Source organism: Oncorhynchus gorbuscha, linkage group LG14 (assembly GCF_021184085.1).
Source record: "Oncorhynchus gorbuscha isolate QuinsamMale2020 ecotype Even-year linkage group LG14, OgorEven_v1.0, whole genome shotgun sequence".
NCBI classification, from domain to species: domain Eukaryota; kingdom Metazoa; phylum Chordata; class Actinopteri; order Salmoniformes; family Salmonidae; genus Oncorhynchus; species Oncorhynchus gorbuscha.
The window spans coordinates 5,483,642-5,614,172 of NC_060186.1; the positions used below are offsets into that span (position 1 = coordinate 5,483,642).

The 130,531-nt window shown below is 43.8% G+C and overlaps 8 protein-coding genes across 17 annotated transcripts; 5 read left to right on the top strand and 3 right to left on the bottom strand.

Moving 5' to 3' along the window:
• The first annotated feature begins 6,165 nt into the window (after positions 1 to 6,165).
• On the top strand, positions 6,166 to 10,318 carry pmpcb (peptidase, mitochondrial processing subunit beta). Its single transcript, XM_046296824.1, has 13 exons — positions 6,166 to 6,315; positions 6,615 to 6,752; positions 6,841 to 6,927; positions 7,022 to 7,151; positions 7,305 to 7,503; positions 7,897 to 7,976; positions 8,180 to 8,292; positions 8,659 to 8,802; positions 8,888 to 9,048; positions 9,299 to 9,384; positions 9,525 to 9,613; positions 9,735 to 9,810; positions 10,097 to 10,318. The coding sequence occupies exons 1-13, from the start codon at positions 6,214 to 6,216 to the stop codon at positions 10,159 to 10,161; spliced, it is 1,470 nt and encodes a 489-aa protein (XP_046152780.1). The 5' UTR covers positions 6,166 to 6,213; the 3' UTR covers positions 10,162 to 10,318.
• On the bottom strand, positions 10,257 to 16,014 carry dnajc2 (DnaJ (Hsp40) homolog, subfamily C, member 2). The gene is made up of 16 exons (XM_046296823.1): positions 15,818 to 16,014; positions 15,067 to 15,257; positions 14,481 to 14,556; positions 14,241 to 14,339; positions 13,556 to 13,778; positions 13,266 to 13,331; positions 12,840 to 12,931; positions 12,596 to 12,717; positions 12,345 to 12,494; positions 12,122 to 12,210; positions 11,958 to 12,027; positions 11,694 to 11,875; positions 11,214 to 11,314; positions 11,016 to 11,126; positions 10,653 to 10,807; positions 10,257 to 10,406 (listed from the first exon to the last, which is right to left on the bottom strand). The coding sequence occupies exons 1-16, from the start codon at positions 15,873 to 15,875 to the stop codon at positions 10,338 to 10,340; spliced, it is 1,854 nt and encodes a 617-aa protein (XP_046152779.1). The 5' UTR covers positions 15,876 to 16,014; the 3' UTR covers positions 10,257 to 10,337.
• Positions 16,015 to 16,266: 252 nt separating this feature from the next.
• On the top strand, positions 16,267 to 20,745 carry psmc2 (proteasome 26S subunit, ATPase 2). The gene is made up of 12 exons (XM_046296825.1): positions 16,267 to 16,444; positions 16,876 to 16,913; positions 17,177 to 17,258; positions 17,556 to 17,655; positions 17,804 to 17,935; positions 18,051 to 18,123; positions 18,597 to 18,692; positions 18,923 to 19,087; positions 19,349 to 19,436; positions 19,662 to 19,864; positions 20,178 to 20,274; positions 20,462 to 20,745. The coding sequence occupies exons 1-12, from the start codon at positions 16,372 to 16,374 to the stop codon at positions 20,617 to 20,619; spliced, it is 1,305 nt and encodes a 434-aa protein (XP_046152781.1). The 5' UTR covers positions 16,267 to 16,371; the 3' UTR covers positions 20,620 to 20,745.
• An 8-nt stretch (positions 20,746 to 20,753) lies between these two features.
• Positions 20,754 to 35,242, bottom strand: slc26a5 (solute carrier family 26 member 5). 3 transcript variants are annotated; one of them, XM_046296821.1, is made up of 18 exons: positions 35,038 to 35,242; positions 33,637 to 33,915; positions 32,947 to 33,086; positions 31,235 to 31,345; positions 28,495 to 28,682; positions 27,983 to 28,147; positions 27,454 to 27,689; positions 26,982 to 27,129; positions 26,536 to 26,649; positions 25,982 to 26,059; positions 25,607 to 25,702; positions 24,411 to 24,517; positions 24,139 to 24,208; positions 23,786 to 23,878; positions 23,434 to 23,562; positions 22,892 to 23,107; positions 22,604 to 22,658; positions 20,754 to 22,315 (listed from the first exon to the last, which is right to left on the bottom strand). In XM_046296821.1, the coding sequence occupies exons 2-18, from the start codon at positions 33,792 to 33,794 to the stop codon at positions 22,176 to 22,178; spliced, it is 2,244 nt and encodes a 747-aa protein (XP_046152777.1). In that variant the 5' UTR covers positions 33,795 to 33,915; positions 35,038 to 35,242; the 3' UTR covers positions 20,754 to 22,175. The 3 variants fall into 3 exon arrangements, with proteins under 3 accessions (XP_046152777.1, XP_046152776.1, XP_046152778.1); XM_046296820.1 differs by having other exon boundaries at positions 33,637 to 33,918; XM_046296822.1 differs by lacking the exon at positions 35,038 to 35,242 and having other exon boundaries at positions 33,620 to 33,757.
• Positions 35,243 to 38,320: 3,078 nt separating this feature from the next.
• Positions 38,321 to 55,046, top strand: tspan33a (tetraspanin 33a). 6 transcript variants are annotated; one of them, XM_046296831.1, is made up of 10 exons: positions 38,322 to 38,742; positions 46,500 to 46,603; positions 46,996 to 47,085; positions 47,819 to 47,876; positions 48,535 to 48,662; positions 49,399 to 49,473; positions 52,629 to 52,724; positions 53,101 to 53,229; positions 53,461 to 53,622; positions 53,999 to 55,046. In XM_046296831.1, the coding sequence occupies exons 4-10, from the start codon at positions 47,819 to 47,821 to the stop codon at positions 54,098 to 54,100; spliced, it is 750 nt and encodes a 249-aa protein (XP_046152787.1). In that variant the 5' UTR covers positions 38,322 to 38,742; positions 46,500 to 46,603; positions 46,996 to 47,085; the 3' UTR covers positions 54,101 to 55,046. The 6 variants fall into 6 exon arrangements, with proteins under 6 accessions (XP_046152784.1, XP_046152783.1, XP_046152788.1 ...); XM_046296828.1 differs by lacking the exon at positions 46,500 to 46,603 and having other exon boundaries at positions 38,321 to 38,742; positions 46,967 to 47,097; XM_046296827.1 differs by lacking the exon at positions 46,500 to 46,603 and having other exon boundaries at positions 38,321 to 38,742; positions 46,996 to 47,097.
• Positions 55,047 to 60,796: 5,750 nt separating this feature from the next.
• On the top strand, positions 60,797 to 83,391 carry smo (smoothened, frizzled class receptor). Its single transcript, XM_046296833.1, has 12 exons — positions 60,797 to 61,773; positions 69,316 to 69,524; positions 70,104 to 70,313; positions 70,661 to 70,833; positions 71,443 to 71,662; positions 72,008 to 72,131; positions 72,239 to 72,331; positions 72,639 to 72,747; positions 73,991 to 74,176; positions 76,575 to 76,723; positions 79,111 to 79,248; positions 79,584 to 83,391. The coding sequence occupies exons 1-12, from the start codon at positions 61,509 to 61,511 to the stop codon at positions 80,198 to 80,200; spliced, it is 2,493 nt and encodes an 830-aa protein (XP_046152789.1). The 5' UTR covers positions 60,797 to 61,508; the 3' UTR covers positions 80,201 to 83,391.
• A 640-nt stretch (positions 83,392 to 84,031) lies between these two features.
• On the top strand, positions 84,032 to 103,270 carry cax1 (cation/H+ exchanger protein 1). 2 transcript variants are annotated; one of them, XM_046299448.1, is made up of 20 exons: positions 84,032 to 84,305; positions 88,601 to 88,747; positions 89,058 to 89,173; positions 89,323 to 89,428; positions 89,784 to 89,900; positions 90,030 to 90,091; positions 91,585 to 91,737; positions 92,082 to 92,267; positions 92,478 to 92,577; positions 93,093 to 93,234; positions 94,464 to 94,647; positions 95,856 to 95,955; positions 99,821 to 99,939; positions 100,289 to 100,326; positions 100,953 to 101,077; positions 101,233 to 101,369; positions 101,767 to 101,861; positions 102,557 to 102,635; positions 102,811 to 102,919; positions 103,001 to 103,270. In XM_046299448.1, the coding sequence occupies exons 1-20, from the start codon at positions 84,236 to 84,238 to the stop codon at positions 103,072 to 103,074; spliced, it is 2,259 nt and encodes a 752-aa protein (XP_046155404.1). In that variant the 5' UTR covers positions 84,032 to 84,235; the 3' UTR covers positions 103,075 to 103,270. The 2 variants fall into 2 exon arrangements, with proteins under 2 accessions (XP_046155404.1, XP_046155403.1); XM_046299447.1 differs by having other exon boundaries at positions 84,033 to 84,305; positions 100,953 to 101,104.
• A 2,523-nt stretch (positions 103,271 to 105,793) lies between these two features.
• On the bottom strand, positions 105,794 to 120,800 carry klhdc10 (kelch domain containing 10). Of its 2 annotated transcripts, none has more exons than XM_046296835.1 (9): positions 120,484 to 120,800; positions 114,433 to 114,654; positions 112,440 to 112,594; positions 109,918 to 110,066; positions 109,636 to 109,720; positions 109,123 to 109,189; positions 108,979 to 109,026; positions 108,506 to 108,645; positions 105,794 to 108,006 (listed from the first exon to the last, which is right to left on the bottom strand). In XM_046296835.1, the coding sequence occupies exons 1-9, from the start codon at positions 120,566 to 120,568 to the stop codon at positions 107,797 to 107,799; spliced, it is 1,161 nt and encodes a 386-aa protein (XP_046152791.1). In that variant the 5' UTR covers positions 120,569 to 120,800; the 3' UTR covers positions 105,794 to 107,796. The 2 variants fall into 2 exon arrangements, with proteins under 2 accessions (XP_046152791.1, XP_046152792.1); XM_046296836.1 differs by lacking the exon at positions 120,484 to 120,800 and adding an exon at positions 114,918 to 115,533.
• Positions 120,801 to 130,531: the final 9,731 nt, after the last annotated feature.

The window sequence follows — 130,531 nt, forward strand, 5'->3', positions numbered from 1 at the left end:
GCAAATAAACTTGTTTTAGGGGTTCTTGGCAGCAGGAAGCCTAGCACTTAAGGGTATTGGGCCAGTAACCAAAAGGTTCAAATCCCTGAGCCAACTAGGTGAAAACTATGTCAATGTGCCCTTGAGCAAGGTACTTAGCCCTAGCTGGTCGGGATATATATATATTCTTTTTTTAACCTTTATTTAACTAGGCAATGAGTACAAATTCTTATTGACAATGACAGCCTAGAAACAGTGGGTTAACTGCACCTAGTCAGCTCAGGGATTTAATCCCCCAACCTTTTGGTTACTGGCCCAATGCGCTAACCACTAGGCTACCTTCCGCCCTGCACTAGATCCCTGGAGAAGAGCACCTGTTAAATTAGAAATGTTTTACCTGTGCAGCCTATTGTTATTATCTGAATTGTGTTATTGTTGACATGGCCAAAAAACATAAGCATAGATTGGTAACTCTTTTTCTAATTTGGCACACAAAAACTAAAGGCCATGACTACGTTGGTCAAAAAGAATGCCACCGTTATAAGCAGTCTCACTTAAAACCTCATATCCATCGTTTGACTTAGATACTTAGAAACTTGGAATGTTGGTGTCTTTCCTCACGCTGAACAAATTCGCCTCAAGGGCCCATAATGTCCGTCACGATAGATTTTCCTCCATGTTGGGAAAATCTTTGGGGGAAAAAAACATTCTCATGACCCATAAGTACAAATAACACCACATTTGGCATGTAGACCCATGGTATATCTCGACTTAATATTAGATAAGGGATTGGTTAAGAGATGGCTGAGTTATTGATAAATCAGGAAATCAGATTTTAAGTGTCCATTTAAATCCACTACACAATGACCTATCAACATGAAATCTTTAAGGGTCATCAAAGACATTAACAAGAAGTACAGCTGAAGTCAGAAGTTTACATACACCTTAGCAAACTACATTTAAACTCAGTTTTTCACAATTCCTGCGTCACGGTCTTCCTCCTCTTCATCTGAAGAGGAGGATCAGAGGACCAAAACGCAGCGTGGTATGTGTTCATAGTGAATATTTAATTAAAGACAGTACTGAATACTGCATACAAAAACAATAAACCAATATTCCCAGTGGGTCAGAAGTTTACATTCACTCAATTAGTATTTGGTAGAATTGCCTTTAAATTGTTTAACTTAGGTCAAACATTTCAGGTATCCTTCCACAAGCTTCCCACAATAAGTTTGGCCCATTCCTCCTGACAGAGCTGGTGTAACGGAGTCATGTTTGTAGGCCTCTTTGCTCGCACACGCTTTTTCAGTTCTGCCAACAAATTTTCTATAGGATTGAGGTCAGGGCTTGTGATGGCCACTCCAATACCTTGACTTTGTTGTCCTTAAGCCATTTTGCCACAACTTTGGAAGAATGCTTGGGGTCATTGTCCATCTGGAGGACCAATTTGTAACCAAGCTTTAACTTCCTGACTAATGTTTTGAGATGTTGCTTAAATATATCCACATCATTTTCCTTTCTCATGATGCCATCTATTTTTTGAAGTGAACCAGTCCCTCACGCAGCAAAGCACCCCTACAACATGATGCTGCCATCCCCATGCTTCACAGTTGGGATAATGTTCTTCGTCTTGCAAGCCTCCCCCTTTTTACTCCAAACATAACAATATTCATTATGGCCAAACAGTTATATTTTTGTTTCAACAGACCAGTGGACATTTCGGCAAAAAGTACGATCTTTGTCCCCATGTGCAGTTGCAAACCATAGTCTGGCTTTTTTATGGCAGTTTTGGAGCAGTGGCTTCTTCCTTGCTGAGCAGCCTTTCAGGTTATGTCGATATAGGACTCGTTTTTTACTGTGGATATAGATACTTTTGTATCTGTTTCCTCTAGCATCTTCACAAGGTTCTTTGCTATTATTCCGGGATTCTTTTGCACTTTTCGCACCAAAGTACGTTCATCTCATGGAGACAGAACATGTCTCCTTCCTGAGCGGGATGACGACTGTGTGGTCCCCATGGTGTTTATACTTGCTTACTATTGTTTGTACAGATGAACGTGGTACCTTCAAGCATTTGGAAATTGCTCCCAAAGATGAAACTGTTTTTTTTATGATGTCTTGGCTGATTTCTTTTGATTTTCCCATGTCAAGCAAAGTGGCACTGATTTTGAAGGTAGGCCTTGAAATACATCCACAGGTACACTTCCAATTGACTCAAATGATGTCAATTAGCCTATCAGAAGCTTCTAATAATTTTCTGGATTTTTCCAAGCTGTTTAAAGGCACAGTCAACTTAGTGTATGTAAACTTCTGACACACTGGAATTGTGATACAGTGAATTACAAGTGAAATAATCTGTCTGTAAACAATTGTTGGAAAAATTACTTGTCATGCACAAAGTAGATGTCCTAACCGACTTCCCAAAAATATAGTTTGTTAACAAGAAATTTGTATGTAAACTTCCGACTTGAACTGTACATATTGTTTCATATATGCTAATGCTTAAAATACTTTATAAAATCTTCTCATGAACCATAAATCAGATTGACTTCAGATTTTGTATATATATTCTAATGAATTGCCTTAACTAATGGTGTAAGGACTGAACTGTAGTGTATTTCAGTTTGCACATTACAATCAATACAATTCCTAAACCTTCCCAAATTCACACCACAACACAAATAACTACTTGATGAACACACTCAAAGAGATGCACAAGGAGTCAATAGCAAAACAGTTCAAACAACAATTCCAAAACCACAAATCATATTCAAACCATATTTGGTACGAGTTCAACAAAATAAGATCACTGCAATATACCAATAGACTAACGCTGAAATATTTTACAAATCTTAACCCCAGCATAGGTACACTATATATAAACTCAATATATTAATTAAATGACTTTAAGAATGATTACCTGCATTCAAAGATAACCAACCTACAGCACTAGACTAAACTTCACTTGCATCATTCTTGTGGCACTGAGAGATAAACATGGTAATTATTTAACTAAAACAGACAAAGCAACACCTCGTGGAACAACGCCTCTCCCCTAATTGAGCTAGATAGTTTGTGTGTATGCATTGATATGTAGGCTACATGTGCCTTTTTAAAAACTATATGCAGTTTTGTCCTTGAGCTGTTCTTGTCTATTGATGTTCTGTATTATGTCATTCTGTATTATGTTCCATGTTTTGTGTGGACCCCAGGAAGAGTAGCTGCTGCTTTTGCAACAGCTAATGGGGATCCTAATAAAATACCAAATACCAAACTGATCAAATCAAATTGTATTTGTCAAATGTGCCGAATACAACAGGTGTACAGTGAAATGTTTACTTACAAGCCCTTAACCAACAATGCAGTTTTAAGAAAATACCTAATGAAAGTAATAGAAAACAAATCATTAAAGAGCAGCAGTAAATAACAATAGTGGGGCTATATAAGGGCGGAACCGGTACAGAGTCAATATGCGGGGGCACCGGTGTTGAGGTAATTGAGGTTATATGTATATGTAGGTAGAGTTATTAAAGTGACTATGCATAGATAATAACAGAGAGTAGCAGCAGTGTAGAAGTGGTGGGGGGGGGTGATAATGCAAATAGTCTGGGTGGCCATTTGATTAGATGTTCAGGAGTCTTATGTTTAGAAGCCTCTTGGACCCAGACTTGGCGCTCCGGTACTGCTTGCTGTGTGGTAGCAGAGAGAACAGTCTATGACTAGGGTGGCTGGAGTCTTTGACTATTTTTAGGGCCTTCCTCTGTAAATAGCACACCCAATCTACCTACCTCATCCCCATACTGTTTGTGTTTATTTTTCTGCTCTTTTGCACACCAGTATCTCTACAGGCACATCATCATCTACTCATATATCACTCCAGTGTTAATCTGCTAAATTGTAATTACTCAGCCTATTTATTGGCCTATTTCTTGCTTACCTCCTCATGCCTTTTGCACACACTGTATATAGACTTTCTTTTTTTTCTACTGTGTCATTGACACATTGTTAATTCCATGTGTAACTCTGTGTTGTTGTCTGTGTCACACTGCTTTGCTTTATCTTTGCCAGGTCGCAGTTGTAAAGGAGAACTTGTTCTCAACGAGCTTACCTGGTTAAATAAAGGTGAAATAAAATTTTTTAAAAAATGTAAAAATTTGCCTGGTATAGAGGGCCTGGATGGCAGGAAGCTTTTCCCGGTGATGTACTGGGCCGTACTCACTATCATCTGTAGTGCCTTGCAGTCAAAGGCTGAGCAGTTGCCATACCAGGCAGTGATGCAACCTGTCAGGAAGCTCTCGATGGTGCAGCTGTAAAACCTTTTGAGGATCTGAGGACCCATGCCAAATCTTTTCAGTCTCCTGAGAGGGAATAGGTTTTGTCGTGCCTTCTTCACTACTGTCTTGGTGTGCTTGGACCATGTTAGTTTGTTGGTAATGTGAACACCAAGGAACTTAAAGCTCTCAACCTGCGCCACTACAGTCCTGTCGATGAGAATGGGGGTGTGCTCAGTCCTCTTTTTCCTGTAGTCCACAATCATCTCCTTTGTTTTGATCACGTTGCGGGAGAGGTTGTTGTCCTTGCACCACACGGTCAGGTCTCTGACCTCCTCCCTATAGGCTGTCTCATCGTTGTCGGTGATCAGGCCTACCACTGTTCTGTCATCGGCAAACATAATGATGGTGTTGGAGTCGTGCCTGGCCGTGCAGTCATGAGTGAACAAGGAGTACAGGAGGGGACTGAGCACACACCCCTGAGGGGCCCCCGTGTTGAGGATCAGCGTGGCAGATGTGTTGTTACCTACCCTTACCACCTGGGGGGCGGCCAGTCAGGAAGACCAGGATCCAGTTGCAGAGGGAGGTGTTTAGTCCCAGGGTCCTTAGCATAGTGCTGATCTTTGAGGGCACTATGGTGTTTAATGCGGGATAATGGTGTTGATGTGAGCCATGAAAATACTTTCAAAGCATTTCATGACTACAGACATGAGTCATTTAGGCAGGTTATCTTAGTGTTCTTGGACACAGGGACTATGGTGGTCTGCTTGAAATGTGCTGGTATTACAGACTCAGACAGGGAGAGGTTGAAAATGTCAGTGAAGACACTTGCCAGTTGGTAAGTGCATGCTCGGTGTACACGTCCTGGTAATCCATCAGGCCCTGCGGCCTTGTGAATGTTGATCTGTTTAAAGGTCTTACCCACATCGGCTGCGGAGAGTGTGATCATACAGTCGCCCGGAAAAGCTGGTTCTCTCATGCATGTTTCAGTGTTACTTGCCTCGAAGAGAGCATAGAAGTTATTTAGCTCGTCTAGTAGGCTTGTGTCACTGGGCAGCTCTCAGCTGTGCTTCCCTTTGTAGTCTGTAATAGTTTGCAAGCCCTGCCACATCCGACGTGCGTCGGAGACGGTGTAGTACAATTCGGTCTTAGCCCTGTATTGACACTTTGCCTGTTTGATGGTTCGTTGGAGGGCATAGCGAGATTTCTTATAAGCTTCCGGGTTAGAGTCCCACTCTGTAATACATGGCTTCTGGTTGGATATGTACGCACAGTCACTGTGGGGACGACGTCATTGATGCACTTATTGATGAAGCCAGTGACTGATTTGGTATACTCCTCAATGCCATCGTAAGAATCCTTCAACATATTCCAGTCTGTGCTAGCAAAACAGTCCTGTAGTTTAGCACTTTTTTTATAGACTGAGTCACTGGTGCTTCATGCATTTTTAATTGATTGCACATAAAGGAAGATTTCTACATGATAGAGTGCTTGCTTTGTTATCTAACTGATAGTGTGTCCTGACTGTCATCCTGTGAACCCCGTTCATTGCTGCTTTCAGCTATATTATTTGAAATGATTTTTTATGAATCAATTTCAAGCACACAGGAAATAGATAGACTAAATAAACAAAGAGTATATGAAAAATTTAGAACATAACTACCAGGGGAGAGAATAGTAAAGCATTATGATAATAAAGTACATTCAAACCAAAACCTTTGAAAAGGTTACATACATTCACGGTCTACACAGCTTTCTTATTACTAGAGGGTATTGTACAATTTCATTCTTAAAGATTATAAACAATTGTTTTCTATTAATACATTTACAATTATAGCTACATTTGTAAATGTATATTTATGAATATTACATTTTACAAATCATAATGACATGACAAATGCTGGTGGGCGTGTTACATGCTTATTACGGCAGCTCACTGAATAATCGCACTTGCGCAATAGCCATGTCACAAATAATCAACATGGCGACGTCCTTACATCGCCTTACCTCCGCTGGGAGATATCTTGTAAAACGGAATTTATTGAAGACTAATGTCTTAACCAGGGTAAGTCTCGATATCCAGAAGGGTGACAATTTTAGCCTGTAAACCTTGGTAGAATTATCAATAACAGATACTTAGCTAACTATAGTAGCTAATTAAGAGGGATATCCGGGCAGCATTGCCTGATCATACAACTTACTTCAGACCAGTAACATTACCTAGATATTTATTTTTATAGTCTACACTAGAATAAACTGTAATGCCCAGCCAAGTAAAACTTGCAAATACTATCAACGTTCTCCTGTAGCTAGCTAGTACCGTTAAGTCGCTAATAGTACTCACTTCCATCCTTCTCATTGCAGTCCATTGTTGGTTCACACAGACTATTGGCTACGCAGGCCGCCAACCAAGTGATGTTAAATGTCCCTGAAACCAAGGTTACCACCTTAGAAAATGGACTACGTGTTGCATCTGAGGATTCCGGTCTTTCGACTTGCACAGTGAGTAACAGAGACCCTCCCACTGTTAAGTACAATCTGTCTACTATATGTGTGCTGAAGTCGGATGTCATCAATTGGTGCCTTACAGGTTGGTCTCTGGATAGATGCAGGGAGTCGTTATGAGAATGAGAGGAACAATGGCACTGCTCATTTCTTGGAACACATGGCTTTCAAGGTTAGATGACAACCACTGCAAATCGCAACCAATGTCCATTACCACATTTGTTACCGTTTGACATGTCTGTTCATCTGTGATGTGCGTCTGGCAGGGTACAAGGAAGCGCTCCCAGCTTGACCTGGAGCTGGAGATTGAAAATATGGGAGCCCATCTGAATGCTTACACCTCGAGGGAGCAGACTGTGTATTACGCCAAAGCATTCACAAAGGACCTTCCCAGAGGTATGACCACTGACTGTAAAGAGATTTGCTCCACTGTCTTGTCACTGAACTGTGTGTGGCCACAGATGGATAGTGGACATTTTGCTATAAGAAATGAAGAATCTTCGGTGTGGTGGAGACCATTTATAATGCTCCCCCTCCCTTGTTCTCCAGCGGTAGAGATCCTGGCAGACATCACCCAGAACAGCACATTGGGGGGAGCAGAGATCGAGCGAGAGCGAGGGGTCATCCTCCGAGAGATGCAGGAAGTAGAGACCAACCTGCAGGAAGTGGTGTTTGATTACCTCCACGCCACAGCTTATCAAGCCACAGCGCTGGGCAGAACCATCCTGGGCCCTACGGAGAACATCAAGTAGGACTCTCACATGCCTCAGCTGGGGCCTGGGTTCATTACAGCACAGAATGGGAAATGTTTTGCAACTGAGAAAAAAAAAATCTGCATTCCTTATTGGACCAGGAAGCCTAGTCCCACTCGGATACAGTCTGTTTTGTGCCTAATGAACATAAACCAACTCACGAGAACAATGTTACAGAATGTTAACAAAGAAATGTACTGCAGAACAGGGCATCCGGTTAACTGTATTCATTCCCTTTATATCTGCGATGTTGTGAATTGCTCACTACTGACTAATACACCCCTAGACTTGGTTATCCCTGTCAACTACTTAACTGTCCTCTCAGACCAGTTTGCTTCATAGAAACCACAGAGGATATGCAGTGACATTTCTGCTGTCTGTGTTTATAGAACAATAAACAGGGGAGACCTTGTTGAATACATCACGACTCACTACAAAGGACCGAGAATAGTGTTGGCTGCTGCTGGGGGTAGGTTTTATCGTCTTAAAGAGCACCATCACAACATTTGTGCAAAATGGCATGCTTATGTTTTGTAGTAAAAGATGTTTCCAATGACATCAACCAATTAGTAGGAAATGCCTACACAATTGGTCAAAATCACACAATGTACACTGTCATTGACAAATAGCACAAAATATCTTCCAATGATTCTGTTGTTGTCTTTTGAACAGGGGTTTCACACAATGAATTGATAGATTTGGCCAAATACCACTTTGGGAATCTTCCTGCCAGATACAAGGGAGAGGCGCCAACTTTTCCACAATGTGACTTTACTGGAAGTGAGGTGAGATTGAAGGCCCTTAATGTTTATCTCCAACAGGCAAACTTGCTCCCCATGGGCAATTCCATGGTAAGAGTGACACTCAAATTTCACTTTAAAATGCATTTCAAACTATGCACAAATGTTTACAAAAACACATTTACTTGAACAGTGCAGATGCAAAGTTTGGTAACAAAATGACAGCAAATGGCAAAGCGTCATTCTCTTACTTGAACAGTGCTTTTGTTAAATGTTCAAAGTAGTCCTTGTGCATAAAGTTGTATGGTTTGTTTAACTTTTCAGTAGTTGGTTTTTGTTTGATGTGCAATGAGTCAATTACTGTAGATTTTCCCCTTGTATATTGGACAATTTGATATCATTGTTGGATAGATCCGAGTTCATGATGACAAGATGCCCCTGGCACACATTGCCATTGCTGTGGAAGCAGTGGGCTGGTCGCACCCCGATACCATTCCCCTTATGGTGGCAAACACACTCATCGGCAACTGGGACCGCTCCTTTGGTGGGGGTGTGGTAAGTTCTCATTCATGTTCCCAGGCACCGGCACTCCTTCCAGGTCGATTCCTCCTCTTACAATCTGTGTATTGGCCTTTGCCAGAATCTCTCCAGCAAGCTGGCACAGATGGCATGCCAGGGCAACTTGTGCCACAGCTTCCAGTCTTTCAACACCTGTTACACCGACACAGGCCTGTGGGGACTCTACATGGTGTGTGAGCCTGGCACCATCAACGAGATGATGCACTTCGCCCAGCTGGAATGGTGAGCACAGCTGTCACCTGAGTGGGCAGTCAAACCAAGCTGAGCTGGTTATGCTGGAACAGGGCTGAAAAGGACAATGTGAAGAAAATCTGACCCATCATAGTTTAGGTCAGCACGGTAGTGTGAAAGGGGGTTGCCGCTCAGTTCAGTTTTTGGGTCAGCACGGTAGTGAGAAAGGGGGTTGTCGCTCAGTTCATACTAAGACTTCTGTCCAATAAATATGACTGACGTTTACTTTTGTTCACCTCAGGATGTCACTCTGCACTAGCGTTACTGAGACCGAAGTTGCAAGAGCCAAGAACCTCCTCAAAACAAACATGCTTTTGCATCTTGACGGTAAGGCCACGTGATTAGGGTTTGAATTACCAATGGACTTTCAGGGGTACCCAGTTATCTGCAGACACATTTCAATTTATATGGGAGGTATTTAGCCAACCCTGCCAATGATCGTAAAATCAAATGGACCTTTTTTCTAGGATCCACCCCCATCTGTGAGGACATCGGCAGACAGATGCTTTGTTACAGCCGTAGGATCCCTCTACATGAACTGGAGGCCAGAATTGATGTAAGTAAAGGAATGTTTCGACCCCAAATGTAAGCTGTGATTAACATAGCGAAGACACTTGTGGACTGTGTTGGGAAATTGCAGTGTCTTTATTTGAAATATTTTTTTATGTCCCTCGAAGGCCATAGATGCAAAGACCATCAAGGACGTGTGTACAAAATACATCTATGACAAATCGCCTGCCATCGCAGCAGTCGGTACGTTGTGATTTCTATTGTTATTGACAGATTCTAATTCATTCTGTTTACTGGCACCCCCCCCCCCAAATTAAGGCTATTAGGGGTCGTCAAACGAAGTTATGCAATTTCAGCTACAAATATACACTTCATTCGTTGCCAAAACAATACATAGAATATTGCACTCAGTCAAGACCTTACCTGTGCTGCTAGGGCAAAAACAGTGGAATTGAACTGTTGATGATTGACTACTTACAAAACTGGTGTGGTATAAAGAGCATTCAGTACATTTCCCTCTTTTTTTCAGGACCAATTGAGCAGCTCCCAGACTACAACCGAATTCGCAGTGGGATGTACTGGATGAGAACCTGAGAATTGGTGCTCTCTTTAGATACTTAGGAAAGTTAACAGCGAGCAGCCAACTGTACAATATATAAACATATCAACTTTTACAAACAGAGTTTAAATTGTGGTTTCTTTGAATTTTATTATAAAATAAAGACCCAACACAATAACGTTAAAAGAAGAACATGGGGCTGTTTGTCTTGTCATTTTCTGCTTTTACTGCCAACTTGTTCCTGGGCTGCCTTCTTTGCTTTGACCATCTCCACTAGTTCCTGTGTAGAGTAGAGAACTAGCTTTAGGCAGGCATTCAATCTGATCAACGGTAGAGCCCTTTAAAAAGGTCACTTCCCATTGAGTCGACATGTGCGCTATGCAGTGTTAACCATGAATTTGGGCTCCATAAACATTGCAGACTAAACGTGATCAGATTGTATCTCAGCTTTAAAATGTCATCTAAATTGTACATACAAACAGGGATTGAAACCACACAGAAGGATTAACGATAAGGTCCAGTTTACCTTATATCTCTTCATACAGTCCTTCTTGGTACGTCCGGGCACAGCTACAGCAATCTTCTCCCACCTCTCTGGGGTGCTGACTGGGTAGGTCTTCAAGGCCTGCTCTAGAAGCTTCTGCTCCTCAGTGGTCCAGGATGCAGTGTTGGCTTCAGCACCTGAAGCAGTGAGAATTGAAGAGGACAGTGAATGGCTAACACTAGGAAACATATCCAGAAAGAACCCGTAGTCACTACTACACCCCCTCCCTTAATCAGATCCTCACGTGTAGAAAGTATGGAGACAGTTACAAAGTACTTTCAGTCATGGGTATAAATCCAGTGGGCTTTTGTGCAAGCAAAAATTACCTACTGAATGACCACTCACCATCAAATCTCTCAGAGGGCACTGCATTGTCCACTGTCTGGGGCACGGCTGCATGCTCTTTGTTAAACTTCTCAAAGGCCTTCTTGTTAATCTCATCTTTCTGCCCAGGTTCTGAAAAAGTGGCAAAGTTTCAAACGTGTTTTGCAGAGAATTACACTGACAAAGGCGCCTACATCTGGTGACATGACAGTTGCTCACCAAGCTTTTGTAAGTTCTTGGCTTTGTTGATAACATCTTTGGCCGTCCTTTTGATGCCACTGGTGGAGTGCAAGTTCATGTAGTTGGCAATGACTTCCCATCTACAGGATAGAAACAACGAAAGTTTAATCACTTAAAGTAAAAGCATGAAATCTACAAGGCCATCTACACCAGCAGTGGAATGTTCTGCTTCATGGACAGAACATAGCCAAGTTCATTAGGCAAACATTGCAGATAGAAATGTCATGAATATTGAACTTGTACCATTTGTAGCCTCAAACTGTACCATTGTTCAAATGAAAGTGTGTTTCCTATGAGCAGTATCAATAAAAACATGTCAATACAGAAATGTCATGAATAGAGTAGATTCCTTATTCTACATGTAAGAGGCAAGTTCGTTATATGTATTTTTAGGCTCGTTTGTTCTACATATTTCTACTTCAACATTGTGCCCTGTTGAACGCAGCCCTGGGAGGGTACCTGGCGTTGGTTCCAGCAGGGAACAGGTTGACTGCTTTGATGAGCAGCGGGAGCTCTTCCTCATTCCAGCCCTTTCCTCCACCCCCTCCTCCTCCGCTGGCCTGTACGGTAGTACGGACAGCTTGCCTGGCCTGCACCTCCGCATCCTTCTCCTTTTGCAGCTGGGCATTCACCTCCTGCACCTGTACATACAAAACAATGTCAGTGGTACAGATGGAAGCTGTGTACCATATTTACACCCAGTCATCATGTGGTGCTCTCTACCTGCTTCTCCACCGCTACCTTGCCCTCCTCCTTTGAACCCAATGCCAATCCTTCATTCAGGGATTGCAGACTGGAGAAAGAAAGTGATTCCCACTGTATTGAGTTCAACTGCAGATTTGTATAAAGTATTATCAATAAGGTGAATTTAAATTAATATCCTTTACCTCACAAGCTCCAAACGGTCACAAAGTTTCTCCACATCTTCCATCATTTTCACACTATCAGATTCATTGTCACCAAAGTAATTCCAGTTCTTCAGGGGAAAACAAAGAGGACAGAAAAATACTAAGATGAGTTGGGGTACCTTTAACAGCATTACAATCTTGCCCACCAATCAGCAAATGTTCATTAATTCCCTGGAGAGAGGCCACCCCATTCAAGCAGCACCTTGCAAGTTGTCCTCAGTTTCTGCCTCTCTTTCTTGATGGCCTTCTTTTGGATCTCCTTCTCCTTCTTGGCCTGCTGGGCAACCAGTTTGGCCTCCTCTTCCTCCTTCTCTTTGGCCAGCCGTGCAGCATCCAGCTCTGCCTGCCGAGCCTGATACCAACACAGTCAAACGCATTGAAGTAAGAAACAATCTGGACACAAAGGAGAGGCAAGAATAAAACAAAATGCATGTTCTAATGTGTCGGACTGACCCGCTCCTTCTCTTCCTGCTCTTTCCTCTTGGCGTCCGCTTTGGCCTTCTTCTCATTCTCCTTTCTGGCCTTCTCATCATCTTTGAATTTCTTTATCCTGGGATCAAGGCTGTAGGCCGTGTCTTTCAACAGAAACGCACCCAAACAGTGTCATTCCATGAACCCATCTGCCAGGTATTTCAGTTGAGTTAGTCATTTTCTATTGTTCATGTAAGAACAGGTATGCATGTCTAGTGGGCCTTACCAACAAGCGTCCGTAGTCTATTCATCTCTTCCTTCTTCCTGGTGGCTCTGGCTGCACGATTCTGCTTTTCAATCCATCTCCTCTCATCACGACTGAATTCAACAGATGAAAGCATACAAATCAGACACTAGTGAGAATGGAAGACACAGGCAGCCTAGCGGTTAGAGCTCTGGGCCAGTAACTGAAAGGTCCCTGGTTCAAATCCCTGATCTGACTATTTGAAGAAAAAAAGGAAAAAAATAAAATAAATAATAGGTCGATGTGCACTTGAGCAAGGCACTTAACCCTAATTTGCTCCAGGGGGGCACCGTACTATGGCTAACCCTGTAAAGCAACACATTCTACTGTACCTGGTGACAATAAAACATCTACAATACAGAAATATATGACAGTGCATTCCACATGGATTGTTTTGTTATTACCCACCATTCTGCCTTGTCCTTTTCCTCTTCATCCAAATAAGAAAACTCTCTCCATGAGTCAAAGTTGTACCTTGATTGAGATTATGAATGGGAAACAAATTCACAATTCATATAAATGAATAAGAAATATCAAATCATTGTGAGAAGTTGCAATACACCGCATGTCTGAAATAAGTTCCATATTCAGAATTCTTTGGCTGAAAGAGCAGTAATTCCCTTGTAGTTCAAAGTTTAAACTCAAAGGAATTTTCCGCACAATGACCAATGCTGATGGCCAGTGATGGTCTTACTTACCAAACAGAATAAAAATTATCCACATCCTCAAAAGTGGAATCCATAGTGCCAAGTCTGGGAACGTGTTTTTTAGAAGACCACCGGGCATTTCTCTCAAAAACGGGAGCATACGCCTCAAAGAAGTTATCTTTGCCTTCGCCCTTTGAAGGCACAGCGTTGTCAAAGGTAGGATCTACACTGTCAAATGCTCTTCGCTTCACAGGATCTGACAGAATCTCTATAGCTGGTATGAGATAAAAACACAAAATATTATTGTTAATAGGAGCTGAAACAGAATGTTTAGCCACAAATGATAAGAGATAACATCTCCTTTATTAGTCCACCAGATAGATATCAGTCTTTTGCTTTTATCCAACACCATCCCTTCCGATATACACACACAAACACACATTCGACTGGAGCAGAGGGCAGCTGCAGTGCCCAATGAGCAGTTTAGGGGGTTGAGTTTGTTGCTCAAGGGAACATTGGTAGTAGGTGGCACCTAAGATGTTGATGCCAGCAACCTTCTGGTAAAACAATACTATAATCATTGTATTTGTATACAGAGGGATTACTGTGAGGTATAACACCTATATAAGACAGCTATCCAAAGGGACTTGCTTTTTATAGGATGTGCATGTGATCCCTGCAAGATTTGAATAAACCATGACTTTGGCATTGCTGACAACGTTTTCAATGTCCTTACCTTTAGTTATACAGGTGAAGTAGTCACCGTCTCCTTCTACAATCAGCTCTCCCGCAGCTTTCCTTTTGTCAGGGTGATGCTTCAACACCATTGCCTTGTCTGTTGAAAAACACTACACTTAATATACTGGGGTAAAACAAGCTGCTATTCTAATGACCTCTGGAAGTAAGGTCAGAGAAACCTTATGGTCAACAAATATAATGTGTTTCAGAAGACAACAACACACATGGAAATACTCACGGGCAGCTTTGATTTGTTTCTGTGTCGCCTTGTACCTCATATGAGCCAGTCCAAGGACAGCATAGTGATCTTGATTCTGAAAAGAGAAAAACCAAGGGGGAAGAAATCCTTCACTACGTACTCCCAAAAGTAGAATTCAATACACAGTGTTCCTAATGGTTCTGAAGGGAGGTCCCACTGACATAACGTCTAACTCAGTGGCAGTCGGTGCTGTTTAAGATGAGGGAGGACGATTTGTTTTATGAGCATGGCCTTATTTCTATTACAGCATATTGGATGAGTGCCATTCATATTTCATTCACCCAGCTCAATATAACGTCAATAGGTTTAGGCTACTACACAATAAAACATATTTCCCCCATACCCATAATGGAGGTTGCTACAACAGGTCAAGAGAAAAATTTGAGTAACGAAGAGTGACCCATTTAATACCGCCTTGCACACTTCTTGCATTCATCTAGCTGATCTGGGGTGTAATTATTAGTCCAACAGTTGCAAACGAGTGTTTCGATTGGACAAATTCAGGTATGTTTCAGTTTAAGGAATTATTTTCAATAGAATCGGCAAAATGAATACACCCGACTACCTTCCAGTCTTTGGGGTCCAGTGTTCTCAGCAGGGGGAAATCCTCCAGCTGCAGCTCTTCATCCTCAGATTCCTCAGACAGCTCCTCCTCTTCCTCAAGCTCCTGGAAGGAGGCCGATACATTCCTGTTCCTCCTCTTCAGAAAGGCCTCGAACCACCGACCAACAGGTTCCACCTCGATCTGCACTGAGGCTGAGGGAGAGGAGGGCAACCATTATCCCCTCCATCTGGCTGCATTCTCTCTCTGAGAATAACATTCTGCAACCTACCAAACAACTTCAATTCCCTTGTTAACAAAACATACATTTTGTATGAGTAAGTGTAAGCTAGGACTGTCAAATATCCTTTAATAAGTTGAGTTGTCCTCTTGTTTTTTAAAGTATCACTAAATGTCCACAAATTAACAAAAAATTGCCATGGTAAGTGTTATATCTAGCTATGTGGGGCTACAGTATATGAACAAAACTGTGCAGCATTCAAAACTAAGATTCAGCAACAGGAAACACAACATAAATTATGTCCCTCTTAGTCATTCAGCGTAACGATTTTCATAGACAGTAACGTTAGCTAGCTACAATGATTATATTAACAATATTAATTAAATAACACTTCATACTAGTATGCGATAACTAGCTAACGTTAGCTGTTCTCTGATATACCGGTAGTTAACTAGCATAGTTGATTGCTAGCTAGCTACATAATAGCGAATTGTGTCAGTATCAGCAGTATTTTCACTGTCATTCAATGCTTACCAGCAATGGCATTACAGTAGACGACTGTAACATCCCCTTCTAATGCCTCTATTAGCATATTGGAAAGGTGTGCTATAACATTCAGCTGTGAAATGTATTCAGTTAAATGTTTTCTAAAGTGCTAGTATGTCGCCCGGTTTTTCAGCACACCACATGGGCCTGCTTTTACAAGTGCCTTACTGGGTAGACCTGGCTTACACTCTTATAATTCCGAAATCCCACATAGGATACCTTATATTTAGTTCCTAAATAATACTTTTACATTTCAGAGACGATCTTCTCACAAACGACTGTTATACTAGTATTAAGTATGTCGCTTAAATATGTTAAGAATATGCATACGTTTGAACAGATATTGTTTGTATAAAATACATTGATTGTATAAAATATATATAAAAAACTTGGAACATTATGACAATGGTCGTCAAATAAAGGTCCGACCTCCATTTCCGGTTAATTGTGCACAGCGGAAGTAACAAACTTGCTGTGTAATCCTTGTTGTGCTGAAGCACAAAATCTTCTAGTAGAACTTTATACACAGAATAACATTAGCAATGCCAGATTATTTGGGAGGCGATCAAAGGAAAATCAAAGATGCCAAAGAAGAGGAGGATAAACCTATCAGATGTATGTGATTATATTTTTGAGAACCACTGTTTATTAGCTAACGTTAGCTAGCTTGGTCAGTACGACAGTTGGCAAAGGTTAGCTAATTTAAGTCATTTAATGTGAATACTTTAACAAAGCTAGCTCGTTAATAACAATATGAACTTGATAGGTACTTAACAAAAATCAAACAAGCCACGGTGATCTTTACCAGTAGGGCTTAATATCATTAGTTATCTAGCCAGAGCTAATGTTAGCTAGCCTTGGCTAATGAACAATTTGCCAGTTTTGTTTTGGACACATGTCACAGTGGGTTCTTTAAATTGTTATCAATTATGCCTGGATGTAAAGACAAGCTATTATAATAAAAATATTGGCATATTTAATAGCTACGAATTGGTTCTTCGTGAATGTTATGTAAATTCAAATTGAGATGTATTTTTGCCCTCCAGCTTTGGATGAAGGAGACATTGCCTTATTGAAAACTTATGTAAGTATGAGCTAGTTTATACCTGTACATTAATTGATTACTATTTTACATCTTGTAGGCCTAACTCTAATCATAATGACCCCTGTGATGTTGTCTAATGGTGTAGGGCAGGCCAATTCATTTTCCAGTTATTACCTGTTGATTAAAGGTTGATTATCACTGATTTGAAATGTCATTATCTGCTACAACAACTACATAGCCTACATTCACTGGAAAACATGCAATTCTTTGACTGACATCTTTGTATTGCTGGTTGTGAACAGGGCCAGAGCACTTACTCCAGACAGATTAAGCAAGTGGAAGATGACATCCAAAACCTGCTCAAGAAGATCAATGAACTAACCGGTAGGCAGCAATGTGATTATACGTAACATTCATGTGCATTATCACTCATTAAACATGTAGTGTATATTGAATAGGGATTGAGTTCAGGTCACAGTTGTAAATGAGAAGTTGTTCTCGACTAACCTACCTGGTTAAATAAAAGGTGAAATAAAATAAAAATCTACCCTCCCACAATGCTTGAAAATATTTAGAATGTGGCTTTCTTTTCCTTAGTGATAGCAGAACATCTGTTATTTGTTGCTTTCACGTCTGACAGGTAGCGTATGTGCACTAACCTCAGCTATCTTAACAATACAGGCATTAAGGAATCGGACACTGGTCTGGCTCCCCCTGCACTTTGGGATCTGGCTGCAGACAAACAGACTCTGCAGAGCGAGCAGCCACTGCAGGTGGCAAGGTATGGCACACTTCTCAATTTACTGTATCTCACCAGCATCATTTAATAGATTTAACTGTCTTTAAAAAACAATGGATATTTTTTTATTATGTTTTGTTTTCTAGTTTGAGCTAAACACCCACATGCTTGTTGTATTTTGTTGTGGCAGATGCACAAAGATCATCAACGCTGACTCTGAAGATCCAAAATACATCATCAATGTGAAGCAGTTTGCCAAGTTTGTGGTGGACCTGAGTGACCAGGTGGCCCCCACTGACATAGAGGAGGGTATGAGAGTCGGGTAAGGATGAAGGGTGATATCTTACTCCAATAGGAATCACGTGTGCCGATGTCCAATATTGCATAGGTACGGTATTATTGTTAGATACTTAAGTATCTTGTGTTTTATCTTTTAGTGTGGACAGAAACAAGTACCAGATCCACATTCCTCTGCCTCCCAAGATTGACCCCACAGTCACTATGATGCAGGTAAGATGTGACACAACCGCCTGATCTCAATTCAAGATCTGTTTCCTCACTCATCTGCAACGATTGGAAAAGTACTTGACGGGTGAAAACAATATGGTGGAAGCTCATCCTTAGGTTGGCTTTCACCCAATCAGCACTTTCAGATCAGTGCAATGAAGGCCAACATCTGTAGCAAAACTTTTAAATAAATGTTTCTTCTTGTTCAAGTTCTGTGGTGTAATCATTAGCCCAAAACTTTTTTGCTACTGAAACTATTTACTGCAAATGGGAAATTCTTTGAAACAGAGTTTCTATTGGACAAATTCAGGTAGGTCCCTCCCCGTTTGGTTCCTAGTGAATACACCTCAAGTAGTGCCTCCCTGCTTGGTGCTTAATGTTTACTACCATGGCCTGAAATAAGGATGCTTGTCAAAGTATTGTAGCTACCTGAACTAACAGCAATGTCTCTCCCTGTCTCTGTTCCTGTCTACTAGGTGGAGGAGAAGCCTGATGTGACCTACAGTGACGTGGGTGGATGTAAAGAGCAGATTGAGAAGCTCAGGGAGGTGGTGGAGACCCCACTGCTCCATGTAAGTGTCTCAATGTCATTTATAATCACTCTACCGAATATCACAATATGTATAAACTATACATTTGTGACATTTAAATGAGAAGGTATCAGTAAGGCAATAAAGACATGGGTGAGTGCCCTCAGATTTCCTGTATTTGTGGCAGGGTTATTAGACATCGTCCACTTGAAACATATTAGATCCTTTGTACCTCTGCTTATGTCTCCTCTCGTTGTCTGTTCTGCTTTCAGCCCGAGAGGTTTGTCAACCTGGGTATTGAGCCCCCGAAGGGGGTTCTGCTGTTCGGCCCACCTGGTACAGGTAAAACCCTGTGTGCCAGAGCCGTGGCCAACCGCACCGATGCCTGCTTCATCAGGGTCATCGGCTCAGAGCTGGTCCAGAAATATGTGGGAGAGGTGAGTCACATTGGTAGAGGATTAAGTTGCCCCTAGACACTGATCTTCGGTCAGTTTAGAATTTCCCCCAATAATGGTTAGGGTCGGAGGATGGGAAGCTGATCCTAGATCTGTATATAAGGTAAACTTCAACCCAGAGCTAGTCACAATTAAGTTGTATTTGAATAGATTTGAGAACTCAGGATGGAGAATTAACTCAGGAATGTGGTCCTGAATCGGTGTAAGCTTACCTTGTTCTCTGTACTTGTTTCTCTTCCTCAGGGTGCCAGAATGGTGCGGGAGCTTTTCGAGATGGCCAGAACCAAGAAGGCATGTCTCATCTTCTTCGACGAAATTGACGCTATTGGAGGTCAGCACTTAAAAAATAAAAACTTGTGTACTGATTTAAATGCAAGACAACTCTATAAAAGAACACATTTATGCATTTCACAAGAAGTAGCCCTGTCTGAGCCAGAACAACCCATAGGGCAGGAGGCAGCTTGACGTTCACAGGGTGCTCATCTTGTCACCAGAAATAGTAGCCCTGTCTGTGGTTGTGCCTCGACTTCCATATGGGTTGTGTCTTGTCTTGTAGGGGCCCGTTTTGATGACGGTGCCGGTGGGGACAATGAGGTCCAGAGGACCATGCTTGAGCTCATCAACCAGCTGGACGGCTTCGACCCCAGGGGGAACATCAAGGTCCTGATGGCCACCAACCGGCCCGACACCCTGGACCCGGCCCTCATGAGGCCCGGGCGACTGGACAGGAAGATTGAGTTCAGCCTGCCAGACCTGGAGGTTAATACCATGTCTGATTAGAACGGGAGTAACTCTGACCTCTGACTCGTCCCTAATGGCACCCTATTCCCTTTGGATCCTGGTCTAAAGTAGTGCACTATATTAGGGAACAGAGTGCCATTTGGAACTTAGCCTGACTCCTCCCTGACTTGGTGAATATGCAGTGGAATAGATTACATAGGTGGTAATAAAAAATGCATGAAGATGAATGAGTAGCGAATGAAGTTAGCTGCCAACAATTATTCCTACTAGATGAATAGTGAAGATATGAATGTAGTGGCCTGGCAGTGTGGTAAAGAATGTGTTGTTTCAGGGTCGTACTCACATCTTCAAGATCCATGCCCGCTCCATGAGCGTGGAGAGAGACATCCGCTTCGAGCTGCTGGCTCGTCTCTGTCCCAACAGCACAGGTAAGATGACCCAACACCATGTTGTTCCGGTGATGCGACACAAGGGGGCACCACTATTTTTTAGTAATTGACATGTATAAAGGCTGCGTTGGAATTCTCTACCCTGCACTCTACTGCAGCCCACACCCTGTTAAGATATATTTGGGATGCAAGGTAGTCAATCACACCATTTGTTTTGTCCTATCAGGTGCTGAGATTCGCAGCGTGTGCACGGAGGCGGGTATGTTCGCCATCCGCGCCCGCCGGAAGATCGCCACTGAGAAGGACTTCCTGGAGGCGGTCAACAAGGTCATCAAGTCCTACGCCAAGTTCAGCGCCACCCCAAGATACATGACCTACAACTAAACAGCACCGTCTGCATCTGGGGTTGTTTCCCAAGAGGCTGGGGGGGGGGGAAGAGTCGATGCTCATTTTCTGTCATTAAACATTACCTACACAATTAAAGTTTATTCCAGTTTGGATTCAATCACACATTGACCTGTACTATAAAACTGCATTGTTTATTGATGTAAAAGTCAAGCTGTAAGATATGTACAGTACATTTAAACCATCCATTCAATTTAAACCATCCATATATTATCACAAAAATATTGATAACTTCAAATGTACAAATTCATAGCTTTGTACCAACAACATACAGCACTAGATGAGTGACTTGAATCGGACCAAACGCAGTGTTCAGCTGCTGTAGTGACTGGTTATTCATATAGTACATTCAACTGCATATCACTGATTGAAAGACACTTGAAAATAATAGTATGAGTAACAGCTGTGAAGTGGCCTACCTGATTAGTTTGTACAATGATGCATTTCTTAGATATTCAGCAGGAAAGGGGTAACAAGAGGCCAATCTTTGAGAAAAACATGTTACTTTTACCATCTATTCAACATGTCAGAGCTACAGTTGTGGGCCTATTCAGTGTTGCTCTCCTGGATCTCAAATGTAACCACTAATGGGGATGCTCTGAAAAGACCCTTGGCACTCAACATGTGACCTAAACATCTGAGTGTTGCTATTTCTCTTCTACTTTGAGACAATGCTGTGAAGAACAAGTGCTTGAAACCATTTCAGAGACACAGTAAATTGATAAATGACTTGCTCTTAGCATAAAACGCCAAGAGTCCTGCACGCTGCAGCCCGTAGGAATGTTAGCAATAAAACAAAACCCATCTTTATTAAATATATTTCTCTGCTTAAAACAAAAAGTTGCACTTGGAGATGGGCGTTCAGCCTGTCTCCGGTGCTGGTGGCTTGAGTTCTCCAGCCCGAACTCCCCCGGGTCACCAAAGCCTTGTTCACACTGCAGGCCTTAATGCTCATATCATTTTGCAATACTGACTGTCCAAACATCAAGTTATTAGTTTGTGTTCAGACAGCAGTCATTTGCTGACATGGCTATGCTAGTTGTCATAGTAACAACAGGTGTGTGTGCAGTGGTGTAAGTGTTTGTGCTTCCTAGCACTCAGAAGTTATGTAGCAGGCTAAGGTGACGACTCCTGCCATGGACATTTCCCAGTTGCTTTGAAGGTTCAAAATAACTTAAAACAATTAACAAGCTAGTTAGCTACCAGAGTAGCTAGCAAACATCAAGAGATGTCAAATAACAGTCTAAACACCTTGAGGGCAAATAAATCAGATTTCACCGTTCAAACACGTCAGATGGCCAGGAATCAGATTTATATCTGACTTCAAACCACCTACGAAGGTGGCTAGAAATATCCTAATCCATTTCCTGTTCAAACTGCAGGACAAAAGGAACAGATTTGAAAAAAAATATATGTATATATAAAATAAAGGATTTGAGTCACTTCAAACTGCCAATGTGAACGTGGCTTTAGAGCAGCCTTAGGTGCATGTGGCCCTGTGTCCCCTCCCCCTTGATGTCCCCAGTCAGACAATGTCATTGGATGGCAGTGATGGTGGGCTGGGCAGTCCGGCGCCGACAGTGCAATACGGCGTCATGGACGGTAGGGAAGACCATTTCTGGGGTCGCGACCCCGGTGAAAAACTGCAGGGTGCGGAGTTCAGCCAGCAGAGTTCCTGTTAGGAAACAACACACAGCTTGGTAGGTAGGCCTATATCTGACTGACTAGTGTTAGCGTTGCTATGGCTAGTGTCTTAAACAACCTCTAGTTCAGTTACCCTCAGGTTTTTTAATAGTAATCTAAATATAATAATAATATATGCCATTTAGCAGACGCTTTTATCCAAAGCGACTTACAGTCATGTGTGCATACATTCTACGTATGGGTGGTCCCGGGGATCGAACCCACTACCCTGGCGTTACAAGCGCCATGCTCTAATCTAGACCAGTATGTTATAACTCACTGCTGCAGCCGGCGATGAAGACACACACATCCACGGCTGCATACTCCTTGATCACCTGCAGAGAAGAAAACTCATGAGAACACCATGAAATGAGGAAGTTGGAAACTTAAGAGGCGATCAGAAGTAACACCAGAGTCCTGTTCAGAAGGGCCCAACATTACAATAGAAATGTCATGAACAAAGCTGACATTACACCTAATTCTGCAGGACAGAAAGGCATATCTGTCCTGTAATGTTACACTTCTGAACAGACCCCAGTGCTCTGCGAGTCGAGATAAGGTCCCTTACCAACTTGATTGCTTTGGCTCCCACAGAATCGATGAAGTTGACAGGGGTCCAGTCCAGAATGAGGGTGTGGACAGGACAGAGGGGCTCTAGGAACCGGGTCTCCTCAGAGTCTGACTCTGTGTGGGTCTCGGCCACCTGCCCGTTCCCATGCACCTCCAAGTGGTTCTGGGAGCCGCCCCCTGACACCACTTCGTGAGTGACGCCCAGCTCCACATCCTGGCCCAATCACAAGACGACCAAAACTTTAATCAGCCAATCATATAGGAGAATGAAGGAAACCAATATCATGTCTGCCAATCACACAAGACCAAAACTGTACCAGGCAATCACACCTCTTTTGGCTTCAAACCAACCACAACAAGGCTAACAGCAAAAGCCTCTTAGAAAATGACTACGTGAAGGCCTTCAATTCTGCCCGTCTGTCTGGTGTTCTGGTTACAGTGTCAATATGTGGCGTGTTTTAACAAGAAGCAGGGGAAGTAAAACCAAACAGTGATATGGTGAGTGATGGAGCAGAAAAATACCATATTGAATGGGCTCACCAGTTTGACGACAGCACTCATTTTTTGTGGTGACTTGTGGTTTTGGCTCTCCCTCTCTGCGCTCTCCTTCTTCAGTTTTCTTTTTCGGGCTTTCCGTAGAGCCTGGAGATGTACGGGGTCCACTCCTGTCTGTACACATGTTTAAATATGACGAGACAGGATGGGCCAAGCTGTTTTTTTCCCCAAAGCAAGGATCCCCCACTCAACTGTAGTGTAGCTACAGTCTACAGGAGAGATGGACTAGTTTGCGAGGCCTAAAAGTGCTTGACCCGTAACATAGTCGGACAAAAATGAAAACTTATGCAACTCTGCATATTCCACACACAGAAACACACACGGCAGCTGAGGTTACCTTCTCTTTGAGGGCGTTCAAATAAAGGTCACTGTTTGCAAAGTAGATTGAAGAGTTTGAGTGGAAAATCTTAATCCCTGTGCATTCAGCTGCCTGGAACAGAGAGGCAGAATCACAGGTCTCACTGCTCATCCAACACCATGTACTTTCTCATTCTATCCCAGGGTAGTTACAGGCCAGTTACGGGCACTAACAAGTTCATTTAGAAAAACCTTGTCCACCATTACAATTTCTTTGTGACAAACTATCGCTAGGCAATTGTTCAATACTTTAACGAGACCTAGCTTTTTAGTGCCTGCAACTGTAAGACCATATAGAGAGTTGCTCATTATCACAAAATGACACATTATTACTTTTTCATATTCATCCACGTCACAGTACAGGCCTGTGTCCAGGACCTGTCCCAGGATCACACTCTTTGGGCTGTGGAGAGGAAGGGGGCGAGAGATATTGAAAGTTATTTCATACATTTCCATTGAACAGATTAAAACTGAAATGACTCAACCTAAAAATTTAGCTTTTTTCCAAATCAAGCTGGTGATATGAAATGGTTACCAGTGATCGTGAAGGGGATATTAAATACTACACTTGAATATATTTCAGAAGTAGTATGATGGTTTAGTACCTCTGTGTTCTGTAGATGACACTCAGGATGGCAAATCCTAAGGCCACCAGAAGTCCAAGATCAAGGCCCAACAGCACAGAGGCCACAAAGGCTACCAGCCAGATAGCCTGGAAGAAAATACAGACCAAAGCAACAATGATTACAGATCCATAGTATAGGCCTCGTCCCAGGTCTCTTTGTGCTGTGTATCCAACTCTTACAGTCACTGTCATGCATCATTCGGTAAGACAGCGCGAACTGATCTGGGACCGGGCTTCCATAGCAAACTGATCTGGGACCAGGCTTCCATAGCAAACTGATCTGGGACCAGGCTTCCATAGCAAACTGATCTGGGACCGGGCTTCCATAGCAAACTGATCTGGGACCAGGCTTCCATAGCAAACTGATCTGGGACCGGGCTTCCATAGCAAACTGATCTGGGACCAGGCTTCCATAGCAAACTGATCTGGGACCAGGCTTCCATAGCAAACTGATCTGGGACCAGGCTTCCATAGCAAACTGATCTGGGACCAGGCTTCCATAGCAAACTGATCTGGGACCAGGCTTCCATAGCAAACTGATCTGGGACCAGGCTTCCATAGCAAACTGATCTGGGACCAGGCTTCCATAGCAAACTGATCTGGGACCAGGCTTCCATAGCAAACTGATCTGGGACCAGGCTTCCATAGCAAACTGATCTGGGACAAGGCATCCATAGCAAACTGATCTGGGACAAGGCTTCCATAGCAAACTGATCTGGGACCAGGCTTCCATAGCAAACTGATCTGGGACCAGGCTTCCATAGCAAACTGATCTGGGACCAGGCTTCCATAGCAAACTGATCTGGGACAAGGCATCCATAGCAAACTGATCTGGGACCAGGCTTCCATAGCAAACTGATCTGGGACCAGGCTTCCATAGTAAACTGATCTGGGACCAGGCTTCCATAGCAAACTGATCTGGGACAAGGTTACCATAGCAAACTGATCTGGGACAAGGTTACCATAGCATGACATGTACTGAAGGAATCTGTCCGATTGGGTTTTCTGGTGCGATGTGGTGATTTAAATTGCTTACATTTTAGTCAATTCAGAAAGTAAACCAAATTCTAAGTTTACATTGAAATGCATTTAAGATAATTGGAATTTCAGTGTACTTCCTGAAATGACCCTGGGTTAGATGTAATCAGAAGGAGTTGTGTTGCAGTCCAGACTCACCAACTCGATCTTGCTGGTCCTCCACAGGGCAGGGATGTCCCTGAATTGTTTAAACATCCCCAGCAGGTTAACCATGATGATGGCAGCCAGCGCGGTCTGAAATGACAGGGGGGGGGGAAAATCAGGGTTGAGTCGGGGTGCATTACCATTCAAATAGGATTGGACATTTCAATGCAAATATTTATTTTTTAGGCTACTGTAATAGTGATTCGAATTCCAACATTAATGCAACTTTTTAATTGGTTGACATTTTGCAAGGGATATATTAAATAAAGCTAGTGCCTCTGACAGGACTGTTTCCCTTCCTCATTCTTCCTTAGCCATCTCATAGAACACCCACTGTAGGTGGTGTTGGTCGGTAACTGTTACACCCACCTGTGGCAGAGGCTGGAAGACAAAACCAATGGCCACCACCACCAGCAACACCACCATGGATGCCAACAGACCCGCAATCTGCAAAGACACACACAGATAAGGTACGTTAACACACCTATCATTTAGCCTTCCTGGAGTCTGCACAGAAGCGTCTGTGGTTGATCTAATCTTTATGGCTTCACGGCGCCAATTTAGCTCCCGTTATGAGGTGACACATGTAATGAAAGGACAACTGTGTCATGTTAATGACCATACACTCAGTGTGGGCCCAGCAAACAGGATGGGTGTGTGTGTGTGTCACTGTATCAAATCAAATTTTATTTGTCACATGCACCAAATACAACAGAGAAATGTTTACTTCCAAGCCCTTAAAAGTAACAATTAAAGAGCAGTAGTAAAATAACAATAGCGAGGCTGTATACAGGGGTAACGGAACAGAGTCAATGTGCGGGGGCACCAGTTAGTCGAGGTAATATTACATGTAGGTAGATATTAAAGTCACTATGCATCTATGTATGTGTGTGTGTGTCTGAGTCTGCGCATGTGTGTGTTACCTGCGTATTGCCCCCGGTGCTCTCCTGCACCAGACTGCGGGACATGGAACAGGTGATGGCGAAGGTGTGGAAGAAAGAGCTGACAAAGTTACACAGGCCCAGGGCAATCAGCTCCTACAGGGCAACACAGAGCCAACGGGTTAGACTCTGGGGTAAAGTATCCCACAGGTACAGATCTAGGATCAGCTCCTACAGGGCAACACAGAGCCAACAGGTTAGACTCTGGGGTAAAGTATCCCACAGGTACAAATCTAGGATCAGCTCCTACAGGGCAACACATAGCCAACAGGTTAGACTGGGGTAAAGTATCCCATAGGTACAGATCTAGGATCAGTTTTCCTCACCCCATGCCTAACCTTAACCATTAGTGGGGGAAATGCTATGACGTTCTTTGACATCGCCACTCTCCAAGGCTATAATGGCTACAGTACTGTGGATAAACTGACCTGGTTACCATCCACACTGTAGCCGTGTTTCAGAGCAAAGATCTTGGCCAGAGAGATTCCCATGGAGAAGCCCACCACCGCTATGGCGATAGAATCCGTTACCAAGTTGGGCAGCAGAGAGAAGTCTGGGATTGCAGGTGGGAGCAGCCTGGAAACAAATAACAAATATTGTCTGAGAAGTTGACTGAATAGTAACAACTGTTTGTACAGTACATGGTCTTCTGATGCGGTTACTTGTGCATTTTGACTCACTAAACACTTTTTGGACCATAATATGCCACCGATACCTTTTCCCACTTTAGAGCTGATCTGAACCGTACTGGCTTGGATATTGGGTTCTCACAATGTGCTTTCAGGTTCTAGTAACCATGTAGGATGCATACAGCAACCGGTTTGGTTTGGCTGGGCCGAAGGCCAGTTCAGTACAGCTTGGTTTGGATCGGCCCAGTAGTGTGAACAGTCCTTCTCTTACCCGGATGGAATTGTCCTGACCACGTCCACTTGGTAGTTCTCTGACAGACTGAGGCCATAGGAGATCCCCGTTGAGACCATGACCACAATGATCTCTCCAGGGATGGGCACAGGCAGCTTCTTCTTGAAGCGCTCGTTGAGGTCCTTCACGCAGTAGAGGACCACCATGCAGACCCCGCCCACAATCAACGTGGTCACGTTGGTGCTGGTGATGTCACTGAACACGGCCGTGACACTCTGGGAGGAGAGAAAGGGGTGTGAGAGACCTGGGAGTGTGTCCGTGTCCCCGAGAGCATTGCATAAAACTCACAATCTATATTTATCAGGAATGAATCATGTCATTAATCATTAACTAAATCACGCAGGCTTGTAAACTAGACCTAATACCCATGTATTACAGGAGAGTACATCCACGGACTCCTATAATGTGGATGACTTTCCTGTCTGCTACCGTTTAAAAGTTAACCAGTCCATTCCTCATGCAGGGGCCACCATCCAGCGGCCTCTGAGAGGCCCCGTCAGTGACTCACGTGAAGAGCGGACAGGGGCCCACTGAAGCGCGGGGTCTGGATGCCCAGCAGGTATTTAAGCTGAGAGATGAAGACGTGAACAGCCGCGGCCGTGGTGAATCCGCGTACCAGGGGCTCCGTGAGGTAGATGGCAACAAAGCCAAACCTCAACAACCCCAGAACCAGCTGGGGGGAAAGGAAAGAAGGAGACAGAAAGACAAAGACAAACAAGGGGAGAGTAGATGACGGTTTACTTGCATAATAAATGTCAATATAGATAAAGTAGGTTGACATTAGGTCAACTAAGTTGCGGTCCTGTGGATCCCACTATGGTTGAGTAAACAGTGAGTGCTGAGAAACCTGTTGAAACCACAAACCCCCAAGGTTATGGGATGATCCTTATCTTTGGCATGAAAACTTTGACCTCTTATTGAGAGACTGACTAGTGGTGGGAAAGCTAGTGGCAACAGAGAGGATGCTGGGTTATTTGAGGGGACATTTTTCTGAAGGTGGAAGAGGGGAGTGTGACCCACCTGTATGACTCCCACCAGGGTGGTGAGGACTACGGCTACGTGGACCCTCCTGGCATCGCGGGCCTCTGTGTCGATGAAGACGGTGGTGTTGGTGGCGGTACCATTCAGGGCCTGGATCGTGAACATGGAGTCAGGGGCCTCCCTCACCACCACTCCTCCAATCATCAGGCTGATCACCGCAAACGTGCCTGCAGAGAGCACAGCCACAGCCTTAAAATTAGGGGTGTCAAACTCAACTCCTGGAGGATTGAATGTTAGCTGTTTTTGCTATTTCCTTTCCATTTGTGGAAGCAGGCTGCCTAATGGTTAAGAGCGTTATAACACTAACCGAAATGTCGCTGGTACAAAATCACAGAGCCGACTAGGTGAAAAGTCTGTCAATGTGCCCTTGAGCAAGGCACTTAACCCTAATTGCTCCTGTAAGTCTCCCTGGTTAAGAGACGTCTGCTAAATGACTCAAATGTAAATGCACAATGTGTCCAATTAAGACCTAGACAATCAGGGAGTTCCTTACTAATTAGTGACCTTAACTGATCAATGAAGAACAGGAGAGGAGCGGAAACCAACCGACACTCAGCCCTCCAGGAATTGACTTCCGACACCCCTGGGGGCTAATGGTTTAGGGGTAGGGGCTTTTAAGGGACAGGGTTTAGGAGTTCTAGGCTTCAGGGACACAGACAAAGGGCTTAACACCTGGCAACATCATTGATACTGAATATGGTGACATCCTCACTCTGAAAACAGAATAATAGAAGTATAAATGAATTCAATGAACTGAACTGTGAGGCGCACTCTCTCTTCAGTGGGTTGTGTCTGACTGACCATTGCCTCTCATCCTGTGTGGCTCAATTGGTAGAGCATGCATTTACATTTAAGTCATTTAGCAGACGCTCTTATCCAGAGCGACTTACAAATTGCACCACCAAAATTGTGGGCTCGCTTCCCGGGACCGCACACATGGAAAACATATGTACGCATGACTGTAAGTCGCTTTGTAGAAAAGTGTCTGTTAAATGGCATTTATTATTATTTCATGAAATTGAATCATACAAGTTTGACTTGGTAGCTTTGGCACTCCCCCTAGTTCAAATAATTATCATAGCACTCCCCATTCCCCTCGAGGTTATCAGTCAGTCGCCAAGGTGCCAGGTTCTTTATCAGTAATGGTTTAATAGAGAGGGGAGACATCAGTGCCACACCAGCGAAAACAGCTGTGAACCCAGTCCAGGCGCCTCTGTCGGGGCAAGTCTCTGTGTCTGGTAAACGAGGTATGAAGCAAAGTAAAAAAACTCATGTTAAAAATGTGTTCTCATTTCCAGATCAGCTTTGCTTGTGTTAGTTCGTTACGTTTGCAACTAGAGATGTTGACACGGGCTTTTGCCCAAGACTTGAACGGGTGCCAAAATATTCCTTCATCCCTGCCTCAGAGGGAGAGAAGGCAGTCGCAAGTTACTACAGCAACTGCCCTCCTTAAGGCCACAATTTGGGCGGAGGCCATTTTGTTACAACTGCTGCCGCTAACTATTTCCAAGACGGGTTTTAGTTCTTCTTTTCTTGTTGAAGTGTTTAATGTGATTCACTGACTCACAGAGTTGTCAAAAGGAGACAAACGTGACGGCTGAAATTGGAGGTAAGGATATGTTTGCATTGAATGTTCCCATAAATCTAGCCTGTCTATGTGCAACAGATGGGGTCACTATATGCCAAGAGACCTGACCTCACCCAAGCTTCACAAGGACATCGATGAATTCCCAAAGTAAACCATTTCAAAACTTGGCTCATTTCCTGAAGTGTCATGAAAAAAATTTAGTTTTTTTTAGAGCTATTATTCTGGTCACTTAATCTGTTACTTTTTAACAGATGAATCTCTCAGAGGTAACACCCAGACTCTTGACTGGGCTCCCTGGGTGGATGAGAAGGCCGAGTCCCATATAGCACAATATTACCTTCATAGTGCACTAATGTGGACCCGGGCCCCATAGGGCTCTGACCAACAGTAGAGCACTAAATAGGAAATAGGGTGCTATTTGGAATTCACCCGTTGTTGGCGTGGTTTGGAATGGTCAGTCTGTACTTGGCACAGCCACCGGAATACAAAACTCTCTGGCCAAGAAGTGAAAAGGCCACGGCTGTCCAGGGGTAGAGACCTACGGGAAAACTATGTGAATACAACCAGAACTACTTCATTGGAACACCCAGTAGGAGTAACATCCATTATCACCACAGGTAGGCTGCAGGGGTAGTGTTCAGTAGGGCACAAAGTAACAAACCGGTTTGCAAGGGAAAACAAAAACCAATGTTCTTATTAGAGACGTTTGGGTAGTATCTGTACCTCCACGTTTCAAAACATTTACTTAAGCAAGGCCTGAGGGAGTGTGGTATATGGTCAATATACCACGGGTAAAGGGCTGTTCTTAGGCACGACGCAACGCAGAGTATATAGCCTGTATACAGCCCGTAGCCTTGGTATATTGGCCATATATCACAAACCCCAGATTGTGCCTCATTGCTATTATAAACTGGTTACCAATGTAATTAGAGCAGTAAAAATAAATGTTGTCATACCCGTGGTATACGGTCTGATATACCACTACTGTCAGCCAATCAGCATTCAGGGCTCGAACCACCCAGTTTATAACACTGAGCACGACTTCGCTCCTGGTTAGCTACATTATACATCTCAATAGTGTAAAGTGATTTCCTCTGCACTAGTTGGAGCTCTGTCGCCGGGATGGCTCACCTATAGATATGTGTCTAGAAGTCCCAAAGAAGGTGTAGAGCAGGACGGGGTAGAAGGAGGAGTACAGGCCATACACAGGAGGCACGGCAGCCAGCATGGCATAGGCAAGACCTGGGGAGAGAGATGGAATGATGTTCTACTACCCAGTGCATACACACATTGATACATCAGTAGCTAAGATGGGGAGAAGTCTGTCCATAATAAAGAGCTGCTCTACCTTCTTAACAGCAACTCAGGTCCTACAGGTTCTAGTTTTGTCGCACCTGGACTACTGTACAGTCGTGTGGTCAGGTGCCACAAAGAGGGACTTGTACAATTTTAAAAACATTTCACAACAACTTCCTTCATTTTGATGGACCCCAGGAAGAGTAGCTGCTGCCTTGGCAGGAACTAATGGACCCCAGGAAGAGTAGCTGCTGCCTTGGCAGGAACTAATGGACCCCAGGAAGAGTAGCTGCTGCCTTGGCAGGAACTAATGGACCCCAGGAAGAGTAGCTGCTGCCTTGGCAGGAACTAATGGGGATCCATAATAAATACAGTACCAGTCAAAATTTAGGACACAATTATTCATTCCAGGATTTTTCTTTATTTTTACTGTTTTCTACATTGTAGAATAGTGAAGACACACTCTTGGCATCCAGGTGAAGCTGGTTGAGAGAATGCCAAGAGTGTGAAAAACGGTCATCAAGGCAAAGGGTGGCCAGTTTGAAGGATCTCAAATATAAAATATATTTGGATTTGTTTAACACTTTTTTGGTTATGACATGATTCCATGTGTTATTTCATAGATTTGATGTCTTCACTATTATTCTACAATAGTCAAAATAAAGAAAAACCCTAGAATGAGTAGGTGTGTCCAAACTTGACTGGTACTGTATATGCTGAACGAAAATATAAAACGCAACATGCAACAATTTCAAAGATGTTGCCGAGTTATAGTTCATATATAACGAAATCAGTCAATTGAAATAAATATATTAGGCCCTAATCTATGGATTTCATATAACTGGGCAAGGACGCAGCAATTAGTGGGCATAGGTCCACCCACTGGGGAGCCAGGCCCAGTCAATCAGAATGAGTTTTTCCCCACAAAAGCGCTTTGTTACAGATAGAAATACTCCTCAGAAGAAGCCGGATGTGGAAGTCCTGGGCTGGTCTGCAGTTGTGAGGCCGGTTGGACTTATTGTAAATGCCCAAAATGACGATGAAAGTGGCTTATGATAAAAAAAAAATTTAAAACATTAAATGTGCTGCCCCCGACTCTAAACCCATTCTGAGAAGTGCCGCCACCGACTCTAAACCCATTCTGAGAAGTGCCGCCACCGACTCTAAACCCATTCTGAGAAGTGCCGCCCCCGACTCTAAACCCATTCTGAGAAGTGCCGCCCCCGACTCTAAACCCATTCTGAGAAGTGCCGCCCCCGACTCTAAACCCATTCTGAGAAGTGCCGCCCCCGACTCTAAACCCATTCTGAGAAGTGCCGCCCCCGACTCTAAACCCATTCTGAGAAGTGCCGCCCCCGACTCTAAACCCATTCTGAGAAGTGCCGCCCCTGACTCTAAACCCATTCTGAGAAGTGCCGCCCCTGACTCTAAACCCATTCTGAGAAGTGCCGCCCCTGACTCTAAACCCATTCTGAGAAGTGCCGCCCCTGACTCTAAACCCATTCTGAGCTGTGCAGCAGTATACCCCTGACTCCAACCACACTGACCTTGAGGTAGCTGCATGACCCCTGTGCTGAGGCCTGAGACCAGGTCCCCAAACAGGTACTCTTTGACAGGGTAGGACGGCAGCCATGTTAAAATGGGCAGGAAGCTCAGAGCAATGGCTTTGGCCCTCTCTGATGAGCAGCTGGGAAGAGAGAGAGTGAGTGAGTAGGTTGTGTGTGTGTGTGCCCTTAATCAGCTTATCTATTAGGGAAGCTTCGAAGCAGCAAGTAAATGGGTGTGTACTTCTACTAGTGTAATACTAGACAAACATTGTCAGATTTAAAAAATAATAATCATAACTTCACATAAGCTTTTACAGTCCTAACAAATTTCCTGAAAAAGGGTATTGCATAATTCCACATCCCAGTCACACACCCAGCAATGTTCTTCAATCCTGGTCATCAAAACACCGATAGGTATGTCTACTGGGCTGGAACAACACTTGAACACACTGTGGGTCCCAATGACCAGGAATGAAGAACACAACACTACAGTCTGTTCAGAACTGTAACAGGGTCGTGTTCTTTAGGCGCCTTACGGCAGAAAACAGACTGGATCAGATTGGGACTACCTGGACCTGTCCAATAAGAACCACAAATATTTTCCATTTTCTGTTGCAAAACGTTTTGCTACAGTGTGTACTATTAAACACCACCCAGGTCTGTGGACACTAACTCGATGTAGATGCTTACTGGAGCTGCTGTGCCAATCTCTGTCTGATGGTCTTGGGGCTCCTCTCTCTCGGGTGCAGGAGCTGGGTGTGAAGGTAGGCCTCATCGAATACAGGCCGTTCCACACGGTACATCAGCGATGGGGGCGCATCCTCGCAGGGCGTTACATGTTGTTCCATAACACAGGCAGGACACTGGGCATGTCAGAGAAAGGGGGTGGCTCCTAGCTTCAGTAGGCTTTTTCTCTCTCTGTGTGGTTCGCTGACTCCTTTTCCACACGTCCTGCTTCCTCCCGCTGCTCTGCTGAGAGAGGAAGACAAAACAGTCAGTAACTGTTTAGACCAAATGTTTTTGAAGCAAAGCGTTGTTTTGACCAAACTCCAGCAGGGTTGAGCACCATGCGGCTGGTAGTTTTCATTGATATAGTAGCCCTATTTATGGAGATTACAATAAGTTTCAGAATTTTTTTGGGGGGGGGGTAGTGTTTTCAGGCATATGGGCTATCTTTTCAAGCAAATATTTTTGAACTGATATTGCAAAATTGTGACCAAATATTAACTTTCTGCTCCATGTGGAAAAATAAAAACAGGTTTATTCACTAGGAACCAAAGGGGAAGAAACAGGAAATGAACGCTGGAACATGTCCAATAAGAAACTTGTTTTCATGGCAAAACTTTCTGTTGCAAATAGTTGTACTACAGTTGGAACTAATGAATACACCCCATGTGTGTTCTACATAAGAAAGTTTACACTCCAAAATCAATGCAGAGATAGGAGCCTATTCTTTGGGCTAAAGAACAGTCCAAACTACACTTCAGGCTGACTGTGGTAGCCTGGCCTACACAACATGGCAAACCAGAGGATATTGACCTTTCAGGTTGGAAACTACTTAGAGGAAAGGTCTCCAGCAGCCTCACTAAAAATAGACATCCATTTCTTATCATATACTTTATAGACTTCTGCGGCAATGGTAAACATGATCACAATACTCTTAACCAGAACAGTGTCTAAAGCAGGGCTCTCCAACCGTTGTTCCTGGAAAGCTACCCTCCTGTATAGGCATTGACGTAAAGGTATAGGCTATGACTGACTACTTATTGTAAAATCAGAATATTTAAACAAGAATTCAACATTAATTAAATATATTAAACTGAACTTCTGGAAACCTGACAACAAAGACGTGAAGTTATCAAACCATGTGCATAGTAAGTAACTGGCTGTTCCTGATTATGTTAGCTGCCTAGCGACTTGTGTCATCACTGACAAAACACAACCACATCAAAATAAAAGGTAGCTAACTAACGTCAACCACATGTTTTAACCTGAATTGCAGGTTACAGAGGAATGTGTGGCGGAAAAGTGATGGCTATCTACAGAATGAAAGGCGCACATGACAGATGCGAATGAAGGACCATGTCTTACCTTCCCGACCTCAGCCTAGGATGTCACACTCTGACGCGATTGACCGAATTCAATTTTAGAAACTGACCGCGCATCTAGGCTCCGGTTACAGCTTATATCACCGGGAACGCAGTTTAACGACCGTCGACACTCGACAGCCGCATACTCGACCAGAGGAAGATCGCTTGATGGAGCCGGGCGCAACGTAAACTCTGACGTCACTAAACCAATGATCATGGGACTTGTATTTTCTTTCCTACAGTTGTTGGATTCCCCTTTTCTTATTATCGTTATTGGTGCTATCTATATACGTATTATAGTTCTTTGGTTGGTGCTTTTCCAAAGTATATGCATCTACATTTCCAAAATACTCACCTAAATTAGAAAGAAAAATTATAAATTGGTTTTGTTCCAGTTTATCATACTACATAATTCCGTGAATTTTGTCAACACTGACAATTGCCTTGCAGATACATTTGAAAAAAGACAGATCACTCATTCTCCCATGGAGAATTGATGAGAATTCATGGGAGAATCATTCTCCCAGTCCGGTCGGCCTGGCCCTATTGATGGTCATTTCCTCAGATTGTGAGGCCTATTGGAAATGTGTGACAGACACGAAAAAATATATGATTTCGTGTGCAGTACACGATTTTGTATACAGTGCATTTTAATCACTGATAAAGACAGTAGGTTACTTAATACAGAAACGAAAGGGAGGGGCGAAAATCTAGCAAACCAAAGGTTGTGTGTTCGAATCTCTTCATGGATAACTTTAGCATTTTCGCTACTTTGCATGTTAGCCTACCCTTCCCCTAACCTTAACCCAACTCCAAAACCGAACCCTTTAACTACTTAGATAGCATAATAACTACAACCTTAACCCATAACCGTGCTAACGTTAGCCTCGGCAAATTGAAGTTCTTGAAATGTACACGAATGCGTCAAGAGAATTGTGTAATACACAGGAAATGCGTTGTGATGAAAATCGTGCCTGTCACAAATTTCGAATAAGTCATTTATGTCTATTTCACAATAACCTGTGACGGTGTGTTGAACCTTAACCATTTTAAATGTTAACTTCAATGGGCTACAGACCACATAAGGATACAAAGGCGCTTACGAGTGGCCTTCTTGTGTAAAATAAATGTATTAATGAAATATTATTAATGTGCTCAAATAATATTCCGACAGATGGCGCCATTGTATGCTTTTTACAAGCTCGTGTCTCGGTTCTGTTTTTTTTAGTATGGTACGTCACTAATCACGAGATGTCTCCGTTCTGCTTTTTGACATTATATTGCTGGCATTAAATTATAGATACTTGGTCAAAGGCTTAGGTCACCTATACTGCCTAAGTACTGTACTTTATAAAGGGGCAGGTGGGTCCTGCATTCAAACAAATGGTTAAGAAATGGTCATGGATCTAAATGTTGGCTGTGTGAACTTTATAATATATAATATATGCCATTTAGCAGACGCTTTTATCCAAAGCGACTTACAGTCATGTGTGCATACATTCTTTACTACTTCAACCCTTCATAGTCAATCTTAAATGGCCAATTGGGTGTACCAATTTCACCACCACTACTATATCCACCACTAATTTCATTACTACTACTTATCAGGCAAAACATAACAACTTAGGTTGGCTACATTTTCTCCACTCTACTCTATAGGCCTAGGAGCATGGAGTACTGAACAGAGGGCCCTTTAATCCATAGCCTCTTTGCAGAAATAAGACGACCAGATCCAACTTGTCTGGTGCTAGCAGGCAGCCAGCTGGCTCTAAAGGGTGACCCCAAAGGAGGGCTACCTGGAAGGCTGCCAGTGACTAAGAGAGTCCCAGGCCTCAAAAGCCTCCTGGACAGGGTCTGTGTAGTGTAATATCCTGGCATAACAGCATTCATTACAGGCCGGGAGGGTAAATTATTTGGTCGTTTTATTTCATTTTGTATCACTTTTTTTAAGTATGGTGATCGCAGATGAAGGGACATGGTAATCTGAATTTCCTCACAATTCAAGGCATAAATACTATTCACTGTTCTCTCTTTGTGCATCTGTTTAACTTTGTAATCATATGAGAACATCAATGTCAAAGGAACTGATTATTTAAAGGCCCATTGCAGTCAAAGTTCAGTTTTCCTATTTTTTGTATCAATTGTACAACAGCTGATTAACTAACACTGTAAAAGTGTTTTTTTTTATTCTGATAGTTGCTGCTTGAAAATCCAATCTACATAAGACCTTCTCATCAGCAGGTTTGCATGAGCGGGAGTTTCGGCTTGCCAGGTGACGTCACCAGGCGGTAATTTGGTTAACAGACCAACAACAAAGAGAGTTCCAAACATAGAGATCCTATTAAATTACTAGAGGGGATCTATGTTATAAACCCTCCAAGTTCCAGAATGGAGTGAAAATGGCAGCCATATTGGTCAGGGACAAATCCAAACTAGTCTATGAATGGCCGTTGAGGCATAATCTAAATTTGACTTATGCAGAAAAAAACATGTAATGCATGTGATATATCTGAAAGTGTGTATTAAAATATTGTCAGATAATTATAAGTACAGTTTTTTTACAGGTTTTATACACATTTTCTGTATAAATAGCCTCTAAAATACATGTAAACAGATCCTAAATGTTTACATTTTTGTTTTCTTGGAAAGCTGTGAGTGCTATATTTTAAATTCTTAAAATGTATTATTTTACACAATATCTGATCAAAATGACTGACTGTTAGACCATCATAAGAAGTGTCAAGTCTAGTCTAGTATTCTAATTCCTAATTCTGCCAATAGCAGCTAGTTTTCAGTTTCCCCTCCCAACTCAGACCACTCCCAGAAAATCCAAGCAAAATTCTTGCTGGAGAAATGTTTTTTTCCCCATTTTTTAATGAAATCTATTACATTAATGTACTTAGTTAATTGTTACCCATAAATGATTTGATATTGATATAAAACGGCTAATTGGGCCTTTAATGACAAACTGACAAACCCTTTACGTTAAAGATATTTGACACCGAGTTAGTATAAATCATGTAAAATTGAGCAAGTGTGTATTTATTGTGTAATTTGTGTACCAGTTTTATCTTATGTAGTCAAATGCACCTATAGCCTCAAACATTAAATTGGTTTGTTAATCATGTTTTAATTCATTAAAGCAAATTAATAGTTTTTTTATTTTGTATAGTTTTGTAATTGATTACATTGCAGATACCAAACAAATGTAAAGTTACATATCCGGCTACATCCGTTAATCATTAATCACGGTAGCACCAGCAACTTTGAAACAGGTGACTCACGTCGCACAATACTGAGAAAGACGCCCTCTTTACAAACCCGAGGTTGCGCTGCTGCTGTAGGCTTTTGATCGTGTCTCTGTTGTGTTTGTAGCCTATTTTCTCTAGACTTGTCTGAATAAGGAAATGTAATAGGAATCCAGCACCACCGAGGAGGGTGAGAAGTGACTCGCTCCACAACGTAGACTACTGTAATTTACTCCGTAAATAAAAAGTAGCTATAAACGCACGTATGAATGCTTTGATTTACCTGGACTATTGCGGAAAGACCAAGGAAGGTGATAGCCAACATTTACGCACGGATTTGGGTATTCTGATTTTTAACCATGGGGAAAAGAGCCGCCCTGGCGACTTACGATAAAGAGTTCAGCTTTGTCAGCCCAGTTGTCAAATATCTACTTTTCCTTTTTAACTTAATATTTTGGGTAAGTATTTAATATGCTTAGATTTCTCCTGGTTTTGTCTGCTGATTTTGCGTAATCTGTGCACCTCACTCTGCCTAATTTAAGGTTACGCACACATTTTAATTGTACAAATTGTAAATATCCATTTGCTGTTAGGCTATAGCTTTCATTGAACGTGAGCAACTTCCAGTCATTTAGTCTACTTTGCTGTGAGGACTGGTTAACCATTGATTTAGGCTGTTAATTTGTTATTTTGTGAATGCATGAGAAAACCAGCCTCACTAACAAGACACATTCTTTCTAAGCCCCACAAAATAGTTATGTGTTACAATCATGTCTTCGATAGGATGAAACGTTTAACTATGTTTTTATGCCTTTGCGTCTATGCTACAAAACAATCATAATCAATCCTTAGCCGTGGAAAATAACCAATATTGCCTATTCAAAGGAGTACATGAAATAAAGGTTGTATTCTGCTTCATGTTTGACACCAATGACTCCTACTAGTGTCATACTAAAGGAGAGCTTATTTTCTGATGAACATGTTTAAACAGCAGCTACAACATCCCAGCTGTGATAGTGGTGAGGAATGGAGCTATAGGCATGCTAAGGGAATGCCTGCACATACCTTGCAGCTCTCTCATTGGTCAAAGTGTCACCTTGTTTTGGAACTCATTTCTGTTTAAATAACCAATTTTACTCCATTAATAATGGGCCTAGTCTTGATAGACGTTGGCTGCTAGAATACGTTTAGACCTAAATTAATAGTCTTTATATAGAGGGGATCCAGACTCTCATTTCAATAATAATGTGAAAACCACTAGGAGCAGCAAACAAAACTCCAATATACACTGCTCTGTATATGCCAGTCTACTGTCACAACTCCTTTTTTAACCAAGCTGTTGCCAAGCAACACAAAGTTTCATTTATTCATATGTTGATGGTGCAACATGGGGTTCTGTGAAAAGGGGGCCCATGCACTCTCCTCTCCAAATCTGTTTAGTAGTCAAATGAGCGTATCAAATATGCCTCTTAGATACTTCAATCACGTCCTAGAAAGCTGTTGAAACAGTTATCTGTGAGAGGCCTATTTGCTCTTTTCTTTTTGTTGTTGCTAGACCTCATCAAATGCTTGTTACAGTTGCATTTAGCATGTTTGACTATCAGAAACTCATCTTGGCCCCATTTTTTTTCCTTTTGAATGAGCTTTCCTAGTCACAGTTTGTATCAAAATATGTGAGGAGGACCCCCCTCCCAAATCACTGTGTCACCAAGCACCGATGTGCCTTTGATGGTGATGACACTAGAGTCGGCGCTGTTCTGAGCGACCTATGACACATTAGGAGCTCTTTGAAATATCCAGGCTTGGTGTTCTGTATTGAGTTCATACCTTTTGATATGGGCCCTGCTTTAACATCACACAGCATAGGCAATCATCCCATGATGACTGTCAGTGTAGGCACACTTGTCTATAGTGTCGGCAAAGGCTATAATCTGACCTAGTGCCCTTTGACACAACCCCTCGCTCTCTCTTTCCCCACTGCCATCATCTCTCACGATCTGTCCAATAGAAAAACATCTGGGGGGAAAATGTGCCACTCTGAATGCTCCTGATCTCATGACATCTGCTTTGTTTATGATTGTCAGCATGCCGACTGATTTAGCTACTTCCCCAAACGTTGTCCTTGAGTACAGAATATCTATAACGACTATGAAAAGGCAGCCAGCTGTTAAACATTAACAACTCTGGAAGCAGAAGTTTGCAAACTACGCAAATTGATAGTACAGATGTCAGCCTACTGTCAGGTGCTTGGGGGAACTGTAACTTTCACTCACTGTTCAACACTAAGGGGATTTCTGACTAAGACGCAAGAACAAGCAGCCTTGTTATTGCAGACTGGGATTTCCAGTGTTGGGTTTTAGTCCGCACTGCTTTGCAGTGTTAATAGGTTTTGACATGGATTTATGTCCAGTTCTGCTGTGTTTACATTCCATAACTAGAGGAAACCTAGCATAATCGTTGGCCTATCTTAGCTCTGGTCCAGGGTGTTAGTACGTCCATCCTCTACTTACTAGGGTGTTACTACGCATTCCTCTACTACACACCAGGGTGTTTAGCTCTGGTCCAGGGTGTTAGTACGCATTCCTCTACTAACACCTTAGCTCTGGTCCAGGGTGTTAGTACGCATTCCTACTAACACCTTAGCTCTGGTCCAGGGTGTTAGTACGCATTCCTCTACTACGCATTCCCTTTACTAACACCTTAGCTCTGGTCCAGGGTGTTAGTTACTAACACCTTAGCTCTGGTCCAGGGTGTTACTACGTATTACTCTACTAACACCTTAGCTCTGGTCCAGGGTGTTTAGTAGGCATTTCTCTAATAACACCTTAGCTCTGGTCCAGGGTGTTTAATAGGCATTCCTCTACTAACACCTTAGCTCTGGTCCAGGGTGTTACTACGTATTCCTCTACTAACACCTTAGCTCTGGTCCAGGGTGTTACTACGTATTCCTCTACTAACACCTTAGCTCTGGTCCAGGGTGTTTAGTAGGCATTCCTCTACTAACACCTTAGCTCTGGTCCAGGGTCTTTAGTAGGTTCTTCTTCTACTAACACCTTAGCTCTGGTCCAGGGTGTTAGTACGTAATCCTCTACTAACACCTTAGCTCTGGTCCAGGGTCTTTAGTAGGTTCTTCCTCTACTAACACCTTAGCTCTGGTCCAGTGTCTTTAGTAGGTTCTTCCTCTACTAACACCTTAGCTCTGGTCCAGGGTGTTTAGTAGGCATTCCTCTACTAACACCTTAGCTCTGGTCCAGGGTGTTACTACGTATTCATCTACTAACACCTTAGCTCTGGTCCAGGGTGTTACTACGTATTCCTCTAACACCTTAGCTCTGGTCCAGTGTCTTTAGTAGGTTCTTCCTCTACTAACACCTTAGCTCTGGTCCAGGGTGTTTAGTAGGCATTCCTCTACTAACACCTTAGCTCTGGTCCAGGGTGTTACTACGTATTCTCTACTAACACCTTAGCTCTGGTCCAGGGTAGGCATTCATCTACTAACACCTTAGTTACTACTTAGTATTCTCTAACACCTTAGCTCTGGTCCAGGGTGTTTAGTAGGTCAGGTTCTTCCTCTACTAACACCTTAGCTCTGGTCCAGGGTGTTACTAGGCATTCCTCTAACACCTTAGCTCTGGTCCAGGGTGTTTAGTAGGCATTCCTCTACTAACAGAGAGGAGTTAATTAACTAGCAGAGGCAACTCTTTCTGGTTGTGTGAAGAGACCAGAGCTAACCCTTCCTATGCATAGCAGATAAAGGCAGATTCATAGACAGGAAATGACAGGGCTTGAGGTTAGCTATGTGCAAAACAACATGTAGGCTACAGTGTCAGGGTGTCCACACCCGGATGTTCCCTCAAAATACTTTCCTTTCAGGTTTGATTCTTCATTCTGTACAGTAATGGTATCATTACATCTGCTACATTTACCACATGGGTCACCTGCAGAAGTGGACATGGGTCACCTGCAGAAGTGGACATGGGTCACCTGCAGAAGTGGACATGGGTCACCTGCAGAAGTGGACATGGGTCACCTGCAGAAGTGGACATGGGTCACCTGCAGAAGTGGACATGGGTCACCTGCAGAAGTGGACATGGGTCTCCTGCAGAAGTGGACATGGGTCTCCTGCAGAAGTGGACATGGGTCACCTGCAGAAGTGGACATGGGGAAAGAGTAACTCAAGAACACACTAATGTAAAATGAATTTAATTCACCATAAACAATTTTTTACATGTCAAAAAGATTTCACTCCCAGAACGCGGACGGAACCAGGTTTTCCCCCCCATCTCCATCCCTGGCCACTTCTACATTGATTTACAAGTTTGAACATGGATGTCCTAAAAACAAACTCCTGATTGTTACAGTCCAGTCCCTCACAACGTACCACAAGTCAAAGAGCTACTCTTCGACCTTGTGCAAACAGGATAAGATCTTGTAAAAACTTGCATCTCTGGCTGTGAGGAATGCATTTTTGACGTAGTTTTTCACCCCCTCTGGCTAGCTGGAGAATGTGTCTGGAAGGACACACCTAACACCCTGCGTAGACTGTTAAAAGCGAGGGAGTCATCAGTATTGCTACAAATGTGAACTATGGTGTGAGAGGGTATCTGAAGAAACCACCAAGGAAGATATCTATCTCTAGTGACCACATGGCAATTCTATTTGAGGTACAGAGCTGTAGGAAGGCCGCCCATTTTCTGTTTCCATTTTCCCAAAATAACTTAGAGGGCAGAATTTACACCACAACCAATGAATCGCTCAACTCAAACTAATGACTGGATAGATGGCTCAAGAGTTTGTTCTCTATCTTTTCATAGATAACAATGGTTTTGTAAACTATCCATTTAGCCTCCTTTGTGCAGAGGAAGACTGGCCCTTACTCGGAGGACAGACTAGGCTTTTCCCTCCAAAGTGCAAGGTGTGGATACTGGATACTGGAGTGGGAGAGGGGTTGCTGTGTGCTCCCTGTTATGTTGGTGAAGGTTACAGGTTGGAGTAAAAAGTGAAAGAGCCATTATAAGAAAAGCCCTCTGATCGCAGCCAAGTTGTTTATTTAGTCAAAGGAGAACGAACTCTATAGAACAGAACACATCCCAACTCACTAGTTCTGAACTGTAACCCATCAGCCTATTATGGATAACGTCACTAGTTGAACGTTGTTTGTCGGTTCTGTTATATGATTCTCGGTGTGATAAACTGTATATTTGAGAATCCAATTTAGTTTTACATTTTATGCCACTTTTACTCACTCTGACTAAAACTAGTGTAAATACTACAGCACACCCACTTAGCAATGGTTCTGTTCTGACATGCACTGAATTGTTTTTGTTTAAGTTTTAAGTTACGTACACATTGCTAGTATTGTAGTCAAGTGACTAAACCTCAAGTCCCACTAGAGTCCCAAGTGACTCAACTACAACGCTAGTGACGAGTTCCTTGCTTGTGCTCCAACAATCTTTCAAGCTACAGTTCACAGTGTAAAGAAAAATAGCTAGCTTAGTATACGGAACAAAAATATAAACTGGGCCTTAGGATCTCGTCACGGTAACTCTGTGCATTCAAATTGCCATTGATGCAATGAAATTGTTCTTATTGTCCGTAGCTTATGCCTGCCGATACCATAACCCCACCGCCACCATGGGGCACTTTGTTCATAACATTGACATTGGCAAACTGCTCGCCCACACCACGCCATACATGTGGTCTAAGGTTGTGAGGCTGGTTGGATGTACTGCCAAATTCTCTAAAACAACGGAGGCGGCTTATGGTAGAGAAATTAACATTAATTTCTCTGGCAACAGCTCTGGTGGACTTTCCTGTAATTGGCATACCAATTGCACACTCCCTCAACTTGAGACATCTGTGGCATTGTGTTGTGTGACAAAACTGCACATTATTGTCCCCAACACAAGATGCACCTGTGTAAGGATCATGCTCTATGATCATATTATTGATATGCTACACTTGGCTGGTGGATGGATTATCTTGGCAAAGGAGAAATACTCACTAACAGGGATGTAAACAAATGTGTGCATAGTATTTGAAAGAAAAGCTTTCTGTGCTTATGGAACATTTCTGGGATCCTTTATTTCAGCTCATAAAACATGGGACCAACTCTTTACATGTTGGGTTTTATATTTTTGTTCAGTGTATATTAGTAAGGCTTGTTAGGTAATACAAGAGTTGTAGATGGCACGTTGAATTACGCAAAGGAGAGAAACTTTAATGAACAACTAAAGCCCAGATCACATTGGCAGTTTGAAGTGACTAAAATCCTTTTTTTCTTTGCATATCCCATTGTCATCTGTTATTTTTCTTGCAGTCCGAACAGCCAAAAAGCACATGGAATAGGATATTTCAAACCACATTTCACACTACCTTCATAGGTGGTTTGAAGTCTGATACGTCACATGGCCAGGAATCAGATTTGTGTCTGAGTGGTTAAATCTGAATTCTCAAGTGGTTTTTAGACTGTTATTTGGCATATCTTGTTGCTTGCTAGCTACTCTGTTTGACAAGATCATGTGGTAGCCAACTCGCTAGTTAATAGTTTACAAACCTATTAGTGAATGTGCTAGAAAGCTACCCAGCTAGCTAGTTAATAGTTTACAAACCTATTAGTGAGTGTGCTAGAAAGCTACGCAGCTAGCTAGTTAATAGTTTACAAACCTATTAGTGAATGTGCTAGAAAGCTACCCAGCTAGCTAGTTAATAGTTTACAAACCTATTAGTGAATGTGCTAGAAAGCTACCCAGCTAGCTAGTTAATAGTTTACAAACCTATTAGTGAATGTGCTAGAAAGCTACCCAGCTAGCTAGTTAATAGTTTACAAACCTATTAGTGAATGTGCTAAAAAGCTACCCAGCTAGCTAGTTAATAGTTTACAAACCTATTAGTGAATGTGCTAGAAAGCTACCCAGCTAGCTAGTTAATAGTTTACAAACCTATTAGTGAATGTGCTAGAAAGCTAGCTAGTTAATAGTTTACAAACCTATTAGTGAATGTGCTAGAAAGCTAGCTAGTTAATAGTTTACAAACCTATTAGTGAATGTGCTAGAAAGCTACCCAGCTAGCTAGTTAACTGCTGTGGACAAAAAGGACTCCTTGTGAAAGTTGGATCATCTTATCCATTGAGGCTTTAAAAGTGTCCTTGCACTATGATTTTGAACATTCAAAGCAACTGGGAAACGTCCATGGCAAGAGTCGTCACCTTAGCCTGCTACATAACTTCTGAGTGCTAGGACGCACGGACACCACACCACCAATCAGCCTGTGCACTGTGCACACACAGCCTTGTCAGCAATTTGTATCTTTATTTAACTAGGCAAGTCAGTTAAGAACAAATTCTTATTTTCAATGACGGCCTAGGAACAGTGGGTTAACTGCCTGTTCAGGGGCAGAATGACAGATTGGTACCTTGTCAGCTCGGGGGTTTGAACTACTAGGCTACCCTGCCGCCCCAAATGACTGCAGTCTTAACACACACACACACATCTGATTTGGTCACTTGTAACTTGCTGTTTGAACAGTCACTATTCTTAAATGGATTTGGAAAATAAAACTGATTTGAGCATTTAAGGCCTGCAATATGAAGAAGGCTTAAGTTACTAGTGATCAAGACTGAGTTCAAGTCACCACAATGGTTGAGTTAAGAATCATGAAAAGTTCAGGACTCGTAGGCCTACAGCACCTCTGCAGGGTGTTAACTGATAATCAATGTTTTCCCATTTCATTGTCAATCTTTGTGATTGACAGGAGAGATGACCAATGGGGCTGAGTTGTCACCACCATAACAACCAGGGTTGAAGTATGGATATAGTTTCTCAGTGAAGGCGTTGCCAATGAAAGAGAAGATATGATGTGGAGAACAAGTCTCATAAAAGGAGACCTGACCCTCCTCAAAATCCACAAACACCCCCACTCTCCTGAGCTTCTTCTTAAGGCAGACTTGGGTGCGACCAATAGGACAGACCCAATCACCCAGGAGTCGTGCATTCCAGAATCCATTTTCAGGGTGCCGTAACAGGAGGGCTCTGTTTGTGGACTCTTTAATTACTCCCAAAACCTAGTAGTTTTCCCTCAACCTGCACCTCATAGTAGAATCTTCCTGAGGAGAAGCCCTCCTTTCCCATGACACTGAAAATATTCCAATGCCTTTCTAGGTCTTATTAGAGAGAGTGTTGCCTGTATCCATCTCTCACTTTTTCCCCGTCCTCAGACAGAACAAGATAGCGATGTCTTGTATCAGGGTCCAGAGTCACATCCACTGCTCATTGCTGGACCCTCTTCATCTCAGCATCACACAACTTCTCTATCTCCTTGGTAACGGTATCCTCCAGCTGAGACGCAGCTCTCCTTAAGTTCCCCATACACAGATCACAGTAAACACTAATCTTAGTCCAGTCCCTGGTGTTCATGGGGTGCACAGGGATGGGAAGCTCTGGACTAGATGAAGGTCCTCAGTGTGTGAAATCTGCTCTAGCTCAGTGCTTCTCCTCTTTAACTCAGTGATTTCCTGCTCCAGCTTTTTAATGAGCCGTTCAGCCCGCACCTCTGCTGATTTCTGCTTCTTCTCAATCACCCCAATGAGCTCAGCCTGGCTTCTTTCAATGAACTCCACCAGAGCAGTGAAGAACTGCACATCTGCTATTTCTCGATTTGCGTCTTTCTTGCTGGCCTCCACAGAGTGTTTTGATATCACTGATCTTCTGCAGTCGCTCCCGGATCATTTGCTGCACGTGTGACTCGGTCTTCCCCAGCTGAGCCTTCCTCTCCCCAAACTCTTCCTCGAGAGGGACGGTGTGATGAGTCTTGTGGTCAGTCTCTGTGCAGAACTGACACACACACACACACACACACGTCTGGTCAGTCCTACAGAACAGCTGAGCTGTGAATATGCTCTTTACTGTAAGAGCTGTTTCTCACATACCTCCTTACTGTTTTCTATACTATTGTGAATATGATAATGCTCTTTACTGTAAGAGCTGTTTCTCACATACCTCCTTACTGTTTTCTATACTATTGTGAATATGATAATGCTCTTTACTGTAAGAGCTGTTTCTCACATACCTCCTTACTGTTTTCTATACTATTGTGAATATGATAATGCTCTTTACTGTAAGAGCTGTTTGAAAATGTACTTTTGGCCTTGCTGGTGACATCACCAGGTAGTACATTTGGTAATTGACCAATAAAAAATAATTCCAAACTCCTCTGCCAATAACAGCTAGTTTTCAACCCTAGAAACATTTTTGATTGAGAAATTGCTCTTTGCCAAGAAGGTATTTTTGTTTGCAATTAAAATGGTCAAAAACAAACAATCACAGTAAGGTAATGAATTATTTGATATTGAGATAAAAAACATCTGCCTTGGACAGTTTAAATCCCTCCTGTTCTCCCCCATTTGAGACTGAGTGTCTTCTGTGTTATACTGTCACAAAGACACAGGTTCATATTTAGTCTCATATCGTTCTACTCCATATGCCTAGTTACAACAAGAAAAATAACATTGACTTTTTTTTCTTTTCATTTTATCAGATGATCTCATTGGTGTTGATGTCTATTGGCATTTACGCCAGGATGATGAAACATGCCGGTAAGTGATCCTCCATTGACTCAATGGATGCCTACATTCAGTGTGAATTTCCAGAGCTGTTTGTATGGCATTCTAGTGGTGCTTTCATACGGAGTTCAATAGGCCTAGGTCCTGCACCATACTGTAGCTAAACGTTTTTAAACGGAAAACGAAAATGAGTTTCTTATTGGACCAGGTAGTCTCATTCCTTCCTGTTTCACTCCATTTCTCCTATTTTGTGCCTTTATGAACACGACCCTGGTCGCAACACTAAGGCAGAGATGCCAAGGCAGTACAGGACGTTTATAGAGTATGTCATTTTGTTTATGTGGTTCCAAAGGTCCCTCTGTTAGGAAGAATGTCAAAAATGCAAACGGCTCACAACTTCTCCTAAGGTTTGATGAATATCCCCACTGTTTGTAATTCCTTCTAAGATAAGAACCAACTTCAGTCATTGTCAACAAATCAAACTCTCTCTCTGGCGCTCTCTCTCTGGCGCCACATATTCTCACTCACTCACTCTTTGGTGCCACGTATTCTCACTCAATCACTCACTCACTCACTCACTCACTCACTCACTCTTTGGCTCCACGTATACTCTCTCTCTCTCCTCTCTCCGGTACATGATTCTTTCACTTGCTCTCTGTCCCTTTTCTCTCTCTCTTTCTCCCTCTCCCAGAGGCAGCCATGGCCTGTCTAGCGGTGGACCCTGCCATCCTGCTGCTGATCGTGGGGGTGCTCATGTTCTTCATCACCTTCTGTGGCTGTGTGGGCTCCCTCAGAGAGAACATCTGCCTCCTACAGACAGTCAGTGGTCTAGCCCACTTCTAACTCTTCTTAAAAGAGCACCCTCAAATCAAATCAAATGTTATTGGTCACATTCACAGAATACAACAGGTGTAGACTTCACCATGAAATGCTTACTTACGAACGTATTCCCCACAATGCAGACTTGTAAATATTTGATAAATAAAACCTTCATGCCTACCTACCTTCCTTGAAGAAATCAGTGATCTGATAAGGATTGGTGGGTGAAAGCAATAAGATAGAAATGGTGCTTTCACATAGCCAAACATATGAATCAGTTATCTCTACCTCAAGGAAGGCAAGCTGGAAGGAAGAATGGATTCTAAAAATATTGGAATTGGACCACTGCCAATTATCAGCTGTGTTGTGCTCTGTCATTTGAATAGCCTAGTATGAAATACTTATATATATGCCATTTAGCAGACGCTTTTATCCAAAGCGACTTAGTCATGTGTGCATACATTCTACGTATGGGTGGTCCCGGGGATCGAACCCACTACCCTGGCGTTACAAGCGCCATGCTCTACCAACTGAGCTACAGGTTATCCTCAGGTTATCTGCTGATGGGGGTTTTGACTCCTGAAGGATTACCAGGCTAATACATTCTTATCCATAAGACTTGTGTGACATGCCCTCAGACTGAACAAATGATTAACTCTTCCTCTCTCTCTCTCTTTCTTCCTCTCTCTCTCTCTTTCTTTCTTTTTTCCCTTCCTTCCTTCCTTATTTCCTCCAGTTCTGCATCTTCCTGACGATCATCTTTCTGCTGCAGTTAGCTGCAGGTGTCCTGGGCTTCGTCTTCTCAGATAAGGTACTGTATCTCCACTAGGAAAGGATAGTGATACCCCCATAATTCTATGAGAATTATTGGGGTATCACTTTGGGAATTATGGGGTTATCACTATGGGAATTATGGGGTTATCACTATGGGAATTATGGGGTTATCACTATGGGAATTATGGGGTTATCACTATGGGAATTATGGGGTTATCACTATGGGAATTATGGGGTTATCACTATGGGAATTATGGGGTTATCACTATGGGAATTATGGGGTTATCACTATGGGAATTATGGGGTTATCACTATGGGAATTATGGGGTTATCACTATGGGAATTATGGGGTTATCACTATGGGAATTATGGGGTTATCACTATGGGGATTATGGGGTTATCACTATGGGGGTTATCACTATGGGAATTATGGGGTTATCACTATGGGAATTATGGGGGTATCACTATGGGAATTATGGGGGTATCACTATGGGAATTATGGGGGTATCACTATGGGAATTATGGGGTTATCACTATGGGAATTATGGGGGGGTATCACTATGGGAATTATGGGGGTATCATGGGAATTATGGGGGTATCACTATGGGAATTATGGGGGTATCACTATGGGAATTATGGGGGTATCACTATGGGAATTATGGGGGGAATTATGGGGGTATCACTATGGGAATTATGGGGGTATCACTATGGGAATTATGGGGGTATATGGGAATTATGGGGGTATCACTATGGGAATTATGGGGGGGTATCACTATGGGAATTATGGGGGTATCACTATGGGGGGGTATCACTATGGGAATTATGGGGTATCACTATGGGAATTATGGGGGTATCACTATGGGAATTATGGGGGGGTATCACTATGGGAATTATGGGGGTATCACTATGGGAATTATGGGGGGAAATGGGGGTATCATATGGGAATTATGGGGTTATCACTATGGGAATTATGGGGGGGTATCACTATGGGAATTATGGGGGTATCACTATGGGAATTATGGGGTTATCACTATGGGAATTATGGGGGTATCACTATGGGAATTATGGGGGTATCACTATGGGAATTATGGGAATTATGGGGTTATCACTATGGGAATTATGGGGGTATCACTATGGGAATTATGGGGTTATCACTTGGGAATGGGGGTATCACTATGGGAATTATGGGGGTATCACTATGGGAATTATGGGGGTTATCACTATGGGAATTATGGGGGTATCACTATGGGAATTATGGGGGTTATCACTATGGGAATTATGGGGGTATCACTATGGGAATTATGGGGGTATCACTATGGGAATTATGGGGGTATCACTATGGGAATTATGGGGGTATCACTATGGGAATTATGGGGTTATCACTATGGGAATTATGGGGGTATCACTATGGGAATTATGGGGGTATCACTATGGGAATTATGGGGGTATCACTATGGGAATTATGGGGGTATCACTATGGGAATTATGGGGGTATCACTATGGGAATTATGGGGGTATCACTATGGGAATTATGGGGGTATCACTATGGGAATTATGGGGGTATCACTATGGGGTATCACTATGGGAATTATGGGGGTATCACTATGGGAATTATGGGGGTATCACTATGGGAATTATGGGGTATCACTATGGGAATTATGGGGGTATCACTATGGGAATTATGGGGGTATCACTATGGGAATTATGGGGGTATCACTATGGGAATTATGGGGGTATCACTATGGGAATTATGGGGGTATCACTATGGGAATTATGGGGGTATCACTATGGGAATTATGGGGGTATCACTATGGGAATTATGGGGGTATCACTATGGGAATTATGGGGGTATCACTATGGGAATTATGGGGGTATCACTATGGGAATTATGGGGGTATCACTATGGGAATTATGGGGGTATCACTATGGGAATTATGGGGGTATCACTATGGGAATTATGGGGGTATCACTATGGGAATTATGGGGGTATCACTATGGGAATTATGGGGGTATCACTATGGGAATTATGGGGGTATCACTATGGGAATTATGGGGGTATCACTATGGGAATTATGGGGGTATCACTATGGGAATTATGGGGGTATCACTATGGGAATTATGGGGGTATCACTATGGGAATTATGGGGGTATCACTATGGGAATTATGGGGTTATCACTATGGGAATTATGGGGGTATCACTATGGGAATTATGGGGGTATCACTATGGGAATTATTTTTATTGGTTGTATCATGCAGCATTTTATTACCCATAATAAACTGTACATGTCGGTCCCCCCTAAGAAGTTTACTCTAGAAACTCATTCCCTCACATTCCGTCTCCTCCACCCCTGCCTCTAGCTAGGTCATTATACCTTGACCTGGTCCCAATATTCTGTCCTCCTCCAGTTCTTGTTAAAGAAGTGCAACATCTCTCTTTGAGGTCAATTCAATAGATTGTTACTGTCCCCAAAGGACAGTTCTTGTGCAGAACAAAATCTGCGTAATTGAAACGTGCACACAGCATATACAACAAGAGGAAAATAGAAATCATTAAAAGAGAAAGATTTGCCGTGAATTCACAATATTTACAAGAGCACCAACGAAAGTCATGCTTTTGGATTAGACTTTCATACATTGTGACTGTTGAAAATGGTTGGCTTTCTAATGTTCAATTGGCTCAGTTAGTGCTCATATCAGTTAATTTATGTAATTACCGTAAGATAAGGGTCAGAAATATGATAATGACGACAAAAATGCTAATGTACATTTAGAAGAGGAAGTTATTTTTTTAGGCTGTTTGTCAGTCAGTGACTTGTGGCCAGAGAGCGCCCTCTGCTGCTAGTTGCCTTCAACTGCACTTCACCGGTCAATTTAAGTCATCCAGCAGCAGGCTGTTGGTTTTCAGAGGAATGTACTACGTGTAAACTTTGAGTGTGCGCGTGCCATTGTGCGTGCTTGCTTGCGTGTGTGTGCATGTTTGTAAAGACAGAATGCAGTTTAAAGAAAGTCAGGTCTGTTTTCTAACTATGGGGGTATTATATTACCAGGATTTTCTCAGGATAAATACATGTTTGTAATTCATTCATGTGGGAACAATCTTGTCTTGTTCAGGGTACAATTAAGTGTATTAGTTGATTGACTAAACAAATGATTTAAGCAAATGTCATCTTTCTTTTCTGTATTTTCTAAAGGCACGGAATAAAGTGAGTGAGATTATCAACAATGCCATCGTTCACTACAGGGATGACATTGACCTCCAGAACCTCATCGACTTTGGTCAGAAAGAGGTGAGGAGGGGACCACATATAACTGGAAACAACACTTTCTCACTGTAATACTTGTTGTTCTCAAATAATACACATTGAACTCAAGTACTGTACAGCGACGGTAGTTACACTACTGTTTATTCAGTACTGAGGGGTCTCCGTCAGATTTGGTCAAGGTTTTGAGATGATCCTTTTTGGTTCCTCTATCGTCCTCAAATGAAAACAACAGTTCATTGTATAGATCTTAATCAGAAATGTGTCTCACGAGCTCCTGAGTTAAAAGACAACATCTACACACCACACTGACAACAACTTTCACACAAATACACTGACAGCTGTTGACTATACAGGCTATACAATCCATTAACCAATGACTTGTTTGTCCTCGTCTCCTCAGTTCAGCTGTTGTGGAGGTGTCACCTACACCGACTGGTCTCAGAACATGTACTTCAACTGCACCACAGACAACCGCAGCCGAGAGCGCTGCTCTGTTCCCTTCTCCTGCTGCCTGCTGTCTAAAGATGAGGTCAGGGGTTAGAGGTCGGGGCCTTGGGTTATTACAATCATCTTGCCAGCAACTTGTTACAGTGGTTAAATCATGACAGGCTACAGTTAAGTTTGCTATTTTTATGTTCCACTTTATTGTCAAGTGTGATTTAGTTTCAACCGAGCACAATGTGCAATGTCATGTACGTGCTTGTGCATTATTGTGCATTGTAATTGAAATGTATCTCTCCCTCTGCCTCTCTCTCTGCAGGCGGTCATTAACACAATGTGTGGTCAGGGGATGCAGGAGCTGTCATATCTGCAGGCTGGTGCCTTCATCCACACCAATGGCTGCATCGACAAGCTGGTCAACTGGATCCACAGCAACCTGTTCATGCTAGGGGGCATCGCCCTGGGTCTGGCCATCCCACAGGTAGACATCACACACACACTTGTAGAGTCTATTCCAGGGTTGGGGTCCATTTGAATTGATGTCACTCAATTCCTTCAAATCAAACATTAGAAATGCATAGCTTCTCCTTTTCAGGTTATTAAGAAGTAATTGAAAGTACATTTTGTTATTTTAATTGTTAAATTTGAATTTCAGTGTACTTCTTGAATTGACTGACTTCAATTTAATTTGACCCCAATCCTGGTCTATTTAGATTCACATTGTAACTCTATGGGCACATCATCCAGGAGTGTAGAGAGGGACAGGAACCACATGAAGTCACTTCTCTGCTCACTCAGCCTCTATTGTTTTCCCGTGTCCTCTTTTTCTCTCTCTCTCTCTCTCTTTCTGTCATTAGCTGGTGGGGATCCTCTTGTCTCAGATTCTGATCAACCAGATAAAGGACCAGATTGAGCTTCAGAACTACAACCTGCAGCACCGTACTGACCCTTGGCAGTAACCTGGTCATGATCAGGTCCTACCCAATCAAACTGGACCAGGACTAGGTCAACCCTAGGGTCTAACCCCTTTCTGCTAGATGGGGCTCAAGCTTTCATGTAGATGGTGTTCATTTTCAAGGCTGCTTGATCATTTCAATGGTGCAAGGACTGGCTTTGAGGCCAAAGATTCTGGCTGGATGATCCACCATTTGACAAGAGTCGAGGTGGTCTGCTCTCTTTCTGTGTTCTTGACTCTCTTGCGTGTCTTTTTGTTCAGTATATAATCTAACCAACTGAGCTACCAGAACCAATGGTTTATTTCCTGAATGGGTTGATGTAGCTGAGGGACCAGACCCATGTGAATTGGCTGAGAAACCAAGGTTCCGAAAAGGTCTAGATGCCTGGACAGTGTGTCAATGTGTGCTTGTTTCGTTTTAGCTCACCCAGTATTCTGGATGGGTGGAGTTTTCACTTTATGACCAATGGAATGGTCAATGTTGAAACTCTGCCCACCCTGTGCCCCAGGGGAGCTTAAATCAATGCATCTAATCAGGAAGTACTCCAGCCAGACAGCCAATGGAGAACTCCTCCATTCACAGCTATTCGTCATTTGACTCATCTCAAATATGGCACGATCTGTAATTTATTGAAAAGGGAAAAAAACCCAGCAACCGGAGTCCAAACCCTGCTGAAATAATGTAGACTCTGTCCAGTTACTTTTTTGTCAATGGGGTTTACGACATTGATCTGTTATTTATATCCATCCAGTTATCTGCTAATACTCTCAGAGTTGAGAACAAGACAATTCTGTCGGCCCTTCTCAAATATGAAAGCGCAAACCCAAGTAATGTAATAAGCTCATTAGCTTTACAGTCAATTTCGCTTGTGTGTATGTTAAATCTCCCAACTGTAGTTTGCCATGCATGCTATAACAAGTTTTATAAACTGGGTTGTTTGATCCCTGAAGCCTTTCTTTTTACTGCGCCAATTATGTTGGTAACCAGTTTGTAATAGCAATAAGGCACCTTGGGGGTTTGTGGTATATGGCCAATATACCACGGCTAAGGGCTGTTCTTAGGCAAGAAGCAATGCTGAGGCATGGTTAGAGTGTTGGACTAGTAACCTGAAGGTTGCGAGTTCAAACCCCCGAGCTGACAAGATACAAATCTGTCGTTCTGCCCCTGAACAGGCAGTTAACCCACTGTTCCCAGGCCGTCATTGAAAATAAGAATGTGTTCTTAACTGACTTGCCTGGTTAAATAAAGGTAAAATTAAATATTGGCGGTATACCACACCCCCTCGAGCCTTATTGCTTAATTAAATCATTGCACCTACAGCCTTTACAGTAAAGTGTTACCCAATTGATTTCTACACATTTTAAGGGATATTCCAATTTAGTTTTACATCAAAACCATTCACACAGAGTAAATCGTTGTCCCCCCCTTTACCTCCAGAACAGTCTGAATTATTCAGGGCATAGATTCTACAAGGTGTGGCGTTCAAAAGTTGCTCTATTGGTATCATGGGACTTAATGTTTGCCAGGAAAACATTCCCCACACCATTACACCACCGCTACCAGCATGTATCGTTGACACCAGGCAGGATGGAGCCATGGACTCATGCTGCTTACGCCAAATCCTGACTCCTTGGACCAGACAATGTTTTTCCACTCCTCAGTTGTCCAGTGTTGATCGCGTGCCCACTGGAGCCGCTTCTTCTTGTTTTTAGCTGATAGGAGTGGAACCTGGTGTGGTCGTCTGCTGCAAATAGCCCATCCGTGACAAGGACCGACGAGTTGTGCGTTTCGAGATGCTGCCTGTTAGCTTGCACGAGTTTTGTTTGTCTCACCATTCTCGGTAAACCCTAGACAAGCCCAGGAGACGGTTTGTTTCTGAGATCCTGGAACCGGCACACCTGGCATCGACGATCATACCACGCTCAAAGTCACTTAGGTGACTCGTTTTGCCCATTCTAACATTCAATCAACAATAACTGAATGCCTATCTGCCTGCTTTATAGAGCAAGCCATTGACAGGTGACTCACTGTCTGTAGGAGCGACCCATTTTTGTGAACGGGGTGGTTTATCTAATAATCTGGCCACTAAGTGTATATTTCAAGCTAAATTGACTGTAAATACATTCCTTTCAATAAAGCATATCTTTTGGATATGAAGCATTGTGGGTATCCATACAGACCAATAATGTAATTGTAGTTTATTACTCACTGAGCTACTAGGGGATTTCCCCATTTGAAAGTGCAACAGAAAGGCCTGATTTTATAATAAACAGTCTTATTTTCCGTAACGCCTTTTACACAAGCACTGGTGTTTAGATTGGCAAGCGCTGCAACGCTGGAGTTTACACTAATGCTGTGACTCTCCATAACATAACCATGTTGGGCCGTCAGCTAGACCTGTTGGCATTTCCCCTCACAGGGGTTGTGTTCATTAGAGCACGCGACGGAAAATGAAATTGAGCGCTTCTTATGGGACAAGTCCTGTTTTAGTCCGTTTTGTTCCTAATGAACATGACCCAGTTAGGTCCACTGGGAATAGCAGTTTTTTTCTCTCAAAATGTGGGTCAACAACAACGACGAGACGGCCTACAGGGAGGAGGTGAGGGCCCTCGGAGTGTGGTGTCAGGAAAATAACCTCACACTCAACGTCAACAAAACTAAGGAGATGATTGTGGACATCAGGAAACAGCAGAGGGAGCACCCCCCCTATCCACATCGACGGGACAGTAGTGGAGAGGGAGGTACGTTTTAAGTTCCTCGGCGAACACATCACAGACAAACTGAATTGGTCCACTCACACAGACAGCATCGTGAAGAAGGCGCAGCAGCGCCTCTTCAACCTCAGGAGGCTGAAGAAATTCGGCTTGTCACCAAAAGCACTCACAAACTTCTACAGATGCACAATCGAGAGCATCCTGGCGGGCGTATTACCGCCTGGTACGGCAACTGCTCCGCCCTCAACCGCAAGGCTCTCCAGAGGGTATTGAGGTCTGCACAACGCATCACCGGGGGCAAACTACCTGCCCTCCAGGACACCTACACCACCCGATGTTACAGGAAGGCCATAAAGATCATCAAGTACATCAACCACCCGAGCCACTGCCTGTTCACCCCGCTATCATCCAGAAGGCGAGGTCAGTACAGGTGCATCAAAGCTGGGACCGAGAGACTGAAAAACAGCTTCTATCTCAAGGCCATCAGACTGTTAAACAGCCACCACTAACATTGAGTGGCTGCTGCCAACACACTGACTCAACTCCAGCCACTTTAATAATGGCAATTGATGGGAAATGATGTAAATATATCACTAGCCACTTTAAACAATGCTACCGTATATAATGTTACTTACCCTACATTATTCATCTCATATGCATACGTATATACTGTACTCTATCATCGACTGCATCCTTATGTAATACATGTATCACTAGCCACTTTAACTATGCCACTTTGTTTACATACTCATTTCATATGTATATACTGTACTCGATACCATCTACTGTATCTTGCCTATGCTGCTCTGTACCATCACTCATTCATATATCCTTATGTACATATTCTTTATCCCCTTACACTGTGTATAAGACAGTAGTTTTGGAATTGTTAGTTAGATTACTTGTTGGTTATTACTGCATTGTCGGAACTAGAAGCACAAGCATTTCGCTACACTCGCATTAACATCTGCTAACCATGTGTATGTGACAAATAACATTTGATTTGAACATACTGTTACTGGTCAAGACTACTGATTAGCTCTGTATTTAAACGGTACAGGTGGGTGTGGAATTCATTCTAGTAACTGACCCATGTAAAATCCTAAGAATTAACATTAAAAAACACTTGTGTCAAAATTAGTTCCACAATTCCCCTTAGGTACAGAGTATTTACTTTGACTTTACGTGGTAAAATGGTAATTACTCTCTTATGTAAAGACAATATCTTGTGAATTATTTTATTTGTTTCTTTGGGAATCATCACAACAAGCACTCCAATCCATGTATCAGCTAGTTGGTTACCAATTGTGTTGAATTCATGTAATTAGTGCCAGAAACTATCCAATGACACCATTTCTAATGGTCCTAATAAACGGTACCAGTGGAAACAGTGGTCTAAAATGAAGTGTTACTGTATATTTAAGAGTCTCATGACATTCTTTCCCTGTATTGTACTCCCAGATGGCTTGTTGTGACCTGTCAGTGGGTGGGCGATGAGGACATAGGGGTTGAGGTAGCGTGAGAGAAAATTACACATGGATATAGGCATAAATGGCTACTGACCTCCAACCTCTCCAAATGTGTCTATAAGCTCCAGTAGGACCACTGACAACAGGTTACACAACTCTATGTTCTATTACTGCAGTAGTATCATGTGAAAGCATGTCTGTGTAAGCTATCCACAAAGACTACATGTGTGTTCTATAGTCAATCAGTTTAACAAATTAATTTTGTTTTATTGTCTAATCTGCAGTTTCACAGATTGTACCAGCCAGTGTTGCAATACTTAACACAAGTGTAGTATGGTCTTGCTACTGCCCACAATACAACATGTTGAAATAGAAATGCAGGGGAAATGATAAGTGAGTTTGAGTGTATTTGTAATTTTAAAATGTTCCATGATTTGGTTGCAAACACTGAAGTTCATTCCAGGCTAGTTGGGGCTGAAAGTCTAATATAGCTGTGAACAGTCAGACGTCAAACATTAAAATGGTTCCTCTCCACCCCGTTTGGCAAATAAAAACCTGAGCTTAGATACATTCCTGGCCTGAAATCTGATGTGCCTGGGTTTGGGAGCAGACACACTCCTGCATGTGAAGCCCTTCTTCTCCATACACCTTTCTACTTTGTGCACATTGCCCTGCAGTTGTTTTAACTAATTGCATGAACTATAACATTATAGGCCTACAGGCCAGGTGTTCATAATGTCAATGTGATGGGGGAAGTTATTCAGAGGCAGGCATTGAGACATCAGCGACAGTGTGTTCTGTAGGAAGTCGCAGGTTCATTAACACACAGGACTTAGGCACAGTCCCTACTACTAATATGTATTCCAGGGGACATCATGTTACACAGACCAATATGAAATGAGAAGTCACATTGGCACTTTTCTCTCTGGTGTAATAACTGACTTGTAGATGAGTCTGTCTCTCTCTTCTGGTGTGTGTGCGTGTGTGCCTGCCTGCGCGTGCAGAGAAAGCAAGAGAGATTTGGCCGGGTGCTCCAGTGAGGGGCCCACGTGCTCTGTGTGTGGTCCTGGTCTCTCCCTGACTCATTCTCAGACAGCCATGTTGCTATGGGTTTTAAGGAGGCCCAATGCTTCACTCAGAGAGAACGATGGGGAAACATGGGGCTCCGCTCATTCATACAGCACAGGCCAAAAACAAAACATCCATTGTCATTTCAACCAGCAGGAGGTAGGCTGTTGGAGCATTACATCTAATGCACTGCCCTATAACGGTCAGGTTAGAGAGAGGCTTTGATCACATCACAAGCACGAAGAGGATTGTTTGAGACTGTATGGTGTTCTGTCTATGTCAATGATGAAACATTCATTAAATCTACAGTGTGGCTGTCCCATTGGTTGATATAGACAGAATCTTAAATCTGACCAATGTCAGCCACTTATGGCTTCATTTACAGTTAACTTATAATCAACCTCTGAAAGTTTTCTTGGTCAGTTTGAGGTCTCATTCGGGTGAAGAGCAGTGCTACCTTAACTGGGAGAGAGAATCCACATTTCCATTATGAGGGTCTCCTAGGAAACTGATTTAATATGGACTGGGAGGAAATAAACAAGACAAACTTTTTTTACACATCCAAAATGCCATGAAGTTATTCATTTTTTATAATTCCACCAGGCCATTCCATTCCCCAACCAACACCCATACAGTAGGCTGCACACTCGTTTAGAAACTGTGCAATTTAAGCAGAGAAAATGACAATCTTGTCTGATCTTTTAGAATCAAAGTAGCCTAAGGAGTGGATAATTGACTTGTTTATGTCCACGACAACAAACTTTCCCTGAGTGGCTACTAGCATGCCACTGGCAGATAAACTTGCAGTTACCATTTTTGTGGTGGTGAATGAACAGTCTTTGGAGTGGGCTGACAACGAAATATAGCCTACTGTGCTCGCATAATCACTAAGATTTCAATTGTATGGCAAAGTGAGGCTCTAGTTTAATCACAGATTTGAAGTACTATCGGAGAGACTACTGAAATGCTTGTTCACACCAACATAACTGATCAGTCTGTGATTGCAAATCTATTAATTCTTAATAGCAACAAGTGCAAATGTAGGAGGTACGGTCAGATGTAAGTCGTGGAGGACAATATGGGTCTTTGGAGATCTTTCAAAGACTTGTTTTTGGAAATGAACAAAGTAAGTGTCTTCCAGGTACTCCAGTTATATAGCCAAGCTATCATTTCTCATTATGTATGTATACCTTGTGTTACTATTTTAAAAAAATATTATTATTGTTATTAGTTTTATTTATGTATTGTATTCTGCAGTGTTGGTAAGGGCCCATAAGTAAGCGTTTCACTGTCTACACTTGTTGTTTACGAAGCAGGTGACAATAACATTTGATTGTGATTGATTTGACGAATGTGTTGTGTCAGAAATAAAGGCTCTAAATGAGCGGACGATTAAACAAACAAGCATACGATATAAAGGTACACAGATGGCTTTCTTACTGCAGGAGTGAGATTGTTTTGGTATTCCTATAAGGCATAGTTTTACCCATGGAGAGGGGGATGGGATGAGAGGGTTTTGATACTTTGGCTCTCCCCCACCATGTGCATACCAGAGGCAGAACAACATAGCAGACACGACTGCAAGCGAGAAAAACAAAGACCAAACTCCATCAGACACATCGCAGAATTCTATAGAAATCCCCCAAACGGCCTTTTTTTGGGATAGGTCTACATAGATGAAATGAAAATAGTTCTTTTCCGCAAAAGAGGGGAAAGTGGGAGCGCGAGGGGGTTGGAGCGCGTAGACTAGAGATCATGTTACAGTTTCAGACTTTTCACGGCAAGTTGTGGGGGAGGGTGGATCTGTTACTTTGATTTCTTTTTAATAGGCATATCCAACAAAAACAGCGGAAGGAATAGTTCCACTTGATTTAATTGAATATCATGCATATTTTCGTTTTTTTGGTGGCGATCGGATTGTATGTAGGGAATTCCAGTGACAAATCAAGGATTATATGACAAAATGCTAAATGAAAAAGTTCGGGACTGCGTGAAAACTGGGAAAACGTTTCGTTTCATTGTATCATAATGTTACATTCGGCATCAAATGAACAAGAGCACTTCGTGCTATTTTTATTAACAGTTACTTTTTAGATTACTGGAATACAAAGTATACTTTTTTCTTCCTGGAAACAAAGTATACAAAGTTGAATCTCCAAGATGTCTTCCCGTGGATGGAGTTCCATTGTTGGTGGGTTGGGGATGCTTTGCGTTTGGGCTGCCCGCTTTCTGGTTACTCATGCGGTAACGGTACAGAGAAACGAAACCATTTTCAATGATTTCTGCAAGAAAACTACAACATGTGAAGTGCTTAAATATAATACATGTCTTGGGTCCCCACTACCGTACACGCACACGTCTCTTGCCTTGGCTGAAGACTCAAGTACCCAAGACGAAGCATTTGAGAAGTTGGCCATGTGGTCTGGTAAGCCTGTATTTGGTTAATAAGCATAGGTACAAAGGGTTCATGTTGTTCATTTACTGTCATTTAAATTCAATAAATTGACAAACGTATTATAGATTTGTGTTGCGTTATTAAGTGCAGACCCCACTCCCTCTATTAACATCAGATGTAATCTAGATGCTCATATTGTCATTTGCAAAAGGAAACGTAAAATAAAATCTATGTATTTTATACGTTGAACTTTCACTAGTGATTATTCATTGAACTTTCGCTTGTGATTATTTAGTCTTAACCCTGCCATTTGACATAAACAGAATGTTCTATTATAAGTAAAAAACAGTAGCACTATATAATATTTATGTAATAAGATGTATTACACTGTGCTATTAAACATTAAGGTAGATTTGGTTATAGTCACATGCGAGGTCAGTAGGTTAATTGTTATAGTACAGCCTGTTAACTAGGCAATGAAACATTGAGGGCCCCTCCAAATGGATAGTTTTTGTAATGACCAAATACATGGGAATAGGACTTTTGCAGGAAATGGGGGTTAAGAGCAAATAAAGAAAAGAAAAGATTCTCTCTGACGTGTTAGTGTCATGTTTGTCATTTATTATCATGTCTTGTCCCTGTGCTCCCCATGCTATTCGTTTCCCTCTGCTGGTCTTATTTGGTTCTTTCCCTCCTTCTATCCCTCTCTCTCCCCCTCCCTCTCTCACTCTCTCGCTCTCTCTTCTCTCTATCGTTCCGTTCCTGCTCCCAGCTGTTCCTATTCCCCTAATCATCATTTAGTCTTCCCACACCTGTTCCCGATCCTTTCCCCTGATTAGAGTCCCTATTTATTCCTTTGTGATCCGTTCCTGTCCCGTCGGTTCCTTGTATTGTATTCACCATGCTGTGATTGCGTTTCGCCCTGTCCTGTCGTGTTTTTGCCGTGATTGTGTATCGCCCTGTCCTGTCGTGTTTTTTGCCTTCATCAGATGCTGCGTGTGAGCAGGTGTCTCTGTCGACTACGGCCTGCGCCTACCCGAAGCGACCTGCAGTCTGTGGCCGCTTCTCCAGTTGTTTCCCCTCTACAAGTCTAGAGGATTTCTGTTATTCCGTTTTGGACTTAAATAAACTCTGTTTCTGTTAAGTCGCTTTTGGGTCCTCTTTCACCTGCATGACAGAAGGAACCGACCAAGGAATGGACCCAGCGACTTCAGACGCTCGTTACACTGCCGTCGAGATCCAAGGAGCCATGCTCGGCAGACACGAGCAGGAATTGTCCGCTGCTCGCCATGCCGTGGAGAACCTGGCCGCTCAGGTTTCCGACCTCTCTGGACAGTTCCAGAGTCTACGTCTCGTGCCACCTGTTACTTCCTGGCCTGCCGAGCCTCCAGAACCTAGGGTTAATAACCCACCTTGCTACTCCGGCCAGCCCACTGAGTGCCGCTCCTTTCTCACGCAGTGTGAGATTGTGTTCTCTCTCCAACCCCACACATACTCTAGAGAGAGAGCTCGGGTTGCTTACGTCATTTCACTCCTTACTGGCCGGGCTCGAGAATGGGGCACAGCTATCTGGGAGGCAAGGGCTGATTGCTCTAACAAATTCCAGAACTTTAAAGAGGAGATGATTCGGGTTTTTGACCGTTCAGTTTTTGGTGGGGAGGCTTCTAGGGCCCTGGCTTCCTTATGCCAAGGTGAACGGTCCATAACGGATTATTCCATTGAGTTTCGCACTCTTGCTGCCTCTAGTGAGTGGAACGAGCCGGCGCTGCTCGCTCGTTTTCTGGAGGGACTCCACGCAGTGGTTAAGGATGAGATTCTCTCCCGGGAGGTTCCTTCAGATGTGGACTCTTTGATTGCTCTCGCCATCCGCATAGAACGACGGGTAGATCTTCGTCACCGGGCTCGTGGAAGAGAGCTCGCATCAACGGTGTTTCCCTGCTCCGCATCGCAACCATCTCCCTCCTCTGGCTTTGAGACTGAGCCCATGCAGCTGGGAGGGATTCGCATCTCGAAGAAGGAGAGGGAACGGAGGATCACCAACCGCCTGTGCCTCTATTGCGGAGTTGCTGGACATTTTGTTAATTCATGTCCAGTAAGAGGCCAGAGCCCATCAGTAAGCGGAGGGCTACTGGTGAGCGCTACTACTCAGGTCCCTTCATCTAGATCTTGTACTACTATGTCGGTCCATCTACGCTGGACCGGTTCGGGTGCTACATGCAGTGCTTTGATTGACTCTGGGGCTGAGGGTTGTTTCATGGACGAAGCATGGGCTCGGAAACATAACATTCCTTTCAGACCGTTAGACAGGCCTACGCCCATGTTTGCCTTAGATGGTAGTCATCTTCCCAGTATCAAATTTGAGACACTACCTTTAACTCTCACAGTATCTGGTAACCACAGTGAGACTATTTCTTTTTGATTTTCCGTTCACCGTTTACACCTGTTGTTTTGGGTCATCCCTGGCTTGTATGTCATAATCCTTCTATTAATTGGTCTAGTAATTCTATCCTATCCTGGAACGTTTCTTGTCATGTGAAGTGTTTAATGTCTGCCATCCCTCCCATTTCTTCTGTCCCTACTTCTCAGGAGGAACCTGGCGATTTGACAGGAGTGCCGGAGGAATATCATGATCTGCGCACGGTCTTCAGTCGGTCCCGAGCCAACTCCCTTCCTCCTCACCGGTCGTATGATTGTAGTATTGATCTCCTTCCGGGGACCACTCCTCCTCGAGGTAGACTATACTCTCTGTCGGCTCCCGAACGTAAGGCTCTCGAGGATTATTTGTCTGTGTCTCTTGACGCCGGTACCATAGTGCCTTCTTCTTCTCCGGCCGGGGCGGGGTTCTTTTTGTTAAAAAGAAGGACGGTACTCTGCGCCCCTGCGTGGATTATCGAGGGCTGAATGACATAACGGTTAAGAATCGTTATCCGCTTCCCCTTATGTCATCAGCCTTCGAGATTCTGCAGGGAGCCAGGTGCTTTACTAAGTTGGACCTTCGTAACGCTTACCATCTCGTGCGCATCAGAGAGGGGGACGAGTGGAAAACGGCGTTTAACACTCCGTTAGGGCATTTTGAGTACCGGGTTCTGCCGTTCGGTCTCGCCAATGCGCCAGCTGTTTTTCAGGCATTAGTTAATGATGTTCTGAGAGACATGCTGAACATTTTTGTTTTTGTCTATCTTGACGATATCCTGATTTTTTCTCCGTCACTCGAGATTCATGTTCAGCACGTTCGACGTGTTCTACAGCGCCTTTTAGAGAATTGTCTCTACGTAAAGGCTGAGAAGTGCTCTTTTCATGTCTCCTCCGTTACTTTTCTCGGTTCCGTTATTTCCGCTGAAGGCATTCAGATGGATTCCGCTAAGGTCCAAGCTGTCAGTGATTGGCCCGTTCCAAGGTCACGTGTCGAGTTGCAGCGCTTTTTAGGTTTCGCTAATTTCTATCGGCGTTTCATTCGTAATTTCGGTCAAGTTGCTGCCCCTCTCACAGCTCTTACTTCTGTCAAGACGTGTTTTAAGTGGTCCGGTTCCGCCCAGGGAGCTTTTGATCTTCTAAAAGAACGTTTTACGTCCGCTCCTATCCTCGTTACTCCTGACGTCACTAGACAATTCATTGTCGAGGTTGACGCTTCAGAGGTAGGCGTGGGAGCCATCCTATCCCAGCGCTTCCAGTCTGACGATAAGGTTCATCCTTGCGCTTATTTTTCTCATCGCCTGTCGCCATCTGAGCGCAACTATGATGTGGGTAACCGTGAACTGCTCGCCATCCGCTTAGCCCTAGGCGAATGGCGACAGTGGTTGGAGGGGGCGACCGTTCCTTTTGTCGTTTGGACAGACCATAAGAACCTTGAGTACATCCGTTCTGCCAAACGACTTAATGCCCGTCAAGCTCGTTGGGCGTTGTTTTTCGCTCGTTTCGAGTTTGTGATTTCTTACCGTCCGGGTAGCAAGAACACCAAGCCTGATGCCTTATCCCGTCTGTTTAGTTCTTCTGTGGCTTCTACTGATCCCGAGGGGATTCTTCCTTATGGGCGTGTTGTCGGGTTAACAGTCTGGGGAATTGAAAGACAGGTTAAGCAAGCACTCACGCACACTGCGTCGCCGCGCGCTTGTCCTAGTAACCCTTTTCGTTCCTGTTTCCACTCGTCTGGCTGTTCTTCAGTGGGCTCACTCTGCCAAGTTAGCTGGTCATCCCGGTGTTCGAGGCACTCTTGCGTCTATTCGCCAGCGCTTTTGGTGGCCGACTCAGGAGCGTGACACGCGCCGTTTCGTGGCTGCTTGTTCGGACTGCGCGCAGACTAAGTCGGGTAACTCTCCTCCTGCCGGTCGTCTCAGACCACTCCCCATTCCTTCTCGACCATGGTCTCACATTGCCTTAGACTTCATTACCGGTCTGCCTTTGTCTGCGGGGAAGACTGTGATTCTGACGGTTGTCGATAGGTTCTCTAAGGCGGCACATTTCATTCCCCTCGCTAAACTTCCTTCCGCTAAGGAGACGGCACAAATCATTATTGAGAATGTATTCAGAATTCATGGCCTCCCGTTAGACGCCGTTTCAGACAGAGGCCCGCAATTCACGTCACAGTTTTGGAGGGAGTTCTGTCGTTTGATTGGTGCGTCCGTCAGTCTCTCTTCCGGGTTTCATCCCCAGTCTAACGGTCCAGAGAGGGCCAATCAGACGATTGGTCGCATACTACGCAGCCTTTCTTTCAGAAACCCTGCGTCTTGGGCAGAACAGCTCCCTGGGCAGAATACGCTCACAATTCGCTTCCTTCGTCTGCTACCGGGTTATCTCCGTTTCAGAGTAGTCTGGGTTACCAGCCTCCTCTGTTCTCATCCCAGCTTGCCGAGTCCAGCGTTCCCTCCGCTCAAGCGTTTGTCCAACGTTGTGAGCGCACCTGGAGGAGGGTGAGGTCTGCACTTTGCCGTTACAGGGCACAGACGGTGAGAGCCGCCAATAAACGCAGGATTAAGAGTCCAAGGTATTGTTGCGGCCAGAGAGTGTGGCTTTCCACTCGCAACCTTCCTCTTACGACAGCTTCTCGTAAGTTGACTCCCGGTTCATTGGTCCGTTCCGTGTCTCCCAGGTCGTCAATCCTGTCGCTGTGCGACTGCTTCTTCCGCGACATCTTCGTCGCGTCCATCCTGTCTTCCATGTCTCCTGTGTTAAGCCCTTTCTTCGCACCCCGTTCGTCTTCCCTCCCCCTCCCGTCCTTGTCGAGAGCGCACCTATTTACAAGGTACATAAGATCATGGACATGCGTTCTCGGGACGGGGTCACCAATACCTAGTGGATTGGGAGGGTTACGGTCCTGAGGAGAGGAGTTGGGTTCCGTCTCGGGACGTGCTGGACCGTTCACTCATCGATGATTTCCTCCGTTGCCGCCAGGATTCCTCCTCGAGTGCGCCAGGAGGCGCTCGGTGAGTGGGGGGGTACTGTCATGTTTGTCATTTATTATCATGTCTTGTCCCTGTGCTCCCCATGCTATTCGTTTCCCTCTGCTGGTCTTATTTGGTTCTTTCCCTCCTTCTATCCCTCTCTCTCCCCCTCCCTCTCTCACTCTCTCGCTCTCTCTTCTCTCTATCGTTCCGTTCCTGCTCCCAGCTGTTCCTATTCCCCTAATCATCATTTAGTCTTCCCACACCTGTTCCCGATCCTTTCCCCTGATTAGAGTCCCTATTTATTCCTTTGTGATCCGTTCCTGTCCCGTCGGTTCCTTGTATTGTATTCACCATGCTGTGATTGCGTTTCGCCCTGTCCTGTCGTGTTTTTGCCGTGATTGTGTATCGCCCTGTCCTGTCGTGTTTTTTGCCTTCATCAGATGCTGCGTGTGAGCAGGTGTCTCTGTCGACTACGGCCTGCGCCTACCCGAAGCGACCTGCAGTCTGTGGCCGCTTCTCCAGTTGTTTCCCCTCTACAAGTCTAGAGGATTTCTGTTATTCCGTTTTGGACTTAAATAAACTCTGTTTCTGTTAAGTCGCTTTTGGGTCCTCTTTCACCTGCATGACAGTTAGATATTCCTGCACATTAATAAACACTCATTAGTGATCCATCAACCTGCATTTCCTTCCACTAATCCTTAGCTGATCTGTAGAGTGGTTCCCGTCCCCACTCCCCACCCCCACCATGGGAAAAACAACAGACCACACAACTAGTGACCTTCCAAGTGCATGATATTGTAACGCTAGCTGCCTCATCAAGAGGTCTGGAGCTCTGGGCATAACAGCTGAGGTGTTGAGTTGATAGACACTGGCCCCAGCTACCAATCCCAGTCAGGGTCAACGTCCAGGTCCTATTTATCTCCTGACCCTAGTGACCACCATCATCAACATCCAGGTCCTATTTATCTCCTGACCCCAGTGATCACCATCATCAACATCCAGGTCCTATTTATCTCCTGACCCCAGTGACCACCATCATCAACATCCAGGTCCTATTTATCTCCTGACCCTAGTGACCACCACCATCAACATCAACATCCAGGTCCTATTTATGTCCTGACCCTAGTGACCACCATCATCAACATCAACATCCAGGTCCTATTTATCTCCTGACCCTAGTGACCATCATCAACATCAACATCCAGGTCATATTTATCTCCTGACCCCAGTGACCACCATCATCAACATCCAGGTCATATTTATCTCCTGACCCCAGTGACCACCATCATCAACATCAACATCCAGGTCCTATTTATCTCCTGACCCCAGTGACCATCAACATCCAGGTCATATTTATGTCCTGACCCTAGTGACCATCATCATCAACATCCAGGTCCTATTTATCTCCTGACCCCAGTGACCACCATCATCAACATCAACATCCAGGTCATATTTATGTCCTGACCCCAGTGACCACCATCATCAACATCCAGGTCATATTTATGTCCTGACCCTAGTGACCACCATCATCAACATCAACATCCAGGTCGTATTTATCTCCTGACCCCAGTGACCACCATCATCAACATCAACATCCAGGTCATATTTATGTCCTGACCCTAGTGACCACCATCATCAACATCCAGGTCATATTTATCTCCTGACCCCAGTGACCACCATCATCAACATCAACATCCAGGTCATATTTATCTCCTGACCCCAGTGACCACCATCATCAACATCAACATCCAGGTCATATTTATGTCCTGACCCTAGTGACCACCATCATCAACATCAACATCCAGGTCGTATTTATCTCCTGACCCCAGTGACCATCATCCTCACCACACTGAAGTGATGTATGAATATGTATTATTTATATCCAGACTGATCTCATTCTGTATATGCTATAGCCAAACTATTATAGTTGTCATGTCATACCATACTTAGATAGTTGGCATGACAATGATTGAACAAACCCAGAGAGGAGTTTGATGAGGCACAAACAGGCTGGAGCACCAGGTTTGTGTTCATTAGGGCACACCGTAGCAAAATGTTTCACTGCAGAAAAACTAAAATGGTACCTACCTGCCAATTTCTCTCAGTTTAGGAGCATTCTCATCCGTTTGGTGTCTACTGAAGTCAACCCAAGCTACAGTATTGTCCCTCACCTCCCTTCTCACCCATGCAGGTCTGAGGAACGCCCCTCGCTGCTGGGCGGTCATCCAGCCCCTGCTGTGTGCCGTCTACATGCCCAAGTGTGACAACGGGCAGGTGGAGCTTCCCAGCCAGCACCTGTGCCAGGCTACGCGTCGCCCCTGCAGCATCGTGGACCAGGAGAGGGGCTGGCCCAACTTCCTCAAGTGTGAGGAGACGGACAAGTACCCCATGGGCTGCACGGTATGGTAGATGCTCTCTCTATGCATGTGTGCAGATGGGGTGCTTGGCCAATTATTGAGGGGACTTCAGCACTGTCAACCCACTGGGCACACACTGGTCGAATCAACGTTGTTTCCTCGTCATTTCAATGAAATTACATTGAACCAACGTGGAGTAGACGTTGAATTGTAGTCTGTGCCCAGTGGGTGGCCCCTCCATGGAGCCACCCATCTAGTCAACAGGCTAGTGTCATTGTTTTTCAGTCTAAAATGGCTGTCGATATTATACTCTATAATACTATAATATATTATATACAGTGCATTCAGAAAGTATTCTGACCTCTTGATGTTTTCCACATTTTGTTACCCCTTATTGTTATTATAAACTGATTACCCAACATAATTAGAGCAGTTCAAATAAATGTTTTGTCGTATCCGTGGTATACAGTCTGATATACAACAACTGTCAGCCAATCAGCATTCAGAGCTCGAACCACCCAGTTTATAAAATACTATATAATATTGAGGCGTACGCCTCATGACAAATAGACCAAACAGAGTGCCAATATGAGCTCACTGCCTTCCGTCCACGGTGAGACAGAACGAGGTGCAGAAGCTGAAGTTCAACACGTCGGGACACTGCGAAGCCCCCCTGGTGAAGACAGACGTTCAGGCCAGCTGGTACAAAGATGTGGAGGGCTGCGGCATCCAGTGCAACAACCCCCTGTTCACCGACGAGGAGCACTCGGACATGCACGCCTACATCGCTGTGTTCGGCACCGTCACCCTGCTCTGCACCTTTTTCACTCTGGTGAGCTTCACACAGCAGTGTTGTGGACAACATTACCCATAATTCCAAGTGTAACTTGCAGCTGTTAGCGACAACATTTTTTGACTTGACTTTTAACTTTTATATTTGAGATTACAAATGGAATGAAGATACTGGTATTGTAACACACATACCATTCTTGTTCAGATAATGGGTTCATACTGATTTTCACAGAAGTTGTCAAAACAATGCTTTTTATTATCTGATATTGTTAGTTATTTGCAGAGAACTATGTGTTTCGGTGAGTTGGCCTTCATAAGGTCAGAAAAAAGTGTTTTCCATTTATATTCATCTTTTCTCTCCCTCTCTCTTTCCCTCTCCTTTCACAGGCCACCTTTCTGGCGGACTGGAAGAATTCAAACCGCTACCCCGCCGTCATCCTCTTCTACATCAATACCTGTTTCTTCATGGGCAGTATCGGCTGGCTGGCTCAGTTCATGGATGGAGCTCGCAAAGAGATCGTGTGTAAGAGTGACAACACCATGCGTTTAGGGGAGCCCTCGTAAGTGAAGAAAGAGAACACTTAACATTTTATTGTCAATCAATTGTGGTTTTTGCTTACGACCCAACCCCCTGAGACACACACATACACTGTTCACACACACACATTGAAGGGGTTGAAAGAAAGTGGGAGTATAATGAGATAAGATGTGAAAATACAATTTGAAGGAGTATTTCTTGAATCTTCCGGGGAGGTTCGTAGGTCTTGTATTTAGCTAGTACAGGAGTCAGGCGGTTCGTAGGTCTTGTATTTAGCTAGTACAGGAGTCAGGAGGTTCGTAGGTCTTGTATTTAGCTAGTACAGGAGTCAGGAGGTTCGTAGGTCTTGTATTTAGCTAGTACAGGAGTCAGGAGGTTTGTAGGTCTTGTATTTAGCTAGTACAGGAGTCAGGAGGTTTGTAGGTCTTGTATTTAGCTAGTACAGGAGTCAGGAGGTTCGTTTTCACAAGTTCGCTTTGTTTCTCAAACTTGATTGGTTGATTGGTTGGCTGATTGATTGACATTTTCAAATAATTAATAACACACATACAGCCAATGCAATGGCAGTGTACTCTTAAAAATGATTGAGTCATTAACTTCCTTCGCTCTCTCTCTCTATCTCTCCATCCAGGTCTACCGAGACTCTGTCGTGTGTCATCATCTTCAGCCTCGTCTACTACTCCCTGATGTCTGGGGTGATCTGGTTTGTCATGCTGACCTACGCCTGGCACACGTCCTTCAAGGCCCTGGGCACCACCCACCAGCCCCTGTCGGGCAAGACCTCATACTTCCACATGGTCACATGGTCCGTCCCCTTCATCCTCACTGTGGCTATTCTAGCAACCGCTGAGGTATGGAACACCTACCATTTCTTTTAGCAGTTGAAAATAGTCATTACTGTGATTTGCGATTTATAATACTTATGATAATAACACATTATACATGCTTATGACAAGTCTCACAATGCATTGTAACTGAATCTTAATGCTTTATACTAGCAGGCTTTAAGTTGAGTATTACTTTGCAATAGGGTAATCCCAAACAGTGTCTACAGTTTAGAGACAACTTTATTTATTCCCTTTTCATGATGGAAAGACAATGACTCAGAATTTCTTGTTTTCCAAATGATTGATCATTTATGCCGTTATGCCATTCAAACACGTGTATGCGTTTCTGGTCTCTGTTGTTTGACACAGGTGGACGGAGACTCTGTCAGTGGGATCTGTTTCGTGGGCTATAAGAACTACCGCTACCGTGCTGGCTTTGTGTTGGCTCCCATTGGAGTTGTGCTTGTCATTGGTGGCTATTTCCTCATACGAGGTGAGTTCTCTCAAACCCAAAAAACGAGACATTTTCATATTTCAGAATTTAAACGCTCCCAAATAAATAGACGTTCCCAAAGTGATTTCCTCTGTATGTTTCTCCAGGAGTCATGACGTTGTTCTCCATCAAGAGTAACCACCCGGGTCTTCTGAGTGAGAAGGCAGCGAGCAAAATCAACGAAACAATGCTAAGACTTGGTATGACCCCTTCGCTGTAAATCACCAGATATCCAGAGTCAAACCACTGGCATAACAATGTAACAAACCCAGCTAGTGTTGAAAAGACAGATAACCGCTTCCACAACCCCCCCCCCCCCCCAGAAATGCTACAATAGCATGCTAGAATAAACCTTTGATAAAGCCACTTAAATTGCCTCATCATAGCTTGACTGTAGCTTCTATAACACTTTGGTTTTATCTTCATATAAAGTATATTGTGTCTTGACTCCTGAGGTTTCTGGAATTTCAAATATCCCTAATCATTTGTGTAATTCCTCTTCATCAGGTATATTTGGGTTCCTGGCGTTTGGCTTTGTCTTAATCACGTTTGGCTGCCACTTCTATGACTTCTTCAACCAGGCTGAGTGGGAGAAGAGCTTCAGAGAATATGTGTTGTGAGTTCCTTTTCTCCTCATGTAGCATACAGTAACCCCAAACTATATTCAACACTGCAACTTCAAAACAGGTGTTGAGGACCTAAGGACTTCTGGGCCCTTTTGGAATACTAAAACAATATATATTTTATCAGAACATGGGAATAATCACCAATATTTGACATGACATAATTGGTAAAAGCTTTGCCTTGGAAAGTTTCCCTACATCAATCCAATGTGACAGACGAGGGATTACTTCAAGGAAGGGAGGAAGGAAATATACATTTAAGAGTATTGGAACATGGCCCCAGTTGTATGATATAGTTGGAGATTTAAGAGTATTGGAACATGGCCCCAGTTGTATGATGTAGTAGGAGATTTAAGAGTATTGGAACATGGCCCCAGTTGTATGATGTAGTAGGAGATTTAAGAGTATTGGAACATGGCCCCAGTTGTACGGGATAGGGGGAGATTTAAGATTATTACAAAAAGCCCTCAGTTGTATGGTGTAGTGGGAGATTTCAGAGTATTGGAACATGCCCTCAGTTGTATGGGATAGGGGGAGATTTAAGAGTATTGGAACATGGCCCCAGTTGTAAGGTGTAGTGGGAGATTTAAGAGTATTGGAACATGGCCCCAGTTGTATGATGTAGTAGGAGATTTAAGAGTATTGGAACATGCCCTCAGTTGTATGGGATAGGGGGAGATTTAAGAGTATTGGAACATGGCCCCAGTTGTATGATGTAGTAGGAGATTTAAGAGTATTGGAACATGCCCTCAGTTGTATGGGATAGGGGGAGATTTAAGAGTATTGGAACATGGCCCCAGTTGTATGATGTAGTAGGAGATTTAAGAGTATTGGAACATGCCCTCAGTTGTATGGGATAGGGGGAGATTTAAGAGTATTACAAAAAGCCCTCAGTTGTATGGTGTAGTGGGAGATTCCCAGCAGATGATGCTGTTGAGACTGGTGGTAACCACAGCCCTACCGGTTTGTTGTGCTGTGAATGCAGCCTTATTTCTCCACTCTGTTGACTTTGAGTGGACTGGTATGAATTTCACCTCAGAAATGTACATTTCTCTTTCCTGTCTGAACAAGTAAACAACTGGTTAATGTCAATAGTTCAGTATGTGAATATGCCTCATTTATATGGCTTTACAGTGGGTGTGGGTATGTAGAGTATTTTACCACAGCAAATGCAACTGCCTGTGTAAAAAAGAGCTCTGAGGATTGATTGATGAACGCTGCACTGGCTTTGAACAGGTGCGAGGCCAATGTGACGATCGCTCATCAGACCAACAAGCCGATCCCAGAATGTACTATCAAGAACCGTCCCAGTCTACTGGTGGAAAAGATTAATCTGTTCTCTATGTTCGGCACGGGCATCGCCATGAGCACCTGGGTGTGGACCAAGGCCACGATCCTCATCTGGAAACGCACCTGGTGCAAGTAAGCAGCCATTTCCTTTAGAACACACACAGACAATTAGACTGGGCGGCAGTCCCTTCGTAGCAAAAAGTGTTGTCTTGTAGATAAAAGGTGAGAAAATAGGCTACAAGAAAATAGTACATGAACTTTAACAACAATTTTCCAAGTATGGAGTTACACATTGTATTATCTCTCTGAGGCATTCACACAGCATCATCTGTGTATTAAAGGTTACATCTGCATCAGGTGAAACAGCGCCACTGTTCGCCCCCAGCACATTTGTTATTATCTTTGTTTTGTTGATGAAACGGAGGAGAGGAGTACCAGCATCAGACATTTTGTTTTCTTCAGTACATACTATGCTGTTCTATCTAACCTGCAATGGTGTCTGAGTGGAAAAATACAGTGTTCGTTGTGCCGCCATTGTCGCAACCCCTATTACCAGCCTGTTCAACCTCTCTTTCATATCGTCTGAGATCCCCAAGGATTGGAAAGCTGCCGCAGTCATCCCCCTCTTCAAAGGGGGAGACACCCTGGACCCAAACTGTTACAGACCTATATCCATCCTGCCCTGCCTATCTAAGGTCTTCGAAAGCCAAGTCAACAAACAGGTCACTGACCATCTCGAATCCCACCGTACCTTCTCCGCTGTGCAATCTGGTTTCCGAGCCGGTCACGGGTGCACCTCAGCCACACTCAAGGTACTAAACGATATCATAACCGCCATCGATAAAAGACAGTACTGTGCAGCCGTCTTCATCGACCTCGCCAAGGCTTTCGACTCTGTCAATCACCATATTCTTATCGGCAGACTCTACAGCCTCGGTTTTTCGGATGACTGCCTTGCCTGGTTCACCAATTACTTTGCAGACAGAGTTCAGTGTGTCAAATCGGAGGGCATGCTGTCCGGTCCTCTGGCAGTCTCTATGGGGGTGCCACAGGGTTCAATTCTCGGGCCGACTCTTTTCTCTGTGTATATCAATGATGTTGCTCTTGCTGCAGGCGATTCCCTGATCCACCTCTACGCAGACGACACCATTCTATATACTTTCGGCCCGTCATTGGACACTGTGCTATCTAACCTCCAAACGAGCTTCAATGCCATACAGCACTCCTTCCGTGGCCTCCAACTGCTCTTAAATGCGAGTAAAACCAAATGCATGCTTTTCAACCGATCGCTGCCTGCACCCGCATGCCCGACTAGCATCACCACCCTGGATGGTTCCGACCTTGAATATGTGGACATCTATAAGTACCTAGGTGTCTGGCTAGACTGCAAACTCTCCTTCCAGACCCACATCAAACATCTCCAATCGAAAATCAAATCAAGAGTCGGCTTTCTATTCCGCAACAAAGCCTCCTTCACTCACGCTGCCAAGCTTACCCTAGTTAAACTGACTATCCTACCGATCCTCGACTTCGGCGATGTCATCTACAAAATGGCTTCCAACACTCTACTCAGCAAACTGGATGCAGTCTATCACAGTGCCATCCGTTTTGTCACTAAAGCACCTTATACCACCCACCACTGCGACTTGTATGCTCTAGTCGGCTGGCCCTCACTACATATTCGTCGCCAGACCCACTGGCTCCAGGTCATCTACAAGTCCATGCTAGGTAAAGCTCCGCCTTATCTCAGTTCACTGGTCACGATGGCAACACCCATCCGTAGCACTCGCTCCAGCAGGTGTATCTCACTGATCATCCCTAAAGCCAACACATCATTTGGCCGCCTTTCGTTCCAGTACTCTGCTGCCTGTGACTGGAACGAATTGCAAAAATCTCTGAAGTTGGAGACTTTTATCTCCCTCACCAACTTCAAACATCAGCTATCCGAGCAGCTAACCGATCGCTGCAGCTGTACATAGTCTATAGGAAAATAGCCCACCCATTTTCACCTACCTCATTCCCATACTGTTTTTTATACTGTTTTTATTTATTTATTTTTCTGCTCTTTTGCACACCAATATCTCTACCTGTACATGACCTGATCATTTATCACTCCAGTGTTAATCTGCAAAACTGTATTATTCGCCTACCTCCTCATGCCTTTTGCACACATTGTATATAGACTGCCCATTTTTTTTTCTACTGTGTTATTGACTTGTTAATTGTTTATTCCATGTGTAACTCTGTGTTGTCTGTTCACACTGCTATGCTTTATCTTGGCCAGGTCGCAGTTGCAAATGAGAACTTGTTCTCAACTAGCCTACCTGGTTAAATAAAGGTGAAATAAAAATAAAAAATAAATAAAAATGCAACTTCTTGGTTGTCGTAGTATCTCAAACGGACGTGGTAGTTTCACCAAGAACGGATTTCAGCTTTAATGTCTGCACAATTTACCGCGATTGCGACGTCAAGGGATACGTCAACATTGTCTGTCACCTTGCGATTTATCTACCTGTTGTTCCTGTCATAGGGTTATCGGCCGTAGCGACGATGAGCCCAAGAGGATAAAGAAGAGCAAGATGATAGCCAAGGCCTTCTCCAAGCGCAAGGAGCTCCACAAAGACCCGGAGAAGGAGCTGTCCTTCAGCATGCACACTGTCTCTCATGACGGGCCAGTAGGTAAGTCCACAAAGACCCGGAGAAGGAGCTGTCCTTCAGCATGCACACTGTCTCTCATGACGGGCCAGTAGGTAAGTCCACAAAGACCCGGAGAAGGAGCTGTCCTTCAGCATGCACACTGTCTCTCATGACGGGCCAGTAGGTAAGTCCACAAAGACCCGGAGAAGCATGCACACTGTCTCTCATGACGGGCCAGTAGGTAAGTCCACAAAGACCCGGAGAAGGAGCTGTCCTTCAGCATGCACACTGTCTCTCATGACGGGCCAGTAGGTAAGTCCACAAAGACCAGTAGAAGGAGCTGTCCTTCAGCATGCACACTGATCTCTCATGCAGATGAAAGCCAGTAGGTTTTCCACAAAGACCCTGAGAAGGAGCTGTCCTTCAGCATGCACACTGTCTCTCATGACGAGCCATTAGGTAAGTCCACAAATACCCGGAGAAGGAGCTGTCCTTCAGCATGCACACTGTCTCTCATGACGGGCCAGTAGGTAAGTCCACAAAGACCCGGAGAAGGAGCTGTCCTTCAGCATGCACACTGTCTCTCATGACGGGCCATTAGGTAAGTCCACAAAGACCCGGAGAAGGAGCTGTCCTTCAGCATGCAGACTGTCTCTCATGACGGGCCAGTAGGTAAGTCCACAAAGACCCGGAGAAGGAGCTGTCCTTCAGCATGCAGACTGTCTCTCATGACGGGCCAGTAGGTAAGTCCACAAAGACCCGGAGAAGGAGCTGTCCTTCAGCATGCAGACTGTCTCTCATGACGGGCCAGTAGGTAAGTCCACAAAGACCCGGAGAAGGAGCTGTCCTTCAGCATGCACACTGTCTCTCATGACGGGACAGTAGGTAAGTCCACAAAGACCCGGAGAAGGAGCTGTCCAAAAGGCTGAATTGGATGCCTCTTTATGCAGATGAAATGCCATATTTTTTTCATCATTGAGGAACTCCTGGCTGATATTAATGGAGATTCCACTACGCTTCAATGTTACAACTAAAAGTGAATGTCTTTGACAAGTCTGTCTGACACTAGCAGTGAATGTCATTGAGAAGTCTGTCTGACACTAGTAGTGAATGTCATTGAGAAGTCTGTCTGACACTAGTAGTGAATGTCATTGAGAAGTCTGTCTGACACTAGTAGTGAATGTCATTGAGAAGTCTGTCTGACACTAGTAGTGAATGTCATTGAGAAGTCTGTCTGACACTAGTAGTGAATGTCATTGAGAAGTCTGTCTGACACTAGTAGTGAATGAGTCTAGTAGTGAATGATATTCATTGAGAAGTCTGTCTGACACTAGTAGTGAATGTCATTGAGAAGTCTGTCTGACACTAGTAGTGAATGTCATTGAGAAGTGGTCTGACACTAGTAGTGAATGTCATTGAGAAGTCTGTCTGACACTAGAAGTGAATGAAGTAGTGAATCTCATTGAGAAGTCTGTCTGACACTAGAAGTGAAATGTCATTGATAATGTGTCTGCCAGCACTTGCTTATGTTACTGTGAATGTCACTGAGAAGTCTGTCTGACATTCTACGTATGGTGGTCTATATAATGGATGGTTGAATTCTATATGTCTGACTACTATAAGTAGTAATGACTGAGTCATCAGATAATGAGCTACAGGAAGGGAGCTATTCTACTATATAATGGATAGTAATGGTTGAGCTATTCTACTATATAATGGATAGTAATGGTTGAGCTATTCTACTATATAATGGATAGTAATGGTTGAGCTATTCTACTATATAATGGATAGTAATGGTTGAGCTATTCTACTATATAATGGATAGTAATGGTTGAGCTATTCTACTATATAATGGATAGTAATGGTTGAGCTATTCTACTGTATAATGGATAGTAATGGTTTTCTACTGTATAATGGATAGTAATGGTTGAGCTATTCTACTATATAATGGATAGTAATGGTTGAGCTATTCTACTATATAATGGATAGTAATGGTTGAGCTATTCTACTATATAATGGATAGTAATGGTTGAGCTATTCTACTATATAATGGATAGTAATGGTTGAGCTCTTCTACTATATAATGGATAGTAATGGTTGAGCTCTTCTACTATATAATGGATAGTAATGGTTGAGCTATTCTACTATATAATGGATATTAATGGTTGAGCTATTCTACTATATAATGGATAGTAATGGTTGAGCTCTACTGTATAATGGATAGTAATGGTTGAGCTATTCTACTATATAATGGATATTAATGGTTGAGCTATTCTACTATATAATGGATAGTAATGGTTGAGCTCTACTATATAATGGATAGTAATGGTTGAGCTCTTCTACTGTATAATGGATAGTAATGGTTGAGCTCTTCTACTATATAATGGATAGTAATGGTTGAGCTGTCTTGTCTTCTTTCTCATTGGTAGCTGGCATCAACTTTGACCTGAACGGGGAGCCATCCAACGAGATGTCTTCAGCCTGGGCCCAGCATGTGACCAAGATGGTGGCCAGGAGGGGCGCCATTCTACCGCAGGACATCTCTGTCACCCCTACAGGGACACCTGGTGAGAGCTGCCACCTGCTTATTGACATTGTCTGACATCTGCACTCTTCCTTGAGTTCATTGCATTCTTTCTTGAAACGATAGCAGATCATAGACAGTTGGATTGGTTAAAGCAATGGGATAAGGCCTTTACTTTCACTTACCCAGTCATGTACAGATTCAAACAGGGCCTATGTTACTAGGCTGGTTAAGCCAGACCGAATGCTGTGCTCACAATGGCAGTATTCAGTATTATATAACCAGGCTACAGAATTGTCAGTTCAGCCACCAGTCTGATTTAATCCTGCTACCATGTTACCATTATGAGTCTGAATCTCACCCTGCTCTTTCCCCCAGTTCCACCGCCAGAGGAGAGGAACAAGCTGTGGATGGTGGAGGCGGAGATCTCCCCTGAGATGATGAAGAGGAAGAAGAAGAGAAAGAAGAGGAAGAAGGAGGCGCGTCCTCTGGAGGAGCTGGCCGAACACCAGGGCTACCGTCAGCGAGAGTTTGGCACCAGCTCGGTGCCACGGCTACCCAAGCTGCCCGGCCACAGGAGCCTGGTGGCCAATCTGAGGCAGCACCAGGAGGCTGAGGACGTCCTTCCAGGCTCTTACCCTGAGTTTAGGCCCTCTCATCCCCTGCCCTACCAGGAGAGGTACGGAGGAGCCCTGGAGGCCTCCTCTAGCCAGAGGAGCAGGTACCCTGACCTCAACCCCCTCTCCCTCAGCGACCTGCCAGAGGACCTCGGCCTGGGGCCTCGCTGCCGCCCCCAACAACCACCCCTCTCATTCTGGCAGCCCAATGGAGCGTTCCACTACTCCGGGGAGGTGGCGCCTATGGCAGGGCTGTCTGGGAGGACAGACCACGTGGGGAGGTCGCAGGGGGGTCAAAGGAGGGCAGAGTGGGGGCAGATCCACTCTAGAACCAACCTGATGGAGGCAGAGCTTATGGATGCTGACTCTGACTTCTGAGAGCAACCATGTGTGGTTGTGGGGTTTTCTGGGGGTTTTTACAGACTGTGAGAGAAAAGTGCTGGATACTTACACTTATGGTGCTCCCTTGTCACTGCCCAACAGTCAAGATGAAACAGGACTCAAGTCAAGTTAATTGGTCAGATCTGTTTCATTTAAAGGGAAGGGCTAAAGGACAACTGATCAGGCCAAGGGTGAGTTTCATGAAAGCTTCTTGGCTTATGTCCCACTGGGCACAAACTGGTTGAATCAACGTTGTTTCCACATCATTTCAACCCCCCAAAATCTATGTGATGACGTTGAATCAATGTGGAAAACTGATTGTATTTGAAAAAAGTCATCAACGTAAGGGCATTTCCTATTTTTTTCACCCAAAACCTTTAAGCTAAATCCAATGAAATGGTGACATTTGTTTTTGATTTCACATTGAATTCATGTTAGTTAACAACTCAACCAAATGTAAATCAAAACTAGACGTTGAACTGACTTCTGTACCCAGTGGGGTGGCTCGGAATTTCTCTTAACAAATCACAGTAGCTACAGTTTCATAAAAATGTGTTTAAAAATCTATAGCTGCTGTTTAGACAGGCAGCCTAATTCTGATATTTTTAACACTAATTGGTCTTTTGACCAATCACATCAAATCTTTTCACATCACATCCTTTTCAGAGCTGATCTGATTGGTGAAAAAAATATCAGAATAAGTCTGCCTGTCTAAATGAGCTAAATTATTTGAATAAAGCACTTTTCTGTTCTACAAGTGGTCTGGGTCTATAGTTGTGGAGAGAAATAAAGTACCTCGTTAGCTACAAAGCTTTTGGGAAACGCCTCCCAGACTCGTCAATGCTGTGCGACTTACCGAAAATAATTCCACTTGTGGCATTGGTCAGAAAACAGACATGATCACCCATGTTGCAACAACTAACTTCTGTTGTCAGAAACATTTCATTGAATGATGGCAGCAGAAGAGGCAGCTCAACTCTGAACTAATTGGACGAGGGTCACCATCACTGACATGATCCCGGGTCACTATCTCTTGGATCAGATATCACTCTTGTTGATTTCAGTCTCATAGCCATTCATTCATTATATGACTTCCAAGACTCTTCCAGGGATCTAGTCGTTCCCTGAGTCATTTCATTCATCTTAGGGTTCATGTAAGTAGTGTAAAGTGGCTTCCTTTCCTTCTCTCTTTTCCACGTCATTGCTGACTTTAGAAAACTGGACCGGTGAAAACTAATTCCATGTAGGCATTCTCCATATCGCTTTCAACTAGCCTGTGTTAATAAACTAAATATTACTAGATCTGTAACCATGGAGAGGAAGCCACTTTAGATGATTGACATGCAGCCTCATATGATGCAGAAACTATCAGGCTCTGGAAGCTCCATGTCTTTGTATATCATCGTCAACTAGTAGTCTGTACTTTTGTCGCAAAAATATAGAACTGTTTTTATATTGCCTGGTGCAATCACACAAAAGTGAGCTTTTTTCACCTGAGGAGAAAGAGAATTGATTAGGTTTTTATACCAGTGGAAATGAAATACACAACTGAGTGGGAATCAATCACTTCATTTCTTGAAAGTGTTCTTGCACATGTTAGCTACATCAGTTAAATTGTTACGTTTTTTTCTGTACAATTGTATTAAAAAGGGTTATTTTTTTACTGTAGTATGTAGTATTTCCACATTGTGTTTTACTCTATTGGCAGCAGTGCTTGACTTGGACTGAAATACAGTAGGTGCCGGTACTCATTTTACATGCTGGTACTGTTTTTATTTAGGTGCAGGAGCTCCACAATACTTTTCAGCTAATATTCTATAAGAAGAACAGGCAGTAGAAAAATGTGAGGTGCTGGTACTCAGCTCCGGTACTCAGCTCCGGTACTCAGCTCTGGTGAGCTCCTGCCCAAGTTAAGCATACGTATAGACAACCTTTCTGTGTTTTTATTGTATAGGACAGTGCTATATATTGCGTCATGTTGTCCTAGTGTTGAGCAAAACACCTTTATTCTCTGCTTGTAATTATCTGCTACAATTTCTAAATGCACGTGTCTTGTGCTTCTCTCTCTATGTGTAGTGCACCTATTCATTTATTGGGACCTAGGACGCAGTGGAGGCTGCTGAGGGGAGAACGGCTCATAATACTGGCTGGAACGGAGCAAATGAAATGGCATCAAACACATGGATGTGTTTGATGTGTTTGATACCATTCCACCTAATTCCGCTCCAGCCATTACCACAAGCCTGTCCTCCCCAATTAAAGTGCCACCAACCTCCTGTGCAAGGATGCAGCATACTTGTACAATTCTAAGTTGTTAGACTTTGGTTGGTTTTCCATGCTGAGGTACATTACAGATTTGCTCAGCAAAAGGGACAATTCACTGAAGCTTGTGATGTAGTTGTACCGATGCTGTAACCAAAGTAATTTAGTATTATTGTCTTTGCGTCACACTCACAACAGAATAAAGATGGTGCCAAACTACAGATGTAGAATCTTAATTTGATCAACCTGTTGCAGGAGAAATGTAAAACTTGTACTGCATTTGAGGTTTAAAATGGCTTCTGAAGTTATGAAAAATGGATCAACCGCTACAAAAATGGTCATTAATTATAATCCACATAATAACTCACATTTCTTGTTGCTGCAGGATTATGTTTCTGCTGTAGTCCTATTAGCTAATGTGATATGTGTATCAGAGATGATTTATAAAAATGTCCATGTCTGGAAGATAAATTAAGCAAGCTGTAAAGCACTGCAATGAAAATAACACTGTAACATTTGCTTAATGCATTTGGACATTTCTTGCACCATCAGTGCAAACGAATGTAAATTTCCATTAAAAAATGTGTTTTGTGAAAAGACATAAGGGATCTATCAAGTGTATATGACATCAACTGTAATATTTCTCATGTTGGATACTGACCAGCCAGTTTATTCCATGGGAAATGAACCTTGATATACTTTTTGAGGTATTGTGAACATTCTCAGAGTTTTATTTTGCTGTCAAAGAGAACTAAATACAGTCCATCTCTTTGTGGGTTCTTTATATTGGCAAATTCCCCTATTGTCTATGTAGCTTACTGCTGTTAATCTCCACACTCATATATTGAACACAGAATTGTATTACTTTGATCATGAAGCTGTATTTTTGTATAATTATGTAAATAAAAGGAAACCTATAATTCTGGTGTTGTTGTTTTTTGATTGATTTATTGAGATTTGTGAATAAAACATATTTCTAGTGTTGATTGTCCATCGTTCTGTTGTCCTACACTTGTTGGAATAATGTTTCCTTTCACAGATAGTTTTTAGGTCTCCACTCAGTATGAAATGTTATTTTCCTTGGTAAAGTAAATAGGCCAGGGATAAGCAACTGGCCACCTTTGAAAGTCCTCGGATCAATTTCCCCCCAGAAATACAATTTTAAAAACTCACTCAGGTCAGTTAGAATAGTAGAATAATTTGGTTGGGCATCAACAATTTTTCTCTTGTTAGTACAGTCACGGATAGACAGTCAATTAGCCCACCATGTCAGCTAACATTTTTTAAGATAGCTAAATTAGTTTAGCGTCCTGCTGACCCAACTTGGTTTATGGTCGAATTACCAACAGGGGCCCCATTGATTGTGTTAGTCTGTCTCACTCAGATTTTATATTAAAAACGTCAAACAACTGCCCCCACCCTCATCAATGTTGGCCATCCCTGAAATAGGTCTACACAGCATGACAGAAAATACATATTATTCAATAGAACATATTTCATCATAAACAGCATAAATTATGAATTGGATTTTCAAACAAAGTTGTTTTATATTTAGAATGGGCACAGGACATGACACAGAGTCACTACACATCCCAGAATGCAGTCGACGGAGAAGGACAAGATATGATGATCTCCAATTCCCACGAGTTGTTTGGATACATGCATGCATGTCATCAATGGTTAGGAAGCGCACAGAGAAACGCTGAAGAACGGGATTGAGTTGATAAACCTGGCGTGGTGTTATCTCTATGGGAATTATAATCAATAATAATGTCCCACATTAAAGCTCCTATTGTTGATACGGAGAGGCGGAGGCGGAGGTCCACGGCTGAAAGTTCAGGTAAGAACAAATCGTAAACGTTCCTTCTATCAATCTCCGCGGTTTCTTTAGCACGCGATATTCGTGCGTTTGCAACAATTGTTGTGTCGTACATAGACGCAACTCTCAAGGTACACTTTGGCATTTGTTTTGTACATTTCATAGAAGGTTCGACATTTCGAAAAGCCTATAGATGTTCCTTGTCAGTTAGTGTTAAATAGTTAACTTTGATTAAAATCACCTGTGTGTATGGGTAGGCTGCTTTCCTTAGATTTCACACTATTTAATTTGTGCGGAGGAGCCCCCAAATATATATATTTTTTTACACTTAATGTATCTAGGATAACCAGGCCTCACAGACTTGTTTATTCACCGTTCCTGTGACGTACATCTGAAAACTGCTTGATAATTTGCTCAGATTTGTATGTCTTTCTGTTCACAGATATTGAAACCAGATTCTGAAAATAGTTTATGGACTCTTATTACCAGAGATTGTAGGCTACACTGCACTATTACTTAAGGCAGGGTTTCCCAAACCTGGTCCTGGGGCCCCCTGGGTCCATGTTTTGTGTTTGCCCTACACTACACAGCTGTTTCAAATAACCAACTCATCATCAAGCTTTGATCATTTGAATCAGCTGTACAGTGCTAGGGCAAAAACCAAAACGTGCACCCAGGGGGAGCCCCAGGACCGAGTTTGAGAAACCCTGACTTATGCTACAGTAGTGGTAAGATTACAACAACATGAGGATAGCTCATTGTAAGACATGTCAACATGAGGAGGAATGCTTTCACTAAATGTGTATTTAATTGAAAATAATATCAATCTGCTTTCCCTCAGATTATGAGAACTGTGAGTCTATTGATTGACTGGCCCGTCTCATAATTGAAGTTGCATGAAGACGATGTCACATGTTGAAAAGAATCCCTTCCCTGTTCAGTTAGGAGTCTTGGGACAGTGACGCCCATCTTAAGTCCTGTGGAGATGTGTAAGCTTGGGGAATGTCAGGTCAGGAGAGAGAGCATGTTGGATTTACAAGTCATTGTTGCTGTCTGGATTTTCCAACTTAGAAAACGCTGCTTGTCCTTTTTAAAAGACATGAAGTTGTAAAGCTCTCTTGCTCCCCTGTCAAAGTGGTGAACCTCCACAGAGGCATTAGAGGCAACGTGTGTGTGCATCATCATAGTGCTTGTTAAATCCACTAACATTTGAAATCCATAGATAATGTCATCAGTCTCACCGGTATCACTGCACTGAAGAATTGTGTGTCGCTGCATGTGACGGTCAGGAGCTTTCCGTTAGTCACGCACTGACTTGACGGGTTTAGTGCATTGGTCCACACAGGTCTCACATGACCTGACCAACTGGGATCCAGAGTTATTCCTGATGAGGAGAAACTCCTGGCCGTAGTTATGCCATATGGATTCTGTTTGTCTAACAATGTTGAGTTTAGTTCTCTGGGGGATACCTACCTCTACTAATAAATGTATCATTTTATTCTGAACGTTTTATGCAAGTTTACCTGCATCTTCTCAGATGTCATTTGTTACCCTACACAAGTTATGTTGATGAATAAACACTTCTAATAATGGAGACATTGAAGGTTAGGTTGTTTCATATCAATGTTTGTTCCTCTCTGTTTGTTCCTCTCCCTCGTTTGTTCCCTCAGATACCCAATGGGACCATGACCCCAGGGTCTACCGCCGTACATCCCAGTGTGACAGACTGTGTGTTCCTCTCTCTCGTTTGTTCCCTCAGATACCCAATGGGACCATGACCCCAGGGTCTACCGCCGTACATCCCAGTGTGACAGACTGTGTGTTCCTCTCTCGTTTGTTCCCTCAGATACCCAATGGGACCATGACCCCAGGGTCTACCGCCGTACATCCCAGTGTGACAGACTGTGTGTTCCTCTCCCTCGTTTGTTCCCTCAGATACCCAATGGGACCATGACCCCAGGGTCTACCGTACATCCCAGTGTGACAGACTGTGTGTTCCTCTCTCTGGTTTGTTCCCTCAGATACCCAATGGGACCATGACCCCAGGGTCTACCGCCGTACATCCCAGTGTGACAGACTGTTTGTTCCTCTCTCTCGTTTGTTCCCTCAGATACCCAATGGGACCATGACCCCAGGGTCTACCGCCGTACATCCCAGTGTGACAGACTGTGTGTTCCTCTCTCTCGTTTGTTCCCTCAGATACCCAATGGGACCATGACCCCAGGGTCTACCGCCGTACATCCCAGTGTGACAGACTGTTTGTTCCTCTCTCTCGTTTGTTCCCTCAGATACCCAATGGGACCATGACCCCAGGGTCTACCGCCGTACATCCCAGTGTGACAGACTGTGTGTTCCTCTCTCTCGTTTGTTCCCTCAGATACCCAATGGGACCATGACCCCAGGGTCTACCGCCGTACATCCCAGTGTGACAGACTGTGTGTTCCTCTCTCTCGTTTGTTCCCTCAGATACCCAATGGGACCATGACCCCAGGGTCTACCGCCGTACATCCCAGTGTGACAGACTGTGTGTTCCTCTCCCTCGTTTGTTCCCTCAGATACCCAATGGGACCATGACCCCAGGGTCTACCGCCGTACATCCCAGTGTGACAGACTGTGTGTTCCTCTCTCTCGTTTGTTCCCTCAGATACCCAATGGGACCATGACCCCAGGGTCTACCGCCGTACATCCCAGTGTGACAGACTGTGTGTTCCTCTCTCTCGTTTGTTCCCTCAGATACCCAATGGGACCATGACCCCAGGGTCTACCGCCGTACATCCCAGTGTGACAGACTGTGTGTTCCTCTCTCGTTTGTTCCCTCAGATACCCAATGGGACCATGACCCCAGGGTCTACCGCCGTACATCCCAGTGTGACAGACTGTGTGTTTCTCTCTCGTTTGTTCCCTCAGATACCCAATGGGACCATGACCCCAGGGTCTACCGCCGTACATCCCAGTGTGACAGACTGTGTGTTCCTCTCCCTCGTTTGTTCCCTCAGATACCCAATGGGACCATGACCCCAGGGTCTACCGCCACATCCCAGTGTGACAGACTGTGTGTTCCTCTCCCTCGTTTGTTCCCTCAGATACCCAATGGGACCATGACCCCAGGGTCTACCGCCGTACATCCCAGTGTGACAGACTGTGTGTTCCTCTCTCTCGTTTGTTCCCTCAGATACCCAATGGGACCATGACCCCGGGGTCTACCCGTACATCCCAGTGTGACAGACTGTGTGTTCCTCTCTCTCGTTTGTTCCCTCAGATACCCAATGGGACCATGACCCCAGGGTGTTGCCACATCCCAGTGTGACAGACTGTGTGTTCCTCTCTCTCGTTTGTTCCCTCAGATACCCAATGGGACCATGACCCCAGGGTCTACCGCCGTACATCCCAGTGTGACAGACTGTGTGTTCCTCTCCCTCGTTTGTTCCCTCAGATACCCAATGGGACCATGACCCCAGGGTCTACCGCCGTACATCCCAGTGTGACAGACTGTGTGTTCCTCTCCCTCGTTTGTTCCCTCAGATACCCAATGGGACCATGACCCCAGGGTCTACCGCCGTACATCCCAGTGTGACAGACTGTTTGTTCCTCTCTCTCGTTTGTTCCCTCAGATACCCAATGGGACCATGACCCCCCGTACATCCCAGTGTGACAGACTGTGTTCCTCTCTCTCGTTTGTTCCCTCAGATACCCAATGGGACCATGACCCCAGGGTCTACCGCCGTACATCCCAGTGTGACAGACTGTGTGTTCCTCTCTCTCGTTTGTTCCCTCAGATACCCAATGGGACCATGACCCCAGGGTCTACCGCCGTACATCCCAGTGTGACAGACTGTGTGTTCCTCTTTCTCGTTTGTTCCCTCAGATACCCAATGGGACCATGACCCCAGGGTCTACCGCCGTACATCCCAGTGTGACAGACTGTGTGTTCCTCTCTCTCGTTTGTTCCCTCAGATACCCAATGGGACCATGACCCCAGGGTCTACCGCCGTACATCCCAGTGTGACAGACTGTGTTCCTCTCTCTCGTTTGTTCCCTCAGATACCCAATGGGACCATGACCCCAGGGTCTACCGATCCCAGTGTGACAGACATCCCAGTGTGACAGACTGTGTGTTCCTCTCTCTCGTTTGTTCCCTCAGATACCCAATGGGACCATGACCCCAGGGTCTACCGTACATCCCAGTGTGACAGACTGTGTGTTCCTCTCTCTCGTTTGTTCCCTCAGATACCCAATGGGACCATGACCCCAGGGTCTACCGCCGTACATCCCAGTGTGACAGACTGTGTGTTCCTCTCTCTCGTTTGTTCCCTCAGATACCCAATGGGACCATGACCCCAGGGTCTACCGCCGTACATCCCAGTGTGACAGACTGTGTGTGGACATTGGCAGTCATGTGGGCGAGACCCCCTCCCCAGATGTCTCCCATCAATACACCCCCAAATGTTTGTCTGCACACAAAGGTGAGGCTACAGCCTGTCCTGGCAGCACATACAGTCACAACCAACACTGACTGTTTGCTAAAGTACCCATGATGCTCTGTACAACCGATAGCATTGGTGTAATTTAGTTTTTTGGACTGGCTAAGCTCTACACCCTTGGGAGAAACAATATTCATGAAATACTGCTATATCAAAACATATTTAAATGTCCATATGTTAGTGTGTGATACTTCATGGAAGACTTCATCCATTTTTCTTGTCTTATTGTTTTCCTCGTCTTGGCCGGACCATTTTATCCATTTGTTTGGCAACTTGGTGACTGTTCCCTCAGGATGCACCACTCCTTGTCACCATGGGGAAGAGGTTTGGCAGGATGGCTCGAGCTTGAGGACCACCATCCGAGCAGAGAATGAAGTAGAGGCAAACAAACTGGCCAACAACTACAGGGTGGGTGGAGTTTTGGACACAACAGAGAAAACAAAGCCTGGCAGTTTTTGTCTTCCATGTAAAACAGTTTTCATTTGAATGATTTACAAAATATCTCTTCAATTTGGAAGTGATGGTGTGTGTCTGGTTGTGTGTGTGCACATGTTCAGTTTGGCTTCAGAAAGTGGAAGAGTCACGTGACTGAGAGGCCCATCGAGGACAGGTCGGACATTGTGAGGGAGCTGTACTCAGAGCTGAACTTTGTCAGACCCCAAGGTTAGTGTCTGTCCTCCTGCTCCTCATTCACTTGCCCCCTCGGAACCTCAAATATGACGATCATTAGAGAAGGTGCGGGTCGTGTTCAGTAGTCACCAAACGGAGATAACTGCCCCCGAAACGGGGAGATCCTATCTGAACATGTCCAATAAGAAATGTTTTTTGTTTTCCGTGGCAACGTTTTTGATAACGTTTAGCTACCATGTGCCCCAATGAACATGACCATGGCTTGATGTGAATCATTTTTTAAATGTTTGAGGGAAAAATACTCAAGATTGCAGTGGTCTATAGATATAGAGTAGAGACTATATGTTGTTGAATAGAATACACATTGTTTTTATCTCTTTGATTTCAGGTTCATTGATCACTTGTGGAAACATAGCATACTTGATTTTATTTGGATGGTGGATCTCTTTAGCCTACCTCTTGGTCTGTGTCCTAATGTTTCTGACCATCATTGGAGTTCCCTATGGTAGGAACCCCTTTCATCTAATACACACATTTTAATGTTCTTTTAAATAAAATCTGCATTTATTTATGTCGGGATGACATAAATCTGAATTTGAATTCTAATATTTTTGGGTCTGGAATGTTATTTCAGGGAAGCTGTGTTGGAAGTTATCATGCTACTTTCTGTGGCCCTTTGGGAAGTCCATACTAAAGGTAACAGTTATGACTGGTTGATTATGCTCTTGTCTTGGCTTGTTCTCCATTGATTATTGCCTGGTCAGGGTGACGTTTAGCCTCAAGGAACCAGCTTGATCCCTGTGTTCATCATTCTCCTTGCTCCTCATACACCGTTACAACAACTAGGTCCAACAACTCAACAATAAATAAAGACTTGAACACCCAGCTATATTCATGGTCTTGTTAGAAGTGTGTGCAATTGTCACCTCAATACTCTCACTCTCTGGGCCCCATTTTAATATTGTTATAGTCAAACTGATGCTCCTGATACTAGTGTTTATTAATAAGGTTTAATAATGTATCCATCCCGCTCTCTCCTTCGCTCCCTCCATCCATCACGCTCTCTCCTTCGCTCCCTCCATCCATCACGCTCTCTCCTTCGCTCCCTCCATCCATCACGCTCTCTCCTTCGCTCCCTCCATCCATCCCGCTCTCTCCTTCGCTCCCTCCATCCATCCCGCTCTCTCCTTCGCTCCCTCCATCCATCCCGCTCTCTCCTTCGCTCCCTCCATCCATCCCGCTCTCTCCTTCGCTCCCTCCATCCATCCCGCTCTCTCCTTCGCTCCTCCATCCATCTCCCTCATCCTTCGCTCCCTCCATCCATCCCGCTCTCTCCTTCGCTCCCCTCCATCCATCCCGCTCTCTCCTTCGCTCCCTCTATCCATCCCGCTCCTTCTCTCCTTCGCTCCCCTCCATCCATCCTCCCTCCATCCATCCCGCTTCGCTCCCTCTATCCATCCCGCTCTCTCCTTCGCTCCCTCTATCCATCCCGCTCTCTCCTTCGCTCCCTCTATCCATCACGCTCTCTCCTTCGCTCCCTCTATCCATCACGCTCTCTCCTTCGCTCCCTCTATCCATCACGCTCTCTCCTTCGCTCCCTCTATCCATCACGCTCTCTCCTTCGCTCCCTCTATCCAACACGCTCTCTCCTTCGCTCCCTCTATCCAACACGCTCCTCTCCTTCGCTCCCCTCCCTATCCAACACGCTCTCTCCTTCGCTCCCTCTATCCAACACGCTCTCTCCTTCGCTCCCTCTATCCAACACGCTCTCTCCTTCGCTCCCTCTATCCAACACGCTCTCTCCTTCGCTCCCTCTATCCAACACGCTCTCTCCTTCGCTCCCTCTATCCAACACGCTCTCTCCTTCGCTCCCTCTATCCAACACGCTCTCTCCTTCGCTCCCTCTATCCAACACGCTCTCTCCTTCGCTCCCTCTATCCAACACGCTCTCTCCTTCGCTCCCTCCATCCAACACGCTCTCTCCTTTGCTCCCTCCATCCATCACGCTCTCTCCTTTGCTCCCTCCATCCATCACGCTCTCTCCTTTGCTCCCTCCATCCATCACGCTCTCTCCTTCGCTCCCTCCATCCATCACGCTCTCTCCTTCGCTCCCTCCATCCATCACGCTCTCTCCTTCGCTCCCTCCATCCATCCATCACACTCGCTCCTTCTTTCACCTGGATGTTTAGCCCAGAAGCCTGGTCAGGCGATGCTGTGTGAAGTTCCCTCACTGTGAGGCCATCCCAGAGGAATCTGACTCAAAGGAGGTGAAGGAGTCTACACCCCTGCTCATGCCCCCTTCTGTCCCCATCGAGGTCCCCCCACAACGGACGCGTTACTGGGTGAGTCTTGTCCCCTCGCCTATCGCCTCAACCCCTGTGTGGGCTAATATTTTCTCAAATAATATTTGTCAAAAGTTATATCCTTATAAGCGTATGTTGTTTACCTTATGTGGATTGCGATGGAATGTGTTTCATTTGTTCAGACTAACAAGACATCAATCTCTAAACTCAATCAGAGTGCCTGATTGGCTGCTCTGTTCTGCTCTGTTTTCAAGCTTTTGCCAAGACCATTTCATAACCAGTACTTTTTCACATCTCTCCCCACTATGTGTGTGCACGTGCTTTTGTTTGTGTTTGCATGCGTGTCTGTGCCTGCTTGCTTGCCTGCCTGGTCTCCTGTGCAGTGTCGTGTCAGTACCTATGTGTGGTTGTTGCTAGGCTACCCTCTCCTGGGGCTGATCCACAGCCTGGCCTGCTTCCTCTCCTGGATCCTGGTCTTCACCATCCCTGTGGCCAAGATGAATGCCCGCACCCTGGCCATCATCCTCCTCATGCCCCCTGAGGACGTCCACATCCACCGGCTGAAAAAGGTGGACGAGCTCATCAAGATCTTCCCCTTCCATGTGGTGTTGACATTATCACAGCCTCTGAACTAGTTACCACTTTAATCCAACCCATTAACTTGGCCCTGTGGATTTCAAATAATGGCACAGTGTTTTTTTAGAGTAATCCTTTTCCAAGATTTGGAAATTTATAATTTTGACGATTGCTTTTGCTATGTTTTTCTGTCTCTTTTGCAGCAACAAGGGTGTGATAGCCAAGTGCTTCTCTGTTGCTACCACGCCTTCAACTGGTACTACTACAAATACACCTTGGATGGAATCAATGTGTTCGCTGTCAGTATCCTTTAACAGACCATTATGGTTGTGATTATCTATCACCTGATTCATGCCAGGGAACTGGTGGTGGCGTTCCAGGTCGTCTTTATGCAGTCACACGGCTTAGATGATCAGACCTGGAGAAGTGTTTTGTGTCCTAGGAACCATATTCATTTGCTATAGAGATATTATGAGTTGGGCAGCGTGACTACAAAACAGATGACCTGGAACACCACCAAGGACCTAATGGAATGTCCTGCAAGTTGCACCTTTTACCCTGTCCAGCAGTGGTCAGCATTTCTGCTTAGTGGTTCTTTACAGTGCATCACCACTTTGTTTAAAGCAGACAATCAGCAGGTTTGAATCGGTATCGGTTTAAGCAAAAAGAGGTATAAAATCATTCATTTGGTTCACACAATGAGTAGTTTTTTAGGATGCAAGGTTATTTATAGATCTGTGATTCTGCAATGTAGTTGATATCCAACACAGCGCTGTAGACTTTCCACTGGTGCTCCTTAAAGCAGTGTGTCCACCCAGACCTGCTGCCCCTGGTCATCACAACCCTGGTGGTCGGCTACGTGGACACAGAGAACCAGTTTGTCAGCTCGGAGGCCAAGTTCGGCGCTGCCGTCAGCTCCATCATCCCACTGTCCTATTACATTGGCATGGGCATCGCCAGGTAAGATTCGGTGTTAGTAGTTCAAATGGTGCATCTCAGCCCAGAGTAACACGCGGTCTGTCTCTCTGCAGTATCTCAGCCCAGAGTAACACACTGTCTCTCTCTCTGCAGTATCTCAGCCCAGAGTAACACACTGTCTCTCTCTCTGCAGTATCTCAGCCCAGAGTAACACACTGTCTCTCTCTCTGCAGTATCTCAGCCCAGAGTAACACCCTGTCTCTCTCTGCAGTATTTCAGCCCAGAGTAACACACTGTCTCTCTCTGCAGTATCTCAGCCCAGAGTAACACCCTGTCTCTCTCTGCAGTATCTCAGCCCAGAGTAACACACTGTCTCTCTCTGCAGTATCTCAGCCCAGAGTAACACCCTGTCTCTCTCTGCAGTATCTCAGCCCAGAGTAACACCCTGTCTCTCTCTGCAGTATTTCAGCCCAGAGTAACACCCTGTCTCTCTCTGCAGTATCTCAGCCCAGAGTAACACCCTGTCTCTCTCTGCAGTATCTCAGCCCAGAGTAACACGCTGTCTCTCTCTCTGCAGTATCTCAGCCCAGAGTAACACGCTGTCTCTCTCTCTGCAGTATCTCAGCCCAGAGTAACACGCTGTCTCTCTCTGCAGTATCTCAGCCCAGAGTAACACGCTGTCTCTCTCTGCAGTATCTCAGCCCAGAGTAACACGCGGTCTCTCTCTCTGCAGTATCTCAGCCCAGAGTAACACGCTGTCTCTCTCTCTGCAGTATCTCAGCCCAGAGTAACACGCTGTCTCTCTCTCTGCAGTATCTCAGCCCAGAGTAACACGCTGTCTCTCTCTCTGCAGTATCTCAGCCCAGAGTAACACGCTGTCTCTCTCTGCAGTATCTCAGCCCAGAGTAACACCCTGTCTCTCTCTGCAGTATCTCAGCCCAGAGTAACACCCTGTCTCTCTCTGCAGTATCTCAGCCCAGACTAACACGCTGTCTCTCTCTGCAGTATTTCAGCCCAGAGTAACACCCTGTCTCTCTCTGCAGTATCTCAGCCCAGAGTAACACCCTGTCTCTCTCTGCAGTATTTCAGCCCAGAGTAACACCCTGTCTCTCTCTGCAGTATTTCAGCCCAGATTAACACCCTGTCTCTCTCTGCAGTATTTCAGCCCAGAGTAACACCCTGTCTCTCTCTGCAGTATTTCAGCCCAGAGTAACACCCTGTCTCTCTCTGCAGTATCTCAGCCCAGAGTAACACGCTGTCTCTCTCTGCAGTATTTCAGCCCAGAGTAACTTTGCGGTGGGAGCAGTGGTGAACGCTACGTTTGGCTCCATCACAGAGATGACCTTCTACATCACTGCCCTGTTGAGGGGTCACAAGGCCGGCACCAAGTGCTATGAGGAGATCGTCAAAGCTGCTCTCACTGGAACCCTGCTGGGCTGTATTCTCTTTATCCCAGTGAGTGGCACCTAGACACACACGGGCATCTCCCTGATATACACAAAAACATTACCCTCGAAGACTGACACACAAACACAAGTGTTTATTTCCTCAACAAAAATAGACTACATTATTACTCAAACACCTACTTTTCAGTGGCAATTGATGAGACTGTAACTGACTAAATAGACCCAGAAAACTAGAACTAAGGAAAATGTTCTATTCTGCAGTGGATCGGATGCACCACACACAGCCCAGCCTACATCCAGCTGGTGAGCTGCGGGGGAGCAAGCAATGTGTGTGGCCAGACAGGCTCAGCTCCGCCTCCGATTATACACATCACGCAGGCGACTTTCTTCCCTGTAGCTAACCAGTCACCAGATAGATACCCCTTGCCTGGTTAAAAAACACAAGATGCTTCATGAAATTTAAAAACAGTAGCAGCTTTAAATTGAATAGTAGAACAACCGTCCAGCTATGTTTTTCTCTCCCTTGAGTATAGAATTGTTTTTGAATTTGTAGACTCGCTCAACCCTCGCACTTTCCCCACTGCATTTCATAGCCCGGTTATGTAGCCAACATACTAGCCACTTCTCCTTATTTTCTTCAGAGAAAATGGTTTGATTCTAGCCCTTACCGTTAAAAAGACATGACCCATAATACCGTCGCTACACATTTTACATTTCTAAATGATATTGCAGAACGTTCTAAAACTAGGCTACTTGCAGACGGGACTTAACCATTTGTTTAGGCTACACCTTGTTCAGTCATGTTACCTCATTAGTTCGCTATAGCCAACCACCTGGGGCACGCTCAGCAGGATGCAGCGTTTTGGAACGTTCAGATAGAAATATGCTATGTAGAACAAACATGCCTCTCTGACATAAGGGATAATGTTGGCTCTATTCATGGTATTTTTTTTAAATCTAACGTTTTTCAACTGAATGTGGCGCTGGTAACATTACCAGTTTGCAAACATTTGGTGGCACAGAAAGGAAAATGGATAGCAAACCATTTGAGTAAATCCCTCTTGCCGCTACTCTATATCTGACGGATTAAATAAAGTTATTTTGACTTAATGTGGACCCAGCACTTGGACCAGAACTCGAACACGGGGACTGGGATTTCAGCCATAAGAGACTCTGACTTTCCCTTGGCCTTGAGCACAGGGGACTCGTGACTGGAGTTTTAGTGACTGGACTACATCATGTCTCCTGTCTACCAAGGGTATCAGCATGATCATCGGGGGCTTTAAACACAGGGAGCAGAGGTTCAACAGCCGCTCTGCAGGGGTCAGCTCAGCCCTGCTCTTCATATCAGTAGGAGGTAAGAGCATGAACACACATGCACATATGTAAGCACACACAAAGAAACACACGTGTGCACACAGGCAAGTCCCTCGAGATATACAGTCGGACTCTGTAAAGCCAGTTGGGTTCTCAGTACATCGCGCCGAGATGTATTCTCCGGGAAGCAGAAGGGTGGAGGTATAGGTTTTATGATTAACGACTTATGGTGTAACATACAGGAACTCAAGTCCTTCTGTTCACCCAACCTAGAATTTCTCACAATCAAATGCTATCTCCCAAAATAGTTTTCGTCAATAATAGCCACAGCGATCTACATCTCCCCTCAAGCCCGATACCACGACGGCCCTCAAAGAGCTTCACTGGACTTTATGCAAACTGGAAACCACATATCCTGAGGCTGGATTTATTGTAGCTGGGGATTTTAACAAAGCAAATTTGAGGAAAAGGCTCCCGAAATTCAATCAACATATTGATTGTTGTTCTCACGCTGCTAAAACCCTCAACCATTGTTATAATACCTTCCAGAATGCATATAAGGCCCTCCATTCACCAATCAGACCACGATTCCATCTTGCTCCTCCCCTCCTATAGGCAGAAACTCAAACAGGGAGCACCCGTGGTAATGACTATTCAATGCAGGTCTGACCAATCGAAATCCACGCTTCAAGATTGTTTTGATCATGAGGACTGGGATATGTTCAGAGTAGCTTCAGAAAAGATTATCGACACATATACCGATACGGTGAATGAGTTTATCAGGAAGTGCATAGGAGATGTTGTACCCACTGTGACTATTAAAGCCTACCCCAACCAGAAACCGTGGATAGAGAGGAGCTTTCGCTCAAAACTGCATTTAACCAGGGCAAACCGCATTTAACCAGGGCAAGAAGACTGGGAATATGGAGAAATACAAACAGTGTAGTTATTCCCTCCGCAAAGCAATAAAGCAGGCTAAACGTCGGTATAGGGATAGAGTTAAGTCCCAGTTCAACGGCCCCGACGCGACATATGTGGCAGGGTCTATAGACCATCACGGATTATAAAAGGAAAATTAGCCACGCCGCGGACACCATTGTCTTGCTTCCGGACAGGCTGAACACCACCTTTGCTCGCTTTGAGGATAATGCAGTACCACCGACGTGGCCCGCTATCAAGGACTGTGGGCTCTGCTTTTCTGTGGCTGACGTGTGTAAGACATTTAAGCGTGTTAACCCTCGAGAAGCTGCCGGCCCAGATGGTACCAAGCTGCGTCCTCGGAGCATGTGCTCGAGCTGCGTCCTCAGAGCATGTTAATAATGTCCCATTTACAGATGTATTCAATCTTTTCCTATCCCAGTCTGTTGTCCCCACATGCTTCAAGATTGCCACCATTGTCTCTGTATCTAAGAAAGCAAAGGTAATTGAACTAAATGACTATCGCCCTATAGCACTCACTTCTGTCATCATGAAGTGCTTTGAGAGACTAGTCAAGGATCATGTCACCTCTACCTTACCTGTCACCCTAGACCCACTACAACTTGCTTACTGCCCCAATAGGTCCACAGATGACTCAATCGCCTGCACCCTGTCCTGTCCAATCTGGACAAGAGGCATTCCTATGTAAGAATGCTGTTCATTGACTATAGCTCAGCATTCAACCCCATAGTACCCTTCAAGCTCGAGGCCCTGGGTTTGAGCCCCGCCCTGTGCAACTGGGTCCAGGACTTCTTGACGGGTCGCCCCCCGGGGCCCCACAAGGGTGCGTGCTCAGCCTCCTCCTGTACTCCCTGTTCACCCACGACTGCGTGGCCATGCATGCCTCCAACTCAATCATCAAGTTTGCGGACGATACTACAGTGGTAGGCTTGATTACCAACAACGATGAGACAGTCTACAGGGAGAAGGTGAGGGCTCTGGGAGTGTGGTGCCAGGAAAATAACCTCTCACTCAATGTCAACAAAAATGAGATTGTGTAGCACCCCGCTATCCACATCGATGGGACCGCAGTGAAGAAGGTGGAAAGCTTCAAGTTCCTCTGCGTACACATCACTGACAAACTGAAATGGTCCACCCACACAGACGGTGTGTGGTGAAGGCAGCGCAACAGCGCCTCTTCAACCTCAGGAGGCTAAAGAAATTTGCCGTAACACCTAAAACCCTCTCAAACTTTTACAAATGCACATTCAAGAGCATCCTGTCGGGCTGTATCACCGCCTGATATGGCATCTGCACCGCCTACAACCGCAAAGCTCTCCAGAGGGTGGTGCGGTCTGCCCAAAGCATTACCGGGGGCAAACTTCCTGCCATCCTGGACACCTACAGCACCCAATGGTGTAGGGATGCAAAAACGATCATCAAGGACATCAACCACCCGAGCCACTGTCTGTTCACCCAGCTACCATCCAGAAGGGGAGGTCAGTACAGGTGCATCAAAGCAGGGACTGGGAGACAGAAACTGTTTTTCAATCTCAAGGCCATCGGACTGCTAAACAGCCATCACTAGCACATCAGAGGCGGCTGCCTATAGACATAGATTAGGAATCACTGGACACTTTTAGAAATGGATCACTAGCCACTTTAATAATGTCCCGTAACTAGCATTACTCATCTCATGTGTAAACTGTACTCTATACTATTCTACGGTATCTTAGTCACTTTAATTTTGTGTAAATATTGCATCACCCATCTCATAAGAATACACTGTATTCTATACTATGCCACTATCTTAGTCCAATGCTGCTCTGACATATATATATATATTCGGCAAGACGGAGCTGCTCTTCCTCCCGGGGAAGGACTGCCCGTTCCATGATCTCGCCATCACGGTTGACAACTCCATTGTGTCCTCCTCCCAGAGCGCTAAGAACCTTGGTGTGATCCTGGACAACACCCTGTCGTTCTCAACTAACATCAAGACGGTGGCACGTTCCTGTAGGTTCATGCTCTACAACATCCGCAGAGTACGACCCTGCCTCACACAGGAAGCGGCGCAGGTCCTAATCCAGGCACTTGTCATCTCCCGTCTGGATTACTGCAACTCGCTGTTGGCTGGGCTCCCTGCCTGTGCCATTAAACCCCTACAACTCATCCAGAACGCCGCAGCCCGTCTAGTGTTCAACCTTCCCAAGTTCTCTCACGTCACCCCGCTCCTCCGCTCTCTCCACTGGCTTCCAGTTGAAGCTCGCATCCGCTACAAGACCATGGTGCTTGCCTACGGAGCTGTGAGGGGAACGGCACCTCAGTACCTCCAGGCTCTGATCAGGCCCTACACCCAAATAAGGGCACTGCGTTCATCCACCTCTGGCCTGCTCGTCTCCCTACCACTGAGGAAGTACAGTTCCCGCTCAGCCCAGTCAAAACTGTTCGCTGCTCTGGCTCCCCAATGGTGGAACAAACTCCCTCACGACGCCAGGACAGCGGAGTCAATCACCACCTTCCGGAGACACCTGAAACCCCACCTCTTTAAGGAATACTTAGGATAGGATAAAGTAATCCTTCTCACCCCCCTCCCCCCTTAAAATATTTAGATGCACTATTGTAAAGTGGCTGTTCCACTGGATGTCATAAGGTGAATGCACCAATTTGTAAGTCGCTCTGGATAAGAGCGTCTGCTAAATGACTTAAATGTAAATGTAAATATATATATATATTCTTAATCCATTCCATACTTAGATGTACATGTATTTTCGATATATGTTGTGAAACTGTTAATATTACTGCACTATCGGAGCTAGAAGCACAAGCATTTCGCTTCACCCGCAATCACATCTGCTAAACACGTGTGTGTGTGTGTGTGTGTGTGTGTGTGTGTGTGTGTGTGTGTGACCGATAAAATGTGATTTGAAGTCTGAACACACACGCACATCTACGAACAAGTTCACACACTTTGTTCTGTCCCGCAGGCGTATTTGCCCCAACCCTGTTCTCCAAGGCCTACGGTAGCCTGGTGTGTGCGGGCTGCTCCAGCTCTCAAGCCAACACCAGCGGGCCCTTTACCTGTATGGACTGCCACTATGACATGGTTAGTACCTACATCTCCTGTTCGCCTGCTGCATCATCATTATGAACTATTACATTGACTGTGCTGCTGTGATGTGTCTCTGGGTCAACTAATACTTGAACTGCACTTGATTGAGCTTATCTGGCGCAATGGAACCAATGACCCAGAAGGGGTAACCTAACCCATCCATCTGGTATTCCAGACAGGCTTCATTCAAGTATTTGATTGAAAACAAGTATGATTTGAAGCCTGTCTGTAGTGTCGTGACTACTGCGGAAGTGTGTTATGATGATGTTGTGAGGGGTGTTTGTGGGTAGCCCCAAATGCTTAAGCATCTATTAAACTAAAGCCATGTTATGTTTCTCAACAGAGTGGAAGTAACGAACCCTTATATCTCAGACATATTGAGTAAGTTCCAATAAAATACCCATTCTGTCCCATGGTTTGTTGGTGTTACCAGTCAGTGGGTCTGCTACGCTGTAGTTACTTGCTGTATGGCTTGTTTTCCAGTCAGTGGGTGTGCTACACTGTAGTTACTTGCTGTATGGCTTGTTTTCCAGTCAGTGGGTCTGCTACACTGTAGTTACTTGCTGTATGGCTTGTTTTCCAGTCAGTGGGTCTGCTACGCTGTAGTTACTTGCTGTATGGCTTGTTTTCCAGTCAGTGGGTGTGCTACGCTGTAGTTACTTGCTGTATGGCTTGTTTTCCAGTCAGTGGGTGTGCTATGCTGTAGTTACTTGCTGTATGGCTTGTTTTCCAGTCAGTGGGTCTGCTATGCTGTAGTTACTTGCTGTATGGCTTGTTTTCCAGTCAGTGGGTGTGCTACACTGTAGTTACTTGCTGTATGGCTTGTTTTCCAGTCAGTGGGTCTGCTATGCTGTAGTTACTTGCTGTATGGCTTGTTTTCCAGTCAGTGGGTCTGCTTGTTTTCCACTCAGTCGGTCTGCTATGCTGTAGTTACTTGCTGTATGGCTTGTTTTCCAGTCAGTGGGTCTGCTACGCTGTAGTTACTTGCTGTATGGCTTGTTTTCCAGGCCTCTGGTATACACCATCTCTGTGCTGCTGCCCTCCGCCTACCTGATTGGCCTCATCTTCACCCTGAAGACCCACTCCCACATCTACGACATCCAAGTCAGTGACGTGCACGATCACCACCAGGGTCAGTGCCCTCTGGGGGGCGCCAGCGGTGAGCCCATCAACCACAAAAGCTTTTCCCCATAAGTTCTAAAGTTTGTGGTGTTGTGGTTATATAGTAGACAGGAACTGGAATGTGTGATACTTCATTGTATTGGTTTCTAATGTTTGTGTGTGTAGGTGGTCACGGTACTGTCCACTGGTCCAGGTTGAGGGCTCTGTCTGTGCTGATCATGGCCACGCTGCTAATGGCAGCCTGTGCCGACCTCACCACGGAGCACATCAAACCCATCCTCGACCACTCCTCCATCTCCCAGGTACGCCCACATCTGAGCCATGTTCATTAGGCCACAGCGTAGAAAAATGTTGTGCAACAGAAAATAAACATTAGCTTTTCTTATTGGATAGGTTCAGATGGTACGTCCCTGTTTCACTCCATTCTAAACCTCTTCCTTCCTTTTCATGCCCATTGACCAACTGAGACCATAACCATACCCAGGGGAATATAATATATGATTTGTTTAATTGGGTAGAAAATGTCTCTGGACAGCTCATTATTGAAAGCCCTTGTCATTTTATAAAACTGAATTTTACACGCATGATGTGACCTGCGGTTCAGGATAAGCATAAGGATAGCCAAACAACTTTTAAAATGTGTTATGTCCTGACTATGTAAAGGCTAGTGCAGTGTGTCACTGTCATTCATTTCTGCAGTATTTCATCGGCGTGACGGTGTTGGCGATGGTGCCGGAAATTCCCGAGATCTTCAACGGAATCCAGTTTGCCCTGCAGAATAACATCAGCCTCAGGTAAGCCACTATCAAGCTCTGATACTGCGTTTTCACTCTCCTGATGGATCTTGTCTCGTCATGCATAACCTAGTATCTCTAGACAGACCGGTTGCCTCCCACAATGTACCAATGTTCAAGCATACACTGTACATGGGGGCAGCAGGTAGCCTAGTGGTTAGAGCATTGAGTCAGTAACCGAAAGGTTGCTAGATCGAATCCCGAGCTGACAAGGTAAAAATCCGTTCTGCTCCTGAACAAAGCAGTTAACCCACTGTTTCCGAGGATGTCATTATAAATAAGAATTTGTTCTTAACTGACTTGCCTAGTTAAATAAAACCTAAACCAACGTCAGTTTGGCAGAGAGGAAAGGGTGGAGTTGAGCACCGGGAAATCCGTCCAGAACCCTGCCGTAAACATTTCTGGTAGCTAGCTTGATGGAGCTTGTGAAAGATATTTTACACTCCTGATGAGTGTATTTCTCCAGTGACTAGTAGCATTACAAGCTGACAACGACCACTGACTGGCTGTCCGCCTCTGTCTTGTTTCCAAGCCCCACCTACCCAAACTCGTCATTTGTTGAGAGAGTTGTCTGTCTGAAGATCACCCTTATTGAATTGGCCATGAAAATCTGACATGATTCCCAGAGCAAGTGCTGTTGCCCCCCTAGGCCCGGGGTTTCTGAGAACTGTAACCTGACATTGATTTGTCTGCAGCTTGGAGGTGGGAAACTGCATAGCAGTGCAAGTCTGCATGATTCAGATTCCCTTACTCATCTTGTTCAACACTTTTTATGTAAGTCATTTTAAATCTTTATCTGCATTGTGATTAATTGCATCAATGTGCACTTTATCAGTATAATTGTCAGTATCTCACTTGTTTCTGTACATAAAGCATCAGGTTTTGATCGTAGACTGTAGTGGTCAGAGTTGAGAAGATCCCATCAAACAGGACTCCATCTCTTTTCCAGGATGTGGGATTAGTTCTCCTGTTCAGTGACTTGCATCTTTGGGCCAGCATCTTTAGTGTGATTGTGGTCAACTACATTTTCATGGATGGCAAGTCTGACTACTTTCAGGGTAAGTTGTTGTGCTTGGTTCGAATTGCTATGCCGGATATCACGTATTAGAATGAATTCCGAACCTCTGTTTCCTTTCCAGGGACTGCTTTGGTGGTGGTTTACCTCATTCTACTGGCGCTGTACTTTTTCGCCCCATCACCCCACGCCTGTTGAGCTGCTCCGCAAGAACAAACTTCAACTCCTAGAGTCCTTTCAGTCACTATTTACAGGAGCTGCTTTGTTAACTATTTCGATGCCATGTCGGGTCATATTCATAAGGGCTCGGAGCGGGAAGTCCAGTTAGTCCCTCTCTGTTGCAATCTGTTTTCTTCCTTTTGTGCCTAATGAACATGACCCAGTTCTGGGCATCAATGGCGTTTGGTTTTCCTGTTCATTATGACTTGCATCTATTGGGCACAGCATCTTTAGTGTGATTGTAGATTAAAATACATTTTCATGGATGTTAAGTATTGACTATAAAACATTGGGCTTCACATTCATTGTTGTGCTGGATTTGTATGGACCAAAACATCTACACATGGTGTAATGCTAGGATTTGATATCTACACATGGTGTAATGCTAGAATGGACCAAAACATCTACACATGGTGTAATGCTAGGATTTGTATGGACCAAAACATCTACACATGGTGTAATGCTAGGATTTGATGGACCAAAACATCTTGGTGGTGGATTTGTATGGACCAAAACATCTACACATGGTGTAATGCTAGGATTTGTATGGACCACATCTACACATGGTGTAATGCTAGGATTTGTATGGACCAAAACATCTACACATGGTGTTTGATTTGTATGGACCAAAACATCTACACATGGTGTAATGCTAGGATTTGTATGGACCAAAACATCTACACATGGTGTAATGCTAGGATTTGTATGGACCAAAAAACATCTACAAAACATGGTGTAACTAGGATTTGTATGGACCAAAACTCTACACATGGTGTAATGCTAGGATTTGTATCCAAAACATCTACACATGGTGTAATGCTAGGATTTGTATGGACCAAAACATCTACACATGGTGTAATGCTATGGACCAAAACATCTACACATTTAGGATGGCAAAACATCTACACATGGTGTAATGCTAGGATTTCATGGACCAAAACATCTACACATGGTGTAATGCTAGATTTTAGCATCCAAAACATCTACACATGGTGTAATGCTGTTTTCTTCCAAAACATCTACACATGGTGTAATGCTAGGACATGGACCAAAACATCTACACATGGTGTAATGCTAGGATTTGTATGGACACATGGTGTAAAACATCTACACATGGTGTAATGCTAGGATTTTATGGACCAAAACATTACACATGGTGTAACTAGGATTTCATGGACCAAAACATCTAACATGGTGTAATGCTAGGATTTACATGGCAAAACATCACATGGTGTAATGTAGGATTTGCATGGATCTACAAAAACTACACATGGTGTAATGCTAGGATTTGTATGGACCAAAACATCTACAAAATGCTACACATGGTGTAATGATTTGTATGGACCAAAACATTACACATGGTGTAATGCTAGGATTTGTATGGACCAAAACATCTACACATGGTGTAATGCTGGATTTATAAACATGGGTAATGCTAGGATTTGCATGGACCAAAACATCTACACATGGTGTAATGCTAGGATTTGTTATGGACCAAAACATCTACACATGGTGTAATGCTAGGATTTGTATGGACCAAAACATCTACACATGGTGTAATGCTAGGATTACACATGGTGTAATGCTGATTTGTATGGACCGAAACATCTACACATGGTGTAATGCTAGGATTTGTATGGACCAAAACATCTACACATGGTGTAATGCTAGGATTTGTATGGACCAAAACATCTACACATGGTGTAATGCTAGGATTTGTATGGACCAAAACATCTACACATGGTGTAATGCTAGGATTTGTATGGACCAAAACATCTACACATGGTGTAATGCTAGGATTTGTATGGACCAAAACATCTACACATGGTGTAATGCTAGGATTTGCATGGACCAAAACATCTACACATGGTGTAATGCTAGGATTTGTATGGACCAAAACATCTACACATGGTGTAATGCTAGGATTTGTATGGACCAAAACATCTACACATGGTGTAATGCTAGGATTTGTATGGACCAAAACATCTACACATGGTGTAATGCTAGGATGGACCAAAACATCTATGGACCAAAACATCTACACATGGTGTAATGCTAGGATTTGTATGGACCAAAACATCTACACATGGTGTAATGCTAGGATTTGTATGGACCAAAACATCTACACATGGTGTAATGCTAGGATTTGTATGGACCAAAACATCTACACATGGTGTAATGCTAGGATTTGTATGGACCAAAACATCACATGGTGTAATGCTAGGATTTGTATGGACCAAAACATCTACACATTTACTGCCACTTTCGACCTTCCTGTTCTGTTTTCTATTCTTGTGATTCTTTGTTGCAAAGTATTGCATTGGATAAGGTGCAGCCAGGTCTATTTCAACAAGGTCTTGTACCTGAGCAGGCAGGTAAACAACCTTCCACACAGCTCATTTTGTAAAGGAATGGTATCTAGTCATAAGCATGGGCATGCCAATTTCAATGTGCGTGTTGCACAGAGGATGTTATGGTGGTTAAATAAATCTTGACTATTAGGCAAGTACTTGGTAAAGTGTGCACTACAAGGATGGCAGCTCATTCCATGCCAGTTACCATTACATTGTTGAAGCAGACAAACCATTCCCAGATCAGTTTGTGCTGTCTTGCTTCAACTTGTGAGAATGACCACTGGTGTTGGCAAGACCACAAACAGATCTGTGACCAGGCTAAGCAAACGAAGGTGATACAAAACTATTTACAGTACATGTTTATTGACTTGTCAACAATCTAAAAATTAAACATTCACCAATACAATTATCAATTCAGCGATCGCCTTAACCATTTGCTGCACAGCAAGGATTCAAGTCCAGGGGAGACGACTTTTCCAACTTAAAAGGTGACTAATGACATGCGGAGAAGAGGTGTAATAGAATGGGGACAGGCACAGATTTAGGCATTTCCTTGATGGGGAGTAGAGAATCATGGGTATTCATTGACATTTTAAACTACCCCCTTGGCAACAATCAATAAATACTATTGTTCCACAAGGCAGATTTAATGGCTTTGAATTCAAGGTGCCATAATATTTGGCGTTAAACCACGTTCCCAACTCGGCATATAATCTGATCTGTGTTGATTATCTGACCCTGGCACTGTCTGCACATTGAGCCTTAACAGCAGAATACTGTTCCGATTCAGCTCCCAAGTACAACATCAACTCTAAAGCAGCATAAATACAGCAGCATAAATACATATTCCCACATTATTGCTGCTTCAACTATTTGTCCAATGATTGCTTGACAATGGAGCCGTTCAATGTGTTTGGAAAGGGCACAGAATAAAGATTCAATGCATTGTTGACTTATCTGACAAGTGGTGCATATGTTCTCTTTGGGAGGGGAAATTATAGAGGGAGAAGCGATCCCAAATGGGAGTCATGTTTAAATGGTCAGTATGTTTGGATCGAGCTAAACCATTACTCGTGTTACCTTCTGTCTAGGTTGTGGTACTTCAATATCATTGAAACTTTGGGAAAGGCACTGAATGAATCAGATCAATGTCAGTATTCTACTTAAAACAGATCCACAAAAATCTGTTAATATTTGTTCTATTAGCAAAGATGGAGTAAAAGTTGGAACAGAAATTGAACATTTTATTTAAATAAAAACATTTAAGGAGCACCATATTCACAGTGACGGGATGATTTAGTTTACAGATGGACTTTCCACAAGCATACTAAAGTGACTGATACAGTTCAGAATGAATGGAGACCAGGTGTTTTGACTCTTACCCATCTTCCATTGATATTAGGTTTCAACTATAGTGGGTATAAGGGATAAGTGCCTTGGTCAAAAGTAGTGCACTATAGAGAGAATAGGGTGCAATTTGGGACACTGATACAGATAACCATCACAGAGAACTGTATATCAGATAACTACCAGAGATAATTGTTTCAAATACCTGTATCCAAGATAACTGAATGCATATCGGATAACTGAATCAGTGTTAGATGGGTATGAGGAGTGTGGTGTGATATTAGGTGAAAGGGAAGTGGTCTATTAGAGACCCAACTACAGTATCATCAGTCTGTTCTTCACACACAAACTATTAAAATCAGACGGTCTGTTAATAAGCCTTGAATAGGGAAAAGTGGTGACGACAACCTGCGTCTAAGTCTGGCATGAAGGTGGTACCAATACTACCTTCCCCTTGTAACACAAAAACATGCCAACTGTCTGGTGTAACTTTTCATCTGACTCCAAGCCTAACTTTCCTAATTGTACGTAGAGAGAAAATAAATGTGAGAGAAATGGCGAACAGAATGTCTCATGAAAATACATACAAATAAATGTCCTTCAAATAAATAATAATTTCTCTGAAATGGCATTCTTATTAAAGTCATGAAGGCCAATATAAAATGAGAAAGTAGTGAGGGTCGACGTGAATCTGAAAGCCGTGGAGCAAATGATTTCTGGGTCTGTAGGCAGGCGGATTGAGAGGCTAGAAGCGTGTGTGAGGGGGTGGCGACCTTGCTTAACACAAAGGCAAGACAGGGGAATGGGGGCGGGGTCAAGAAACATTCCACTTGGATTCCCTTTAAAATCAGACGTCCAAACGCAAAAAGAAAAAAGGCATCCCATTGTTTTTGGTTTTAAGGCGGGGCTACGTAGGCAGAGGGACCATCAACTCCTTCAAGGCGACCCCCTTAAAAATAAATCCTGTGTTCTCCATCCGACATCATCCATCCTTCCTCCTTTATTTCAAGCGCTCGATGAGTTCCTGTGTGAGGCCCAGGTGGAGGAGCTGCATGGTGGGTAACTGAGCCAGCTGGGGGTGGGCCTTGAGCAGACGCTCCCAGCACAGCTCCAGTAGGCTGGGCACTGCCAGCCAGATCTTAAACAGGGAGCCAGTCCGCTTGTTCTCGTGGATGTTCACCACACCACCGTGGATGTACATGCAGCCAGCCTGATCGGAGAGAAGATCACAATCAGAAACCTTTATCGTCATGCAACAGTCAGTCGCACAGAGAGAGTGAGTGAAATATGAGCGGGATATTGAATTGTGGTTATTGATTTAGGATGATCCTGTGTTCTTGTTTTGGCAGTGTAAGAATATACTGACTAATCGTGCCAATAAAGCTAGTTGGATTGGAAACAGAAATGGGCTTCGGCCAGAGAGATGAAGGGACTTACAAATGAGTTCTGAAATGAGGTAGTAGAGAGGGGGAAGGAGACATTGCACCTTATTAAAGGAACATCATCAAGTGACACTTTGCTTCTTGAAAGTCCAATATTTTTGAAGTTTGACTGCTGACATGCAAAACATTTTGGGACTGTATCAACATTGCTAGTTTTTGAGTGGCGTTTCCTTTTAAGTCTACTATGCTAGATCTTGAAACCAGCTAAATGTGTAACTACTACATAATAAACAGCTGAGGTTTCCTCTAGTGTAGAGCCCTACTGACCGGGGTCACAGCAGCACAGTGGAAATAGGCTGGCTCAGGCATCACTGCTGGGAGCTTGGTCCACTGGAATGTCTGCAGGTTGATCTTCCACAGATCAGCCACAATGACTTCACCGTTGTAACCTCCACATAGAAACACATCTGAGACAACATCATGGGTTAGACTGAGACCAGACTGAGACACAACATGGGTTAGACTGAGACACAACATCATGGGTTAGACTGAGACCAGTTAGAATATATTGATGGGATGACGAAAATTAACTATTTTTTTGAAACCCTATTTGGGACATTGAATGGAACTGTTGAATGAGATGCGGAGGCAGACAGAAGCAGACTAATGAAGACTTCTGAAAGTGGCTCTGATAAAACCAACACCGTTAGAAGGATAAGTGGTCTGGGCAACGATACCACTACACCTCCTGTACAAACATTGTAATATTACTGCTATAGAATAAATTATAAGAATCTCACCGTTCCGTATCTGCACACAGCTGTGACATCTCCTGGGAGCAGGGTACCCTGTCAAAACCCAAAGCAATTGGATGAGTAGTGATATGTGAATAAACAGACCCATAGACAGCACATTAGTTTTCCATTAAAACATCAAACACAAACCTATTTTATCATGAGGCTTGGTTGATATCTCCTCCCAGGAATTTGTCTCCAGGTTGTACGCATGTATCTGGTACAAACAAAAAGGAAATTAGTTCACCTCCAACACACACAACCGTAACCCGGCCTCGTAACCCAGCCTCGTAACCCAGCCTCGTAACCCAGCCTCGTAACCCAGCCTCGTAACCCAGCCTCGTAACCCAGCCTCGTAACCCAGCCTCGTAACCCAGCCTCGTAACCCAGCCTCGTAACCCAGCCTCGTAACCCAGCCTCACTCAGTGGCAGAAGTGGCTGCTTCCTCGATCTTTATGGCTTTACAGCACTAAAAATAGCCTGAAAACCACCAAGTGACCAAACTACCTAGATTAGCTGTCTGTTTGCCTAGTCAGACTCACTACCATCACAGGTTTACGATCATTCTTCTGACCTTCCTTGAACTTATCACAGATCTGAATTGGATGGATAGGTGAAAGTGATTGGAACAGGGTTTATGTTGATGACAGGTTGGTGTACTACCTTGTCCAGAGGATAGGAGGTCCAGGAAGTCCCTCCTCCCAGGATGTATATCCTCTGACGGTCGTGTGCTATTTCATGTCTGTACCTGTGACACAAACAGACATGACTCATTGCTTATGAGGTCCTCTGCTCCTCTAGGAGCTGAAAGGAAAATGTCAGGTCATCACTCATGCTGTCCAGTGACTGGGGTGTATTCACTAGACACCAAACAGAAGAAATTGGACTGAAACAGGGAGGGACAATGACATGATCCGGTGGGACCGATTAAGGCGTGACGCTCACCGTTCCTCAGGCAGGTCGTCTGGTGGGTTGTTGGGTTTGAGGTGGATCCACTCTCTGGTGTTCAGGTCCAGTCTGTGCAGGTCTGTGCTGTAGATGTAACCCGTCGTACCCCCAAACACATACAGGAAGCTGTTAATGATGGCCATCGCCTTGGGGAGAGAGAAACAAAATGGCTACCAAATCAAACTTCAATGGAAATCAACAACAATAAATATTTTTATTTGCAAGGATTGCCTCTATCTACATATGCTATATAATATGCTCCCCTGGGATCCTTTAATGCCTCTAACTATCCCTCAGGAATTCTAGTTAAGTCAATCAGATTTTATTCAAATTTTACAAATGCATGTCAAAACGCTTAAGAGCTTTCTACTCTTAATGGTCATTACCTCCAACTCAATACCCGTGTCTACAAGTGAAAACAGTGCATTTCTACATTTTGTAGAACTAAATATGACATTAAAAAGTTCTATCCAATGACATCATCAAAAGTTACACATTTTGAAAAACTAATTTTCAAACACTGAGATTCACGGTGATGTGGGCAGCAAGAAAAACCCCTCCCTCTGGCTAGAAACGTGTTGCAGACTTTGAAAATCCCTTTTTTCACTTTTAATCCTACCCTGTGATGTCACAGAGAAGCATTTTTTTTCAGGGCCCTTCTTGTGTTTATAACTACTGATCACAGAAAGGTGCTGTTTCACTTACAGTGACTTGAACTTTTCCACATTTTGTTATGCTACAGCCTTATTATAAAATGTATTAAGTATTCAGACCCTTTGCTATGAGACTCCAAATTGAGCTCAGGTGCACCCTGTTTCCATTGATCATCCTTGAGATGTTTCTACAATTCAATTGATTGGACATGATTTGGAAAGGCACACACCTGTCTACATAAGGCCCCACAGTTGACCGTGCATGTCAGAGCAAATACCAAGCCATGAGGACGAAGGAATTGTCCGTAGAGCTCCGAGACAGGATTGTGTTGATGCACAGATCTGGGAAAGGGTACCAAAACATTTCTCCAGCATTCAAGGTCCCCAAGGTCCCCGGGGCGGCAGCGTAGCCTAGTGGTTAGAGCGTTGAACTAGTAACCAGAAGGTTGTGAGTTCAAACCCCCGAGCTGACAAGGTACAAATCTGTCGTTCTGCCCCTGAACAGGCAGTTAATCCACTGTTCCCAGGCAGTCGTTGAAAATAAGAATGTGTTCTTAATTGACTTGCCTGGTTAAATAAAGGTTAAAAAAAATAATAATTCAATCTTAAATAGAAGAAGTTTGGAACCACCAAGACTCTTCCTAGAGCTGGCTGCACGACCAAACTGAGCAATTGGGAGAGAAGGGTCTTGGTCAGGGAGGTGACCAAGAACCCGATGGTCACTCTGACAGAGCTCTAGAGTTCCTCTGTGGAGATGGGAGAAACTTCCAGAAGGACAACCATCTCTGCAGCACTCCACCAATTAGGCCTTTATGGTAGAGTAGCCAGACGGAAGCCACTCCTCAGTAAAAAGGCACATGACAGCCGGTTGGAGTTTGCCAAAAGGCACCTAAAGACTCTCAGACCATGAGAAATAAGATTCTCTGGTCTGATGAAACCAAGATTGAACGGTTTGGACTGAATGCCAAGCGTCACGTCTAGAGGAAACCTGGCACCATCCTTACTGTGAAGCATGGAGGTAGCAGAATCATGCTGTGAATATATTTTTCAGCGGCAGGGACTGGGAGACTAGTCAGGATGGAGGCAAAGATGAACGGAGCAAAGTAGAACGAGATCCTTGATGGAAACCTGCTCCAGAGCGCTCAGGACCTCAGACTTGGTCGAAGGTTTACCAACAGGACATCAACCCTAAGCACACAGCCAACACAATGCAGGAGTGGCTTCGGGACAAGTCTCTGAATGTCCTTGAGTGGCCCAGCCAGAGCCCGGACTTGAACCCGATCGAACATCTCTGGAGACCTGAAAATACCTGTGCAGCGACACTCCCTATCTAACCTGACAGATCTTGAGATAATCTACAGAGAAGAATGGGAGAAACTCCCCAAATACAGGTTTGCCAAGCTTGTAGTGTCATAACCAAGAAGACGAGGCTATAATCACTACCAAAGGTGCTGCAACGAAGTACTGAGTAAAGGGTCTAAATACGTATGTAAATGTGATAGCATTTATTTATTTTTTAGCAAACATTCAAAAAAACAAGTTTCTGCTTTGTCATTATTGGGTATTGTGTGTAGATTGATGAGGGTAAAAACGGTTTTTCATCCATTTTAGAATAAGGCTGTAACCTAACAAAATGTGGAAAAAGTCAAGGTGGCTGAATACTTTCCAAAGGCACTGTATGTATACACTGATATGGTACTGGAGATAATGAATGAGGTTGAAAAGTGGTGGAGGTGCCCTTTAACAGGAAACGGAATGAAGGCCCAAACCCCAGAGTCCAGAGCAAGCCAAGGAGGCAGTGGCAGACAGAACCAGTAGAGAGGATAATCAGAGATGAGCCAGTAATGCCGGATTTGATTGGCCTACCTGTCCGTAGATTCGGTTGGGCTTCTTCCCTCGGCAGTTGAGCAGCGACCACCGCTTGTACTTGACGTTGCAGACGTGGACGTCATTCCCGTTGTTTTCCCCAAAGGGAATCCCAGTGCCACCGAACACCAGCAGATTGTTTCCATGTAAAACAGCTGAGGGACACAATACTGAGGGTTTAAGCTGGGTCGTGTTCATTAGGGCACACAGTAGCAAAACCTTAAGACATTTTGCAACGGAAACAAAGTGTTTCTTATTGCACTTATTTTAAAAGCATTTCACTACCCCCAAAATAACATTTGCTAAATATGTGTTTTCAACCAATACGATTTTACGTCCCTCCCATTGTCATGCCTACTGGACACTATTCCCAACGGTGTGACAGCAGGTGGGATTGTCCATGTGGAGGCTTTTCACCAAATCACTAAACTTGATAATCCATTGTCTTCTGAGGTCATAATGTCATGGGATGATGAGGTCATAATGTCATGGGATGATGAGGTAAAACCGAAAAATCATCCACAGACCAATTATTTATCAAACAGTCCATTTGATGTTACTGAGGTACAGAAATGCTCTTTTGTGATTTAATACATCAATGAGTTAGCTAAATCATATTTTACTAACCAAAACTCGTCACAAGTGACTGGGTTCTAAATCAGTTTGACCCCCACCACCAGTGCTTGTTCATTCAACCATTCTTTCATACAATCTCGCTTGTTTTGATTTCATAAAAAAATAAAAAAATAAGTTGTACTGAATGACTGTCAAATCTGTGCTTAGACTGCTCAATGAGCTACATTTATACTGAAGATCAGTGGCGATTTTAGCATGTAAAATCTTGGTGGGGCAAATGTTTAAAAAAATATATTGATATTCTTTTTAGATGCATGCCAGCAAAGCCACTACACAACATCAACTGAACCACACGGGACTCCTGAACATAATACCCTTCGGTACCCATGAACGTAAACCCCTTCAGTACCCCTGAACACAATACCCTTCAGTACCCCTGAACACAATACCCTTCAGTACCCCTAAACACAATACCCTTCAGTACCCCTAAACACAATACCCTTCAGTACCCCTAAACACAATACCCTTCAGTACCCCTAAACACAATACCCTTCAGTACCCCTAAACACAATACCCTTCAGTACCCCTAAACACAATACCCTTCAGTACCCCTAAACACAATACCCTTCAGTACCCCTAAACACACAACCCCTAAACACCCTTCAGTACCCCTAAACACAATACCCTTCAGTACCCCTAAACACAATACCCTTCAGTACCCCTAAACACAATACCCTTCAGTACCCCTGAAAAATCAAATCAAATCACATTTTATTTGTCACATACACATGGTTAGCAGATGTTAATGCGAGTGTAGTGAAATGCTTGTGCTTCTAGTTCCGACAATGCAGTGATAACCAACAAGTAATCTAACTAACAATTCCAAAACTACTGTCTTATACACAGTGTAAGGGGATAAGGAATATGTACATAAGGATATATGAATGAGTGATGGTACAGAGCAGCATACAGTAGATGGTATCGAGTACAGTATATACATATGAGATGAGTGTGTAGACAAAGTAAACAAAGTGGCATAGTTAAAGTGGCTAGTGATACATGTATTACATAAGGATGCAGTCGATGATGTAGAGTACAGTATATACATATGCATATGAGATGAATAATGTAGGGTAAGTAACATTATATAAGGTAGCATTGTTTAAAGTGGCTAGTGATATATTTACATCATTTCCCATCAATTCCCATTATTAAAATGGCTGGAGTTGGGTCAGTGTCAATGACAGTGTGTTGGCAGCAGCCACTCAATGTTAGTGGTGGCTGTTTAACAGTCTGATGGCCTTGAGATAGAACACAATACCCTTCGGTACCTGAAGATAATACATCAAGGGACGATAGGCTAAAATATCATTTTAAATTCCATACCTGAAATAAACAATCCTACTGGTTCCCTTACCTGACATGGAGGCCAGCTCGGTGGGCATGTAGCCCTCTGTACGGATCTGCTGCCAAGTGCCCGTGGCAAAGTGGTACCTCCACAGCTCCCTGAACAGCGGGTAGTCCTCGTTCTCCTGGCCGCCCGACTCATCATAGTCCGGGTTGTACCCCCCGAACACGTACAGGTTGGTGTTGTCTGCCACGCAGCGATGCCCGCTCCGAGCTGGGGGCATATGGAGACCTGTGGGGTGGTAGAGGTATTAGGAGGAGGATGACATTAAGGGTCAAGGTGGAGAGAGATGTTAAGCTACAGCGGGCTACTACTCCAGGAATCACACATAGCCTAGTTGGCCATCCTTCATCAGTCCTGTGTTAATCTTCATGGGTTCATCATGCTGCCATGATAATAACCGTTGATCAAAAAATATAAACTGTTCTAACTAGAAGATGTAAAACAGGACAGTTTGACTAGTTGATAGAGCTGCAAGATTCCGGTAAACTTACCAAAAAATATTAGTTGGAAGACGACCGGAATCAGAATGGAATAAGCAGGATATCTGGAGTTCTCAAACCAGGATTTCTGGAATTTTGAAAACCACTAGTTGAGGACTAGCCTATGCTGTCTGAGCAAGGTCCTTCCATGTTGCAATCTGGGATTCCGGAGGTTTCTATTGTGTAAGCACTAAGCTAGTGAAGTTGTGTGGAACATTTGTGATAAAGAAGCACAGCAACTACAGTATAATATACCTGGTCAAACTAATAAAGCAAGTAGGTGCGTCTTGCTGGCATCATGGTACTTTTTAAATCCCAGGGTGATGCACACAGCAGAGCAGACTGAGTAATATAATAGAGTGTGTATTACTATCCTCCTGGTAGCAGATGTCCCCACAACCATAGAAAAACAAGGAAAATGTTCCCTTGTGGGGACATTTCCCAGGTCCCCAATAAGGCAAAGGCTATTTTAGGCTTACTTTAAGGGTTAGAATTAGGGTTAGGGAAAATTGTATTTTTGATGGGAATAAATGTTTGGTCCCCACAGGGATAGAAAAACAAACTGTGTGTGTGTGTGTGTGTGTGTGTGTGTGTGTGTGTGTGTGTGTGTGTGTGTGTGTGTGTGTGTGTGTGTGTGTGTGTGTGTGTGTGTGTGTGTGTGTGTGTGTGTGTGTGTGTGTATTCACCGAAAACAAAACGTCTGAGACTTAGGAACACAACTTTCAAAAGGTCCCACCGATGGGGCGCTCTTTTCCACAGTGACAGTCCACCAAGAGAGATCACAAGAGCCCTGCCACCTTCACCTTTCAGCTGCATGACTTTCCTCTCTGCAGTAAAAACACAGAGCTCACCAATAGCCTAATTCCTAGGCTGGGCATTTGGTCCATAACCTGCAACACTGCAGCTGATACCAGTGTGTTCCCAAAAATCTAAAGTAGCCAACATAATGAAAAAATGTCATTCTCATTTGGATGCATCAATTAAGTAGCCAGCCACATAAGGATTAGGGTGAGTAGTCAGCTATTAGACTGGCAGCTGGCATGTAGAGAACACGCTGATCCTTACATACTAATCAGTTATCAGACGCTCTTATCCAGAGACATTTATGGTATATTTGTAAGTACTGGTCCCCCGTGGGAATTGAACCCACAACCCTGGCGTTGCAAGCGCCATGCTCTACTGACTGAGCTGACAGTCAGAGAGAATCAACTAAATGAGTGTGTGCTGGAAGGTGACAAAAAGACACTAACATAAGGCGAGTTTCATGGCCCGGTGACCCGGGTGGGTGGAGAGTTCACTTAATGATCAATGAAATGGTCTAAAATGTCTAAAAATGGAAGGACCAATGGAATGGTCTGCCCATCCGGGGAACCGGACCATGCAAAACGAACTCGCCCAGACACACTCACACCCAACCTATTGGCCATACTCATTTTCTTAGGGCCTTTCACCACAATCAGAGTTGTCAGTAACACACACATCAACCACTTGTTTCTTAAACATCACCAGCAGAGCAGGGGGTCCCTAATGACTCAAGAAGGGGGTCAAAAAGGCCTCTAACATAGCACCATGATGATGTTGTGATTAGATGCAGATCCTAGGTTAGGCTAACAGAACCCAGGACATTGTTCTAACATAGCACCATGATGATGTTGTGATTAGATGCAGATCCTAGGTTAGGCTAACAGAACCCAGGACATTGTTCTAACATAGCACCATGATGATGTTGTGATTAGATGCAGATCCTGGGTTAGGCTAACAGAACCCAGGACATTGTTCTAACATAGCACCATGATGATGTTGTGATTAGATGCAGATCCTAGGTTAGGCTAACAGAACCCAGGACATTGTTCTAACATAGCACCATGATGATGTTGTGATTAGATGCAGATCCTGGGTTAGGCTAACAGAACCCAGGACATTGTTCTAACATAGCACCATGATGATGTTGTGATTAGATGCAGATCCTAGGTTAGGCTAACAGAACCCAGGACATTGTTCTAACATAGCACCATGATGATGTTGTGATTAGATGCAGATCCTAGGTTAGGCTAACAGAACCAAGGACATTGTTCTAACATAGCACCATGATGATGTTGTGATTGGATGCAGATCCTAGGTTAGGCTAACAGAACCCAGGACATTGTTTACAGGGTAGTCATTTTTCAGAGACCGTTGGTTGCAGTATGAACAACAGAGGGCAAGCTATCCAAAACATGTTACCCATGTCCAACAGCAGAGCAAGAGTCTGTGCTAAACAGATAACCCGTTTCTGCAGCACACTGTGTACAAAAGAAAGAAACGCTCATTCCAGAGACCTAGAATGTTACTGGTTTGTTTATCAAAGGGTGTTGGGCCACCACAACAGCTTCAATGTGCTTTAGCATAGATCCTACAAGTGTCTGGAACTCTATTGGAGGGTTGCGACACCATTCTTCCACAAGAAATTCCATAGTTTTGTGTTTTGTTGATGGAAAATGCCATCTTAAGCACCGCTCTAGAATCTCCCATAAGTGTTCAATTGGGTTGAGATCTGACAGACACACACACCCTTTAAACCCCCTATTCTCCTTTGAGACCCCTCTTTCAAAGTTACTGAGATCTCTTCTTCTAGCCATGCATGGTAGCCAAAATAAATGGGACCCTATGCATGATGGGATATTAATTCCTTAATTAACTCTGGAACCCCACCTGTTTGGAATCACCTGCTTTCAATATACTTTATATCCCTCATTGACTCAAGTGTTTGGGTTATATTGTCAGGCACCTGTCCGTTCACACCATATGTGAAACACTGATACTCTCAGCGCCAGGCTTCAGACCGAGATAAAGCTTCACCACACCAAAACCACACTCAACTAACAAGCTAAAAGACGAGATAAGAAATGGGTTGAGCACAGGTCATTCTTCATCTTCAGTCTCAATGTAGGGCAGACATAATCAAATCCACTCTACTAGAAGACAAAAATGCTATACTTTAATGAAGTACAGGACCTAGGATACCTTAGGTCAGGGGAAAGAGGATACCTAGTCAGTTGCACAACTGAATGCATCACACTGTCACTGTCCATTGGCCCAGTTCCTGTCACACTGTTGTTCTCCCAAGCCCTAAACATCCCCACGCATTCTGTTCTCCCAGGCCCTAAACATCCCCACGCATTCTGCTCTCCCAGGCCCTAAACATCCCCACGCATTCTGCTCTCCCAGGCCCTAAACATCCCCACGCATTCTGTTCTCCCAGGCCCTAAACATCCCCACGCATTCTGTTCTCCCAGGCCCTAAACATCCCCACGCATTCTGTTCTCCCAGGCCCTAAACATCCCCACGCATTCTGTTCTACCAGGACCTAAACATCCCCACGCATTCAACTTTTTGAGCTGGTCTGACAGCCTGGCTTTATATTGCCCAGGCACTCATGTCCTCTCTATGTTGCTAGGTGACATTTTACAATGTCACTCAATGTCCACGCATTGAAAGAAACATACATAAGCTTATCTGGACATACGATTTATAAGTGTTCCTGTGTCTGTACAGTAGCACATTTCACCAGCCACTGAAAACCAGCCTAGGATTACATCTGCTCGGTGATCATGAGTTACAGAGAAGAGTGCATGTACAATGGCATGCATGTAGCCTAGCCTCTTTCCACAGCATGTAGCCTAGCCTCATTCTACAACGTGTAGCCTCTTTTTACAGCATGTAGCCTAGCCTCTTTTCTACAGCATGTAGCCTAGCCTCTTTCTACAGCATGTAGCCTAGCCTCTTTCTACAGCATGTAGCCTAGCCTCTTTCTACAGCATGTAGCCTAGCCTCTTTCTACAGCATGTAGCCTAGCCTCTTTCTACAGCATGTAGCCTAGCCTCTTTCTACAGCATGTAGCCTAGCCTCTTTCTACAGCATGTAGCCTAGCCTCTTTCTACAGCATGTAGCCTAGACTCTTTCTACAGCATGTAGCCTAGACTCTTTCTACAGCATGTAGCCTAGACTCTTTCTACAGCATGTAGCCCAGCCTCTTTCTACAGCATGTAGCCTAGCCTCTTTCCACAGCATGTAGCCTAGCCTCTTTCCACAGCATGCATTCTCATTAGCACATGTCCTTCGTGCACACACACACAACATAATTTTAGAAGAAGCAAGGCATTGCCTGGATTTTGCACAGCAGCTAAGTAGTAGGCCACAGACAACTATACCTACAGAGAGCAATAGTAATGGCGTCTTTTTGTAGGAACTAACTCTGCCATGGCTCATTAGCCAAAGCCTATTGGGAATTTATATTGATAAACAGAGAAAATAACGTCTGTGGTAAACACAGGTTTAGGAGATCTTATACGTTTTGTGATAATCTTCATTAGCTAATGTCACTTTAAGCATTTATTCAATCAAAACAAGCACATAGTCTTCATAATTCATAAAGGTCCTGTTAACTGACTGATATTATCTCACAGGGGGAAAAAACATAAGATATCCTAAACCTGTGTTAACCTCAGACCTAAATTTCAGTGTTTATTCCAAACTCCCATTCTCTCCCACTATAGGAACTGCTGAACGAACCAGATGAGACCGATTTCCGGTATTTGGGACTACAAGCTGGCGAGCTCTATGTTACTATGAACAAGGGTTGCAGTACCTGGGGCTCCGGATGCAGTCCTTGATGTAACAAACACAAATCCATCCGGCATCAGTATATATGTGATTATTAAACAGCATTAGATTATATTCCTGTGTATTGCCAACAATAGAAGGCCTAATGCCTGAGGACCAAAATAATGTGATAATGTGTATAATGAAATATGATCAATTTCTCATCCATAATTCTCTCATCTTGGTGGTTACGGTAAATCAATCAATACCGTGGTCAATAGCTTAAGTTAAATGTATGAATCAGGTTCTACTAAACATATTTTTTTGCAAGGATGGAGGATCACCTGGAGTTGAGCATTTCTGCAGATGAGTCGACCACCAACCATCTTTCCATAATCATAGTGATGTCAGTCTAGCGAACGTTATGTACACAACATTTGTATAGCCAACAACTGAACCAGAATATGGCCTTATTAATGGATGTCTCCTGTAAAGCCAGATTCGGGTTCAGCCAACAACATGAAGCGCAAATAACTGACATCTGTGAAATAACATTAGCTAGAATTAACGTTAGTCAGCTAAAATATTTGCAATCCAGCTAATAACGTTAGTAGATTAGGCTAATATGAGATTGTTTACTTTCATATTTTATTCTTAAACGGTGTTTCCATGGTTTATTGCTCTCTGAGCAAACCAAAATAAACATAGCTAGCTAATTACCTACCTAGGTAACGTTAGCCAGTTAGTGGTTCAGACAGAGGCTAACTAGTTAGCTACCTAGGTCGCCGCTATTGTTACATTTGGTTAAACATCTTGCCTTTCAATGTCAATAGCACAAAAACCCAGTTAACCGCTGCAATCAAGATTAGCGGATTTTGTCAATCATATTCATTGAATTGGTTTCATAACAGTAACGTTACCAGCGGACAGGTCTCTAGTAATATGGCTAACGTTAGCTAGCTGGATATGCTACAGTAGTATGTTGTTTTTGACTGACCTGCTACTCTGACTGGAGGCCTCACTGTCAGTTTCTCGAATTTATTCAGTTGTTCCGAACTGCGATTGCCTTCTGCGGCCGACATCGTTTCCCAGATCCAAGACGATCAACAAAATGTTACTCAAAATTGCGACAAAATGCTTTAAGGTGCTGATAATACATTACAACAAATAAAACGTTACATTATTCCCAAGGAAAGCCATTTACAAATGCACCGTTCAGGTGTCCCTGACCAATCAGAGAGCCTGTTATTGATGTGCATCGCGTAGGAAAGTTATTGGGTTTCCACTAGTTACCACAGCCATCGTAAATATTCATGAAAACAAACATTTTCTTTTTGGTCTTAATTTAAGGCCAAGGTTAGACATAAGGTTGGCAGTGTGGTTAAGGTTAGAGTTAGGTTTAAAATCCTATTTTGAGAAGATACATTTAAGTAATGGGCGGGGTTTGACTTTGTGGCTGTGATAACTAGTGACGACAAAATTATGGGCGGGGCAAGGTACATACTATGTTGAAAATAAACCAGGGTGCATAATTGAGCGCTTTGCATAGTTCATAGATCGTCCTATTTTTCTAATTGTCCATAAATGACTTGGATTTAATGCAAAACGTTTTGCATATGTTGCATAATGATGGATTAAGCATGAATTCCCAATTACCAATACTGTGTCACTGTGACTTGGTTAATAGAACAAGGCTTAAAGTCAAATGAACATTTATTTATTCATACCTAGGCCACATGAAATTGTTGAGGAGGTTGAAAAGATTAATCAGGGATGAAAACACTTTATTGACACTATCAATTCATGAAGCAAAATCACATCACTGACAATAGTCATAAAATCCTAGAAGTGTTGGACATTCCCTCTTGGATTTCCAAGATTGAGCTGAAAATAACCAAGAGGGAAATACATTTTATTTATTGAAAGAAGCAGTTATGTTTTAAACAATTGCCTGTTGATCATTTAAATTCCACAATATGAAATTATATGAAGACAACGTCTATCTGTCAGTTCACTTTCTCAGGGTAATTTAACTGATTGGATGGCAATGACTTCCTTACCCTCCCTGTCCTGGATGGCTGTGCTTATTGCCAGAGTTTCAGCCACAACCAGCTGTGGTTCTAGCTTATATGGCTCCCTGAGGGGAACCCCCCCTTCAACAATATGTCTGTGAAACTATGAATGAATTGTGGTTTATTTGGTAACATTTCGTAGTGTGACTGATTTTACTAATGGAATTAGTACTGTACAAAGTTAGAGGTGCACTAACTTGGGCTTCCAGTGGGGAGACCTGAGGTCAACCTACCCCCGCCCCCTCCCCATCTCGTACTTCTGACTGGTAGACCTTCCCAGGCAGTAGCCTGCCTAGCTCACAAACTTGAATCAGGGCGCCCACTCTGACAAGGTTAATTGACCCACAGTCCCACACGGTGAAATGATATCATTGACGTAACGTGCTAATCAGCAATAGAAAACCGATCGCGTAAATGTCACCAATCCAAATTTTTGCGGCCACCCCGTGCCGCCCCCAACAAGATGCCGCCAAGGGCGGCTGCCCATGTTGCCTAAACCTAAATCTCGTATTGTACATATAACTCGCCAGCCAGCATTCTACAACATACCCCAATGGTCCTTGGGGCTGGTGTTATGTCTTATTTTCTCTGTCTCCTTTCTCTCTGTCATGATGTCAGCTGAAAGTGTCTTCGGACAGTAAGGTGGAAGAGGGACCCTGATGAGGCCACTGTTGTAGATAACCTGCTTATGGCCACCAGATGGTACCAGACAAACTTTGAATTGAACTCCAGCTCTTACCAAAATGGTTTGTTTTTCTTTACACAACTGAACTGCTTCCAATTGGCTCATTCGTCCCCCTTCCTCTCCCCTGTAACTATTCCCCAGGTTGTTGCTGTAGATGAGAATGTGTTTTCAGTCAGCTTAACTGGTAAAATAAGGGTTAAAAAAACTGTGATCTCAAATTCTTTAGTGCAATGGAAATTGATGAGTTCATTCTCTGCTAATGTTTCTCCACAAATCTATGGATGGATGATGCCAGATATATCCCTGGTCATGTCAACCACTGGCCTCTGGTACCCATGTGTGGCTAAGAATCCCGTCACTTACTGGCCCGTACTTTGATCTCATTTCTCTCTGTGTCCCCTTCATTTCACACTGTTTCTGTCAATAAACAATCAAATCTGTAAGGAGAATGGCCAGTTGTGCAGCTTTGTCACAGGTTGTAACATCTGATGTGTGGTGATGATGCCAAAACTCTGTGTGCTGTGCACAACCAGTTGATTCCACTAGCCTTGATTTGGCTAGCTGACCCTGAAACAAGCTTAAATTGTCACGAATGCCATCGTCAAAATTGTGGAAATGACCGGACCAAAGTGCAGCGTGGTGAGCGTACATTTGACTTTATTATAAATGGCACCAACATAACAAGAACCACACCGCTTACTATGGCTATACAGGCCACTAACAAAGACAACTACCCACAAAATACAAAAGGAAAAAAGGCTGCCTAAGTATGATTCCCAATCAGAGACAACGATAGACAGCTGTCCCTGATTGAGAACCATACCGAAACATAGAAACACAGAACATAGAGGTTCCCACCGAGTCACACCCTGACCAACCAAACATAGAGAATAAAAAGATCTCTACGGTCAGGGCGTGACAGTAATATGCCACGGCTTTGGGCTGTATCCAGGCACTCCGCGTTGCGTCGTGCATAAGAACATACCTTAACCGTCGTATATTGGCCATATAAATCAAATCAAATCAAATTGTATTTGTCACATACACATGGTTAGCAGATGTTAATGCGAGTGTAGTGAAATGCTTGTGCTTCTAGTTCCGACAATGCAGTAATAACCAACGAGTAATCTAGCTAACAATTCAAAAACTACTACCTTATACACATAAGTGTAAAGGGATAAAGAATATGTACATAAAGATATATGAATGAGTGATGGTACAGAGTGGCATAGGCAAGATGCAGTAGATGGTATCGAGTACAGTATATACATATGAGATGAGTATGTAAACAAAGTGGCATAGTTTAAAGTGGCTAGTGATACATGTATTACATAAAGATGCAGTAGATGATATAGAGTATAGTATATACGTATACATATGAGATAAATAATGTAGGGTATGTAAACATTATATTAAGTAGCATTGTTTAAAGTGGCTACTGATATATTTTACATCAATCCCATCAATTCCCATTATTAAAGTGGCTGGAGTTGAGTCAGTGTGTTGGCAGCAGCCACTCAATGTTAGTGGTGGCTGTTTAACAGTCTGATGGCCTTGAGATAGAAGCTGTTTTTCAGACTCTCGGTCCCAGCTTTGATGCACCTGTACTGACCTTGCCTTCTGGACAATAGCGGGGTGAACAGGCAGTGGCTCGGGTGGTTGTTGTCCTTGATGATCTTTATGGCCTTCCTATGACATCGGGTGGTGTAGGTGTCCTGGAGGGCAGGTAGTTTGCCCCCGGTGATGCGTTGTGCAGACCTCACTACCCTCTGGAGAGCCTTACGGTTGTGGGCGGAGCAGTTGCCGTACCAGGCGGTGATACAGCCCGACAGGATGCTCTCGATTGTGCATCTGTAGAAGTTTGTGAGTGCTTTTGGTGACAAGCCAAATTTCTTCAGCCTCCTGAGGTTGAAGAGGCGCTGCTGCGCCTTCTTCACGATGCTGTCTGTGTGGGTGGACCAATTCAGTTTGTCTGTGATGTGTACGCCGAGGAACTTAAAACTTACTACCCTCTCCACTACTGTTCCATCGATGTGGATAGGGGGGTGTTCCCTCTGCTGTTTCCTGAAGTCCACAATCATCTCCTTAGTTTTGTTGACGTTGAGTGTCCAAGCTTGATGAAATCTCTGAGGAGGGCATTCCCTTTCAGTACTCTTATACTGCTACTCAAACAAGTCAAATAAGCATGATTGACATTATTCATTATTCATCATTAAAACGTTGGTTCCTGCACGTGACTGACTGACACCTCACAAGGCTTCTTCTTCCAAACCTGGGACCTTGAAACTGAGATACTACTTTTGGTTCCCAGAACAATGTTCTCGACATCCTGACAATTGGTCTGAGGAAGAGGTCACAGTCAACTGCATGAACCAAGATAAAGGGAGAGGAGATGCTGTGTACAATTCAATGCTATCTCTTCACACAACAACACTTTCCCTCACTTTCCCTCCTTTTTACACTGTGATAATCATCGTTCAATTTTAAGCTATCAAAGGAGGTTATATTCTTCTATTAAAGTAAGCGAAATCAACACATTATACCAAACACTTCATACCTTCAAACCCTTCACTCTGGGTTGTACAATCTAAAAAACACACACATACACAAGGGATCTGTAGACTCAGATTGTTTCCAAGCTCTTACCACAATTGGGCTGCATTGACCTGTTCTGTATTTAATTCCTGTGACATCAACTAGTCAAAATATAAAACCTTTTTTTAGCAAATTTGCTAGGTCCTTCAAAAAGTTGGTGCTGACTTATCAGCTCAGTATTCGGGACTAAAACATTTACTTGGGTTTACTCCAATTCTGGACAGTGTTCCACGTCATGGAAACAGATGATTGTTTTAGATGACATTACCTTCTTACTTAAATCACTGGTATATGCAAACTATCGAATTGAGTAATAATAATAGAATATTGTCAAATACGTATCTTATTCAATGATTCATACCTCTGTCCCAAATTTTACGACTGTGTCAATACAGCCTGTTTTCAGTGAGTACCGTTCACTTTCACTGGCGGCTTATCTATTGGTCCACAGGAAGCTTATCTTTAAACAAAACACCAAATGGCAGCCTCTAATATTATATTAGTCCCAAGGCTCAATCCCTCTGTTCATCATGTGACCTTGTATTGAAACATTTACTCCTTCAAATGACTAAGATATTGCCTTATCAGAGGGCTATCTGAAAGCCACTAATATTACCATTCACTTTGTTACTTAAAAAGACCAGCAGGGGGAAAATGAACAGAGGGAAAACAAAATGACAAGTCTCCATATCTGTTTCCTTCAACTAGGACCCTCCCTTTCTTCCCAATAGGATAGACCCTCTCAATCACTACTGCTAATGCACACGGATCGCTATCAAACTGCATTCTGCTTTCACCGCCACTGTAAGGTTTCAAAACAAACAAAACAAACATGATAACTTTTTCCTTATTGGAAGGCAGTGTTTGCATTTAAGTCTACTCTTAATATTTATTACCAATTTCTGTTGGATATTCACTTTCTGCTTCACACTCATTAAATGTCTATTATTTTGAGATTCATATGTAATGCGCCAAAATGATAAATTACATTTAGCCAATTCAGAAGGGGAGCAATAAACTTCGGAGAGAGCTTCCTTTTTAAAGTAGCTATCTAGACTAGAGTTTCTTTCTGGGATCAACAGTCCACTGTCATTGGAATATTCTGTCCATAAGGTTTCTGGCATCTGAGACAAAATAGACTGGGAGGCAGTGTCAGACCATCACTCCTCCTGGGAGTGCCCTCTCCTCAATTTGCCTGCTTACTCACTGGTTTAATATCTGATATTTTGGGACATCAATGAAAACTCTATCTGGGGTACAATAAACTGTAGCATTAAGTTTAGTTAACAAGTCTCTACCTAACAAGTTACGGTTGGGTGGGTGAATACAGAAAATCATTTTCAACATTCATTGATCCTATGGAATGGGGATAGGTTTTGTCTCACAATGTATTATTGGGGTGGAGGAAATCCCAAAAGTGTTTATATGTAACGCCCGGTGTCACGTTCTGACCTTAGTTTTGTCTTTGTTTTAGTATAGTCAGGGCTCCTCGTCACAGGAGGAAGAAGACCGTTACACCCGGGGTGTAGTGGGGAAGAAGTCAGGCGCAGGAAGCAGAGAGTTCAGGGCAGCGCTTACTTTTAATGCACCACAACGGTGAACAGATGCCAACCAAAACAAATGCCCCAAACACGGGGGACTTAAACAGTTCAGCAAAAACCCCAACACACTGACAACCGTGACATACAGCCGTGTACACATGCATGGGAAATGATGTAAAATATATCACTAGCCACTTTAAACAATGCTACCTAATATAATGTTACATACCCTACATTATTCATCTCATATGCATATGTATATACTATACTCTATATCACCTACTGCATCCTTATGTAATACATGTATCACTAGCCACTTTAACTATGCCACTTTGTTTACATACTCATCTCATATGTATATACTGTAATTGATACCATCTACTGTATCTTGCCTATGCCGCTCTGTACCATCACTCATTCATATATCTTTATGTACATATTCTTTATCCCCTCACACTGTGTATAAGACATTAGTTTTGGAATTGTTAGTTAGATTACTTGTTGATTATTACTGCATTGTCGAAACTAGAAGCACAAGCATTTCGCTACACTCACATTAACATCTGCTAAACATGTGTATGTGACAAATACAATTGGATTTGATTTGATTTGATTTACATCGAAATAATCCTGCACAACCAGCAGGTGGGCCGGCTGGTAAATAAAGCCCAACCAATCTGCCTAAACTAAACACAGGTGAAACCAATACACAGAAAAGGGGAAAAAAGGGATCAGTGGCAGCTAGTAGGCTGGTGACAACGACCGCCACCCGAACAGGAAGGGGAGCCACCCCTGGTAAGTTTTTATAGTTTTTGGTTATGTGAAGTCTTGTCAGGCCAAAAGGTGTAGGCATCCACCAAGTAAAAAAACTGGATTGTAGGTGTGTTTTGCCTGGTACTGTTTTGAGTGTGCATATGTTAGGCTTTGGGGCATAGCAGGTTAAGGCTTTGGAGAGGGCATAACAGGTTAAGGCTTTGGAGTGGTTCTCAGGTCAAGGCTTTGGAGAGTGCATAACAGGTTAAGGCTTTGATTGGGAACAGGTTAAGGCTTTGGAGCAGCCATAACAGGTTAAGGCTTTGGAGAGGGCATGATTGTTAAGGCTCTTGATGTCCTTAGTCTGTGTTAGGCTTTGCACCAGGTTAAGGCTTTGGAGTTTTATAACAGGTTTGGCTTTGGAGAGGGCATAACAGGTTAAGGCTTTGGAGAGTGCATAAAGGTTAAAGGCTTTGGAGAGGGCATAACAGGTTAAGGCAGTTTGGAGAGGGCATAACAGGTTAAGGCATTGGAAAGGGTATAACAGGTTAAGGCTTTGGGAGCCAGGTTAAGGCTTTGGAGTTGCATGACAGGTTAAGGCTTTGGATTGGTAACAGGTTAAGGCTTTGGAGAGGGTTTAACAGGTTAAGGCTTTGGAGAGGGTATAACAGGTTAAGGCTTTAGGGCATAACAGGTTAAGGCCAACATAACAGGTTAAAACTTTGGATATAACAGGTTAAGGCTTTGGAGAGGGCATAACAGGTTAAACTTTGCCTGGTACAGGTTAGGCTTTGGAGAGGGCATAACAGGTTAAGGCTTTGGAGAGGGCATAACAGGTTAAGGCTTTGGAGAGGGCATAACAGGTTAAGGCTTTGGAGAGGGCATAACAGGTTAAGGCTTTGGAGAGGGCATAACAGGTTAAGGCTTTGGAGAGGGCATAACAGGTTAAGGCTTTGGAGAGGGCATAACAGGTTAAGGCTTTGGAGAGGGCATAACAGGTTAAGGCTTTGGAGAGGGCATAACAGGTTAAGGCTTTGGAGAGGGCATAACAGGTTAAGGCTTTGGAGAGGGCATAACAGGTTAAGGCTTTGGAGAGGGCGCGACCCTCAGAAATAATGTCATGACACATGACCAAATATCTATCTTTGGAGAGGGCGCGACCATCAGAAGTTATGTCATGACTCATGACCCAAATATTTAACGGAGCTTCGGCATAATTGCATCTTACTGGGGGAAACCTTATGACAATTTTCTGCTAAAAAAATCAACAATGACAGAGCGACCTTGTGACATAATTCTTCTGATTGTGAGCAAACCAAAAAACGGTCAACATACTGAACCAAAATACTCCCTCCAGGAGCAACAAAATAAGAGAAGAGAAAAGAAAGAAAGCATTAGCTAAATCAATTACTGAAAAACAGCAACTACATGGAGGCACCTGGGATAAACAGTGTTAGGCATCAGGGGTGCTCTAGCATCTACAGCATCATTTACTATTCTAAGGTCTTGCACAACACGATAATCACCAGATTGTTTCCTAACAGGGAAAATTGTTCTGTTACATGGCGAATTCAGGCAGAGAACCAGAGCGCCTCTTTCAACAAGCGCACTATGAATGGGAATGACTACCCAGACTATTTGCATAGCCCCACCCCATCTGCGCTGCTGCTACTCTCTGTTATTATCGATGCATAGTCACTTTGATAACTCTACCTACCTGCACATATTACCTCAACTAACCGGTGCCCCCACACATTGACTCTGTACCGTTAACCCCTGTATATATCCTCGCTATTGTTATTTTATTGCTGCTCTTTAATTATTTGTTACTTTTATATGTACATTTTTGGGGGTATTTTCTTGAAACTGAATTGTTGGTTAAGTGCTTGTAAGTAATCATTTCACTGTTGTATTCGGCGCATGTGACAAATACAATTTGATTTGATGACCTTTTTGGCTTTGTAAAAAAAGGGTACTGAGCTTTGTAAGTTCTGTGGATGCTTTTTGGAATAAGCACAACTTGCGCAGCTCCTTTCATGCGTGCAATGTCGGTCTTTGATTTAGCCCACAGTTCTTCAGGTATATCTTTTAGCCAATCATTGATCAACAAGAATTGGTTAAAACTTGAAGTGGGTTATGTGGGGGTGGGAGGCCACCATCTCCGTCTGCTGGTGGAGGATTTGGCAGTGGGGGGCCCCATGAAATAGTTGCCCTCTGAGAAAGGCCAGCCAGGCTTCTTCTCCTTCTTTCTCTTCAAGTTGGCCTCTCACAGAAATCTCCATCTGTCCATCTGGTCCAGTCTTAGGTTTGGTTCCAATCAAATCAAATCAAACTTTATTTGTCATGTGTGCCGAATACAACAGGTCAGTACCCCCCTAACAAATGTTTTATCCATTGCACTACACAGCCCGTTTGTTTCCCAGCATGGATCCTCCATCCTACTCTTACTATTTCACATTCACCATATTAAATCCTTTGTTGAACTCTTTCAGTTTATCACACCATCCCACACTCACACAACTCTCACACTGGGGCTAAAGCCCTGTTCAGTTAATTAGTCAATCACACAATACTCACATCCACATTCACTCAGTACTATTCACAAACACATTCAGTAATCTCCCTTATTACTCCTTATGTATCTTCAACGGTTCTCTTGTTGTTATTTCCTATGCATACATATGTATCTTCAACGATTGTCTTGTTACTTCCTATGCATACATATGTATCTTCAACGATTGTCTTGTTACTTCCTATGCATACATATGTATCTTCAACGATTGTCTTGTTACTTCCTATGCATACATATGTATCTTCAACGATTGTCTTGTTACTTCCTATGCATACATATGTATCTTCAACGATTGTCTTGTTACTTCCTATGCATACATATGCATCTTCAACGGTTCTCTTGCCGCTACTTCATATACATATAAAATAGAAACTTGTGCTCAATAACACCTTGTGCTATTATCATTGATTCTCAGACCTTTAGACACGTCCCATAAATGCCTAAAGACAATTGTCAGTGGGGCTTTTCCTTCCCTCACTCTAGCCTTCTCCTAAGACTAGTTATAGCGTTCTCTTAAGACTTTTGGGCTCCTGAGTGGCACAGCGGTCTAAGACACTGCATCTCAGTACTAGAGGCGTCACCACAGATCCTGGTTCAATTCCAGGCTGTATCACAACCGGCTGTGATTGGGAGTCCCATAGGGTGGTGCACAATTGGCCCAGCCTCTTCCGGGTTAAGGTTTGACTGGGGTAGGCTGGCATTGTAACTAAGAATTTGTTATTAACTGACTTGACTTGTTAAAAAATAAAAAGACGATGTTACCTTTCTTCATTTTTATGTTTGCTTTTATTGTTGTATTTTTTTTTCTTCTTCAACACTTTCATTTA

Excerpts from the sequence above, each read along its gene's own strand:
- pmpcb (XM_046296824.1), top strand. The coding sequence starts at position 6,214 with ATGTCACAAATAATCAACATGGCGACGTCCTTACATCGCCTTACCTCC. Across the intron at positions 7,504-7,896 it reads GGCCCTACGGAGAACATCAA|AACAATAAACAGGGGAGACC; the intron begins GTAGGACTCTCA and ends CTGTGTTTATAG. Across the intron at positions 9,385-9,524 it reads CATGCTTTTGCATCTTGACG|GATCCACCCCCATCTGTGAG; the intron begins GTAAGGCCACGT and ends CCTTTTTTCTAG.
- dnajc2 (XM_046296823.1), bottom strand. The coding sequence starts at position 15,875 with ATGCTAATAGAGGCATTAGAAGGGGATGTTACAGTCGTCTACTGTAAT. Across the intron at positions 12,932-13,265 it reads GAAAAGGACAAGGCAGAATG|TCGTGATGAGAGGAGATGGA; the intron begins GTGGGTAATAAC and ends TGTTGAATTCAG. Across the intron at positions 12,495-12,595 it reads AGCAGGAAGAGAAGGAGCGG|GCTCGGCAGGCAGAGCTGGA; the intron begins GTCAGTCCGACA and ends TGTTGGTATCAG.
- psmc2 (XM_046296825.1), top strand. The coding sequence starts at position 16,372 with ATGCCAGATTATTTGGGAGGCGATCAAAGGAAAATCAAAGATGCCAAA. Across the intron at positions 17,656-17,803 it reads CAGCCACTGCAGGTGGCAAG|ATGCACAAAGATCATCAACG; the intron begins GTATGGCACACT and ends TTGTTGTGGCAG. Across the intron at positions 17,936-18,050 it reads GAGGAGGGTATGAGAGTCGG|TGTGGACAGAAACAAGTACC; the intron begins GTAAGGATGAAG and ends TTTATCTTTTAG.
- slc26a5 (XM_046296821.1), bottom strand. The coding sequence starts at position 33,794 with ATGGAACAACATGTAACGCCCTGCGAGGATGCGCCCCCATCGCTGATG. Across the intron at positions 28,148-28,494 it reads CCCTGGTGGGAGTCATACAG|CTGGTTCTGGGGTTGTTGAG; the intron begins GTGGGTCACACT and ends CTTTCCCCCCAG. Across the intron at positions 23,879-24,138 it reads ACGTGGATGAATATGAAAAA|GCAGCTGAATGCACAGGGAT; the intron begins GTAATAATGTGT and ends TCTCTGTTCCAG.
- tspan33a (XM_046296826.1), top strand. The coding sequence starts at position 38,644 with ATGGGGAAAAGAGCCGCCCTGGCGACTTACGATAAAGAGTTCAGCTTT. Across the intron at positions 48,663-49,398 it reads ACATCTGCCTCCTACAGACA|TTCTGCATCTTCCTGACGAT; the intron begins GTCAGTGGTCTA and ends TATTTCCTCCAG. Across the intron at positions 53,623-53,998 it reads TGGGTCTGGCCATCCCACAG|CTGGTGGGGATCCTCTTGTC; the intron begins GTAGACATCACA and ends TTCTGTCATTAG.
- smo (XM_046296833.1), top strand. The coding sequence starts at position 61,509 with ATGTCTTCCCGTGGATGGAGTTCCATTGTTGGTGGGTTGGGGATGCTT. Across the intron at positions 70,314-70,660 it reads TCTGCACCTTTTTCACTCTG|GCCACCTTTCTGGCGGACTG; the intron begins GTGAGCTTCACA and ends CTCCTTTCACAG. Across the intron at positions 72,748-73,990 it reads AGCTTCAGAGAATATGTGTT|GTGCGAGGCCAATGTGACGA; the intron begins GTGAGTTCCTTT and ends GGCTTTGAACAG.
- cax1 (XM_046299447.1), top strand. The coding sequence starts at position 84,236 with ATGTCCCACATTAAAGCTCCTATTGTTGATACGGAGAGGCGGAGGCGG. Across the intron at positions 101,105-101,232 it reads CCCTCTGGGGGGCGCCAGCG|GTGGTCACGGTACTGTCCAC; the intron begins GTGAGCCCATCA and ends TTGTGTGTGTAG. Across the intron at positions 102,920-103,000 it reads CAAGTCTGACTACTTTCAGG|GGACTGCTTTGGTGGTGGTT; the intron begins GTAAGTTGTTGT and ends TTTCCTTTCCAG.
- klhdc10 (XM_046296835.1), bottom strand. The coding sequence starts at position 120,568 with ATGTCGGCCGCAGAAGGCAATCGCAGTTCGGAACAACTGAATAAATTC. Across the intron at positions 114,655-120,483 it reads GCCTCCAGTCAGAGTAGCAG|GTCTCCATATGCCCCCAGCT; the intron begins GTCAGTCAAAAA and ends ACCACCCCACAG. Across the intron at positions 108,007-108,505 it reads ACTGTGCTGCTGTGACCCCG|GCTGGCTGCATGTACATCCA; the intron begins GTCAGTAGGGCT and ends CTCTCCGATCAG.